The sequence below is a fragment of the Lissotriton vulgaris genome, chromosome 5 (genome assembly GCF_964263255.1).
Source record: "Lissotriton vulgaris chromosome 5, aLisVul1.2, whole genome shotgun sequence".
Classification (NCBI taxonomy): Eukaryota; Metazoa; Chordata; class Amphibia; order Caudata; family Salamandridae; genus Lissotriton; species Lissotriton vulgaris.
In genome coordinates, this window is record NC_141693.1 from 1,425,637,156 (window position 1) to 1,425,781,334 (window position 144,179).

Here is a 144,179-nt window from a genome sequence, read left to right on the forward strand (position 1 = left end):
ATTCACACTAAGCACTCTTTTGTGCCTCAAGTCATGTGGTGGGTAAAGGCCTTATCTTACAGCTCTTACTATTCAGGACCATCTCTCTACTCCTCCAAACCAACCACAGCTAGATTGTGCCTGAAACTGTGCCGACATCAAAGCCATTCAGGACTGATCTGGAAACCATAATCAACAGAGGAACAATGTTCAAACCAGTCCCAGACTGCAGGAGGCAACAGAATAGCGCTTTAGTAGTATGGTTGGGTCAAGGGGCAGTCCATTCTACTGTGAAAACAGCCCCATAGCCATCAGCCCATCAGGAAGGTGCCAGGTGAAGCCTATGGAGGCATGACCATAGAAACACACCTTGAATAGACTCACACACACACACCTTGAATTGGTTGGCAGCTGGCCTATAACTCAATGGAAGTAGGGATCCTGAGCTTTCCTGAGAAGGACAGTAGTGGGCAGAAGCATCAGGAGTCTTGTTGTCATGCCCTGAAGGGGACACTAAAACCCTCTGTGATGGAATCCTCCCAGGTTCGCAGCCAGTACACTAGACGCCACTTCCTGTCCCAGGAGACTGGACAGGAAGCGTGCGGAGGAACAGGACCTACTGAAATACAGGGTAACATAGGGGCTTTAAAGTAATTATTCTAACCTCAATTTCCTTAAAGACATTTCATGGAACTCTGAAGACTCAGGCCCTGAGCGGATTCTGCTAGGATGTGAGCCTTCGCTCCAGGTTGCACACAGATCTCCGCAATGGTGAGTCAAACCACTATGCCATTTTATCAGAAGCTATAATTTAATTGTCCAGGAGAGACGCCGTGAGTGAAGCAAGAGGTGATCCTATCCACTCAGGGCCGGCGCTAGGCACTGGCAGTGAGAGCAGCTGGCCAGGGCCTCCTACTCAGCCCACCAGCATGGGGCCCCCACAACTGCAACACCCCACAGGTCCTCCTGTACCCCTGCCACCCCTGCCAATCCAATTTAAAGAAAGGTGTATCTTTACAATTGGGCCCATGGGAGGAGACCCCTTCCTGGGCCACTCAGGGATGGTGTGTGAAGGCTGGGGGAGGGGGTCACATTGTCAGCACTTTAGCCCCCATAGGTTTAACTCTCAGTCCCCGAGCAATTCTCCCACCTTCAGCCTGGCAGGAGCTGTAAAAGAGGTGCTTGTAGGTGGCTGAGAGGAGTAGCTGTGGCCCAGGAGGAGTCTGCACAAAGAAGCTTCGAGCCCAGAAGTGTCACTTATGTAAATTAGAGGGGCCTCGCACCTTCCCTTTCGCCCGTGGCCCTGAAAATCCTAGAACAGGCCCTGCAACCGTCTCCCTTGCCTCTACCCAAATACCCAGCTGTCAGCTTATAACAGCGGCCATGGGGCACCTGGCCGTGCCAAACAGTGACAGCTGAGAGTCTCAAGGGCCTGCACGCACTGCAAACCTTCGCGTCTTGCTGCGAGCAGCTTCAGACTTGGTCCAGCAAAGGATTAATTAATACGTCTTTTACTTTGCACCCCCCCATTAATGTTACCGGAGCCGGGATCAACTTTGCTTCTCTTGCACAGTAGTGTCTGCTGGGACAGAGGCATGTACGGGACAGAAGCAGAACACCTTAGTTCAGCATTGAAATGCTGGCTTCTAAAGGCTGAGCAAGGGTTCCTACGCCACAAAACCAAGCGCATTGAAGTAAACTGGTAGATTAAATATTGGGCCTTGTGGAGCACAGGCAGGGATAACTAGAAGTCATCTCTGCTTCCTAAATAATGGTTTTCTTCCGCAAAGTCAGCTGTTCTGGTGTAACCGCAAACCACCTGTGTGATTCAGGTCCCTTATACACATATGTGCTCGTCGGTACTGAGCTGCGTAAACATGACACGTATACCTTAGAATTAACGAAGGTATTCGACAAATGCATATCCCATTGATCAAGGCTGCCTTCCACGCTCTGCGTGCAGACATTTCACCTTCTGTATGAACACGTGTAGTTACCCTCGGTGACGTGTCTTGGGGTCATTCCTCCCACCGAGGTTTCACACACAGATCGAATGCAGAGAATGTGGGGTAAAGTTCAACGCTGCTGGTGAACCTGATGCTCTCACTTACGCCCCCCCCCCTCCCCACACAGCTGCGTAGTGTGAGTCAAGCAGGAAGTGCTTAAGTATTTGTACTTTTCAGTGTGCCACATGACGCTTTGAAAGTTCACTGGCAATGTTATGGGCGCATTCGTCGTTTCCAGGTGAAATAGACAAAGGGAGGTGAATGTTGAAGACAAGAATAACGTAGAGAGAGTGAAATATTGTGAAGCCGGTGTGAAAGAGACTGGGTTGTGTGTTGAAAATTAGAGTAACAGATACATTTGAAAACATGGATCACGAACAGTGGACATAAAGGGGCATTTTTATTAGAAAATGACACAGTGCGGCGCTGCAAGCCATCTTGTTGCGCAGAGATGCGTCATTAGGAAAGTGCAGGTATGCGCCATATTTACAGCAATACGACGCAGTCCCATCGGTGTAGCGTGGGTTTCAGCACCTGGGGCAAGGCAAGTTTCCTTCCACTTTTATTTTAAAATGTTGCACCACCTAGTATGTCCGTAAGAATTTTGAGCCCGGGGCAACTGCCTCTGTGGCCCCACCCATGCTACACCACTGACCTTCCCTGTGCTTTCTTCTGTGCGGTCACACAATTGGCTGCCTAGCACCAACGCAGGCACCTTTGCACCATTATTCCTGCTGAAAAACAACATTGGTGACATTTTCCTCCGTCTATGCTTGCTGCAGGATACATCGAACATAGAAAGAGCAAAAAACGAGGTGAAATATAGGCATTTCTCCTCGTTGCACCACCTTAACGCATCCCCCGGGAGGCGTTAGAATCTGATACATTCCCACGTTTATGAAACCTTGTAAATCTGGTAATGCATCAGATTCCATGGGTGTTGAATGGGAACATCCACAGTAATACCCATGGAATGCCCCTTTCACGCAGAGTAATGCGTGAAGGGGGCTATATTTATAAGACTATGAAGAGCCATGCAGGGTGGCTTTGCATGGCCTCCTAAATAAGGCTCAGCTTTGTGTGTCACCAGAGTTTCAACAAAAGTGATGCTCCGGTGGCGCAGGGGCCTTGTAAATATCCTGCACACAGCCATGTGGATGTTAGTGTCTCCTAGTGCCATGTAGAAACAATGCCCACCCTTGAGTAAAGAACATTTAGGGGCTTATTTTCAAGCCCCTTGCACCGCCGGTACGTCATATTTTCCCATATTAAAAGTGACGCACCTGAGGCACAAGGGGCTTGTAAATAACCAACATAACCATCTGGAAACACTGAGCCCTTATGCACGCAACATATTTGGTTTATTGCAGAATACAGAAATATATCAGTATTCAACAGATGATTCGATTATGAGGGTCAGTAACGGGGCTTTCGGAGCATGTCTGAGCTTCTTTTCTTTTGGCAGTCATCTCCTTTCTCCCCACCCTTCACATTCCTTGGCCATTCACACAAGCACTATAAATGTTGGCAGCTGCATGTCAGTGTCAGGGGCAAAACTCGGTTGCGTAGTCCCCTATTCCCTTTATGGCTAGGTACAACCTGTGATATAAGCAGGAGAGGCTTGTTCAATGCCTGCTACCGTGAGCCCTAGAGAGCTGTGTGCTGGAAATGTGGCTACTCACACCTCTCTAACTCCCATGATATAATGTCCAGAAATACAGTGCAGATGCAAATCGTAGGAGCAAAGAAAACAATTCACTCACGATAATTCTGGGCTAACCTCACTCTGATGATCAAAGACTTTATTCCATTGGGCATTGGAAATTTGGTGGACATTCAGGTTTACTATTTTCTGCAGACTCCCTACAGTTGTGAACCGACACCTGAATACAAGTGAGGCCACTTCAGCTCAGGCCCCCCACCCCTTCTCAATCTGCATTCACTAATGGGCCGGCCCAGCAAGAGAAAGGGAATGACATCTCCGTCCCGTTGGTAAAAGGGAAGTAATATAAGCCCATCTGCCTCCAATAAGGTTGCTCTGGCCCCCACTGGGCCGCTGGCGGCATCTGAACAGCACAGATACTGCCCAAATCAGCCCGTATGGTACATATATAAGGGGGTCCCCGCAAGGGAAGTGTATTGTAATCTACACAAAATGGAAATATTCTGGATAGTTCATAATTGTTTATATATATTGTTTATATATGTACCATATAGCGCCCAGGTCCCCGTGACTGCATGGGTTCAACCCCCCTCCTTGTAACGCAAATCAGCCCCTAGGCTGCCCAAAAAGGCGGCCCACAGCTGGAACTCGGATACTAGCCCCTCAACCATTGCCCGAGTGCCCGTCATACCATTCTGACTCTGCTCAGTAGCTAACCGGAGGCATTATATGGTTGGAACAATTGGTCAATGCTGTAATGGTATTGGTCATCAAGGTATGTGATCTAATTTCCTTTAGCCCTGGTATTTTGTTTAATCAGCACCTGCCGAAGCTATTATTCTCAGCCATAATTGCAAGCACCTGGAAATGCTAGACTGGTACGTTGCCAGTCTCTAGCGCCACCACCCAACCCGTGAGAAATTAGACAACCCAGTGGGAGGGGATGCTGGCCAAAAATGGATGCTAAAACATGTTATCCACTTACTCTTCAATAACAGAGCTTCCATAAAGTTGTACATGGCATTCTGTTGGAATGCATCCAGTAGGAGCGATATACGCGAGGGTAGGGGCCTCGTAAGTTTACAATCCCCCATCTTTGAAAAAGAAAATCATATAGTGACAGAAAAACAAGAACCCTGCACAGTTCCTCTAACAAAGTGATATTTCAAACAGGAGCATTATTTATACAAGAATGAGCACATTAAAAAATAAACAGTGTTTTAAAAAAAAAATGGCACAAGTGGGCCACATTGAACGAGTGATTATTCTGGAAACCACCTGTGATGCAAAAACATGCAGCTTCTGCTCCCTCTAAAGACCATTAATATTCTTTTTGGTTGTTAACACGTATAAACAACTCTCTTAAGCTGTCTAGCTCATCTCTGGTTCCATGCCCTGCTAAAATTCTGCTCAGCTCTTTCAATCAGCACCTGTTGGCTGAAACTGTTGCCTGCTTCTGAAAAAAACCTCTTTGGATCCGAGTGGTCTGAGTAATTTCAGACAAGTTATTTTTTTGCTTTATTTGCAAAAAATCTTTGAAAATTGTCTTTCTGCATGTCCAAGAATTCTAGAAAATTACAATTTATTTGATCCATTTCAAGGTGACTTTATAATTGACATTAGTACAGAATTTGTGGTCCTCTCTGTGCCAGATGATTTAAGGCATACGTTGGAGGTGTCATTTGTTAGCGGGACACCCTTGTCATTGTCTGTTTTAGCAACCTCCTCCAGAGCATGTGCAGCTTTAAGATATGACTCTTGTCCATTCACAGAAACACTCAAATCTTCAACCTGCCACAACTAAGATTTTGGTTGTCTCCTGTTGTAGGGGAAAACCATGTTTACCAATAATGACAAGAGATACCTAACATGACACTTTTTTGAGAGAAAAAGAATAAACATGCGTCAAATACACATTATGAAAAAGATTATGTAAACAAAGAATTTTAGTAACTGCATCGTAAAAGCATGCAGAAAAACATTAGTTTAGATTATTTCATACGTATAAGTAGCATAGTTATTTACTAAAGAAAAATAACTATATTTTATTAACGTGTGTTAGAAAACGTGCAAATGATGAACTCACACGTTTTAAAATTTACCTCTAATTCTTTCTGAGTGCCATTTATATTAAAGAATAACGAATAAGATGTATCAAACAGTATTATTAATCCTCATTATGGTAATACATTTTACCAAAAAGGACCTCTATGTGTGTGTAACCATGTGCACCGAAAATGACAAATGAAAAGTAGGTCGCACACATTTCTATTTGATGATGCTTCAGTAAAAACTTGTAGAGAATGTACTTTACCTATATAACAATCTATTTTGTCCGAAATGATCTAAATTGTGTGTGAATTGAAATGTATTTACATGTTGGCACATACAAAAAGTTATAAATACGCTATATTGACACACATTATTTGTAATCCTATTAAATGCTCCCAAGTACATCAGTAGTTATACTAAAAACATGACATCTTTATATTCCTTTATAAATGTATGCTTATAATTCTATATATTGCATAATATTAGCCTAAATGAAAATGGGCCTGAATACATTCACAAAGTTTTCTGGTTTGCTAAGCTAACTGGCTGTGAGAAATTCCCCAACGTTAACAAATTATGTGCCACAGTGTTTTTTTTCCTTACTGAGTTCACATGTATTGAACTGATTTTTGCTACAATTATTTTACCATTTCAGGACATCTGCTGGGATATTGTCTTGAACTTTCTCCTATGCTCCAGCTAAAGGAGCATTGTTTTAACGTTTCACATACTGGATAGCTTAAAGCTGAAAAGTGGATTATTGGTAGTGGTTAATATGCATCTACCACTGGCAGTACGGTCACTAACACAGTCTAGGGCTCAGAATAGGTCTCAGAAAATTATTCCTATGCTCAACCCTTAGTAGATTGACTGTGAACAGGCTGGCTTAACTTTAACAGACAGGTTTTTAAAGCATTTCAAAACACCAATTCAGTAAATAATTAAGATACAACACACAATAAAAACCCAGCATACAATAACATATAATATAGGAAATATTTTTATCTTTAAAAAGACATCAAAATATAAAAAATCCAATGTAGGGAACCAGTGATATGAATTTGAAAAGAATTAGCACTATATAGCACATAGAAACCTATAGCGCCTAGTGGGACATCTGGTAGTGATAGACCGGAACAAAGCCAAAGTTTCAGGCTAACTGCGATGGAGCTCTGCATGGCTATGCCTCGCGGTAGTCCTCGGTCACAGGTTTTACCTTCTGACTTAGAAACGTTTCTGGAACTTTTTCTGCTGGGGGTCCCTCGAAGCTCTTCAATGGTCCGGATGCGGTGAGGGTTCGCCGGCTTACCTTTCAATGAGTTCCCGGTCAAACTATGGAAGTCAGACCTCTGGAGCTTTCCAGCAGGACTAACCAAGGATCCAGAGCAGCTCGCGGTTGAAGGTGGGCAGCTTGACCCTCGTGGTTGGGACCGGTCAAGTCTGTTACCTTCGGACTTAAAACCTTTTATGGAGCTTTTCTCATGGGGTCCCTCGATGCTCTAAACCAGGCTGGTTGAGTGAGGGTTTGCCGGCTTGGCTTTCAACCAGCTCCCAAGCAAACTCTGGAAGTCGGACCTTTAGAGCTTTTTAGCAGGACGGACCTGGAGGGTCGCCGGCTTGGATGGCCAGGTCGAGCCTGTCCACTTAAGGAGCTTATTTTCAAATCTGCTCCAAACTTTTCCAAACTTCTAGAACTTCTTCCTGAAAATCCTCTGAGGGTCTAAAAGTGTCCAAAACGTACTCCAATGGTCAGTAGGCTTCAAGATGGTCCTTTAACCCCTTCGCTGCGGATGACAAAACCAGCTCGTCATGGGCGTTACCTGCGCTACGCGGATGACGAGCTGGCTTTGTCACAAACCGCGCGATTTTCAAATTTCAGCGCACAGCGGGAAAACCCGCTAGCGCGCATGCGGTTAAAGTTGGGGACTTCAATTCCCACTGTCCACTTGGACAGTAACTGGACGGGGCTTCTATTGCCCCTTTTTCTTCTTTTGAAGCTCATTGTTTGCAACTCCTTCCCCTTTCTCTAGCAATACTGTGCAGCAGAGCCCTCACCTCCCAGATGGTTCCTTCACCCCAGGTGCCACTTATTACTTCATTAAAGCAGCCTCTGTAATCCACTTAACTCTGACCAAACAGGGCAGCCCACTGGAAGGCTGAAGTTTGGCTTACTGACAAGAAAGTCTTATAACTTCTTTTCTGTACATGTTAGGATAATTCACAACAGCATATTGTTAGATTTACCAATACAATTCTCCTAAGTCCTTCAATGATATTTTTCTGCAATCCCTAGTGTTAGTTATTAATTAATAACTTTTTGGCTTGTTAACCTATGTTCCTGAGAATATATAATGGGGAAAATGAAATGTCCAATTTCTCCAACACCAGGGCTTATAAAACATATTTTATATGGAACCTTCATATATCTACTGGATCTCCCCACCCCTGAAACACCTAGAGGAGACTTTAAGGGTTCTGAATATACAAAAATAATAAAGATACTCTGTCCACAGTGCTCATAGCACACAATTCGATTTCGGGAAGCACTTTACTACAATGAAGGAAGTGAAAGGTGCAATTTCACTATCCCACGGCTTATAGAATGTGTTTTATAAGGGTCATCCTTATAAGTACCTGACCCCCACCCCGGGGACACCTAGGGAAGACCCTGGGGTTATCTAATATGCCAAAATATTGTTGTTTATCAATGTTTACGTGACCCAAACACCAAATTTGAGTTCAGGCACAATTTACATTTAAAAAGCAGCCCTGCAACACAGGGCTGCTTTTAAACTGGCCTCAGGCTCTCAGCAGTGCACACATGCAGGTACAGAAAGAAGGGCTGCTGGCTTCTATATTGCCATGCCCTGTAATATACTAGGGACTTAAAGGCAGTTTTAATCCCCTTCTCCTATTATGTACTAGGACCTTATAGGGGAGGGCATGCCAATCATGGGATACCCTAGCCCATAGTGTACCCTAGTGTATGTAGGTGTTTGCACTGCCTTCTAGTTTTCAGAATAGCACTAGCCCTGGGCCCGGTTAGACAAAGCACAAGGACAGTCAGAGTCAGTTACCACAAGTACTAATCAGCAAAAAAATGGGGGCGCCCTGGGAACAAGGATGCCTTTGCAACACTTAAGGACTACATACTTTTCCCACCTATTTCTCCGCATTTTGTGTCGTCTCTATGTTGCCTGACACACAGTACATATGAACTGACCAATGAACTGAGTGGTCTGACCAGATGAGGTGATTCCAGGAGGAAACACTAAGAATATGTTATTGTCTGACCTAACGGATTGTGGGCAATCTCTATGGCATCCCTCTCACTCTCGAACATATTATGGCAATGGTGATGGTGACGGATGATTTTGCTGTTCTGCGTTGCCTGCTGATTTCGAACTGCTAACAGAGATTTTGCAGAACTTACCTGGCAAGCTAATTTGCCTGATGCAGAACCATCTGGCTTCTTTCCTGAACTGATGCTTGTGCTATATGTGATTGTGGTCTCTTCCTATCGGGCACTACTCAAACTGGCATAATTATCACTTTCCTGAACTCTTGAGCTTTTGGTACTTATTTGGACCTTTCCTTACTTGTTGTATTACCCTGTGCAGTCTACCGATGCACTCATCTTTCTAATATTTGATAAACGAAACCAATTTTACTACTTTGACTTAGCTGTCATGTTTTATCCTTATATAGCGAGAGAGCATTTCCAATTTGTGTTTACTAATGACTAAGGGAGATCCTATTAGAGCGATCTCAGAACATCAAATTCTAATGTTATTATTCTCTATGGCTTTAGCTGAACTCTTGGTATGCATGATTTTGGCTCGCCTACATTTCTTCAGTAGATTCTTTATCGTAATAATATTGTTTTGAGAGTAATCTACATGAGCTTGATAGGAACGTTGTAATTCAGTTATCCAAATCCCGGTCCTTATTAGATGACTGTTAGGAGCTTTTATATCCAACCCTTCTCAGCACCCAGAAGGGTCCATCAGAGGACCAAGAGACAGTGAATTTTATGATCCTTGAAATTCATGTCTGTTTTACTATACTGGGGCCCAGTAAACGATACAGTACTCCTACTTCTGCAAACGTTGGATAGCACCATCTGTCTAGAGTCCATGTCTTTTTCTGGCAATGGCCTCCAACTGCATCCAGTCATGCTTAGATCACACCAATGCCATCTGAGTAGCCAAAAGAGTGCATTGCCACCTGCAACTTGTGCATGCACCTCAACACCCCTATGGGTCGGCATTTCCAAGTGCGAACACATCTTACCCATCCTACAAACTCAGCACTGGCTTCCTTTGTGAAAACAATACTCATTCAAAGTCATGACTGTTCTCCATAAGCCAATTTTTATTTGCTCTCCAGGGTTTCTAGCCTCTAAATGTAGTTGGTCTTCCCATAGATGTTCTTTACACTCATCTATTTTGTACCTTTTGACAGTCCCAAAGTCTTCAGGGACAAACTATTTTGAATACCTGTGGCCTAGCTATAGAACTCTCTTTCTGTCCTGTTACTAATCAAAAACCCATATGTAAAACCCCTCATTAAAACTGGCCTCTTAATTCTGACACGGCTAGTAAAAGCAGTTATGGGCCTAGCAGGAATTATGAGATCTGTTGGATCACTGTGGATCTTTTCATTTTCACATGAAGATGAAGATGTTGGTTGCTGAAAGCAGAGGACATCTTTGTGTGAAATTCAACATAAAAATGAGCGTTTGGTGGTATTGGACCTGGAGTTGCAAATTCCCCCAATAATTCCTCTCACGAAGGTGAATGAATGAATGAAATGAGAATTAAACTTATATAGCGCGTAACTACCCTGAGGCCTCGCAGCGCTTTAGCTAGAACCATTCAGGCGGCAGGGCAGGGTTGCTAAGCTCTTGCAAACAAATGCGTTTTTAATAGCTTTCTAAAAGCTGTCAGGTTGTTATTTTCTCTCAAAACCAATGGAAGAGCATTCCACAATCTTGCAGCATTGTGCGAAAAAGAGCGACCACCCAGCGGGATTTTTTTTCTTTTGTGGTGGTGGCCAGATGTAGCACACTGGAGCGGAGAGCTCTAGAAGGGAAGTATGGAGTGACCAAAGGAAGCATGATGGATGGACCTGACTTACGAAGAGCCTTCTGAACCAGGCACATGGATTTAAATTGTATCCTGGACGCTACCGGCAGCCAATGCAACTTCTTCAGGGCAGGGTTGGCCGACTGCCAGCGAGGAATCTGAAAAGGTAGTCTGGCTGCACAATTTTGAGTAACCTGGAGTTTGGTAATTGTAGCAAGGGGGGCTCCAAGGTAAAGTGCATTGCCGTAATCCAAGCGTGAGAGAATCAGGGCCTGGACCATGACTCTCCTCGCCTGGAACGGCAATAGAGGGAGAACCTTCCGGAGCATTCTCATAAGTCCGAAGCACGTGGCAGAAGTCTTAGTAGCCTGGACAGTGAAATCAAGTGAACTGTCTAGCCAAACTCCCAGGCTCTTTATCTGGGGTTTGGGGTGGGGGGGGACCTAGACAGGAAGGCCAGATGGGGGTCAGGATGGTAGGTGAGGGATTACCCAGCAGCATGACTTCCGTCTTTTCCCCGTTTAATCTGAGACAGGAAAGTTCCATCCATCTGGCGACAGCCTCAAGACATTGACTCAGAGTGCTAGACGACCCCTCAGCATTGTTCAAAGATACCACAAGCTGAGTGTCGTCTGCATAGGTGACAATACCGATGCCAAATGGATGGACGATCTGTGCAAGGGGCCTCATATAGACATTAAATAGTGTGGGGCTCAGGGCAGAGCCCTGAGGCACCCCACAGCTGAGTGGCTGTTTGGCGGAGGTAGCTTCCCCTTCAAAAACTTGGAAGAAGCGTTCCTCTAGGAAGGAGGTGAGCCATAACAGTGCCGAGCCCGACACTCCCAAGCCACTAAGACGGTGTAATAAAGTGGCATGGTTAACCGTGTCGAACGCTGCGCTGAGATCTAGTAGTATGATGGCCGCTTTTCCTCCCTGGTCCAAAACTGTTCTGGCCTCCTCAGTCACTGCTAATAGAGCTGTCTCTGTCCCATGTTGAGGACGGAATCCAGTTTTATGGGCACATAACAAATCCTTGGATTCAAGATGTTCCACTAGGATGTTATTAATGTGCTTCTCCAGCAGCTTACTCATCCATGGCAACAGAGAGATGGGACGAAAATTAGCTAAATCATTCTGATCTGAATGAGTTTTTTTTTAGTAAGGCCCTAACCATTGCACATTTCCAGGACTTTGGGACGGTGCTTGAGGTGAGAGGAATTTAAAACGTCCAAAATAGCTGGGCGAATTAACTCAATAGCTGAGGTAAGGACTTGTGGCAGTGCAGGGTCCTTGGGGGATCCTGAGGTGACTTTAGAAATTATTTTGTCTAGCAAGACTGGGTCTATAAGGGTGAATTTTTCTAGAATACAGGAAGGGGGTGTATAGGGGCTTGCTACTGTCTCGGCCTCAAGGACGGTCGGATCAGAAATAAAAGAGGAATAAATGGTCTGAATTTTTTGATAAAAGAAAGTTGCTAGGTTATTGCAGCGAGCAAGCGCCCCATCTAGTGGTATTTGCTCCGGGGGAGGGGTGATCAAAGACTTCGCTTTCCGAAAGATTTCCTTGGGGGCATTGGCGGCTAAAATAATTTTTGATTAAAAAAACTGGGCTTGAGTTGCCTTAATTTCAGTTTTGTAGAGTCTGATGGCGGCTCTATACTCTGCCTTTTTTCCCTGTGTCCGTTCTTGTCTCCAGATCCTTTCTAATTTGCGGCATGATAATTTCATATCCCTTAGTCTGGGGGTGTACCAGGGAGCTACTTTTTGCCTTTTTATACAACGAAGGGCTTCCTTCGGAGGAGCTAAATCAAGAGAGTTGTCAATCCAATTATCAAAATTGGCATTGGCTATATCAGGGTTAGAGGACCTCGGAAACTCACATGCCGCAAGCATGGATTCTCATTTAATGGAGGGAAGTTTTGACCACTTCCTACCCAGGTGTCTTTTAGGTTCTTGTACAGGGGGAAGCTCCCAGTGACCCAGTTGATGGGTAACAGTGGTGGTCCGTCCAGGGTAGAGGAATAGGGGGTTCCGTTTTTAGGGCATCAAGATTACTGAACACGTGGTCCAAGAGGTGACCTTTAACGTGTGTCGAAGGGAACCCCTTTGGAATCAGGTCAATTGCTCGAAGGCTCAGCCGAAGGCTGTTGGCTGCTGAGTCAAGTTGATCGTCTAAATGAAGGTTTAAGTCACCCAAGACGATGAAGTTAGCTGATGTAATTGCTAAGTTAGCAGCTAAGTCTGCTAAGTTTGAGGTAAATTGACCTGGCGATCCGGGTGGTCGGTAGATCAAGAGGCCCGTGAGGGAATCTGTAGAAGATAGCTCTAATGAAAACAACAGGCTTTCGCAGGCTGGTATAGCTGTAGGTGTCGGACGGCATTTAAATCTTTCTCTGTAAATGATGGCCAGACCACCTCCTCTACCCTTATTACGATCGAGTCTCTTGATTGTGTATCCTTGTGGGGTTGCCCATACAATGGCTGGATCAGCTTCTATATGGAGCCAAGTCTCCGTCAGGAAGAGGACATCAGGGTTGTACTCCATTATTAGAAGGGCCAGCTCAGTGTGATGTTTGGGTAGTGATCTGCAATTGAGAAGGAACATCTTCCATGTCCTGTGGGTGGGAATTATCTTTAAGGTTTTTCCTGGTTGTTTCCAATTACAATATGCGCACTTACGTGATGCATCTAAGGGGCGGGTGCGGTACAGGCATTTGGGGTTAGGGACATTTTAACTTATGCAGAGCAGTGGAGTTATACGTGAATAAATTCCTGGCCATTTTACCAGAAAAATTGGTTATAGGCACGATAGGCGCGGACTGGCGCAGACTGGCTTCTCTTAGGCGACTCTTCAGCGCGATGAAGGCGCCCGCTTACGCGTCCGCTGCGCGGAGAAGATAGCCTCTATTTATATAGCTGAGCAGGGGAAGTGAGGAAGCCCGCTCCACTGGACCGCCGACCAGCGTGCCTGGCTCCTCCTATGATGGCCGCTGGTGGTGTATGCAGCCTACAAGCCTACACGTCCCACAATGCCCCTGCGGCACTTAGTCTGCCGTACAGGTATGGGAACAGGAAGTAGTGGAGCGCAATACAATGCCACCGGACAGAGGAATGCAAGAAGGATCAGCAGGAATCGATAGCAGGAATCGATAGATCCAGAAAAACACCCGGCTTCCGCCTCAGGTGTAGGAAATGAAAGGAGAGAAAGGTGCACAGAGCTTGTAAACACGGACAGGTTCAGGCAGCGAGTGGCGAAATACTAATGCGCTAGCAATCAGCGCAGAGCCAAGCTAAAACAAAAATAAAAGCAGCAATGATGGGGGAATATTACCAGCGCTAGCAATCAACGCAGCTTACACCAATGCAGCACAAGTTTAAAAAGCGCTTGTGATCAGCGCGCTTCGACGCATAAAACGGCTAAAAGCGATGCAATCGCTCAACTACCCCCAACCTCCGTCTCAGGTTCTAGCAGGGATGTATTAACAGCATCGGTCCCTCAGGGTTCCACATGTACACCCTGGAAACTCTGGCCGTATGGATTCACTTGAATCAACGAGTATTGGTACCTCTGAGGGTTCTATGCTACAGGAAAGATTAACAGTCCACTTGGAATGTGAGCATTGGAGTCAGACACTGCTAAATACTAACTTTGAGTCTTAATTTTATCCTAGTCTTTTTCTTCTTTGATTTATTCCGTTGAATACATTCTATAGTGGTTGGGTATACACAACTCTAATGAATGCTTAATGACATAACTAGCACATCAGTTTGGTACTCAAAGAATTAACATCAATTTATGATACCTTCATCCATGGGAAAATGATAAAGCCCACTTAAGAAAATTTAATTATAGGAGTAATCCTATTGAAAACATAAGAAAAAAACCTTGACAGATTAGGCTGGGTGAGGTGCATATATTTAGAATGTTACCTAGAGAGATGGAATGTAGAAAGTTTATGGGGGATTCCTTATGTGGTATGTGGCAGCAGGCAGTCCTCCTGTTAGGTTAGCGCTGCTACGTTTACTTACCAAGCAATTCGGACGAAGTCAGAACTACTTGGAATTGCTTATGCCTCTTCTGGTGACAAGCGGGAACGGTTTCAGTGTCAGAGCTGTGTGACTGATGGTGCTGATTTTCTGTGCTTTTACTTCCTGGTATATCCTCACAGGATATTTTGTAAAAACTGATGTGCCTGTATTTCTTTGTAGTTTAGCTACCTTTTTCCTCTTGTGGCAGGTGCATGTCAAGAGCTGAGGGTGGTAGCTCCCGCTGAGACGCACAAGGTGTCATAAATCACATAATTTACTGCACGTGAAGCTCACAACGGCAGGGTAGTTCTTCAGCGACTTTATTTTTATTATTATTTATTGTTCGACCAATAGCATGATCATACACAGCATAAAAATCTCAAATACATATTATTACATAAAAGCATTAAAAACAAGTTCTTAAAGCGATGATTTAAAACATAGTTTTACTCAACTGCCAGTTTGACTTAAAACAGGTTAAATTTTACAGATCTGTAAAATGGAGATATACATTTAAAGACACATAAATTAAAGACAGTCTAACCCCAATACTTGTTATGATATAACTTTCGATCTCTGCCATCAAGCATATAACAGGTATCTGGTTATTGTAAAAACAAGCCACTTTGTTGTATCTTACCTGAATATGCATAAAGCTCCAGAGGGGCGTGAGAAGGAAAACAGTCATCAGACTGGAATAATCCATGATTTCCTTGGGCTAGCATATGCGGGACACAGGAAAATAAAATGTTCTATGGTCTCTGGGGCAGTATGACAGGACGCGCACAAGGGAGATATAGTAACATTTGCCCAACTGTTTTTCCATGCATTTAGTGGAAGAGTACCTGTCCTAAACAGTATGTAAAGTGCTTGTGCCTGAGGGGGTTCGATATCATCCATAAACATGTCAAACACCTTTTAACATTTAAACATTGAAGAGTTAAAGTGCCTCGTACTGCAGTATCAATACAGGAAGAATCTACAAAGTCCCAATATCTCTTTTTTAATGAGGGGGCCATTTGTTTTGTAATAGACTGTGGGGCCTCCCACATCACATCCCGGGCTAGTCTAAGGAACCACTCCCTGACCCTATTAAACCATGGCAGTTGGCCTGTCAGTATTTGAAGGGTTAGTAATTCCACCACTGCTTCTTTTACAGGGATCTCTGACTAAGAATAATTCTTAGTCTGACCCAAAACGTTAAAGCTTTAAGAACAGCAAGATGAGTAATGGACTTAAGCCCCATGTCAAGGTGTAGTGGCAGTATTGGTGTATTGATAGGGAGATTGAGGATTACCCTTAAAAATTTGTTTTCCACTACCTCCTTTTGTTTCACCTTTTCCAGCCCCCACAATGCGCCCCATAGAGGGCCATACCTAGGCCTTTGGCCCTGTGTATTTCGAGTATGGGAGAGATTGGGAGAAAGGTTGAGCGTTTTGCCCTTTTTGCTATTGCGCAGTCCTTGTGTTGCAGTGCCAACTCAATCTTCTGAATTTGGGGTGTCCATGCTAGATTATCACTAATTCTGACTCCTAGCTAGTCTTATTTACACCCCTAGCTTGACCTGTTCTAAAGGTTGGGTGCCCAACATCAGTTTTCCCTTGGGACCTGTTCTAAATGTTGGGCACTCAACATCATTTTTCCCTTGGTGGATTGATAGGAGTTAAAAACCATGTATTTTGTTTTAGAGCAGTTAATCTCATTGCCCCAATCTTTGCATGTTTCGGCAAACTTGTTTAAGATGTTCTGGATGCCCATCGGGGTCTTGGAAATGAGCAATGTGTTGTCTGCGAATAGCAAAGAGGGCAAAAGGCTACCTGCTACTCTTGGTGGATCATCTCCACAATCTTATAACTGTTTTATTAGCCCATTAATGTACAAAGTAAAAAGAGTTGGGACAAGTACACAACCCTGGCGTATACCTATGCTGTTAGAGAGGCTACTCTCTGACTTCCACCTAACTTTGGCATAGTTGTCATGATGTAAACGGACCAATAGGTGAAAGTCACCTGGGAGTCCTAGTTTTCTGAGTGTGGCCCAAAGATTGTTGCGGTCAATGGAATCAAAAGCCGTTTTGAGGTCTACAAATATGACTTATAAGTGGCCCTTCCGGATCTTCACTTCCTACCAAATGAGCAACAGGAATCTAAACACTTGATCTAGGGTACTCGTAGATGACCTAAAGACTGCCTGCAGGTTTGAAAACGTTTTGTTCTCCTCTATCTAATTTTGGAGACGCAGCAGAATTACTTTGCAAAAAATGTTTTGGGAGACATCCATAAGACTTATTGGTCTGTAATTTCATATCTTTTAAAAATAGGAATTATTTCGGCTCCTTTCCAGGTTGGGGGGATATCCCCACCACACTGGATAGCATTGAAGACCTTTTGGAGCAATGGGCCCCAGATATTAGGCTCTGCTTTGTACAGGTCTCCTGGGAGTCTATCTAAGCCAGGCGCTTTCTCAGTCTGGAGTAGGTTGATTACTGTTAAAATTTCCTTTAAGGAGAAACCTTCAGCATATTCCTGTGTTGACAATAAGATACCTTCCCCTGCTACTACTACTATTCCCTTCTCTGGGTCAAGGGCCACACCGATATAAAGCTTTTCAAAATATTCTTCCCAGACATGTGGTTGTATGTCATAGTCATCTTCACTGACCTGCTCAGTTGAGCCTTTACACAGAAGGTGCCAAAAAAGTTGACTATCCTTCTGTCTAGAGGCCTTAGCTTATATAAGCCAGTTGTCAGCCTCCCAGCTTCTTTTAGCCCTATCCTGAGCCCTCTTATACATAGTTCTTCTATTCTTAATATCATCTTGTGTTCCCTGCTTTACTGCCACTGTTAGATTAACTTTAGCTAGTCTGCAACCCTCATTATCCCACGGGGCGATGTTTCGTTTGGATGTATTAAAATTAGATAGTTTACAAAAATATAGTTTAATGCTATTAGACAATTTTTGGAAGCTGGACACAATAAGATCATCATCTTTTTGGTCTAGGTCACTAAGAGCCATAAGGGTCTGTGCCACTTCTTTATAAATTTTAGGGAGTATTTTTTCATCTACCGTGACCTGGGGTCATTTGATTCTCCTGTTATTGTCGGTGGGTACAATTGGTGCTGTTGTTTGATTATAAAAAATAGGGAGGCCGGTTAGCTCCAGAAAGAGGGCATTGTGATCGCTGTCCTCATAGTTTTGGACGATCATATCCTTGACATATGGCCGCAAATCAAGGTCCACCATGATATAATCTATCATAATTTTAATACTCTCCCTCTTGAATGTAAATTGAGCTTTCTCATCAGAGTGTGTCCGCCCATTACAGGCACACACCCCATGGGCTAAAGTAAGAGACAAAACCTGCTACCCAACCTTGGTGCATCTTTTAATTGGAGAAATGTGTAGCTTATTTACACCCCTAGATTGCTCTTCTTCCTGTACTAATTCTTGTCCAAAATCTACTGCCTCATAAATCGTATTGAAATCTCCAGCTAGGATAAGATAAAACTCTCCACTACAGGTTTCGAGAAAATTGGTAAGCTTTGTTATAGTTTTGGAGTGCTTATGATGGCTATGAACCTATGATATGTTGAATAATCTAATATGGACATTCCTTTTTGGTCCATATCAAATCGATGCCAAGAATCTCCTGGGTTTCTACCTCGAGTAATTTGATTGTACAATCCAGTGTTGTCCTAACCCATATAAACAGCCCTCCAGCTGGGCGGCCCGCTGTTGATGGCCTAGGCTCAATACTAAATGTGGTGAACCCCACCCTGTACACCCGCTCTGTCACCCAGGTTTCCTGAAACAGGCATACATGACTACTGTCCACCATCCTGCCCCACTCAGGGTCACTTAGCTTAGATTTTATTCCTGTAATAGTCAAGAAACAATCTGAAGTGCCTGTTGCAGGCAGCTAGTTTTAGGATTTACATGCGTTGGTTCCTGGGTAGTTTCACAGGTAATTGGTTGAGTGGGTAGGGCATTATTCACTCTCTTATTATAGAAAGTATTACCAGCAGTTATTATTCCTTCTGCTAGGATGGTTGTAGCTACAGCGTAGGCCGGCATTATATTTTCATTCTTGGTTTAGTCAGTCAGGGCTATCCAAATCAGTAAGAGCTTCATATCTATTACTGACTTCCATGGGGAAATTGACTTTTCTGTTTGATGAGTTCTGAACAAGGTTAGCATCCAATGGGGGAGATCCTGGTTGGCTTAAGATGCTATTAAAATAAACTGAGTGGCACTAGCTCAATCCCTTGTCCTGGGCTTCCTCCTACTTTGGAGAAACTGCCCTGCAAGATTGCTGTGACTCGCTCCTCTCCCACGGGCTGAGTGATCGCTCCCAGTGTCCCTGGAGACATCTGGTATCGTAGCGCTGCATTGTTCAGTTAATTGCCATCTATTTCCGTGTGCTGGATGCTGGATTAACGCTTTGCTGAAGTAGCGCTTTGTGTATTTAATCTGTGCTGTTTTAAATTGTTTCAGCGCGTTTGCCGCTAGCGCTCCGCTGTGCTCCCCCCTCCGCCTCCATTTTGTTTGTTGTGGTAGTCCTCGTGTGCCCGCCCCGCCTCCCAGCTGAGCCGCCCTCCCACTGTCCAGAAATAGCGCTCCTCTCCCTGCAGGCGCCGTGACTCGCTCCTCTCCCACGGGCTGAGTGGTCGCTCCCAGTGTCCCTGCAGACATCTGGTATCGTAGCGCTGCATTGTTCAGTTAATTGCCATCTATTTCCGTGTGCTGGATGCTGGATTAGCGCTTTGCTGAAGTAGCGCTTTGTGTATTTAATCTGTGCTGTTTTAAATTGTTTCAGCGCGTTTGCCGCTAGCGCTCCGCTGTGCTCCCCCCTCCGCCTCCATTTTGTTTGTTGTGGTAGTCCTCGTGTGCCCGCCCCGCCTCCCAACTGAGCCGCCCTCGCCCCTCCCCCTCCACTATCCATATATGACAGGAGTTCCCGCGCGCAGCGTTCACGCGCAGCGACCGCGCCCAATCCATGCCGAAGGTGCGCCAAAGGTAAGCCCGTCTACGCCCGTCCGTGCCTGGACCGCGCCCAGCGCCAGACCCCCTGCCCCTCGCGCTTCCCAACCCTCCCGCATTACCTACGATGCCGCCACCCTCCTAGCCCTTAACCCCGGTCGCGCCCCCAACTGCGTCCAAGCCGCTCCTGGACACACCCATGGACCTTTCTCCTGCTACTCCTGCAAATTCAGCGGCACCGACAACATCTCCGCTACGACCACACCACAGACTCTCGACCCCAACCACCTACAATGCATCCTTCTCAACACCCGATCGGTCCACAGACACGCCATTGACCTATGGAATCTACTAGACACCACCTCTCCAGACGTCGCCTTCCTAACAGAAACATGGATGAACGCTTCTTCCGCACCAGACATCACCATTGCCATCCCTGAAGATTATAAGATCACACGCAAGGACCGTACCGGCCACACAGGAGGAGGAATCGCTATCGTCCATAAAAAATCAATCCACATCTCAACCAGCTCTGACGTCAACCTCGCCAACTCTGAACACCTTCACTTCCAGATCCACATCGACCCCAAGACCACACTCAGAGGCACCCTCCTTTACAGGCCACCAGGACCCCGCGCCAAATTCAGTGAAGACATCACGGACTTCATCACTCCACACGCGCTCCCCTCCAAAGATTACATCCTTCTGGGAGACCTCAACTTTCACCTTGAAAAGAACAACGACCGCAACACCACCACCCTCTTGGACAACCTCGCCAACCTCGGACTTAAACAACTGGTCACCTCCCCCACCCACATCGCAGGTCACACACTCGACCCCATCTTCACCTCCAGCAACCATGTCTCCTTCAGCCACACTACGGATCTCCTCTGGACTGACCACAGCTGCGTTCACTTCACCTACAACAAGCCGAAACCCACCAACCACCTCCAACCAACTCTGCAAAGAAACTGGAACAAAATCACCACCGACCAGATCTCCTCATCGCTCCTTCTAAACACCCCAGCCCACTCTTCTAACCCAGACCAAGCCGCCGCCAACTTCACCCTATGGTTATCCAACACTGCCGACATCCTAGCACCACTGAAAAAACGTCAAAGCAAACCTGGCAGCAAGAAGGCCTCATGGTTCAACGATGATCTTAAGAAGTCCAAGAAACTCTGCCGCTCCCTTGAGAAGGCCTGGAAAAAAGACCCAACCACTAGCACCAAGGACGCCTTCAAAAACGCCACCCGCACACACCACCAACTAATCCGAAAGGCCAAGAAAACAGCATTCAAGGATCGACTAGACAACAACGCCCACAACAGCAAGGAACTTTTCAACATCGTCAAGGAATTTACCAACCCCTCGGCCAACTCTAACGACATCACCCCCTCTCAAGCCCTCTGCGACTCCCTGGCTTTATTCTTCCACAACAAAATTGCAGACATCCACAACAGCTTCGACAACCAACCCGGAGACCAACCCACCCAACCACATGCTGGACATTCTCCCCCCTTGAACACCCTCAACGACTGGAACCCAATCTCCACTGAGGACACCATCCGCCTGATGAACTCCATCCACTCAGGATCCCCCGCAGACCCATGTCCTCACCACATCTTCAACAAAGCAGACTCCGTCATAGCACCGCACCTCCGAGACGTCATCAACTGCTCCTTCAACTCCGCCACCTTCCCGGAGAGCTGGAAACACGCTGAACTCACCGCCTTTCTGAAAAAACCCACAGCGGACCCCACCGAACTCAAAAATTACCGCCCCATATCGCTCCTTCCTTTCCCGGCCAAAGTCATCGAGAAAGCTGTCAACAACCAACTCGCCGCTTTCCTCAAAGCCAACAAATCCCTTGACTCCTCACAATCTGGCTTCCGAGCAAAACACAGCACTGAGACCGCCCTCATCGCAGCAACAGACGACATTCAAACTCTACTGGACAATGGAGACACAGTCGCCCTCATCCTCCTCGACCTCTCTGCAGCCTTCAACACAGTCTGCCACAGCACCCTTTTACAACGCCTCAGAAACATCGGAATACAAGGAAAAGCACTTGAATGGATCACCTCGTTCCTCACCGGAAGAACCCAGAGACTCCGCCTTCCACCATTCAAGTCCGAGGCCACTGAAGTCATCTGTGGCGTACCACAAGGATCCTCACTCAGTCCCACCCTCTTCAACGTATACATGAGCCCCCTTGCGGCTATCGCTCGCCAACACAATCTCAACATCATCTCCTACGCGGATGACACTCAACTGATCCTTTCTCTCACCAATGACCCCAGCACCGCCAAAACCAACCTACACGAAGGAATGAAAGAAGTTGCCGAATGGATGAAACACAGCCGTCTGAAGCTGAACTCAGATAAAACAGAAGTCCTCATCTTAGGTACATCCCCCTCTGCATGGGACGACTCTTGGTGGCCAGAAGCCCTTGGAAAAGCACCCATCCCGACAGACCACGCACGGAACCTAGGCGTTATCCTGGATTCTTCACTCTCAATGAACAGACAAGTCAGTGCCGTATCCTCATCCTGCTTCAACATTCTTCGCATGCTCAAAAAAACATTTCGCTGGATCCCCACCGAAACCAGAAAAACAGTCACCCATGCTCTGGTCACGAGCCGACTGGACTACGGAAACACCCTCTACGCAGGTACTACCGCTAAAATCCAGAAGAAACTCCAACGAATCCAAAACGCCTCAGCCAGGATCATACTAGACATCCCGCGTAATGAACACATCTCTGGCCACCTGAAAGACCTCCACTGGCTGCCCGTCGATAAGAGGATCACTTTCCGACTGCTGACCCACGCACACAAATCACTCTACGACATCGGACCAGAATGCCTCAACTCTCGACTGTCCTTCTACACCCCCTCCCGCCAACTACGCTCTTCCAGCCAAGCCCTCGCCACTGTACCCCGCATCAACAAGACCACTATGGGAGGAAGATCCTTCTCATACCTGGCAGCTAAAACATAGAACTCACTCCCCACTTACCTTCGCCTTACCCAGAACCACCTAGCATTCAGAAAGCAACTTAAAACGTGGATATTTGACAAGTAATCCTCCCCCCTTCCCTAAGCGCCTTGAGACCCTCTGGGTATGTAGTGCGCTATATAAATTCTTTGACTTGACTTGACTTGACAAGATCTGGAGATCTGCAGGTGATCACTGTGCAGTCTCCTTTTGCAACCTTTCATAATGGCCAGCCCAGCTCTCTCTTTGGACAAACAGGATATCATGGAAGCGAGAATGGGAAAAGTCAGTGTTCTGTGATAGCCAGTGGCATACTTTGCTCTTCCACTGAATGGTAGATTCATTTTGGTTGCCCATAAGTGGAAGAGCATTAGTTAAAATTGCCACATATGGGAAACATTCTGGAGGGAGGTGGAGAATCACATTGTTACAGGCATCTGCCTCTGAGGGAGGGTTGCATACATGTAAATTGGACTGTCTGGATGGTTCCATTCCTTTCCTATTTAGAGGGGGGCTAGTGGTGTTGAGTCCAGGGTAATTGCCAGAGTTGTGCACCATAGTTTTGTGCTTAAGAGGAACTTCCCGTAAGTTGTGACCATTTTCTTGGTCACTGTGCCACTGGATTCTTGCGAGTTTGGCTAAAGAAGGGTTACATACCCTTAAACCAGTCCCAGGATTCTTGTTTCCGGTCCAGGGAGGACCTTGCCTGGCTGTTCGGTCTGGACTTTTCCCATGGGGCACAGAGTCAAGACTGATTTGCATATAACTGGGTCCAAACTGGAGTGACGTAGTCGGCAAAAGAACAATGGATTTAACCCAGATCCTTTGACTGGGGAAGAACGTTTGCATTGTCACTATTCCGTCCATCATTTGTTTGCTGTAGCACTTTTCACCCTAAGTGGAATGGGTATGCTCAGACGTGGGTCCCTTGTTCACTGTGCCACTGGATTCAAGCTAGCCTGGCTGAAGAAGGGTGACATATAATTTGCATATGGCTGGGTCCAAACTGGGGTGGCGTATTGGGCGAAAGAACAATGGATTTAACCCAGATCTTTTGACTGGAGGAGAATGTTTGCATTGTCAGCATTCCGTCCATCATTTGTTTGCTGTAACAGTGACCATTTTCTTGGGCATTGGTCCCATCAAAGGGTAGTATTAAATTACAGTGGGTATTTTTCCACCATGATGTTGGACTTCCTGCGGATTTAACCCAGATCTTTTAACTGGTATTGTATTGTCACTGTTTGCTGTAGCACTTTTCACCCTACGTGGGATGGGTTTGACCAGATGTGGGTCCCTTTCTCACTGTGCCACTGGATTCAAGCTAGCCTGGCTCGAGAAGGGTGACTTACCCTGAAACTGGTCCCAGGATGCTTGTCTCCGGTCCGGGGAGGACCTGGCCTGGCAGTTCGGTCTAGACTGTTCCCATGGGTCACAGGGTCAAGACTGCTTTGCATATGGCTGGGTCCAAATTGGGGAGGAGTAGTGGGCAAAAGAACAATGGATTTATCCCAGATCTTTTGACTGGGGAAAAATGTTTACATTGTCAGCATTCCGTCCATCATTTGTTTGCTGTAACAGTGACCATTTTCTTGGGCATTGGTCCCATCAAAGGGTTGTATTAAATTACAGTGGTGATTTTTCCACCATGATGTTGGACTTCCTGCGGATTTAACCCAGATATTTTGACTGGGGGAGAATGTTTGTATTGTCACTATTCCATCCATCATTTGTTTGCTGTAGCACTTTTCACCCTAATTGGGATGGGTTTGCCCAGACGTGGGTCTCTTGCTCACTGTGCCACTGGATTCAAGCTAGCCTGGCGGAAGAAGGGTGACATACCCTTAAACCGGTCCCAGGATGCTTGTCTCCGGTCCGGGGAGGACCTGGCCTGGCACTTCGGTCTGGACTGTTCCCATGGGGCACAGGGTCAAGACTGATTTGCATATGGCTGGGTACAAACTGGGGTGGCGTAGTGGGCAAAAGAACGATGGATTTAACCCAGATCTTTTTGGCTGAGGTAGAATGTTTGCATTGGCACTATTCCATCCATCAGTTGTTTGCTGTATCACTTTTCACCCTACGTGGGACGGGTATGCCCAGATGTGGGTCCCTTGCTCACTGTGCCACTGGATTCAAGCTAGCCTGGCTGAAGAAGGGTGACTTACCCAGAAACCGTTCCCAGGATGCTTGTCTCCGGTCCAGGGAGGACCTGGCCTGGCAGTTCGGTCTGGACTGTTCCCATAGGGCACAGGGTCAAGACTGAATTGCATATGGCTGGGTCCAAATTGGGGAGGCGTAGTGGGCAAAAGAACAATGGATTTAACCCAGATCTTTTGACTGGGGGAAAATGTTTGCATTATCAGCATTCCATCCATCATTTGTTTGCTGTAACACTTTTTGCCCTAAGTGGGATGGGTATGCCCAGACGCGGGTCCCTTGCTAACTGTGCCACTGGATTCAAGCTAGCCTGGCTGAAGAAGGGTGACATACCCTGAAACTGGTCCCAGGATGCTTGTTTCTGATCCAGGGAGGACCTGGCCTGGCAGTTCGGTCTGGACTGATTTGCATATGACTGGGTCCAAACTGGGGTGGCGTAGTGGGCAAACGAACGATGGATTTAACCCAGATCTTTTGACTGGAGGAGAATGTTTGCATTGTCAGCATTCCGTCCATCATTTTTTTGCTGTAACACTTTTTGCCCTAAGTGGGATGGGTATGCAAAGACATAGGTCCCTTGCTCACTGTGCCACTGGATTCAAGCTAGCCTGGCTGAAGAAGGGTGACATAACTTGAAACCGGTCCCAGGATGCTTGTTTCCGGTCCAGGGAGGACCGGGCCTGGTAGTTCAGTCTGAACTGTTACCATGAGGCACAGAGTCAAGACTGATGTGCATATGGATGGCTCCAAACTGGGGTGGCGTAGTGGGCAAACGAACAATGGATTTAACCCAGATCTTTTGACTGGAGGAGAATGTTTGCATTGTCAGCATTCCGTCCATCATTTGTTTGCTGTAACAGTGACCATTCTTTTGGGCATTGGTCACAGCAAAGGGTTGTATTAAATTATTGTTATGATTTTCCACCATGGTGTTGGACTTCCTGCGGTTTTTAGTCCCAAGTTGTTCTACAGATTCTGGACATGAGGGGCCATGATTCCCTGTCTTTGTTGCTAAGATGGAAAGCAACATTTTTTTATATTTTCCACACTAAGTTCTAAGTTATCAAGTGTGTTCATAATGGGTAATAAACTATTTTGCATTATTGTTTCAAACCCGTTCATTAAAAGCTTGATATCTTGTGAAGATAAGACTGCAGGGAAAGGCGGCACAGGGTAGGAATGTGGTACTGTTGGTGATACTAGAGTAGTGCTATTACAGTCCACAATTGGGGCCTCTTTCACTTTTCTCTTTGATCAGTATTGGATGCTAGTGCGGGCTCCAGGTGTTTTTGCTTACTCTTCCTTTTAGCTGTGGGCAAGGTATTGGGGTTGCTTGAAGTTGGGGCAGGGACATCACAGGAGGGGTTAGTTCCAATACAGATTGATCAACAGTAGTGCTCTCTAAGTTCAAATTCTTTGTTTGGGAAATATCCTGGTTCATACATATGGTAGAGACCCCCTCTATAGATAGCAGACATTGTACTACTAATATTTCTTTATCTATGGCTTTCGCAGCTTGTGTTAAAAAACAGTCAAGGGTAGAATTCTGAGAGGTTTAGGGGTGCTCTCCCTCTCCCTCGTTTGTTTCACTTTCGCCATAGTCCAGGCTAAGTAGAGTCACACTAAATAGGACTAAAATCAGTACAGAGTATCCAGCGGACTTACTTGGCAGAATTCTTCTTCAAAGGAGATCACTGAGTCAGGCAATCCGATTCCAGGGAGAAATGAGAGAAAGTGAGAATTAAGAGCCAAGAGGGTTGGCCCAGCCCAGGCTCATCAGGGCTCTGACTGGCGCAGACGGGCCTGCCCTTGATCCAAGCTTTGCTCGGGCACAGCCCAGGCATGCCCGTGTGCATCCCGTGCTTTGGGAGCCCTGGACAGCTTAAAAGCGCCTCCTGGCACGAAGCAGGTTCATCCGCAGTGTCCTTGCCGCAAGGCTGACAGGGAGCTGTAGTTCCTGCAGCCAAGGCAATGCAGGAGTGCTGGCGGTTCCTGACCCCAAGGCGATGTGAGACTGGCGGCGGGTTTAAGAGCTTGCTTGCTTCCCGCGGGCTGGTGGCAACAGTGGCGGCAAGCAGGTATGGGCTACCGCACTGCCGGAGCCCTGGCCGGCTTAAAAGATCCACCTGGCACTAAGCGGGTTCATCCACGGTATCCTAGCCACAAGGCTGGTTTGGAGCTGTTGTTCCTGCCCCCAAGGCAATGCGGGAATGCTGGCGGTTCCTGCCGACAAGGCGATGTGAGACCGGTGGCGGGTTTAAGAGCACGCTTGCAACCCCCAAATGGTGACAACAGTGGCGGCAAGCAGGTATGGGCTGGCACTTAAAAGCGCCTCCTGGCATGAAGCAGGTTCATCTGTGGCGTCCTTACTGCAAGGCTGACTGGGAGCTGTAGTTCCTGCCCCCAAGGCAAAGCGGGAGTGCTGGTGGTTCCTGCCCCTAAGGCGATGTGAGACTGGTGGGGGGTTTAAGAGCAGGCTAGCTCTCCGTGGGCTGATGGCAACAGTGGCAGCAAGCAGGTATGGGCTCCCACAGTGCGCGAGCCCTGGCCAACTTAAAAGCGCCTCCTGGCACGAAGCGGGTTCATCCGCAGTGTCCTTGCCGCAAGGCTGACAGGGAGATGTAGTTCCTGCAGCCAAGGCTTTGCAGGAGTGCTGGCAGTTCCTGCCCGCAAGACAATGTGAGACTGGCGGCGGGTTTAAGAGCATGCTTGCTTCCCGCGGGCTGGTGGCTACAGTGGCGGCAAGCAGGTATGGGCTCCTGCGCTGCAGGAGCCCTGGCCAGCTTAAAAGTGCCTCCTGGCGTGAAGCAGGTTCAAACACGGCATCCTTGCCGCAAGGCTGACTGGGAGCTGTAGTTCCTGCCCCCAAGTGCTGGTGGTTCCAGCCCCCAAGGCGATGTGAGACTGGTGGCGGGTTTACGAGCACGCTTGCTCCCCATGGGCTGGTGGCAACAGTGGCGGCAAGCAGGTATGGGCTTTATAGCGTATCACAACATTGGAACTCATGCATAATTAATTCAGTGGCATTATTGTGATGTATTGTAATTTTCTGATCACAGCTGCAGGAGAGTTTCTGGCAACAGGGATCACCCTTCATATATAAAAGTATTCCTTTTTACTGCATTGCCTTTTTTTCCTGATGCCAAAGGTGAAGATTTTTGTGTTGATTCCAGGTGCCAACTCTGTGATACGCAAACCACAATTATTTAATATATCAAGAGGCTAAAGTTACAACACTCACTGTGTGTACTGACTACAGGTGATGCACACCATAGTTGATCAACACTATCAATTAATGGTGACACACATACTTTTTCAAATAGCGTGTAGAACAAAGCCATATTAGTTTTGCGATTAAGCATCTATCAACAGTAACATGCACGTTCCATAACTAAGCGCGTTTCAATGAATGGTGACACGCATACCTATATAACTCAGTGTGTGTCAACAAACGGTGACACACATACCTTCAAAATAATTTACAGTATTTTGCAACAGCTTTATTAAGTCAAAAACAAATTCATAACTATAAGTAATATGTAAGCATGGGCTGAAAATTTGTTCCGCTCGCGGAATTTGCGGATTTCCTGCGATTTCGCGATCTGCGCATCTCGCAAAATCATGGTAAAATCCGCAAATCAGCTGGGACGAATTTTCAGCCAAGCACCTACAGCGTCACAGCAGCAGATACAAAAGTTGAAGCTAATTTTTTGTAACCTTTTACAAAAGGGTTACAAAGAAATTAACTTCAACTTGGACACCTGCTGCTGTAAGCCTGTAAGTGCTTCCTGGCGCCTCGTTGCCTACTTGCAACTATTCTCTGACCCTGCTCTGACCATTGAAGCAGGGTCAGAGAATAGTTACAAGTATGCAATGGGGCGCCTGTCACGAAAATTAAACCTCAACAGAAAGCACTGACAGATATAAAAACAAGCATTTGCAATGCAATTGGCCTCGCAATAAGCTATTGGTCTTGTAAATGACAATTTTTTTATTTGTGTGTTGGTTTTGAAAATAGCTAAATTAATAGCTTTGTCATTTACAATGCCAATAGTTATAACTTTCACAAATGTGACACCTATAGCATTTGTAATGCAACATGTTTTGCATTTACGTGACTTAGATGTATTGATATTACAAATTACAATGGCTTTTAATTTTTTAAAATAATTAATACTTAAATAAAAGTGATTTTAATTTATAATGGCAATAGCTTAAACTTTTGTAAATAACTTTTGTGAAGATTATGTTCAGTGTATTTTATTGTGACGAAAATCAAAGGAACAGAAGTGAAATATTAACATCTTTTTGTGACATTTGTAATAAAGCTTGAAACATTGAGAGAACATAATCGAACCAGTTGTTGTTGAATGGTTGCGCAGATTGATGCTAGGTCGGCGCTGAGTGGTGCTGTGGTGATGCTGAGTGGTGCTGTGGTGGTGCTGAGTGATACTGGGATGGTGCTGAGTGATGCTGGGGTGGTGCTGTGGTGGTGCTGAGTGATGCTGTGGTGGTGCTGAGTGGTGCTGTGGTGGTGCTGAGTGATAATGTGGTGGTGCTGAGTGATGCTGTGGTGGTGCTGAGTGGTGCTGTGTAGTGCTGATTGGTGCTGTGGTGGTGCTGAGTGATGCTGTGGTGGTGCTGTGGTGGTGCTGAGTGATAATGTGGTGGCACTGAGTGATGCTGTAGTGGCGCTGAGTGGTGCTGTGGTGGTGCTGAGTGGTGCTGTGGTGGTGCTAAGTGATGCTGTGGTGGTGCTGAGTGGTGCTGTGGTGGTGCTGAGTGATGCTGTGGTGGTGCTGAGTGATGCTGTTGTGGTGCTGAGTGGTGCTGTAGTGGTGCTGAGTGATAATGTGGTGATGCTGAGTGATGCTGTGGTGGTGCTGAGTGATGGTGTGGTGGCACTGAGTGGTGCTGTTGTAGTGGCACTGAGTGGTGCTGTTGTGGTGCTGAGTGGTGCTGCTGATTGATGCTGTGGTGGTGCTGAGTGATGCTGTTGTGGTGCTGAGTGGTGCTGTGGTGGTGCTGAGTGATAATGTGGTGGTGCTGAGTGATAATGTGGTGGTGCTGTTGTGGTGGCACTGAGTGGTGCTGTTGTGGTGCTGAGTGGTGCTGCTGATTGATGCTGTGGTGGTGCTGAGTGATGCTGTTGTGGTGCTGAGTGGTGCTGTGGTGGTGCTGAGTGATAATGTGGTGGTGCTGAGTGATAATGTGGTGGTGCTGGGGTAGCGCTGAGTGATGATGTGGTTATGCAGAGGGCAGAAAGGCACAAAAAGCAGTCTAACAAAGGGCAGAAGGGCAGAAAAACAAGGGAAAAACGAGTCTAACAGAGGGCAGAAGGGCACAAAAAACAAGTCTAACAGGGGGCAGAATGAATCCCGCCCTGCGTGTTTGTCCTCGAAGATGCCACCTTTTTGTGCAATACCTCTACTCAACTGGAGTACTTTCTACTGTCTAATCCGTAAGTGCTCCCTTGTTGGCTAAATGTATAGGGGCATATTTACAATAACTGGCGCATCCCCATGTGGCAAATACTGCACAGATGTGTCACGCATCTGTGCCGTAAAAGCAGTGCATTGCTGGAGCTGCGTCGCAAGTGCGACGCAGCTCCAGCAGTGCTCTGGGGGGCCCTATCTCCCCAATGCTGCGTCAGGCGCAGGGTTTTGACGCAGCATTGGCCTAAAAGTGACTGAGTGAAATCTTGTAGATTTCACTCAGCCACTTTTAGGAGGCGTTCCTGCGCAGGAACGCCCTCCCCTGCGCCAGAACGCCTCCTGATGGCACAGGGCTTTACAACGTGACGCATCTCTCAGATGTGTCACGTTGTTAATACCCACCACCATGGCGCATCTTTTGTGCTGCCACTGCGTCACAAAAGTGACGCAACTGCGGTGCAAAAGAGGTGCAAGCAGCTTGTAAATCTGCCCCAGAGTGCTTTTACTACACTGTAGCTGCGTAAAGGGCCAGAAGATGAGTCTCCAGTGACCATGTGTGCCTGTGCCTGTGGTACAGGCACACATGGTCACTGGAGACACATCTTCTGGCCCTTTACGCAGCTGCAGTGTAGTAAAAGCACTATACATTTACCCAATGAGGGAGCACTTACTGGATTAGCCAGCAGAAAGTACTCCAGGGCAAATCGTAAACAAATCAGCGATTTCGCGGGAAAATTTGCGGATTTGTTTTGCGATTTCGCGGGGAAATCCGCGAATTTGCAAATTTTGCCCATGCTTAGTAATATGCCATTTTATGTAATTTACGGCATGTTTAGATACATACTGATTTGTAAACCTAACTGAATATTGTGTTAATTTAAGTACATAAAAATGAAGTATCTTACTAGTTTTGAGAGTGTGATTTTATTGCATGCTAATAGTACATTTATTTTTACTTTTATCTTAAGTCAACATATTGTATAATATCTACTATTCAACCACAAGCAGTTTTATTATTTGAGCATGGGGATCAATCATTTGAAGCGGTGTTAGAAAATGGCAAGGGTCCACCCCAAAGGCAATTGTCATTTTTGAAGCATAAAATAGCAGCTATTGTCTGAGAGAGCTCAAGAGTTTCCCACCATTAGAGAACCCTGGAGGTGTTGATGTTTATAAATTTGTAGTTAAGCAATCACAGGAAAGTTTGGTAGGAAAATAATGCACTAACATTTCTGAATTGTATTCTAGATTTCAAAAAGAGGATCAAACTATTGATAAATGCACCTTCTTTAACCACATCGGTGCGGTACGATTTACCGCCGGGTGCTGACCCCTAATGGAAATGGGCGTGGTCATGACGGAACAGTTCCGTCATGAGCACAGCTCAAACAATGCTCATGACGGAACCTTCCATCATGAGCATCGAAGGGGTTAAGGGATTTAGTTGTCACACATACGTTTGAGTACATGACATATGACAGAGTGTCTTAATCTTAATGAAAGCTAAATCTAGAAAGATAAAGGAAAGATTGTGGGCTGGATGTGAACTTACTTTAAAACCTTCTCTAGGTCCAGCAAAAGTAATTGAAGAATCATAAATATGTAATTAAGCAGTGGGGAAGGATAATGGAATTCTGAAATGGTGAATATTGTGAATAAAAACACGTAAAATATAAAAAATATAGTGAACCAAGGAAAAGTGGTGTTTATAAGAAGGATGTTACTAGTTACAAATGTGGATCCAAAGACCATTCATCTAATGCAAAACATTGTCTAGCTATTGATATGGTTTGTAGCACATGTACGAAAACAGCGCATTTTAGGAGGGTATGAAGGAATATGGGAACAGAAGTCAACTTTATTCAGAATATGGTAATGTTGAAACTCTTGGTATGCAAGTTGTAGTTTTCAATGTGGATGATAGTAACTATACCATTAAACAAGCAAGCTTGCCATACTGCACAATGTTAATTGATGGCACAGAAGTAACTGCTAAGGTAGATCAAGGTATAACGCAAGCCTCTATAGCTCCTGCAATGCAGGGGGTGGCAACTCTCCAGGGCACCCCCAAATCATCTAGGGAGCCCCATACAACACAAGGTCAATGAATATCTGTGAGATATGGGAGACTCATGGACCCTCTCATCACATACTGCAGGGGGGCCATCATTTTCTGTTACATACTGTGGTAGATTCTTTTGCTTGGTACACTATAATTATATATTGTGGCCAAAAAGATTATTGCAGCCTGATGTAATTCCTGGTAGTCACACTGGATATAGAATTCCCATGGTAGGATTAGTATCAGTTAATTTGGAATTCAAGGTTTGAAAGTTTCATGGTAAAATGGTTTAATGGTTTAATGGGTTATGCTAAAAGTATGTAGCTGACAAGGGGAAAATTATTATGAGATAGCCTCATCAGGCTGAATTAGGTATACAGGGGAATCCTGGAGATAAGCCACCAGTTTATGAAGTTAAAAGTATGAGTGATGGATGTTCTAATTACAAGGAACTAGAAAAATAGTTTGCTGAAATATTTACTTCATTATTAGGTAAATTAAAGGATCTCAAAACAAAATCATACACAAAGAGAATGTTGTTCCTGTGAGTCAAAAAATGTGGAATGTTTCTGTGAGTTATTGTAACAAGTTAAAGGGATCCTTGAGAACTTGTTTTACAAGGATAATATTTAACAGATTGAAGGTTCCAATTGAATATTCACAATTGTGGTTTCACTTAAAGATAGTGGTGATTTCAGATTGTGTGTAGATTTAAGACGTTTGGATGATCCAATTTAGGAGGACACCTATTGATTGCTGAAACTGTAAGAATCAATGACATCTGTGTGTGATGTCAGTGTATTTTTGATGATTGTTCTCACTTGTGCTTACCATCACATAGGGCTTGAAGATTATTCAAAGCATTTCATAATGTTCATAAGCTTTCCAGTGTAAGAGGATGCTGTTTCGGTTGGCGAGTGCCTCAGGGGTGTTCCAAAGAGTAATATTAAGGTCATTGATTGGTATGCAGGGAGCAAGAGTTTTCCAGGATCACATTTTGTTATTTGGTAAGAGCAAAATGGATCTTAACAATACTTTGAAGAATGTCTCAATTGTGTAAAGAGAGTAAAGATTAACAATCAAAATGCAACAAGTGTAATTTTGGCCAGCTCCAAATTAAGTATTTGGGCCATGTGATATCTAGTGAAGTGAGTTGGCCAGAAATAAGTCACAATGATGCACCTGAACTAACGTCTAAAGAGCAATTGATGTAATTTGTAAGACTGATAGAATTTTACTCAAGATTTGTTGAACATTATGCCGTCAAAGTGGAACATTTAAAGACACTGCTAAAGAAAAAGACAACATTTTCTGGACTCAAGATCAAGTTTCTTGTTTTGCCTTGATTAAAGATTAGATAATATGTGCTTCTTGCTTAAAACTATTTGTGACGGACGCTGATTGTATGGTTGCAGTGGATGCCAGTTGGCATGATGTTGGTGCTGTTCTGGTACAGAAAAAATTCAAGAATTATTGGATTGTATTCTATGCCTTACACACATTAACACTAGAAGACAGGAATTATTTAGTCATTGCACAGTAATTATTGGCAACCACTTAGGCTGCAGAGTATTTTATGTTGTGTATGTGTGGTAAAAGTTTTACCATATACCATTAGTTAGCAGTTTAAGAACTGAAGCCTGAAAGAATTTGACACTAAGGGGCCAATTATGATGGCGGACGGGCCTGAGTCCGTCCGCCACCATAGATAAGGAGGGAACGTCCGCAGGGGCAGCGGCGGTCCCTCCGTGCAGATTAGGATGTGACCGCCAGGGTGGCGGTCACATCCTCTATTTTTAACATTGCGGCGGGTGCGGCTTCAAGCTGCACCCCCGCAATGTTAAAAATGCATGCACTGCATTTGCGTGCACAAAGCGGCAGGCACCACATGGTGCCTGCCGCTTTCTTCACACAAATGCAGGGGGGTACCATATGTACCCCCATATGCACCCCCCCTTCACCCAGGGGGCCCGCAACGGGCCCCCGAAGTGAAGGTCCGTATGCTTTTCCAGGGCGGAAAAGCCGCTGTGGAAAAGCATACTTTCTACTCTATCATAATATGGCTGGCGGTGTCTGATAGACACCGCCAGCCATGTTAATGCTTTTCCGCCGCGGTCGGAAGGCGACCATGGCGGAAAAGCGGCGGACAGATTCCAAGACCCACCAGCCATCCTAATTTGGTAGTGGGTCTTTCAAGCATCCGCAGCGGTTTTCCCGCATCCTCTGGGCCGGCGGTGGCTTCCGCCCGGAGGATGCGGGAAATCCGCAATCATAATAGGCCCCTAAGTTTAGCAATATTAGCGTAAAAATTACAAATGTACCACAATGAAATTGATTATGTTTCAGGAAGAAGAATAGGTTTTGCAGATGGATTTTCACATCTTCCTGTAAAGCATACATTTATTGAGCTAAAACATGATGAGACTGAATGTGAGGTAAATTTCACATATTGTGATGTGATACAAAGATGGATGAGTTAAGAAAATAAGTGAATTAACTGAGGAAGCATGAATTTAGGAGACATTAAAAGACATTCAATTAAAGACTATTAAGACATGATTTACACTAGTTGGCCGATGTGAAAGAATGATGAAAGGCAATTGCTGTACTTATTGGAAAGTAAAAGATAAATTATTGTTATCTAACTGTTTTAATGTAAGAGGGGATAAAATGTTCCTCCCATAGAAGTTTATACTATCATTGTAAGAATGAGTCATGAAGAACATGGTGGTGTTTCTAATACTAAACGGAAGGCTAAAGAGGTTTTTTGGTATCAAGAAATTGGTAGTTTGATTGATCAGTGGGTAAGAAAGTGTAACATGGTTTTTTGCAATGATATCTGCTAAGCCTTGTAGAATACTACTGGAGACAGCTGAATTACCTGATAGACCTTGGCGTAAAGTTGCTATTGATTTTGATGGGACCATTTTCATGGCTACCTTCCAGAGATTTTTTGCCGATGTTTCAATTGATTATAATTCCAAATGGCCTGAGGAACGTATGGTAAATAGCTTTACTATTGATGTTGTAACAGAATTTTTGGAAGTTATCTTATGCTTGGAAGGAATTATTACAGTGTTGGTGTCTGATAACTTAGTGCAACTTACATCTAAGAAAAAATGTGGCATAAGGCACATGAAGGTGGGTTTATATCATCCCATGCCTAATGGTAAGCTCGAGCACTTCAACATAAATATAAATAAATCTTTACAATTGACTCTTAAATCAGTATTATTTGGAAAAAAACTTTAAAAAGATATGTTCCTATCATACAGAATTCCACCTGATTCTGTGACTGGGAAAATGCCTTTTGCTCTATTAAGTGACAGGAAACCTACCACTAAGTTGGATCCGTGGTTGTTGATGAATAAAAATCAGAAGGATTTTGATGTTAATTTGGATGTTGAAATGAGGAAGAAGGGGGAATCATATCAGATAGTGACAAGGGAGAGGTGTAATTAGAAGATGAACATTCTCACTATGGAGCTGCAACAATTTTTGAATGTCAAGAAACCAGGTATAGTGGGGAAAAGATTTGGTCAGACCCACTGAAGGTTGTCAAATATTTAAGTTGTGCAGTCAAATTAAAGGATGGAGGGGTGTGGAATTTACATAGTGTTGCCTTGGGTCACAATGCTACCAATTGGCCTCACTCTAATATGGACAACTATGATGGGTTGATTGGTTATATATGCCATGTGATGAAATAAGTGGGAGTTGTAGTAGTAGGGAGTCCGAGTATTGTATTGCAGTGGACACTAATTCACAGAGCATGAATGAAGACATAGATAACAATGACTCTCATGTGCAGAATGTTCCATTGCATCGTAGAGTGTGTGAGAAAAAATCTTCCTGTACAAGAGGAAAGTTATATTGTAGGGTAACTATTATTATGTGAAATACTTAGCATTTGTATAGTTCTATGTATGTATTCTCTATTGTGTATATATTTTCCCCCGTGTTATTTATGAAGGGAGGGATGTGTGGTGTGGGCATTTAGGATGTTACTGAGTAACTTCCAATAAAGAAGTTGGACTTACCTCTTTTATCTTAACACTAGGATATCACATAACAGTGTAAGCACCCATGGTGATCAAAGTTGAGTTATAACTTTCTGTACAGCTTGAGGAGGGGTTCATCTACACTTATAGTTAAAAAGTTAAAAGACTAGAATGAGGCACGGCATTGATGCACAGCTAGTAAAGCCACATTACCACACTTACGATGTGGAAGATATCAAATGAGAGGAAGAAGAATAAGCCTTGGACCTCAGAAAAAGGTATAAGTAATCTTTGTGTAAGACAGTATCAAGGTAAAAATAATTGTTTTTGTTAGCCATCAGAAAATAAACAATAAGGTCAACAGTCTTATTATGGCCCCAAGATTTAGTTTCAAAATTAATGTAATAAATACAAGCATACCAAATGTGCCAGAAGACTTCATGATGTTATTAAACATATATATTCAACCGGTCAAAAGCACACACAAGTTGAGATTTTGCCCTGACTTGCTTTCTCGTCAGTGTCATCTTGTAGTGTAGTTCCTATATTCCCAATAGGCTCTGCGCATTGGAATAATATATACTGTAGTTTAGATGTAGGACTGAGGTCGACTAGGTCTCTACCGAATATATTAAACTTAATAGTGAGTGCCAGCTAGCTCAGAGGTCACTAGAAATGTTCTCGAATAAACAAGAAGGGATTAGTTTCTGACAACTGCATAAACATGACAACTTTGTTTCCCAAAGAATAAGAAATCAATCTCTAGAGTCACAGAAACAATAGATAGCTATTTTACTCAGTCAATCGTGCATGCTTCGTTTCACCAGAGGTGCTGAGAAAATAGAGAGATGGGCATTTTCAATAAAAGTATTTATTGAACAGTCTTCTTTCTCAAGCATAAGAAATGTACTGCTACAATCGTAATACTTGTCATAAAGTAAAAGGCATATAATACGAACAGTATTATAAAGTAGTACTGTAAGAGCATGATATGGTTTCTAAGCCATAAAAGTGCATAAAATGTATAAAATCTATACAGTAATAAATAATGACTAAAAGTACTCAACTGGTGCTTCTAAAATACGCCTACCCCAGTGTACCTAACCTAAGTCTAGTACAAGGGAAGACATAAGTGAGGAGTAGCTTAAGTTTAGTAGTTCTCTGCCAGGAATCTATTCCAAGAATTCTCTAAGAGGTCTAATCAGCTTCGTACCTTGGTTTTAGAATGAAGGAGGTCTTGTATCGCTCTCTCAGGACTCGATTTCCCAGATACCGGCAAGGGTAGCCCGGAAACACTGGAGCTGGATTTCTCGGCAGGAGAAAAAACAGAGTCTCTCAGTGCGTCAGCTGGAGGGTCGGCTTCCTTCGGCACTTGCTGCTGCAGGGCGTCGGGCAAGTAGATAGTCGATCCGCTCCAAACTACCGTGTGTTTGTCTGGGCAAACCTAGGCATATTTCTACATACTTTGAAGGTGCCGAGTTTGATGCATGATTGGACTTCATAACGTCACTCAAAGGCTAGATTCTTTGAAAACGTGTGGGGTATACTAACCCTGGTGTCTGCAGTATCAACTTGAATGGATTAATTCAAGTCCTCTGTCTCCAGATGATCCTTCAGGATCCTGCGAACTATGATGACCTCTGCTGCGCTGTCTAGCATTCTCTGAGCGCACGCCTCGTTCTTGAGTTGTGTCCTCAAGATCCTCGGCATGTCTGATCTTTATACTTGCTACCTTCTTTTTGGTGAATTGAGCTGTTTTGCTGTGGTGAACGGATTCTTTGTCTTTAGACTTGACGCATTTCTCTTTCTGTTCTGACCGTCGTTTTCTTTCCGATTTCTGCGAGGAAGTCTGAAAAGATCGAGAGGGACGTGTATCATTATCTTGATATCTGTCAGGTTTTTTCAAATTATCCCTATTCCTAAGGTTATACCTTTTTTCAGAGGGCTCCCTTTGGGGAGACCTACCTCCCCATTCGGGAGATCTTCCTCGGGATTGAGAACGTTTTTCTTTAGGAAGTGTCTGTTTAGTATTTTCCCACTTCTTTTTAGTAATAGTGAGATTAATTTTAATAAATACTTTTTCAGGATTTTCTGTTAATTCGGGTTTTACTGGTTTCCCACCCAAACTATCTCTTCCTAATTCTTCATAGGATTTTTCAATAATTCTAGCAAGCTCATATGATCGGTCTGTTATATCTGTTTCTATTAACTTTTGGCGGAGTGCCACGGATGCTGCTTCACCTCTAATGTTAGCAAATAATATAGCCAAGACCTGTTTGAAATCTTTTAGTAATTTCATACCTAGATTTAAGGATGGTTCTGGACCGTATTCATTTTGAATCTGCCTCAGAACGTCTGGTGTTACCGCCATGGACGGTACACTGTGTCTTTTTGTGTAGATTGAAGCAAAGACTGTACCCCAAGTGTCACAGTCCTCCACATGTGGAGCTATCCCCATTGGTAAACAGATTGTCAGAATTATGTGTTTCTCATGAGGTGTACTATCAGGGATACTGCCTCCATTTGAGTAATTTTTTGAGTTAACCAGAACGGAATTTGTTCCCTCTTTGCGGGTAATTTACCAATGACTGATTGTATAGTCTGTGGTGTAATTTTGTTTGTGTTCCCCTAGTGAGGGGTGTGCTGTGGAATCCTTATAGCTGGTTGGACTGGTAAAGTCTGCATGACATATTGAACCAATTGTCTATGTATTTTATTTAACTATTTCAGCTGAGCTAACAGTTCTGGACCTGTCATTCCGTTAATGTCAGGATGTAGTTTGCAGCTGGCTAGTACCGGCCATGTTGCCCCTGGTCTATCTAATGGACCGAGCCTGGTAATGTGATTTTTGTTGTAGGGCGCCTTTAAACCAGAGATGATTCTCCTGGGAAGTTAATGGAATTTCAATATCCTCGAAAGGAACGTATTCCACTGGAGGTTCCTCTACTTTGTAGTAGTGGAACTCGTGTGCTACTGAATTTGCTGCAGGAAATAGAACCTATGAATAGAATACCTCTGTCTGCCGATATTCATGTGCCTCTATAACAAAGATTACTTTACTACCTCTTGATGAAACCCCATTTTCTATAAGTTTTATAGTTACGGTTTTTCTTACATTTACCGGGATAATTATTGCATCTGCGTCATTTTGTTGGAGTTTTGTGTCATCTAAGACTGTTTGAGCTGCTGCTCTAGCTCTCTCCCTTTCGTTGTCACTCTCCGACATTTTGTCGACTGAAAGTTTTTGCAGAGCAAAGTTTCAAGGAAACAAAGATTAGGTGCACAATATTTTGGAGAACTGTATCCTTCAACGTTGAATAAACCAAAAACTAAGACATAGGATTTTCGTCCTACTCGGTTTTGGCGGATATTAACCTTTTACCCACTCCAGACGTCTATTGGAGTATTTTTATGGGAAAAAGGGGTCTGTGTGAAAAGCACGACTGAGTTACTCTATTATCTAGCGTTAAATTATTGCCTTACCAAACGTTGGGCGCCATGTAGTGTAGTTCCTATATTCCCAATAGGCTCTGCGCATTGGGATAATGTATACTGTAGTTTAGATGTAGGACTGAGGTCGACTAGGTCTCTACCGAATATATTAAACTTAATAGTGAGTGCCAGCTAGCTCAGAGGTCACTAGAAACTTTCTCGTATAAACAAGAAGGGATTCATTTCTGACAACCGCATTAACATGACAACTTTGTTTCCCAAGAATAAGAAATCAATCTCTAGAGTCGCGGAAACAATAGATAGCTATTTTACTCAGTCAATCGTGCATGCTTTTTTTCATCAGAGGTGCTGAGAAAATAGAGAGACGGGCATTTTCAATAAAAGTATTTATTGAACAGTCTTCTTTCTCAAGCATAAGAAATGTATTGCTACAATCATAATACTTGTCATAAAGTACACGGCATATAATACTAACAGTATTATAAAGTAGTACTGTAAGAGCATGATATGGTTTCTAAGCCATAAAAGTGCATAAAACGTATGAAATACATACAGTAATAAATAATGACTAAAAGTACTCAACTGGTGCTTCTAAAATACGCCTATCCCGGTGTACCTAACCTAAGTCTAGTACAAGGGAAGAAGTAAATGAGGAGTAGCTTAAGTTTAGTAGTTCTCTCCCAGGAATCTATTCCAAGAATTCTCCAAGAGGTCTAATGAGCTCTGTACCTTGGTTTTAGAATGAAGGAGGTCTTGTATCTCTCTCTCAGGACTCGATTTCCCAGATACCCGCAAGGGTAGCCTGGAAACACTGGAGCTGGATTTCTCGGCAGGAGAAAAAACAGAGTCTCTCAGTGCGTCAGCTGGAGGGTCGGCTTCCTTCGGCACTTGCTGCTGCAGGGCGTCGGGCAAGTAGATAGTCGATCTGCTCCAAACCACTGTGTGTTTGTCTGGGCAAACCTAGGCATATTTATACTTTGAAGGTGCCGAGTTTGACACATGGTTGGACTTAATAACGTCACTCAAAGGCTAGATTCTTTGAAAACTCCAGGATTTCTTGGAGAATTCAATATGCAAGCAAGGGGAAGTCCCTAGCCGCTGGAGGCGGGTTTTTCCAAGAAATCGTTGTTGATTCTCGAAACTTAGTGGAAGTAGCCATGCCGTATTTGGGCTGTAAGGCTCAGGCCAAATATGGTAGTGATTTCTATGCCTATATAAGGATATGATAAAGTATATCTATATAAGGGCATGAATCGGGAAAGTTTACACTAGGGTCCTAGATTTATTTACAACAATCTATTATAGTTTGCCACTCAAGAAGCCATCCAGATTACTTTGGCACCCATATCACTGCTCTACCAATTTTTGGCAGAAATTACTTATCGAGATTGTCACAATTCCTCAAGCCTAATGATGATCCTGCCATTTTAATGGATGAAAACACCAGTGACAAACTCATACAGATTCAATTCCTATTAATTGATCATACTTTTATGGGCTGTATTCTTGCAGTATCATTGTGATACAAATATTGCACCCTCAAGTCACCTGTTTCACATTGTTTGTCCAAGTACTTATTTCACTTCATGTTTATTCACAGCCCACTGAAGTCTTTTATAAGAAAACTCTATTTATGTATTGAAAATATTGTTATAAATTTACAATATCATTTGATATCCCATGCTCATCCTTGTTGCCATGGGAACCATTGTTGTTCCATGATACAGTTATTAAGCATATGAGCAAAATGGAAACAAAGAACACTGGATGGATATTATTATATTTATTGTGGGTGACACTAGTACTAGCTGAATTAGAAATTCTACCTGACATCACACTCCTAGAGTAAGCCAAGACAGTTTGACCTCTCTACTTCTTGAAACTCAAAGACCAAAAAAACAAGCACTTGGTAATTCATTAATCTTGCAGTGTTGCATTGCCACTGTGTTTCCAAAGATAGCATCAATACTTATCCGGCAGGCCCCTGAGAACTGGGCTGACAGTCTGCCCCAATAGTAATTAAACCATATGTCATTCAATTTTGTGAAAACATCTCATCATTCATATAGAAAAGTGACAAAATGAGCTACCTCTCTGGCATCACTAAGATAGACGCTAGGGTGCAGTTTGATTCTTTTTGTTGGTTACAAAAAATGATCACAGTGTATAGTCTGTCTCCTCATTCTAATATATACTTTCCCTGAAAACATACAAGTGTTTTGCAGAGATAAAATAGAAACTGTGCTACTGCTCCTGCTGTGCCCTGCCTAGGGCCACTAATCTAAGTTTATAAGCTACAACAGCAAGCTTGCTACAATCAGTGTAGTGGAAGATGGAGTTATCACTCAACTGGGCATCCAACTGATGAGCATAGGTCTCCACTGTTCTCTTCTACCTGCAGTCCCTCATCATTAAGACTCTGGACACAAAAGGCCACAAATATGGACATGGGTATGCACACTATTGCAACCTTGCAAGGGTTCAGACACAACATAAGACACTCCTTCTCTGATGGACAGAATGCAGAACAATATCATACATTCACCACAGTGCAGAGATCTGGGCCTAAATCCATTGTTGTTTTGTTCCCCAAGCCATTCCAGTTTGAACCCAGCCATATGCAAATCAGTCTTGAGCCTGCTTCCTATGGGAACAGGAAGCAGGCTCAAGAACTGCCATGCCAGGTCCTCCTGGACTGGAAACAAGCATCCTAGGACTGTTTTGGGGATTTTACCCCTCATCAGCCATGCTTTTACTTCAGTGGCATGGAGAGCACATGACCCACATCTGGGTATACCCATCCCACTTGGGGTGACAAATGCAAAAAGAACAAGCATTTACAATGCAACGGTTTCGCCTTTGACAAAGTTAGAGCTATTGGCATTGTAAATGACAAATTGTTTATTTATGTGGTGGTTTTGAAAACAGATAAATAAATTGCATTGTCCTTTACAATGTCAATAGCTTAATCTTTCGCAAATTTCTGACAAGATAGGTCAAATCTGGTTTGGCAGGGTATAAGCCAACTGTTATTATGTTATGTTAGTAACATGTTACTGACTGGGTAATACATTTGATATATAAGACTTCAGTTGATGTCCTGATGCCTATATGTTTAGACAGTTAACTATCTCTCTGTTTCCTTCTCCTCTTTCTTTTACTCTTTATGTCTCTTCTCTGATCTTTCTCTTCTTTCTTTTACATCGGTCGAACCTAACCAGGGGACCACGTTCATTGACAGAGGTGTGGTGGGTAAGGACCAATGCATGTTCACGTGAATCTTAAGATGACAGTGATTGATATGTAAGTTAGTAAAGCATACAACCAAACTTAACTGAGTGACACTTATTGTCGGTGATGTTGCTGGTTTGCATTGTTGCCTCTCAGTTGACACTTTTGTGATTGATATGTTGTAGCACCGAGGATAATGTGTTGCAATTTCCAAATACTAAAAAGGTCCCAAAGGCAAGACCTATTGGCTATGCAAATGCTTGTTTTCCTCTTTCTATCCGGAGACACCTCCAGCAGTTTGTTAAATAGGTTTGCACTTTGAACTTTAAAACACGTAGGAACGAACTTTAAAACATGTAGGAACAAACTTTCAAGGTAATGCCTAAACTCCTCTCACTGCTTGTGGATTTTTAAACGCAGAAGTATTTACATGGATTAGACTTGAGTAATTTATTTATGTAAGCACGTTGATATTCAACACTTTATAAAGACATCTGTTGGAAGCCAAAAGCCACACATGTTTTAGTCTAAGGTCTGCTACTTCTAGATTTACTACAAATTAAAAGCACTTGTCTGTGTTTTTAAACTGAATCGACGGATAATGCTAATTATTATCAGTTCAGGCCATGATAAGTTACCACTTTTCCACGTGCGCTGTAAAAAAAGGAATAGGGGTAGATAGGTGGTGCTGCTACTTCAAGATTCTGCATTGCATACAGCTTGTTTATTTTGGAGTTTTGTAGCGCATCAACCCCCCTTCCCCCAAAAAAACTTAATCCTCCTTTCCTATAACTGCCACACTTTGGGCAGCAAGGGTGCAAGGTTTTTCAAACATTTCTCAAACTTAACACCTATAGACCCTTAGCTATGACAGGTCTGCATTATATGCTAGCTAGTTGCCAGTGATGTTGGGGGGGTGGATTTGAAATGAAAGATAGAGGTTGCATAATAGGCCAAGGTACAAAAGCGGAAGTGTGCTTCTGTGATGTGGGAGTAAGTCAGTGAATTATAAGGATTAGTGGACAGTGGGGTTAGGAGGTAATGTGAAAGGGTAGGATGTTCGATCAGTGGATATAGGCTAGAAGGGACTAGTTGGTAGTATAGGGAGGGCGGATCAGTCATTAAATGCGAAGGAGTCTTAGAATATAGAGGAAGGGTGCGAAGATGGACATACCTCCACCGCCGGCAGACAGAGAGTCAGGCACCTGGCCGGTCTCCAGGATGCTGAAGCCCTCGTCGTTCTCGATACCTGCTATCTCGCTCTCTTGCTGGGCGAGGAAAGCGGCAGGGGGATCCTCTTCGGGGACCCCATTCCCCACCTCAAGTGGAGCCGAGCCGAACATGTCAAACTCCGCCATGGTGCTGTAGGCGAGAGGAGGGCTGGCTCTGGCGCGCGGGTGGGGAGCGGAGCCACACAGACAGGTCACCCGGAACGGAGAGCAGCGGAAACACGAGACTGCTCATCCAGGCCGAGCCATAAACATAGAAAATGGACATGCCTTGGTTGCTGTCTTGATGACTGACCACAAAGCGGTCATCTTTAAAAGGAATCATGAAAAGTTTGCACAACGTCAGCTGCAGATTTTTGTTTTAAGATCTCTATAAGGTACAACATGTTGTTATTATTTTTTATTGTACGATGCTAAAGTGTTTATATTACTGAGAGAGTATTAGTTATGTGGAAACAGATGTTTTGTACAAAGTAAGCGATTCCTGAAAAAAAAACGTATCTTACAGAACTATATCTCATTACAGAACTGCATTTTACTAACATTTCATTAGTCTACTATAATTTCCTGTAAATAATGTATTTTCCAACATGGTCGCTCTGCTGGATGTCTGTGTGTCGCACTCTTTCGGACTCTACTTCAAGTACCTTTTCAATGTCTCTTACACTCTTGTCTGCTTGGTTCATTCATTTGGAATTGACATACCTCTAGGAAAAAAGCGTAGCGTGTACCCATGGGAGACAGCTTCACCAATCCTGATGTCGGAACGACGTGGATGATATTTCTGATGGGCACCAATATGACCATAGGTGGATCGGGTCTTTAGGGGGTGGTATTAATCATTATTATGGTATAAGCTAACAGACACGATCTCGGTGGGAGACTTGTAATGAATACACTTTTTTAAAAAAGTCACAAAACAACAAGCATTAAGCACGGGCACGCGGACAGCGGGAGGGGAGGGGCGGGAACGGGAAAACGGACAGCGGGAGGGGGGGCGGGAACGGGATAAAAAAATAGTGAAAATGCTGATTACCTGCAAGGAAAATGACGTGGGCCAAAAAGCGAAAAATTCTCGGGAACGCCCACGAATCTGCTCCGGCAATGACGGACAGATGTCTGTTCCAATGGCTAGCCTCCATTTATGGAGCTAGCCAATGGAACAGAGAGGCGGAACAAAGCCACACAGTGTAAAGACATAAGATTTCGCGTGCGCGAAAGGCTGCTGCGCAGCTTTCGACAGGCGAAACCTGTGATGGAAAGAATGCAGAACAATGTCATACATTCGCCCGAGTACAGAGATCTGGACCAAAATCCATAATTTTTTTGCTTCCCATACCATTCCCGTATGAACCCAGCCATATGCAAAAGAACAATGGATTTAGCCCAGATCTATTACAGAGGGTGAATGCTTGATTTGCTCTGCATTCCGTCCATCATTAGTGTGATTTTTGCCTTCTTGCCTTAAGTGCACCGGGTATGCCCACACGTGGGTCCCTGGCTCACTGTGTCACTGGATTCAAGCTAGCCTGGCTGATGAGGGGTGATGCCCCAAAAAAGGTCCCAGAATGCTTGTTTCTTGTTCCCGGAGGACCTGGCTTGGCAGTCCGGGGTGGCTTGTACCCATGAGGGACAGGGTCAAGACTGATTTGCATATGGCTGGGTCTAAACCGGGGTGGCATGGTGATCAAAAGAACAATGGATTTAACCCAGATCTATTTGATGTTTGATTTGCTCTGCATTCCGTCCATCATCTGTGTGTATTTTGCAAAACATAAATGCAAGCACTAGAGAATGACAGAATTTAATGTTTTTGGTTTGGGTTTTTCCAGACCATGTATTATTATGGAAAACTTAATCAGATCATTTGAATATGAGATTGGATTTGAGTCATTGCTACTCAGGCTCAAAATGCATAGGGCACCTTGTACAATTAAAACAAACTTGGCAGATTGCAAAATAGGACTACGCAAATGTATTCATATGGATAAATAATTTGAGAGTGGTGCACCTGAGCTATTTTGCATGGATTGCAGGGCTTATCTCATACTAAGTTGACCACAAGGGCTATATAATGGATCCATAAGTTTTTTTTGTCTAGATTTTGGTATTCATCATTATTATTTGTGCATAGTGCCATAATATAACATAAATTCACCATCTCCAGGAATAGCAATGCAGTACTTCGGCATGCCTCAGGTGAATGGGTAGTAAAGGCATGAACAAGGTGGCACTCGTTGTTGTGAGCAAGACTACTAGGTAGATGAAATGCGTTAACCATTGCCACACTGCTGAATATGTGACACTGCAAAAAATGAAGAAAAAAAACAATGAAGTGCTGGCATCCCTGTTTATTGAGGCGAGTGAACACGTATATATATAATATATGTATATATATTTCAAAAGATCGTCATTTGTCAGTGATAGTTTATTGATGGCTGACATGTTTCGACCTTATAGTCTTAGTGAAATCCTTTGACAAAGACCGTAAGGTCGAAACGTGTCAGCCATCAATTAAATATCTGACACACAAAGTGCCTAAACCACACTTACTTCAAACAAAATGTTAATGTTAATGTTATAATGTTAGTGCTATTTGTATTGCGCACGGCTGCTCCAGCGAAGGAGCGTCCCGGCGCACCGACAAGGTGGCGAACACAACACAACTGGGGAACAGAAATAATTATTAAGAAATTGGGGAGTGAAGGATTTAACAAAGCTCAGAAAATAAATGAGTTTTAGCGGCCTTGCGGAAAGAGAGCAGGTCACCAAAGGTCCGGAGTTTCAAAGGGAGAGCGTTCCAGAGTGCGGCTGCCCGCACCTTAAAAGAGCGACCCCCCACCCGACTGAGTTTGAACCGAGGGGCTACCGCTAATTCTTGGTCTAGCGAGCGCAGAGTGCGGCCCGGGATGTAAGGGCGCAAAAGTTGGTGCAGTAAGGGAGGTGATAGGCCCTTCAGAATTTTGAAGGAAAGGCACAAAACTTTAAAGTGGATCCGCTGCCTAACGGGTAACCAATGCAAGGCTCGCAAAGATGGACCGGCCGAGCAAAACCTAGGAAGACCTACGATCGCTCTGGCCGCAGCGTTCTGCACTCTTTGAAGTCGGGTTAACTCTGCCTGGTTTAATCCTTTAAAAAGGGAGCTGGCATAGTCCAACCGCGCCAAAACCGTTGCTTGCACCACCAATTGACGAGTTGCGGCATCGAAGTATTTAAGGGCAGGGCGCAGATTGCGCAGGATGCCGAAGCAGCAAGCCGCCGTCCTTTTGGTGTGGCCAATGAAGTTGAGGGAAGGGTCCAGCCAAACACCAATGTTTTTGATCTCCGCAACCGGAGTGGGGGTCGGCCCCAGCTCAGAGGACCACCAAATGTCTCCGCATAGGTCTGTCCGCTTCCCAAAGATCATCACCTCCGTTTTTTTGGCGTTTAGTTGGAGACAGTTGGACGTCATCCAACCAGCCACCGCCCTGAGTCCTTCTCTGAATCTTGGGGCATCCACCCCAGAGTCCCCGCTGATCGTGACCGCTAGCTGGGTGTCATCTGCGTACGACACCATGGTCATACCACAGAGCTTCACAACCTCAGCCAGCGGCCTCACGTAGATGTTAAACAACATGGGGCTCAGTGAGGAACCCTGTGGGACCCCAAGAGACAGAGGATGACATTTGGACTGGTAGGGCGGGGACGCCACACAGAAGGAACGATCCCTGAGAAACAAACGGAACCACTGGTGTGCAGTGCCGATCACCCCTATCTCCTCAAGACATTGCAGGAGAATGTCATAGGAGACCGTGTCAAAGGCGGCGCTTAGGTCTAACAAAACAAGCGCCGCCGTTTGACCTGCATCCAGAACTACCCAAAGGTGGCTCGACAATAGATAACAGTGCTGTCTCCGTACTGTGGCCAGCCCGAAAACCATTCTGGGTGTCGTCCAGAATGTTGGCACGCGACAGATGACCAGTGAGGGCGGTGTTGACATGCGCCTCCGCGAGTTTGGCTGGCCACGGGAGAAGCGAAATCGGGCGGTAGTTCTCCGATTTTGTAGGGTCGAGAGATGGATTTTTGAAAATGGGCATTACTACTGCATGCTTCCATTTCAAAGGCACCTGGCCTGATGATAGCGACATGTTGATTAAGTCGCAAACCGGGCGAGCAAAAACCTGGTCTCTGAACATAGGTGGCTTAAGCGGATCGTCCGGCGACCCAGACTTAACTCGGAGAGCCAAGGCCGTGTAAGACTCCAAAGAGAGAGAGGGGAGAGAGTCTAGCACCACCTGATCCAGCCGGATGGGAGGCCCCATACTGGTTTGTGCAGTGGAGGAGGGGAAGGCCCTATATATGGTCTGGACCTTCTCCAGGAAGAAAGCCGCCAGCGCTTCACAATGAGTATTGGAGCTGATGGAGTTACCGGCCGGCTTCCTTGCCACAAGGTCTTTGAGGGCCTTAAAGATGGTTTTAACAGGATTCCCACTATTGCGAAACTCCAGAGCGTAGTATTCAGCCCGGGTTCTACAAACCGCACGGTGATAAGACTTGACCGCAGCCATATACAGGGTTTTTTTGCTGCTGTCATACCTCTTCCTCCAATCTCTCTCTGCACGTCTGCAGACACTTTTCAGAGCCCTCAGATTGCCATCATACCAGGGACTGGGGGCGCGGGAGCCACACTTACTGGAAACCATCGGGATAAGGGAGTCGAGGGCCCTGGTTACCCATCCGCAGAAATGGTCATAACCAGACTCCACGTTCTCCACTGCACCCAGTGGATCGTCAGTGAGAAGGCGGTGGAGATCTTCTGCCTTTAATTTGCTCCAGCGCCGTCTGGGCATGGCTCGCAGTGGCACCTTAAGTGGGGCTTCGTCAAGAGGACAGTGAATGATCACAAGTGAGTGGTCTGACCAGGTCAGGGGGAGGGGGGGGGCACTGTAACCCCTTCTAAGTTAGAAAAAAAGGGGTCCAGAGTGTGGCCACCACTATGAGTGGGGTCCGAGACCAGCTGGAACAATTGAAGGGCCTCAAGGTCCGCCACCATCCCTCCCACAGAAGAAAGACACGGAGTGTCAAAATGGAGATTCAAGTCACCAATGATAGAAAAATTGGCAGACCCTACTGCTAGTGAACTAACCGCCTCAGGAAGAGCCTCTCGAAATGCCACTGAGCTACCAGGTGGACGGTAAATCAGCAATCCTGACAAGGTAAAATGCGGAGTAACCGCAACCTTGAACAGGGCACTTTCGCAGCCCGTGATGTTCTGCACACTCCAGGCGCAAGAATAGCACGATTTAACAGCAAGAGCGACGCCACCCCCTCTCGAAGAGCGATTGAGCGTGTAGATGGAATACTCAACGGGGAACGCCAGATTCAATACCGTAGAATCGGTGTCTTGCAGCCATGTCTCTGTCAGACAAAAGATGTCAGGGGGGTCATTGTCCACAAGATCAGCAATATCCTGATAATGCTTGACCGCCGATCTGACGTTTAAATTCCAGATGGTGAGATGTCGCGAAGAGACCTTACTGCTTATGGCAGGCTGCACTATACAAGACCCCAAACGGGAAGGGGCTTCGAGTAGCCAGCCGCCACAAGCACAGCGATGGGGGCCACACAAAGGGTCAACGCGGAATTCGGCGCAGGGAGGCAGACAGGTGTTAAATGCCAGGAGACTATCCCTGGTATACATAAGCATAGTTAGAGATGCACCTGATGTAAATAGCGCCGCGAAGCCAGCGCAGCCGAGCGCGGACGGGCGCAGACGGGCAGGACTCTGGCACGACTCCGGCCACGCGAGGACACGCCCGCTGCGCGATCCCGCTGCGCGATCCCGCTGCGCTAGGGGAGGAGCCGTAAATAGGTGTTCCCAGGCGGCACATGCGCATTCAAGCGCTGTCAGCTGGAAAAGCCTCACTCCACTCACCCCACTCCAAGATGTCCGCAAAAAACGAACCAGGCACCCACCCCAGGACCAGACCCGCCAAAACGGCGGTGAAGGGGCACAATTTATGGTGCAGGTAAGGGGCAATTTAAAAAAGGGTCAAAATGACCAAAACAAACAAAAAGAATATATAACGTTTTTAAAACAGCAGTTTTACTGCAAAAACGCGCAAGCGCTCTCGCAGCAGCAGCTACCTTGTCAGGGGCTGAAAGCAGGAGGGACTCGCCCTAAATAGGTGTTCCCAGGCGGCACATGCGCATTCAAGCGCTGTCATTTGGAAAAGCCTCACTCCACTCACCCCACTCCAAGATGTCCGCCAAAAACGAACCAGGCACCCACCCCAGGACCAGACCCGCCAAAACGGCGGTGAAGGGGCACAATTTATGGTGCAGGTAAGGGGCAATTTAAAAAAGGGTCAAAATGACCAAAACAAACAAAAAGAATATATAACGTTTTTAAAACAGGAGTTTTACTGCAAAAACGCGCAAGCGCTCTCGCAGCAGCAGCTACCTTGTCAGATTTCAAGGTTGGAAAAATATTTATTAAATCCCAACCAGGCAAACCTTTTAAATGCCAATTATTTTGTTATTTTTTGCAAATGACTTTCACATACATTTTTTTTTTTTTTTTTAACATCATTTTTATTGCATCACCAATATAATTGTACAGACAAGACAATCAAAATTATAATTACTCTGTGTACAAGAAATAGTATGGTTCATTGTGTTCTTGTCCGGGAGGTCCGCCCCTTCCTCAGGCACGGTTAGCCTCTGTCCATGAGTATTTCTCGTACCATCTTACATTGTCCGACACTAGTGGTACTTAAGTATTGCTGGGTTGCTTTTTTGGTTTTCACCCCTCCCCCGCCCCATAATTTCGTTCCCCCAACAGCCCGCCAATTCCAGCTTCCTTCCCTCCCTCCCCCGTGGTCGCGCTGCGCTGAATCATCGTTGTAAGAACGTCTGTTGTGATGCAGGGAGTACATACATTCGCTAAGGTGTGCCCCCCGGTATGATGACAGGGTCTGCTACATCCAGCTCCTCCTCGCCCTCCTGCTCCTCATCATCTATGTCACGGAGCGCCTGCACCATCATTTCCCACGCAGTTGCCCTCTCCAGAGCCTTCTCGTCATTCGTCCTCCAGGCCATCTGGTACCTCAAGGTGCTTTCACACGCCGCCCACCTCAGGCATTCCCCATACCATCTCTTATACGCGGGCCCCACTCTCGATTTCCAATTCCTCGTTATCTCCCGCTTAGCTAGAATGAGCCCCAAGTCTATAAATTTGCTGGTAGTCTTGTTTCTAGGCGTGTGTGGGAACCAATGGAGGATGCCCACCGCTTTCGTGTACTGGATGTCCCTGTCTGTTGCACTGTTGAGGGCTCGTCCCACTTCCTGCCAGTAGTCTCCCAGAGAGGGGCAATCCCATAACATGTGACCTAGGTCCGCCCCAACCGTATTGCATCTGGGGCAAGCAGCGTTTGCTATCCCAAAGTATTGTTGTATTTTCCCCGGTGTGAGGTATGCCCTGTGAATGATGTAGAAGTGGATTAACTGAAACCTGGCATTTCTCGAGCTCTTCCGTGCCCGCCTCAGTAGCTGGCCCCAGGTCGTGTCAGGGATCTCTAATTGGAGGTCCAGCTCCCACTTGGCCTTCAGAGCCGTCAGAGGCTGTAAGGCCTCCCTCTGTATCCTGGAGTACAAGCAGGTGACAGCCATAAAGGTCCCCGCAGCCATCATCGTGTATTGACATGCCATGGAGGTGCCCGGCGCCTGCAATCCTTCCCCCCAGTGAGCCTGCATAGCGCCCGTGACCGCTGCGTGCAACAAGTAGTCGCCCCTCGGTAGGTCGAACCGCTCCTGCAATTCCTGAAACGGCAGTAGTACCCCATCCTCATACAGATCACCCAACATTTGTATCCCCGCCTCCTCCCAACCCAACAAGCGCGACCAGTCTCCTCCATGTGGGAGGGCCGTAACCATCCCCAATGGGATTTCAGGGGCATACATAAGGCGGACTCCCGCCCGCTTACGGGCCCGGTTCCAGCAGAGCCGGAATGTCTGCTCCTCGACCGTCAAATCTCCTAGCCGGAGTTTCTGGTGTAACGTGATGTACGCCAGCACATGTCGCGGGGTGCCTTCTACTCTCGCGTCCTCAGGGCCTCTATACACTTTCGCGACCTCCTGAGTAAAAATCTGCAGCTGCGCGGCCAGATAATATCCCTCAAAATCAGGTACCGCCAACCCTCCTTCATCCTTGGGGCGCAGCAGAGTGTCGAGCGCTATGCGCCTCCGTCCCGTGCCCCATAAGAACGCTATGACCAGAGATCTCAGGCGCTTGAAAATAGAACTCGGGACCCACACCGGGAGCGTCCTAAAATAATACAATAGCCTGGGCAGGGCCACCATCTTGAGCAGGGAGATCCTACCAGCCAGGGATAGCGGCAGGGTAGACCAGAAGTCCATGTTCCCCCGCAGGGTAGTAATACAACGGGTGATGTTACCTTCCAGCAAATCAGCCGGGGTATGATAGACATAGACTCCCAGATAATGCAGACAGCGCGGTTCCCACCGGAGTTCTTGCGCGGTGAGTGGACACGGTTCTCCTGACCTCAGGGGGAATAAGTAGGATTTAGGCCAGTTGACCCTCAGGCCTGATAGCCGGCCGAACCGCCCCAGTAACCGCCGTGCCCCCTCTAGCTCGGGGCCCGCGTCAGCCAAAAACATCAGCAGATCATCTGCGTATAAAGAAATGTAATGCGGCCTGCCCCTAAATGATAAACCGGCGTAGTGGCGGCCCAGCCTGGCCTCCACAGCGAAGGGTTCCATCGCCAGGGCAAACAGGAGCGGAGATAGGGAACACCCCTGTCTGGTGCCACGCCTGACCGGGTATTGCCTCGAGATCAGAGCACCCACTCGGACTCTCGCTACCGCATCAGTATACAGGACCTTGGTCCAGTTTATGTATCCATCCCCCAGCCCGAAGCGTCGCATCACCTCATACAAGTACCCCCATTCAAGGCTGTCGAAGGCCTTCTCTATGTCAATATAAAGGACAAATGGAGAGACGGCGCCCGGCCAGTCCGCCCCCATCAGTCTCGTAAGTCTGCGAATATTGTGGGTAGTGTTGCGCGTCGGGATAAAACCGCATTGGTCCTTATGAACAAGGCTAGTCATGTGCACCAGCAGTCTGTTGGCAAGAATCTTACTCAGGATCTTGTAGTCCGTCGTCAACATGGACAACGGACGGTACGAGGATAAAGCCGCTACTTCCCTGCCCGGTTTTAACAGCGGGATCATGAGGGCTTCACACATGGAGCCCGGGAGCCGACCCCTCGATTGCGCTTCATTGTAGACCTCTCGCAGCCGGGGAGCAAGACACTCCAGATATTTACTATAAAACTCTATCGGGAGTCCGTCGAGTCCCGGGGTCTTATTTCTAGCCATTTGTTTCACTGCACACCCTATCTCTCCGAGCGTAATGGGCCGACCCAGCTCCTCTGCCTCCGAATCTTCCACCCTCGGCAGTCGTAAGCCGTCCAAGAACTCTCCTAGCTCATCTGTCCCCCCTGTTCCACCACTCTCATAGAGACCCTCATAATAAGTCCGAAACTTATTCAGGATCCCGGGTTGGGTGTGGCAGGGTTCCTCCCCTGTCTCTTGGATCATCATGATCGGCATACCCCTCCTGACTGGGTTAGCGAGCCACGCCAACATAGACCCCGCCTTATCGCCTTCCGCGTGCGCCCTCGTCATGTACGCCTTGTGATCAAAGCTGCGCAGCCGTTCCAGTTCCACAGCCAGCCCCTCCCTGGCCCCACTAAGCCCCTCCTGTAACTCAGGGTGATTTGGGCGACCCTTCTCCAGTTCTCTCAACCGCGTTTCAGCCTTATCCAAGTCATCCAACAAAGTCTTGCGAGCCCCAGCCGTGTGTCCAATACAGTGTCCTCGCACCACCACCTTAAACGCATCCCACTCTACCGCCCTCGTGGAGGCCGAGCCGTTATTCTCCTCAAAGTAGCACTCAATGCGTTCTCCCAGGGCCTCCCTGAACAACAAGTCATCCAGGGTGTCGGGTTGCAGGCGCCATGTTGGCACGCAGTTAGCAGTCACCATCCAGTTCAGGGATAGCAACAAAGGGTTGTGGTCCGATATCGTTCGGGCCAAATATTCCGCCCCTCCCACCGCAGAAAGTACGCATGATGAACACAGAAACGCGTCCAGCCTGACGTGTAGATCATGCAGGTGCGAGTGAAAGGAGTAGTCCCTAGTAGTGGGGTGTAACGCCCTCCATGCATCCGTGAGGGCCCAGCTCTCCTGCCACTCCAACCTACGCTTGGCTACTCTATGCACTGGGGACGCGCGCAGTGGGGGATGGGACCTATCCAATATCACATCCTCGACCGAGTTGAAATCCCCCCCCAGGAGTACCGGCCCCGCCAAATAACCCGCCAGTTTACCCGAGAGTGTAGACAAAAATGCGGGCAGATCCACATTGGGAGCGTACACACTGCAGAGAGACACCACCCTGCCTTTCAGCCTCCCCTCCACTGCCACATACCTGCCCTCAGGGTCCACCAATGTTTTTGTAACCTGGAAGGGAACCCCCGCCCGTATCCAAATCAGTGCCCCCCTCGCAAAAGCTGAGAACGTCGTATTAAACAGCTGCCCCCTCCAACGCCTCTGCAGTGCAATCCCTTCTTGCTTATTAAGATGTGTTTCTTGCAGGAACGCTATGTGAACCCCCCTACGCTTGAGGTATGCCTGAACTTTATGCCTGCGTGTCATGGACTGCATACCCTGCACATTCCAGGACACACATTTCAACGCCCCGGTACTAGCCATTCCCCTTCACACAAACAGATCGAACAATATCGCTCATTGACCTCGCTCGCTCCGCGACCACGGACCAACCCACCCTCCCTCTCCAAACAGGAAGCCAAACCCCCCCAACAACAACTACCCCCTGAGCAACCCCAACTGCTCTCAACTCCCACCCCCCCAGGACAGGCCCCCCCGCAACTGGAAGTACCCCCATCCAAACCAACACTCCCAACCACCCCTCAAAGAAAGGCAGTAATGGTCGCAGTCTCCACTGCGATGACCTTAAGGGCCAGTAGGGCGTGGTACGATGCGAAAGGTTCGTGAAAGCAAATCAACCCCGCGCACTCCACCCCACAATCCCCACATCATAGCGCCCCGAAACCTCAAGTAACAGTGTTCCACTGCCACGGGCCCAGCGCCCCGGTGTCCAACCAGCGAGTCCACTCCACTAGTCCAGATCAACACGCCTCAAGTATCTCCTCCGAAGTCTGCGGCGTCACGATAGGGCCCCTGGCTCCACCATATTCCGAAAGTCCCGTCTCCGAGCCCGTGCCCGGGCCCTCCGAGTCCGTGCCCTTCCCGGACTGACTTCTGGTAGTTTTGGATAAGTCCGCCACTGCCTGTAGGGCCGCCTGTCTCTCCGTCTCCGTCTGTGACACCGAAGGTCTGCCGGTCCTCCTGCGGTTCTTCCTGATCCGTTGAGATTTCCTGATCGGCTGTGCCACCTTAGCCTCCTCCTCCCTGGCCTTGGCACCATCCGTTCCCGCTTTATAAGTGTCCCACCAGGCCCAAGCGTCTGCCGAGGACGTGAAGAAGAGTGTCTGTTCATCTATCACCACTCTCAGCTTCGCTGGGAACAACAGGGAGTACTTGATGCCTTCATCACGGAGCTCCCGCTTAAGGGACAGGAAGTTCGCCCTGAGCCTCTGCGTCTCAAACGTATAGTCCGGGAACATAGTGACCCTGTTGTTGTCCACTTGAAAGGGCCCTGCCTCTCTCGCCCTTTGCAAAAGCCAGTCTCTGTCCCGGTAATGGAGCAACTTGAACACCACTGGGCGAGGCGGGAGGCCCGGGGCCGGCGGGCGCGCCGGAACCCTATGCGCTCGCTAAAGGGAGAAGAAGGGGGACAGTCCCTCCAGCGCCACCTCCGTTCGCAACCAATTATCGAGATAGCCCACCATATCGTCGCCTTCGATTTTTTCCGGCAGGCCTACTAGGCGTACGTTGTTGCGCCTATTCCGGTTTTCCGCGTCCTCGGCCCTCCGTTCCAGCACCTTCAAACGATCCATCACCTCCGTCATCTGCGCCTTCACCGCTGCATGGCTCGGGGCCAATTCCTGGACCGTGACCTCCACGGATTTCACTCTGTCCTTGAGCTTATCGTGGTCAGCTTTTAGGAGGCCCAAGCCCGTCGCCACCTGGGCTATGTCCTGCTGCAAGGCGTCCTTTGTGGTGGCGATGGCCTCCAGGATACGGTCCTGCATCCTTTGTAGCGCCGACTGGTCTCGATCCGCTCCTTCCGCGGCTTCTGTATCGGTCGCACCATCTCCCTTCCCTTTCGGCTTCCCCATCTGGGCCGGCACGAGCGGTGGCCTCCAAAGCTGTCTCTGCCCCCGCTCCGCACGTCGCCGGGCTTCGCCCTCAGGAAGGTCCCCTTGCAGCAGTAGCGGAAAAGGCCCGCCGCGTTCCGCGCCTGGGGCACTGCTCTAGTCTCCGGATTCAAGGCTGCCTCTAGGGAGCAGGGTGCTCGATCGGCCGCTAATCCGGCTGGCGCCAGTCGTGCTCAGTGGCCTGGGGCCATCGTCACTGGGTCGTCGCCGTGTTGTCGCCGCCACTATCAAGGGTTCGGATCCCAACCACCGCCGGTGGCGCGCTAGAGGTCCACTCCAACACCCCGAGAGGGGCGCGATGCAGCCGTCAACACCTCCTATCTGTGGAAGTAGCAGCCCTTAATGTGACTCCGGGCCAGCGCCTTCGTTGTCTCTGTGCCTCATGCCACCGCCGCCATTTTAGGTCGAGGTCTTCACGCCTGAGTTCAGCTTTCAAAGTCAGATATCGGGCTTGGAATGGCCCCGAGTCGTCTGCCGTCGGCGCCGGACCCTCCGTGGTACCGCCCAGTGTCGGATTATACCGATTTCATCGGGGTACGATCAGAAATTCAGGATATTTTCCGGGATCGGGCGCGGAGCTCCGAGCTCACGCTGCCTATCTCCTCGGCATCCAAGCCACGCCCCTTACTTTCACATACATTAGCAGGAAAGACAAACTGTACATTGAAATATTTACACTCTTGTACATTATATATAAACAAACAATGTCAAAAATAATATATCTTTTTTTTTTCAAACAAGGGGTACCAGGCCACCAATTTCAGTACTGCTAATTAATACTGCAGATTCGAAATACAACGCAAAAAATCATTGTACTTTACTTTCATATTTGTATTGATTCAACTTCATTTCAAACACCTGTTCATTACTCTAGTTGCATAGGAACAATGCACATTTCATTCAGTATATTGTGCGAATCAAAATTGTATGAAAAATATTTTACAAAAACATAATATAATCAAAAACAAAGACAAAACACTGTTGTATTTGCATCAATTAATTACACCAGTCCAAAATTTCAACAATTGCCTGCCAATATTCAAATTCTATGTGGCACTACGACAGGCAGGCTGCCGGGACAATTATTTTTTTATAAAAGTTCGCTCTCGGGGTATGTTTCAATTATGACACCTTCACTAGAGTCCCATTCAATGTTGGTCCCTCGCAGACGATTAAAGACATGCCGACGCGTTTCCAATCCCCTTCTGCATTGGAGGATTATCATCAGGGATTTAGACCACAGTGTAATCCTGGTAATAAACAAAATAATATATAATGAGTAGCGCCCTTCTTTGCCTCTTCTTATCAAACATTTAAATAAACCAACCCACTAAGTACATACCAAGAGTACCTTATAGCTTTTGATGGGGTTCTTTTAAAGGTCCATCTTCTGTCCCTAAACACAACCAAATTGATTTTATATAAGTTTGAGTCTGACGTTATGGGACAATCTTAACTACTATCTTTGTTTTTTATGACTTAGAGTTGGAAGCACTTAGGAAGAGCTTTCCACTGCATTTCTCTTACTTGTATGAAAGGTTCCTCTGCTACCAGATGAATTGTATCCTCATCTAAATTTGGGACAGCATCATTTCCTGTCACACCCAAACAGAGGAAACATTTTTTTTTTTAAACGCAGTGTAAATGGAAAGCTATTTGTTTAAATATGCGCTTTCATCGTCCTTATTAATCTATCTGCTGCAGCCCATTATGTTATTACATTTCACGTTTTCGCGATGGAGTACTTGAACCACTGTGACATTTTTGTTCTGTAAGACAGTTTCACCGCCTGTCTACTTCACATTTCATAACGGTGTTTGCGGCGGGTTTCACTTACTTTGCAGCTGTGTTCTTCTGGCATAGATTCAGCCTTCTCTCACCAACGTGTATCACTCGATGCTTGTGCTGTCTCTGCTTTTATGCGGGTCATCATCGTGTTCCTTGTCCCTTTGGATTCTGGGACTTGTGGTTCTAAGTTTGTGCTTGGTTCAACTCGCTTAGCTCATTCAATCCTCTTGTTGTACAATGGAACTTTAGAATTAGATACGCTTCTTTTTTAGCCAGCATATTTTCTAAATTGCTTCCATGTGGGGGCAATTTAATACCAGATAGTAAAGTCTCTTTCTGAATGTTGTTGGTCAACAAAATGTTGCACCATTGGGGCAGTAAGTACTTGATTTTTGATGCGCGATCTATGTTGTACGATTCGCTGGTTCACCTGTTGGGTCGTTTTGCCAATGTATATATGAGAGCATGGGCATTTGATCGCATAAATGGTATTCCTAGTTTTACAGTTGGTGAACTCCTTGTGTATCCATTTAATGCCGTCATGTATAAACTCATGGCCCTCAATTGTCGTACCGCAAGTGGAGCAGTTCCCACATTTTCTGTGACCTTGAACGGGGGCAACTTCCACTGCATGTGGAAATCACTGACTGGCGTTGGTGTTCGTCCCAAGTCGGCTCTGATTATTTTTTGCCCAATGTTTTTATTTTTACGCATGGCAAATAGAGGTTTTTCCATCTGGAGGTCCAATCCGGTTAAAAGGTGCCAATTTGATAAGATGATTTTCTTGTATTTATTGGTATGTGGACCAAACGTGGATACACACACCAGTTTCTCCATAGGAGGTTTCACTCTTTTGATTAGCAGGGTGTCTCGTTGTGTACACCAAGCTCTTTTGGCAGCGTGTTTCAACAATTTTTGGGGATAACCTCGATCTCTTAATTGGTCGTTAAAGATGGATGCATTAACCATAAAATCTTCTTTGCACGCGCAATTGCGCCTTATTCTTAGTAGCTGTCCGTATGGTAAATTGTTTTTCAGATTTTTGGGATGGGAGCTCAATTAGTGTAAGATGGTATTTCTGTCAGTGGATTTCCGATGCAGTGTTATAGTTAGTTTCTGATTCTCTTCAAATACTTCCACGTCAAGAAATGTCAATACTGATCGATGTTTTGTCATGGTAAATTTGATATCTGGATGTCTTGCTTTTAACCATTCATGGAATTGTGTTAGTCGTTCTTCAGGGCCACTCCACATGAACCAGACGTTGTCAATGTACCTGTACCACTGTGTGATACAGTCGCTAAATGGGTTATCGTTGTCAATACATTTTTGTTCAAACAGGGCCATGAACAATATGGTCATTTCAGGTGCGAAAGGACACCCCATTGCTGAGCCCTTTACCTGCATATAGAATGTGTTCTCAAACCTGAAATAATTACGCTTCAATGCAATTCGAGCCAGATCTAAAATGTAAGCTGTTGGGACTGGGCGTGGTCTTGTACGTGTTTCAAGATAAAACTCCATGCCTTCTAGCGCTTCGTCCTGGGGGATTTGTGTATAAAGTAACGTTGCGTCTAAGGACACTAGCCACTGCAAATTACTGTTGAACGATTGACCTTCAATTTTATTCAAGAAGTCCGTAGTGTCTCGCAAATATGAGGGTACTTGGTTGATGAACTGCTTCATGAAAATGTCAACATATTTGGCCACTTGCTCTAATATTGATTCACATCCTGAGACAATCTGTCATGTGTTTGTGGATTTTGGGTAGGAAGTAAATGACCGGGATACGCGGATTTGTTTTGTTCAAAGTCATACTCCTTCGGTCCCAGGATTCCTTCGGCCAGGCCCAATTTGAGTTTTTCTTTTATCTCTTCCTCGATAAGGCGGGTGGGATCTTCACTCAGCGGTCTGTAGCATTCTTTGTTCAAAATTTGTGTGTTTGCTTCTGCTATATACAGGTCTCTGGCCCACACTACAAGTGCTACCCCCTTGTCGGCGGGTTTTATAATCACAGATTCTTCATTCTGTAACTTCTTAATCGCCTTGTGCTGTTGTTTCGATATGTTCATTTGAACATATTGTTTTTGTTTTTCAAGATGGTTAATTGAAGACATGACTGCTTGTTCAAATGCGATCACTTGTTTCGGCATCAGGTGTGGTGGAGGGGTAAACGTGGATTTTTTGGTTAGGCCCGAGGCTTCTTTGTTTCCTTGGTATTCTTTTCCTGAAAAAAACACCTTCAATCAAATCTTTCGAAAGAGATCCAATTTCTCTATTTTCAAATTCGCAAAGTCAGTCCGTATTGAGGGGACACATTTTATTCCCAACTCCAGAACGGATTTTTCGGCTTGAGTTAGTACTCTTGATGATAAATTAACTATGGACGTGGTATTTAACTCTTGTAGTAGTTCTTGCGGGTTCTCATTTCCCATTGTGGTTGAGGTGGCTTGAAGCGTACTCCGTTTCTCGGGTCGCCTTGTTCTAAAAAAGGACCCTGTCGCTTAGATGTCCCTTCTCGGGAATTTGTGTCACCATATGAGTCCGATGAGGATGACTCCGAAAAGGTTGTGAATCAGTTTTTTGATCTTCCTTGGTATTGGGTTAACACTCTGCGTGCTCCTACTTGTGTGTAGTAATCTTCTTTAAGAAAAGGGTATACAGTTTCAATGTTGAAATTTTTTGTGTCCTTCTCAAATTTGTTGGTCTTGAAATTGATTGTATTGTCCTTGAAGGTCTGTACCTCCTTTTCAATTTTCTCTAGCAATGCTCTGGCATCGGCTTCAGAGTGATTGTTTCTAATGGATATAGTTATGCTCTCAAGTTCTTCAAGTTCTTTTTGACATATGCGGGCTGCAGTCTCGATAGTATGTACCATTAGGTCTCGGCTACACTTTGTGCTGATGAAGCTGAATCCCTTTTTATATTCGGGATCCTCAGTAAAGACCACGGGTATACTCTTTACTTGCAATCCCCACGGGATGGTCCCTGGTCTAAAATGGGATAAGAGGAAATGCCCATGTAGCTCAGTCCTAATGTGTTTTTTGCTTAACCATCAAGGATTCTACGTTTGCGGCAGATGCAAAGCCTGTTGCAACAGTAGGAATCAGAAAGAGGTCCAGTTATCAAGAGAAAGTGACAAATTTAGGATCCTGAAGCATTCCACGTGTCTCACAGACCAAGCAATTTATGCACTAAATTCCCATGCCAGCTCTACTACATTGGGAGCACCAAACATCCGGCCAAAAAGAGAGTTCTGGAACACATACAGGCTATCACAAATGGAGATAAACAATATCCAATAGCGAGGCACTTTTCCACACATCACAAGAGAAATGCCCATTTGCTTTCATTTTGTGTTCTGGAAACTGTTCCTACTAGGGAGAGAGGAGGTGACAGAGTTAAAGAAATTAGGAGATTAGAATCTAGACTTATAATCAAGTACAGAACCACACAACCAGGTGAAAATAATTTACACAAAGATTTAGCCGTACATTTAGGCTAGAATACCTTGTCTTGTTAATACTGTTGCAGTCATGCTGCCTTTTAACTTTGTTTGTGAGAAACTGTTTGTTGAAATGTTTTAATCACAACTCCACTGGTGTTACTTTTTGATAATTTCTTTATCCTTTATGTTTACAGAACTTTGGGATAACCTACTGTGGGAATCTTTTCACCACTGACCTGAACGACTGCACATTGAAAGAACTGTATTATTGTGGATTTCACGCTGAATATGAAGTATGACAGCATTTATCAGTTATCCTAGAACACTTATGCTTTGGCATCTGGATTGGCCATCTACCGCCAAGGGTGGCGTTTGAGTAAGCAAACATTGTGTTTCCTAATTTGCCCACTGGGGCTATACAGACGATACCGTAACTTTACCCGTGGGGTATGGACTATCAGGACGCGATTAGCAGCAGTTACTGCCACCCTGTGTGTCACGTGCAGACCCTTAAGCACGCCAGCCCACTGGGGCATGATTTGTTTTCACTCTGCAACATTGGCAGATGTGTCCTTTACCTTCCACTCTGGGAATTCCGGGTGACGGTAACCTGGATACACAGGTCTCTTACCTTGAGGGTAAGAGTTACTAGCACTGAGCAGAGTGCTTCACACGGCTTGGTTTGTACTTTTTTTGCATTTATTTTGCATCATTTCACTTGGAATGCTTTATTGTTCCACCGCTCCGGATGCACATTCCGGAGTATGATATATTTTGTGTTCTTATCATTATGCCAAATATCGTGAAAAAAAGTGAACTCACTCCACAGCAACATCAGCTAGTCTGTTGTTCATTACTATTGGTATGACGTGAATACCAGGTGACAATGTATTTAATGCACGTAACTCAGTTGACTCGTTCTCGTGAGAAAGCAGGTTTACCTGCGAAACGCATAGAGAAAAGCCTTTTTTTAAATAAACACGCTTATGTAACTTGGAAGTGGCCCGGACAATCTTTTCTTGAACCGAGGAAAGTGTATGGTTGGAGGTGTAGGGATTCGCTATCCCGTTGGAGGGCCGCCACTGGATGCGGCAGGGATCCTAAGCAACTTTGTTTGGCTGGATATTATATATATATATATATATTTATATATATATATATATATATATATATATATATATATACCCCACACACCGCCGACCCAGATGCCTGGACATTTGCATTCTGGGAATTTGTTATAGTGCTGAACTCTAAACAGGTGAGCAGGATCAACTTGGGGAGGAGCCTAATATCGTCAACGCCATATCACAGGCGGCAGAGCAGTGGAATGCATTGCAAGGCTCTAATGGTTGCAGGGCGCTGAGGAAGGCATTTGAGATGCCGAAATGCATTCGCCGTTACCTACCTGTTTTGCCTAAGAAATAAAGTAACCCCCTCTGACCTCCGCTGTTTTTCTTCATGGGAAGGAGTTGTTTCATGTATTTTCTGCGCCTTGGCAGTATGCGCAGTACGGAAGGTCCTGCTTTTGAAGTAACCCGGACATTACTGGCATCTCACTGTTTTACAGCGCTACACATACCCGAGGAATTGGGAAGTCTGGTGTTCGCCGCTACAGTTGGAAGAAGCGGGCGGTGTGAGCTATTTTACCTCTGTTGTGATGTTGTAAGCCTCATGGCTGCCCCCGCACATTGAGTTCCTATGCTGTTTGGTTGAGCAGTCCGAGGGGACCCGAGGAGGTGCTTTGGATCCTGGTAATATGGGAAGGAGTCATGCCATCCAAGCCTGCTAGAGACATTGGATTTATTTGATTTACCCCCCACACCGCCGACCCAGATGCCTGGACATTTGCATTCTGGGAGTTTGAGTTTGTTATAGTGCTGAACTCTAAACAGGTGAACAGGATCAGCTTGGGAGGAGCCTAATATCGTCAACGCCATATCACAGGCGGCAGAGCAGTGGAATGCATTGCAAGGCTCTAATGGTTGCAGGGTGCTGAGGAAGGCATTTGAGATGCCGAAATGCATTCGCCGTTACCTACCTGTTTTGCCTAAGAAATAAAGCGCTTCCAAAGTAACCCCCTCTGACCGCAGCTGTTTCTCTTCGTGGGAAGGAGTTGTTTCATATGCATATATACATTAAGTTTACTTAGTTGTAATTAGTCTTAAAACGTTGGGTTTTTCATTGAATATATGTATATATATATAATTATATATATATAATTATATATATATATATATATATATATATATATATATATATATATATATATATATATATGTATCGTTTTAAGACTAGCTACAGCTAAGCAAACTTAATGTGTTGTTTCTATGCAAAAACCAACTTAACCTACACAAACCGTAGAAATTAAAAAGTTATACTTACAACATGAAGTTATAATTTGTGCCAGATCAAAATGTACTATAACTTGCCCATCTCTGTACACAGTGTTGTCAGCTTGCTAGCCAGACTAAAAAAATGTTTGTTATGAAGCCACCTTTGAACGTTTGGAGAATGACAATGGCTGAAGAAGATGATCCTGTAATGTTGCAAGAGGAGGATGCAGAGATAGAGCAGATGAAGAAATTAAAGGAATCCATTGTATGGATGTGTTTTTCATTGTCACCTGGTGGAAAAAGGGGATTTCAAAACTTGTTACCTGAAACCTATGCAATAAAGTTATTTCCGATGAGAAAATGAAAAAATACTCATTCACTACCACAGGAATGAGAAAACGCCTCCAGGAAATTCATTTCAGCAGTTTGGCGTGTCAACTTCTACTTCTTCGTCAGCACCTCCACCACTTTCTGCATCTGTCCTTTCTAATTCTTATGTTCCATCAGCACCTTCACCAATACCCAGTGCATCGGTCCCTCCATCAGTACCTGCTCCTGGTACAGTGGTGACAGAACTTGTCATGGCTCACCAGTGTCCTCACCAACAGTCTTAACTTGTTCTGCTTTTCTTGTCTTCCTGTTCCCTGCTGAGGCTATTGGCTTGGTTGGTCATATTGACCTTGTAAACAAATAAGTTCCCCAAATTAAATATTTTAAAAAAAAGTTATTTTCAGAACTAACTTAACATCTCAACAGATAAACAGCTTCTACCAATATTAACCATTTTTGTTTCAGGTATCAGAAATACTTTATTGTAATAATACACTTATGGTGGCTTCATAGTAGATGGTGTGTTAATAATAGACTACTACAGAGATATCTGATTGTATTTAATAAACATTACACACAATCCATCAATGTTTTTTTTTCTGTGTGTTTTCCGACAAAACTACCATTTCTGCTACACAACTATAGGCCTGATTGTAAACTTGGCCGACAGGGTTTCTACATCAAAAACGTGACAGATATTCTGTCCACTGTATTACAAGTCCATTATAGCCTATGGAACTTGCAGTACAGCAGACGGGATATCCGTCACTTTTGTGACAGAGTATCCCATCCACCAAGATGGTAATCAGGCCCTATGTCATATTTAAAACATTTACAGATCAAAATTATCATTAGATAGAAGTCATCATGAACTTTTACATTTTTAAGGACTGTACCAAGTTCTTCACATGTATCGGTATTTATTTTACGTTTTCCAGTTAGTTACCATGCTCCAGGAGTAGTAAGAGTACATGCTGTATGTTAACTCCTTTGATGTCACATGCTGCTAAGAAAGTAGGAGCAGTACTACACAGGATAAATTAGAAATAGTCACTTTATGCACTTAAGCAGTTATCACTCTAATAACAAAGCTTTTCCCTGTGTCTACTTGCCCACTTATATATTGTAATGTAGGTTTCTAAGAAGTACTTTCACACATACCATTTTCATTTTGAAGCCTATGATCTACAGATTCTTTAATGCATTTTTAAATGTTTATTTATTTCCTACTTATTCGATAATCTGATTTATCTCAGTTATGTTGTCCTTTTTTACTTGGTCTATTGTATTTAGAACCATGTCCATGGCAAAAACAGCTTCATTATCAATAATTGGTTGTCCAAGTGGGTAAGCAGTCCTGGAAATAGGAGTGTTATTAGTAGATAACGTATTGCATTTAAGTTCTACATTAATACTGTTTTCTTCTATTTCTTGTTAGAGCATATGTATGTCTGAAATTCAGGCAAGACAATGTTATTTTTACAAACATTAAATGCATAATAATAGCATTGAAAGGGGCCGATATGTTCTTCTTTGTGCAATAGGTTAAATAGTTGAAGATATGCTAAGTAATACATCTTTTCTTCAGTGTCATAATTTAGTTTATGATGATTAACAAGAGTAGGCTTACTATGACATATTAAGCAACCATTGCTACCTCCTACTCGAAGTTTACACATGGTGACATTTTCTGTAACATTATTTCTATATGTGTAGAACTGAGCAACTTCATAGAGACAATGTTCTTCATACTATGGACTCCTCTTTGGGCGGTATCTGTCCAATATATTTTTTCCAAAATGTCCATGTTTATGGATGAAACGGTGCAAGGTATTCTATTTTGGTTAGGCTTTTGAGAACTCTTCATCATAATTATGACAATATTCATAATTTAATTTCTTATCTAGTTCTCTATTCATTTTTATTGTCATTTGACCACAAAAGTGTGTGAAATGCCTTTCTAATGCTTATTAAAAGTCATTGCTGCAGACTAATTTATTTTCTTACCTCATTTTGGTTTTGGGTAATATAGTGCAACATTAGTAGCCCAAATTGTATTTAAGCTGATAATTGTCCTCCTTTCAAAATTAAGTTGCTAGTACGACACTGTTTCCTAATGGACAATCATTTAACTCTTTATATATTTGTTTGTCTGCCTCTGTGTTCCTTGTTCTTCTATGACAGTGTATGTGCAAGATGGTTAGGGTTTGATATGTTGGCACAGCTTAATTTTTTGGGCCAGGCAGCATGCTAAAAAAGTAGGTGTTGAAAATGATTTAAGTTTGAAAGGAGTTGAACTAACATGGATTGGTGAAAGAAGTTTAAAATGGAATCAGTTACTTCCTCTACTTTCCTCTGTTGTACATGTGACTATCCCAGCTTTATGATTATCCACTATGGTGGTAATGATATAGGGCAATTTACTGGAAATAGATTGGAAGTTGAGGTAAAGGATGCATTTACCATCTTAATGTCTGTGTTTTGTGTTTTGCAACACATTTGTTGTGTTATCAAATATTTGTCAAGTTTGGAGATATGTGAACAGTGTCAGTCCTCCTTCACAATCATAACGTCTTCCATTTTTCATCTAATTATAAAATATGGGGCTGCAGCACTGTATCGTCGTGATGGGGTACATTTTTGTACCTATGGAAACCATATTTTCATTTTAAACCTGAAAGCATGGCTTGACAAACATATATAAATGTGTTTGTTAAAAAAAGCTCATTAAGGAGCACCCTATATTATGTCTAATTTTATTTTGTCAAGTTTCAATATTTCTTATTTCAATAAGTGCTACGGTACTTTCTAGATATTTTCAAGTAGTGCCCTGGTGCATCGTAAACTTAAAAAAATATATATATAAATCAATAAAAATACTTTTGCCTAATGCTACAGACTTTGCTAACCTGCCTCATATTATCCTATACATTGCAGTAGGCTGTATTTCGCCATAAAAGACAGAGCAAAGATAAAGTGTGGTCTAACAATATGGATCCCTTTTTATTTTGCTAGGGCTTTCACTAACCAATAATATTATGTTTTGTTATTGCCTTGTACCTCGCTATGCCACGAAGGTATACTGTGGCCCAGTATATCATTAAGATTTTGTCTATTGATACTTTAAAGATAAATAACAAAAAAGACCATACCATAATCTAAATTCCTGCAGAATTTCTGCAATCTGTTCAGCCATTTTGCTGCCATGTCTGTTTAAAAGTCTATGGAACATTCATTGGTGAAAAAATATGTTTTGGGACCTCGCTTTTTTCTTTGTACCCCTTTAACTAATCAACACAAAACTTTGCCTCATTAGCCAATGTAAAAAAAGAATAGGTCTGCAATGTTTTGTGGCAATTCATCAAACGGTGACATCGTTATTAGAAAGCAAAAAAATAGGAATTCCTATCTCTACTATCTCTCGGAATGCTAACAATAACTATAGTACAAAAAGAAATGTACATATATGTATATAAATAAAAATATATAACTAAACAAATCATATATATATATTATCTTCTTGATATTTTAAAAACTAAATTGCCACTCAATTCAGCTGATGTCTGTAATGTTTTGGGGTGATTTATCAAGAAGAGACTGAGGCAAATGGGGGTGTCCCAAAATGTGTTTTTCTCATACAATTTCCTATGGGGATTTTAGACACAACTACAGCCTGAACCACTGAACAGAATTACACCAAATTTGGCAGAATGCTAGATATTTGTCCAGAAAGAGGGCTTTTTGTAATCTGGTGTAAATCTGTTCAGTAGGTTTGGAGTTATTTAGGAAAACAGATTTATGTATTTCTAGAGATGAGAATCCACTGTGGATTCACCCTGGTGGATCCGCAGATCCATGCACCAACAGCTATGCCGTGATTGGCTGCCCACAACCTGAGAGAAAATGTGTTGCCTCCATTTTGTCAATCGGGACACAGTTCCTTGTGGGGTGAATAAAATGTAAATAGGATATAAGGGGTCAGGATAGAGGTATCCTGGCCCCATTGAATTGATGGAGGGGTCTGTGAGGGACTCCCCATGGGCAAGAAATTGTACCAAAAACTTTTGTTTGGGGTGTGCGCGAGGGTCCGTGGATCCACCGCTGCACTGAGTGCAGCCTCCCATGTGAATGCGCAACTGATCCATGGAACCAAATCCCAATTTTTTTTAAAATACACCCACTCCCAGACCCACTTGCATACTCACATTCCCACCTACACACCTGTACAGTCACTCCCACTCCCACTCAGATACCCACAAAACCACTCACACACCCACTCATAGACTCAAACAGCCAGTCACACAAGCCCTCACACAGCAACTTACACACCCACACAACTGCTCGCACACCCAGTCACACAGCCATACAGTCACTCACACACCCACTCAAAGACCCATATAACCACTTACACAACCATACAGCTATTCATACACCCACTCAGAGACCCGAAATCTCACTCACACAGTCACTTGCACACTCATATAGCCACTCACACACCCACTCTGAGACTCAGGGAACTACTCACACACCCATAGAGGCACTCACACACTCAAACACCTACATACACACCCTTACAGCCACTCACACACACACTCACAGACTTGCAAAGCCACCAACACACCCACTCACAGACCCACACATCCAGTCACACACAAACTGACAACCCTACCACACACTTAAGCACCCAATTACACACCAACACAGCCACTCGCACACCCACTCACATACCCAGGTTACAGGGTCATCACATTTGCAGTAAAATTATTGATAAGAAAACTGTGCATGGTGGACGTGTAAGTTACAGTTACCTTAGGAAACTTTTGGGGAGATTCATCAAGGGGAGGCTTAGAAAAAGGTGGGGTCCCAAAATGCAAAATCCACATGCAATTTCCTTAGGGATTTTTTAAACAGGCCACAGTAAAAATGTCTGATAGGAATGACATCAAATTTGGCAGAAATCTGGGTCTTGGTACAGAATTCATGCTTTTTTGTGATTTGGTGTGAATCTGTTCCTTAAGGTACAAAAATAGTTGTCAATCTGAATGGTTGGGTTTGAGGGACTCTTGCGACAGTCCCTTGAGCTCAACTTAAAAAAAACAGAATGTTCAGATTGGCCAAGGGGGCTTTTTTTACCTTGGGCCATCTCACTCCTGTGGGAGTAAGGATCCTGCAGGAACAAGCACTCTGATTGGCTGGCCGCAACATTAACAAAAATGTTGCAGCAGCCATTACATTATTCAGGGACCTAGTCCCCTGTCATGAAAAAGTTTTTTGTTAAATGTAAGGGGGTAGGGTAGGGATACCCTGCACCTCTAGCCCTTGTGGGGGTCCCAGAGAGACCAAAATGGGGACCAAAATGGGACCCACAGGGAAAATGCATCGTATTCATTAATTAGGGGCTCATGTGGGCCCCCCTCCCCTATCGTATAAATCAATGTAAGCGGCTGTTAGACTTGGCTATTTTTGTGGGTTTACCCTCAGACTTTTTGCTTTTTGGCCTCCTGTTTTCGACCCTGTTTTTGTTGGTTTTAGGACTCTCGGCACTTTACCATTGCTAATCAGTGCAAATGTGCATATGCTCTCCATGCAAATTGTGTTTATGGATTGGTGATTCTATGATTGGCATCATTTGATTTACTGGTAAGTTCCTAAAACAGTGCACAGAGTGTGCCCAGGGCCTCTAATTCAAATGCCGCTATTGGGCCTGCAGCAATGATTGTGCCACCCACATGAGTAGCCTGTAAATGTAACTCAGACCTGCCACTGCAGTGTCTGTGCGCAGTTTGGTACTGCAATGTCAAACTGGCAAGTGCACCCACTTACCAGGCCCTAATCTTCCCTTTTCTTACATGTAAGACACCTGTAAGGTAGGCCCAAGGTAGCCCGTGGGCAGGGTGCGGTGTTTGTGAAAGGTAGGACATGTACTGAGGTGTGTGACATGTTCTGATTGTGAAATACAGTGTATTTCCTTTTCCACTATTGAAAAGCTATCTGTCCCATGGGATATAATGGGAGTTTATTTATAACATCTTTTAAATATTACTTCTCATTTGGACAAAATAGAAAGATTGAGTTTTACTATACCTGAACTCAGAATATAAAAATGCATCTTTTAGTAAATATGATTTTTATATTGTGTGTTTGAAAATAACACTTTTAGAAAGTGGGTATTTTTGCTTAGCCATCCTGTGAGCCTCTGCTGGTTTGTGGATAGACTGTCTAGCTTTGGAGTGACAGGGGCTGGGGATGTGCGTTCTCTCAGAGGGCCACAAGGGGGCTGGGGGGGGATGATGTGTGTCCTGCCTTTCATGAATGATTCAGGGCTGGGCTGAATAGACCTGGGCTGCATTCACAGTAGTGGAAGGAGTTTTCACTAGTGCTTGAATAGGACTGGTCTGCTTTTTTAGAGTGGTGCGAGGAGATTTTCCTTGCACCTGAATGGGCCCGGTCTGCCTTGGACATGCTGTCTCCACCTCCTGCCGGGAAGCTGGGCCAGAGAGGACAGAACTGGTTTGGGCTAAGCACAGACACTCTCTGCCCAAAACAACAAGGAGAAACTGAGTATAAATATTTGGGCCCAGACCCCAGAACTTTAGATGACTGCTGAACTAAGGAACCTGCCAGGAAGAAGAGCTAGAAAAGCTGTCAGGAGGTACTGCTGCATGCTCTGCTGTGTTGGCCTGCTGCTTGCTGCTTCTCTCTTGGGCAGGGAACTTTACTATTTATTTTAGATTTCATCCAATTCTTGTGGATCGACTTGGATATTGGATACTTTATTATTTTGTATATGAAGGTGAATAGCTATATATGAATTGGAAACTTCATACCTAGTGGAGTTGTGCACTTTAGTGGTTCTCTAAACCCTGGTGACTTGTTGTATCCTTTGATCTGTTCTTGTACACTTTGAGGTGTTGTTCTTATACGTCCAACTGGATAATTAATTTTCTTATATCTTTATTTTCTCTTCTCTTTTAGCTAGACCATCTGTGTAAAGTTTTTTTTTTGGGAAGTATTACATTACTTCCTTATGTTCATATTTATGATATAAAATAATTTCTTTTCTACAGCCCTGATGAAGTGAATTGCAAAGACTTATGCTTGACGAAACACGTGTAGGTTGTTGTGGCTGTCTAATGGATACTGTTCATATTCCAATATTTTCGTTGTTGGAATTGGAATAAAGAAGTTTTGAACAAGAAGGCCTGGAAGAACTTAATTTGAACAACACCGGATTTGGGATCATATGAGAATTTGGATTGACATTCTTTGATAATTAATTGTTCATGAACATTACACTTTTGTGAATATCTGTATTTTACATTACTTGCATTGCTCAGGGAGGAAAAGCTCTTTCTAATTGTTTATATTCCCTTCATGGGGATTTTGGGATAGCCTGGTAGCCTCTCCCTTTTTCCACCCTTTGGAGCACCTTTTGAAATTGTTTGCTTATTGACTTACCTTCTTATTTTGGTAGAGCACCCTGTCTATCCTTGGCTACCAGTTGTATCTATATCCTTTGCTGTGTTGTTGCTCAGTTGGGTTGGCTGCAGTTGCTGCTTCTGCCTTTGGCAGTGAAAGGTCTAGACTGAACTTTCTTCACTTGTGCTGAGTATCTCCAATGGCTTGAAGTAGAGCTTGCCTCCTGTTCTGAAGTCTTAGGGAGTGCAAAGACTTCATCAACCTCTGGATACCACTTCTGGAACTGTGGTTTCAGTTGTCACAGAGGGGAGGGAAAGCAACCGACTCCGTCACCGAGTCTGTCGCTGGCTTCGTTGCCTGAAGGCACCACAGAGGGCACCGTCTGCATCTCACACCGCAACCCTGGTCTCACCGATAACGATGACTGCCGCCGCCACCGAGTCGCTGCTTGCACCATGACCTGTGGGCACCACACTCTGTACCACCTCGCTTCATTTCGCCACCCTGGTCTCACCGACGCTGTCACTGCACGCTGACAGTGACTTCCGTGACCGCATTGTGGCTTGGGGGCACCGCTTGCATGTCACATGACACACTACCCCGTCCTACACAGCAGTCCGGACATACCGATGCCTGCACCGTGATCTGTCTGCACCGCATCAAGCACTGCATTCACTCCGCACCGCAGCCCTGGCATCACTGATGCTGCCAAATGACTGTCACCGAGCCTCTGCCTGCACCACGCCTTGAGGGCACTGCACGCTGCACCGCTATGATTTACATCGCAACCGCAACAGTTGCCACGACCGGCTCTCACCAATTTGTTGGCAGCAACACAAAAGCTACTGTTTATGAGTCTGTTGATGCCCCTGACCGAGGCGGTTAGATGGAATTGTTGGATTCTGTTCTTTAGAGCACCGCACTAGCGCCGGACGGAGCGACCGACTTCCAGGTACTGCTTTATTAAAGTTATTCTTGCAAAGTGCATATTTTTAAGTACTGTATGTAGGATTTTTATCGTTTTGGTCTTGTTTTGGATATTTTTCTAAACTGGTGTGGTGTCCTTTTGTAGTGTTTTCATTATATTACTGTTGGTTATGTGCAAATGCTTTACTCATTCCCCCTGAGATAAACCTGACTGCTCATTCCAAGCTACCAAAGTGGTAAGCAGGGGCTATTTTAGGAGTGTAACTCCCTTAACCTGACTGGGAAGAAGGGTCCCTATTCGGACATAAGTGCAAGCCCTTGCCAACTAGAGACCCCTATTTCTAATGGGGCCAGAGTAAGGATATTCTGCACCACCTAGGCCTTGTGTGTGGCTCTCAAACGTTCACCATTTATAGTTATCTCAAGTAACTAGAACTCTTTCTCTAAAGTAACTATAGCTTGTATCCTCTCCTCCTGTTGCCTTACATATTACTTACTCATGACAACATTGATAATATTACTAATGACATTTGAAATTACATCGTTGATAAAAGCACTGGGCCTGGTGAGGACACAAGTTATAGTTACTTTAGGGTACAAGGTATAGTTACTGTGAAGAACTATAACTGGTGAGTTCCAGTGGTTGTGTCCAGAGATTTTTACTTAAGTTTCCTTTAATATTTGTTTTTTCCAGTGAATGTCTATGGTATTTTTATGTAAAGTAAGATCAGTTTACAATTCTTAAATATAACGTCACATTAGCCATTGATTTTTTCAGTGATTTTTTTGTGTGTGACGTAAGATGTCCACCGCTGTCCAAGGTGTGGAGTTGGGTGCAGGATCTGGCCTCTGGCCAGGTCCTGTGCTCAAACCCCCACTGGTTCTCATCTCTCTGCTGTGCACGTATCTCCCATAATTATCTGTTCTGTAAGGAGTAATTTTGTTGTATGTTTTGTTCTCACAGCTCATGTAATTCTCCCCCGCAGAGTGGAGTAGAAAAGAACATTATATAATAGGGGCGGGCCAAAGCTTTCAGCAGCCTGTTCTTCTGCCTCCAGCTTTCTCTTGGCACAGGTCCCTCTGCTCTAAGATTGTTGTCTAAATTCTGGGATCCTTTCCACGCAGCTTGTCCTCGCAGCTGTGTGCGGCGCCTGACTGCTAACCCAGGGAGACTGACAGCTCCTTCTGAAAACATGAGCAGGCAGCTATCAACTGCGATGATTTAGCACAAAGCACTACATTCGAATGCTTAGATTACATGCTGACCATATTGAGCATAATGTTGCATGGAAGCAAGAAAATAAATAAAGTTAAAAAAAGCCTGGGCAACGCCAGCTGTATTCTCACCCATCTGATGTTCCTACTCGGAAGCAAAAGTCCAAAATCTGTTCAGTCCCAGAGGCTCCTTCGGGACTCTTAAGGAGAGACGGCTGGGAGCTTTAAACATTAGTCTGGCTTTGGAAAAGAGCCTGAAAAGTACAAAACAGGCTACGCAGAACTTTTTATAGAGCGTAATCAAAACATTTTTCCTAAACAATAAAAATACGATATAATAAATTAGTAAGAGACATCCCACTACGCTACTTGATGTTGGCACTTGATTTGAAATTGGAAAAAATATTTACCTATATATATATATATATATATATATATGCACTCAGTGCTCTTTCAACCTACTCTGCATGGACCGATCATTTCCTGAAAGAGCCTGAGCTACAAGTTCGAAAACATTGCTGTGGCAAATACCGAAATAATTAACCATGAATAGTCCAGAGGAAGTAACAATTGGAAACCATGGATGGAACTATGGCATTGATCAAAATTGTTTGAGAAAAAAAGTAACATTTAAGAGTTTTTATCCAGGTCAGACCTGGATAAAAGTGTTGCAGTAGATGGAATTGATTTGTGTGACATGAATGACTTTGATTGGCCAGAGGCACAAACTGAGGTATATCCACAGTCGGAGATCTATAGTGGAAACACGATGCACAAATGTAGGATGCCAGGTTTTACATCCCCCTCCAAACCATTTGATTTGAACTCAAAGACACTAACTTGGTCAGCAGTATTGGAATGCAGGTCTACATATTTCCTTATGTTATTCCCACATAAATATATTGTGATAATGGTGAAACACATATATCAGCAAACTATTTAGATATTGAACCTCTGGAATGTAACTGAACTATGGTAGTGTAAGACAGGCTGATAATTGTCTTGGCAAATCTGAGAGAAATAACAATCTGCTTCATTAAACACACTCAAGTAACTAAAAAATAGATTTCATAGCACACAGAGCCAAAGATCAAAGATTATAAACAAATAGATAAAATTGCTGTTTTCTAACATATTATTGCATCAAGTGGAATTTAAGACACAGAAGACCTGAAATCTAGTTTGGCAGAGCGGGTACTCCGAGGCAATGGTGGTTGAGTACCCTTCCTGTCAAACTGAAGATCCGATCGTCATTTAGACTTGTTTTGACCTTAGACACTGACATAACCCTCCGACGGCTTGACAGAGTAAGGGCCGTCTGAAGCTTGGTCATGTTTTCAACCATCCTATTTAGTGCCTGATTGCGAGTCTGACGATCTGGGGACCTCCAGACTCATGGTGACGCTGCTGTGGCAGTTCATTATGACCCTTGTGGTACCACCGACTCTGCCAGGGACCACCGAACCGCTGTTCCCTGGCGGTGGCGCTGCGGTCAAGAGGCATCAATATGCTTGGTAGGACCAACTTTCATCACAGCCACTGATTTCATGGAGGTCTTTCCTCCATGAAAACAGTGACAGTGAGGAAAGAAAGGGGACCCTGCAGGACAGCCATGTGCCTCACTCCTTGTGGATGCACAACATGTGCCCCTCCCTGTGTGCATGCACAGAAGTTCCAACACAGCACAGACTTTCGAGTCTATGCCATACTGGAACTTCCTTTGACGTTCCCATTGTGGTGCCTAATTTGTAGGCAGTGCCATGGGAACAGCAAAGGAAATTCCCGCAAATGACTAAAAAAGTAATTGTAGGGTGGGCAGTCCTCACGCGGGTTAGCTGGTTTGGCAGTGGGGGGTGTCCCACAGCCGCACCACCAAACACATAATCGGGCCCTTTAAGTTGGCGGTAACAGACAGGTTTCACTGCTCATCATAACTAGGTAAAACCTGGCAGTAAGGAACAGCGAAGATTGAAAAATTACCCCCCTCGCTTGGGAGTTTCCACTCAAGGCAAGGGGGGGAGCATTGCTGTTTTTATTTTCAAAACAAAAACCCAATTATGATTTTTGGTTTGGATTTTTTTGCATAATGACAGAGAAGGCCAGCAAACTTACAATGCATTGACAGGAACGGAAGTGACAGTGGTTCCTGCCAATTCTAGAGATGACGGAGTAAAACCCTGTCCACCAATCTGTAGATCAAGCCCAGTCACTTAATAGAGAGAGAGAGAGAGAGAAACAACAAACAAAAAAGTACAGGCAGGGGGGAAGCATACACTGAACTGGTATATGGAATCGCTTATCAGGCAAGCAAGACACGCAGATATGTATATTTAGTGTAATGAGCTGACACCCGCTCGCTTGGATGATGGTGGGCTGCTGTTGTTTACTGGTGATTGATTTCGTGTTTTTCATGGTCATGCTCACTGGCACCTGTCGACACCTGACGAGAGGCGTAACTTAAGCGCATGAGAACCTCTCGAGCACAGAAGTTCACCGAGTACACTGATGGGGGTGTCATTCCTTTACTATTTTTAAAAATGCCGGTATCCTGCTTGGCTATAGATTGTGTTTAATCTCTGTTCTCTCTGGGTTGATAATACTGTTTGCTTTAAGGGTTTGTGCTGCTAGTGAGGACAGAGCCTTAAGCAGTCTGATGGCTTCCAAATGAGGGGGAGGCGGGGACGTGTTTTGTTAGACTATATGCCTCACATGCAATAAAGGATGTCAGATTTGCTACTTTTATCATATAGAATCAAAACACATAGTCTCGTTGTTTTTCTGTGGCCAGCAATACGAATCTTAACACTAACAGGATCATTTAGACCCTGTGGGTGGTCTACCAGGTCAACAGAGGTTCTAGTCTTCATTCCTATGGTGGAGGTTAGGCTGCCCTATTAAAAGATCTCTGTGTAACAGGTGAGGATGGTACTCCAATCAGAATAAATGCTGGCGTGTGCTTTGCTCTGAACACAGCATTTGCAGAATGGTCACCATGGTGTCTTTTTGCCCTGCTGAGCAACTTTCTTTGTTTTCGAAAACAAACTCCCCAAGTAGCAATTTGTTTTTGAAGAGAAAGAAAACTATGGACCTGGCATGCAAGGAGATTTGTACCTGCACTTACGGGTCATTATTGATTTCACTGCCAAGACAGCCATGCCTCTCCCATTCTAAGGATGGGGCAACCATCCGTGTGACTTGGAAGTGATGGACGGTTGATTTCACTGCCAAGACAGCCATGCCTCTCCCATTCTAAGGATGGGGCAACCATCCGTGTGATTTGGAAGTGATGGACGGGCAAGTAGGACAGAGGTTTTCACAGCTAGGGTCCCTGTCGTTTGCCAACTTTCAAATAGGCAATCAAACCACGAATGAGGTGGAGTAGGAGCACCGTCTATTTACTGTGATGCTTCCACTCTGACAAAGTTTAAATGACCACCCAGGTTTCTAGTCGGTTTTTATTGACTAGTGTATTTTAGCTCCCCTGTTTTCTTGAGTGCCTGTCAAAGATACAGAATCTACACTCCAGCAGAAAGTTCTTGCTATCAAGCAGTTACAAATTAGACAAAGTACATTTGTATTTTAAACAAATGTAGCACAAGTCTACATTTGTTAAGGGGTTGGAATTTGTTACATGAGCGGGGGCAGATGTAGGTGATTTCAAGCAGGCCTTGGAGGAGTCTGTTCCCCAGGCATCTTGCTTGAGGTGTGGTGAGTGATTACAGGTGCACAGGCTCTAATACAGGGGCTCATACAAGAGTGCCACTATAGTGGAATCAACCTTTACTTTGGTGGCACTTAAATGGAAGACACCCAGGAGATTGAGATTTCAGGAGACGTAGTTATAAGAGTTTATGCATCACCTAATGATAATAATGTATATGGTCCTGTAAACCAGGTGGTTTGAACATGGAAAGTTTGAGTACAGGTAATACCAGCACAAATCTTATTAACCCTTTAATGGAAGTGGCGCACAGTGTATCCAAGAGTAAGGTGTAAGATGTACTCTAGACTGGATTATTTGACAGACCAAAGCACTTTACCTAAGGGGAACCCACAACAGAAAATGCCGAGGTGATGGATTCTGGCCTCAGAGCAGCAGTGGGTCCTTGAGGAGTGGGTTGCACAGCGATGATGCAATAGCATGAATTAGGCCCCCACACAAACATCCGCTGACTGAAGAAAGAGGTGTGTATGATGATGTATTGACAGGCACTCGGGTCACACATGGACATTAGATCACTGGAGAAGTGCGTGTGTGCTGGCTGAAGATGCATTAACTATAACACAAACCTCACACAGAATTCTGATTTCTGAACTGAAGGGTGCCCATTATTATGTGACAATAAGCACAAAGTCTTTACAAAGATATCAGATCACTGAAGGAAGAGTCGCACAAAGAATGATGAGGTGATAGGCACACAGCACACACATAGATATTAATTTACACATAGTTGCACTCATGGTGCAGTAGAGGGGGTAGCATGGTGTTGGTGCTATTTGCAACATAAATTTGCAGCTCGGAATGGGCAGATATTGTCAGCTTCTGGTCTTTGTAGGCCCCAGCTCTCTGGCCTCCTCATGGCAAGTTTCTATAATGCCAAACTTGGGCTCTGGGCTGAACTTGGCAGGTCCTCTACTCTAGGGGAACTGTACTTCCTTGTCTTCATAAGCAGCAACAGCAAAGCATTTTCCTTTGTCCTGGTGGGATGGGCCTTACCCATGAAACGAAAAATGTGAGCTCTCGATAAGCTAAAATAGCCAGCTTATATCTCGTATGGTGGCAGTTCGCTTGAACTCACTCTTTAGGCAAAAACAAATCAAGACAAGTGGCCTGATTCACAAAGGTAAACTTACACTTTTTTGTAGGTGTACTATTGTTTTGGTATTCACAAACCACAATTTTAATATTCCTAATAGTAATTTTACAACTGTGGACACTCCACAGTTGGGACGGAGAACTCTGCCCATAAAAATAAATAACAGGCTTATCTTTTTATTTGCGGAGTCATTCGTTTTGAGACTCTACAGTCATAAAATTAATAATATTAGTAAAATTACATTTTTAACTTGTGAATACCAAAAAATTGTAAACTTGCACAAAAGTGTAAGTTTCCCTTTGTGAATCAGGTCCAGCTTGTATTTTCCTTTGAGTGTAAACAAACTCCACAGGAAACAGCCACAAGGCAGATATCACTCTCAAATGTGTATTGTCTTCCAAACTACCTTCTAGACAATAAAGTCTTTACTCTCCTGCAGAACAAAACACCGGATGCAGGGGAGGAATAGGTACCACATCTTAACGTATAACATCTGGGGCCCGATGTAGGTGTCCATTTACCGACCGGTAACGGCCGATTTCGGCAGTTACCGACCGGTAAATGGACATTCCTGATGTAGGTGAGCCATTTTACCGATTCGGTAAATTTACCGAATATGTAAATTTACCGAATCGGTAAAATACCGAATCGGTATTTTTACCGATTCGGTAATTTCCTAATGTAGGTGGGACTCTTCTGAGTCCCACAGGCCAGTCAGATTCGGTATTTTACCATCCAATCCTATTGGATGGTAAAATGCCGAATACAGGTGTGCATGCACATGTGTGCATGCACACCAGTGCCATGTGACACACAGACATGCCCTTAGGGCATGTCTGTGTGCCACATAGCACACGTGCCTGAATTCAGGGTGCTAGAGGGTGTCAAAGTGACACCCCCTGCACCCTTGCAAAATTCGGTATTTACCGATTTGGTAGATATCGAATCGGTAATGCCCATTGATTCCTATGGGCTTCAATGCCCATAGGAATCAATGGGCATTACCGATTCGGTATTTACCGAATCGGTAAATACCGATTCCTTCCGATTCGGTAATTTTTAAAATAAAATTACCTACACCTGCCCTTCTCTTTTTGACCACTTCTTAAATACCGATTCGGTATGATTCGGTATTTATGAAGTGGTAAAAAAGATTTACCTACATCGGGCCCCTGGAGTCTTGGTCATGCCTTTGGCTACATTTATTATGACAGCATAATTTAGGGCCGCCCGTTCTAAAGCATGTTTATTTATATTAGGTGTTATCACTCAGGGCATAAAAAGTTTTGGAAAGACAGAGGGATTACCTAAACCTCCCCTGCAACAATGGTTGACGAGCCCTGTGGACATAGCAAACTCCAACTTCAACTCAGTTTCACCTTCTTATGCTTTCTACATATCAATCATTCCCATAGCACAATAACAATATGTTGGTCATATTTTTAGTTTTAGGGCAATTTCCCCTCTGGAGTGTACCTCTTTAAGTGAATTTCAGGATGATTGGTTCTTTCACTTTAGATACCTAGTGGCATATTTATGAGAAGTTTGCACATACTTTCACCAGGCAACGTGGTACATGCATGATGCAGACTTCTAAATTAGATTTATGAAGCTACACAAAGCCACTTTGCATGGCTTGAAATAGCTTCATACATCTGGAGTAATGCAATGCAGCACAAATCGCTGCATTGCATTAATCTGCGCAAGTGAGGTGTTCCATGGGCGCTGCGTGAGTGCTCCTCCACAACTCCCATGGTTTTTTACACATATCTAGATTTACCAAACCAAGTGAACTTGGGAATGCTCCAAAAAGGTGCGCCTCCCCAGGAGAGGTGTAACGAAGAGAAATACGTATATTTTTCCTTATTTTTTCCTCTTTCTATGTGTGCCACATTCTGAAGGCAGGTAGGTCAGAAATGCGCTGTATTAGAGACCTGTAGGTGATTGGGCGCGCTATAAATCTAAACTAACAATAACAATAACAATTTGATAAATACAGGGCATTCCTGCCCTTTCCCTCTTTCGCGAAGCCAGACAGCAAGGTGACTTGCTGCGCTGCTCTTCACCACAAAGGTCATAAATAGGGCCCCATGTGACGCTTGTGTCTGTCTAATTTCAGCTTCCACAAAGACAAATGTGAGACCTTTCTACTGGGTGGAATATACTCCTCACCACATCTGCACTTTACAGAAATATGTTTTCGGTTGTGTAGGATTAACAATGAGACAGTAAGAGGCACTTCCCAACACTACCTGAGGCAATAATTCAGTCACCAACATTCTTGCCCCTTCCATAAATACTTCCCGTACTTCTTGCTATCATCTGTGTCAGAATCAGGATAACCGCTGGCAGTGCCACTTAAACAGGGCCTAGGACCGGAGGCACAACTGTCTAGACCCGTTTGCATTCACCACGGGGTCCAACCATCTCCCCCAACAGCAACCAGCCTTCCAAAGCGTTTGCTCTCAAAAGGACTACAAAGCGTCCAGCTGATCCGACAGCTTAGGTGACTGCGCCTCAGGACAGAGGTCTGCAGATCACTGGCTCAAAAAGCATTAGGGCTGATGCAGCCTTTCATCATTGATGTCAATAAGAGAATCACAATTGAACACTTCCAAACAGGGACTAGGCAGTTGCTCTGGGGAGATATAATCACTTAATAATCACTAGGTCAGAAAACAAACACTATAGCCTCGATTACAATTGCTCTGCAGTGATCCCAGTTTTTTCCATGCTCTGGAATTACTGTTGCAGGTAATTTGTAATCAAGGCCTGGCTTTGTGGGGGCACCCTGTAAATGAGAGAGTGAGGATTAATTTGCACAGATGGCTCACTCCCACTGCCTCAGTCTTGAAATCAAACCCAGATTGCTCACTCCCAGTGCACCCGACAGCTGTATTAATGCCGTGAGATGTTAAGCCTGGCATAGAGAATCTCCAGCCTTATGAGTGCCAGTGCTTTCAATGGGCCAGTACTGACCGGCACTGAGTCCCAGCACTTTTTATTTTGACAGGAGAGTACCTGCACTTCTCAAGAATGGGGTGATACATTTAATTGGAGAGTACTGGAACTTCTCAGAATCAAGCAGGTACTCTGGTACTCTTGTACTCTGGTACAGAGTACCTGCTCTGGTACATAGTACCTGCACTTCTATTTTTCCATTTCAAGCAGTGATGAGTACGAACTACGACAATTAAATTTTCATGGCGAGGAAAAATAATCTAGATTAGTACAACGGAATTCCAACTATCCCCGAAGTGTCTACAATCACACAGCAGTGAGATACAGGTAAAGAATTGACATCAGGAAGCTTTTTTGACTCTGTGCTGGACAAACGTTTATGATAATTAGTTTGTCATATTCTGTGAGATAATAAGGAAGACTCTCCCTTCTGTTTCTAAATTCCAATTATATTAGTTCTTCAATTCAATTATAAACGGGTGTGGCTGAATTATGCTCAAATTAGGCGCCTCCCGGTGCCTTATTTTTAGAACATTCTAAAAGTTCACATTGTTAAGTCAGGGTTCTTTCTACACTAGTATTAAGGGCAGTCCAATGTGCATAATTCTAGATAGACATGTCTACCTACTTTTCTCACATAATATGGGTTTTACCTACTATAAAGGCATTTTTGCTTGCAGAATCGGATCTTGTGGATAGACTGGCCCCTTGCATTTGAATCTACATTCCCATTTCCCACTGAAGAGGCACACCGCCCAGCCAATGAAAGCTGAACGGCAACTACAAATATCAGTTAGTTCTGTTGTCTCACAGATTAGTATCATCTTTCTTTAAATCTGTGATTGTTCAAATCACAGATAATAAGAATTTTACTCTGCTGTATCTGCTTTCCATGACCTCTTGCCCTATGTCAACAGAAGTACTTTTGTATCTCCTTATAAATGTCGCCATGCTTGTGCAATGTTATATTGACACTCAGCTATTATTAATGGTTGAAACTTTGGGTCTGTCCTACCAAGCAGTCTTTCACTTTTCTTATGCCTAGTCTTAAGGAGTGATTCTAAGCAAGCAAGAGGCTGGGTGACTCCCTGAGATCTGATTACAGATCAGTCAGTCAGTCAATAAACTTTATTCAGATTTCGTTTACAAAACCATAAAAGTCACACAAATATATACATAGAAAAAATAAACAATTGGTTATTGACATGATATAAAAAGAGAGACTATCTCCATGGCCATGCAGATAAATCATCTATAAACATCTCTAAATACATATACTAAATGTCCATAAAGTGCCTAGAGCTCAATGATGCTTTTAAAAACCCTACAATAAATAAGATACAGTCATACTTCAACAATTGTAGATACATGAGTGCTGGTCTGACGTGATTAAAATGCAATTTCTTTAAAATAGGAATTAAAAAATGTCTCCTGGGGACTGGATACAGACCACAAAAAACCATGAAGTGCAGTAGATCCTGTGGAGACTTTCCGTCACAGCCACAGGAAGCTAGCACTTGGCCTCTAGACGCCCCCTTCGTTCTTGCCAACAGAAAGTGAAAAAGATTCATCCTGAACCTTGTTAGAAGAAATTTCTCGTGTGTTGACAGGGAACCCAGGGGATATGGTTCTGGTAAAGTCGGTGTTATTAGAGAAAGGTATGCCCGGACACTCGATTTCCGTATCTCTTCTGCCTCCCGATCTGATCGCCTTTGGTTCAGGAAGGCTGTCTTCCTGAACCTTTTTTCAATTATATCTGGATTAGTGAATAAAATGCCCCACCCAAGCTGTTCAAACCCTCGTTTAATATATTTAAGCCAGGGGATGCGAGCCATATTGTCTAGGGACAAGCACTCTTTTAAAATCGCTTTGGTGAGGTGTAGGTCAGCATTTAACCAACACTTCAGCCAAAAGGTGAAAGGGCGCAAAGCAAGAGTGTCACTTAAGTAGGAGACCCCCAGTTCCTCGTGGACTGCCATGTTCGAGGTGCCTTGTGGGACGCACGGTAGTCTTTTTAAAAACCCATTTTCCACCACCTGGAGGGGTTCAATTGCCGCATGCCCCCGGATCTCACTACAATATGTTCCTATGGTTAGACTTTTGGCTTGGTAGACTTGTAACATGGCTCCTGTCGGTTTCTTCCCCACTTTTGAAGCAAAGTTAAAAATTGCTGCATTGACCCGGGCCAGATCCCCTTTTCTTTCTCTGAATCACATACGCATAGATTATATTTTTGCAACTACAGACATTGCTCTGAATGCTCTCATTTTCAAAGACACGAAAACAATATCCGGCCACAATTCTATTAATGCCACACTGGAAGCTCCTGGGTATAACCGGGTTTATACACAATGGACATTCGACAGAAAATTATTGGTTAATCAGGAATATATAGCGCACATTACTCAATGGACCAAAGAATTCTTCGATATAAATCAATATAGTGCATCACGTTTTAATGTATGGGATAGTTTTAAGGCTGCATTAAGGGGGGAGACTGCCACCTTTGTCGCCACCCGTAAAAAAGAACGAATAAAAACTCATACTCAACTAATAAATAAATTAATACATCTAGAACATATACACGCTAACCAAATACATCACGGTGAACATGCTGATGACACTCTAAGAAAGATCCTAATACTTAAGGCAGAGATAAATAATGATTTAACTGTAAAAGCAGCAGAAACCCTCCAAGCTCACCGAAATAAGACATACGAGACAGGGGAAAATGTTGGGAGACATCTTGCTTTAAAAACCCAGCAAACTCAATCTCGTAACTCCATACAAAGCATTGACTATGGCGGCCACAAATACACCACCCAGGAAGAAATAGCTAACTGTTTCCAGGAATATTACCAAAAACTATACCAGAACGAAGACGAACAATCGACCGATGAAACTAAAGAGTTCTTAGTCAACTGGCTTAGCGAGACTAACATGGTACAAACCATTGACGACGATACAAAGAAAGAGCTAGAGAAAGAAATTACTAGAATAGAAGTAGAGTTGGCTATAGCGGAATTGGCTGCAGGGAAAGCAGCAGGACCCGACAAGATACCTTTAGACCTATACAAAATACTGGGCAAAGTAATAATTCCATTTCTGCATGATCTTTTCTTAGGTATCCAATGGCATGGAAAACCCCCAGAATCATGTAAACAAACAAACATAGCCATTTTTAAGAAAAAGGATAAATCTCCCGAATTGACAACATCATACAGGCCGATCTCACTGATCAACTCAGACTCTAAAACATATGCCAAAATTTTTGCTAACCGTCTTGGTAAGTTCATAGAACAACTTTTGTCTCCCTGGCAACATGGGTTCATACCAGGCAAAAGCACCACCGATCATACACGTCTAGTAATATCTCTTTTCGACATAATGAAAATAGAGAAAGGTCAAATGTCCCTGATCTTGTTAGATGCCGAAAAGGCTTTTGACCGGGTCTCCTGGCAGTTTCTTTGGGAGATATTAGCCCTTAATAACATCGGTCCGGGGTTTATAAAATCAATAAAAGCTCTCTACGTAGACCCAAAAGCCAGAATCTTGACAGGTGGTTGCGAATCTAAAAATATAAAAATCCAGAGAGGCATGCGACAAGGGTGTCCGTGCTCACCACTGCTATTTGCACTCTATATCAACCCCTTAATTATCAAACTATTAACATCGCCAGCGATAACACCAATAAAAACCGGCATATACAATACTAAAATCCTTGCCTATGCCGATGACGTAGCGATCCTTACAACTAACCCCGCTGAGGCCTTAGCCGAAATAGAAGCAATCACTAAAATATTTGGGCTTTATTCAGGATACTCTTTAAATCAAGACAAAACGATGGTAGTATGCACTGATAACACACCATATACAAGCCAATTCAAAGTTAAAAATGCGAAGTATTTAGGAGTAAACATCTCATCTAATACTGACGATATTAACACGTTAAATTACGACCCTCTAATTACAAAAATAAAAAGCGATTTACTTAGAGTCAATAACCTTCATCTATCCATAATTGGCAGAAGTAATTATGTAAAAATGACAATATTTCCAAAGATACTTTACCTATTTCGAGCAATCCCTACTCTAATAAACAATGCTTATATGAAGAAGATAGATCAAGCAATATCATCGTTTATCTGGAGCTATGGGAAGACAAGAAGAGCCCTATCTAAGCTAGTATTACCAACTTCCAGAGGTGGACTAGCGATACCAAATTTAACTTACTACATGTGGGCTGCCATTCTACAACAAATGTCATTTCTAACTACATCCAAGTATCCTGACCAAAATAGACCACTACATGACATACCATCTATTTATGAAATAACATTAGGAAGCACAGCTAATGGACTATTGTTAAGACAAATTGAGCTTTCCTACTTCAAAAAGATTACATTTAAAATTATTACAGACGCTTTTAAAATCTGGACTTGCATTACTAAAACACTTCTAATCCCTAAATATACAAAATACACACCCTTATGGCACAGTTCGATAATTCCCCAATACCTTAATGACAATACAACTAAACGCTGGGAAAACTTAGGCCTTATCACCATTGGTGATTTTCTAAATCTAGATGGTAGAACAACATTTGATGAATTATGTATCAAATACCAGATCCATCCCGCCGAATATTTAAAATTTATCCAAATTTATACAACATTAAGACAATATACCACAAATATAGAGCTACAATCGATACCACTCTTAGACTTGATACAAAAGTCATCATCCAGAATAAGTGACATATATCAGATCCTCTTGAGTAATCACCCTGATGATGTAGAGAAACTAGAAACTAGCTGGGCCAATAAATTAAATAATCCTAACGTCGATATAGACATGGTTCTACAACTATCTTCCAAAGCTATATTAGCAAGCAATTTAAAAGCCCAAATCTATAAAACTATATGTAACTTATATTATACACCTTTCAAATTATTTTCGTGGGGTAAGATTGACCATGATAAATGTCCCAGATGTGCACACGGCCCGCAAACCTAATACATATGTTTTATGATTGTCCCAAATTAGAACAAATTAAGGAAAGTATTGTAAAATACTGGACTGAGATCTTCGGCCATGAAATCCAAACCTCATCAACCTTGTTTCTATTAGGCTTTGATAGTTCCCTAGAACTCTATAACTCAGAAATCTACGCAACTTACATATGCACCGCCATCTACAGAATCATCTTAGCAACCCGTTGGAAGGACACTGAGGCCCCTGCATTTCAGGGATGGCTTAATAGACTTCTAGCAATATATAAACAAGAAATGGCCATCTATAAAACTAGAGGGAAAAAATCTAGATCATATGGGGAATTGGTCTGGTCCTCAGTAGCTAACTGGTATGATCAACAAAGGGGCTAAGACTATAAACCTATTTAGACAAGCTTGATATAGGTGCCACTGCCCTAAAGAAATGAGAATTGAAAAATGACTCTATATTTTATACTGTCTTTTTCTATCATAACTATTTTTTTGATTGTTATCATACCCGCCACAATTTGTAATTTGTATTTTCAATCTATATACTTATTTTACATTGTGAAGTTTTATAAGTTTTTGTTTTATAATACTCATATTGCAATATGTGCTTAATTATGTATTTTTCGAACATGCTCAATAAAAATCTTTATAAAAAAAAAAAGCAAGAGTGTCACTTAAGTAGGAGACCCCCAGTTCCTCGTGGACTGCCATGTTCGAGGTGCTTTGTGGGACGCACAGTAGTCTTTTTAAAAACCCATTTTCCACCACCTGGAGGGGTTCAATTGCCGCATGCCCCCAGATCTCACTACAATATGTTGCTATGGCTAGACTTTTGGCTTGGTAGACTTGTAACATGGCTCCTGTCGGTTTCTTCCCCACTTTTGAAGCAAAGTTAAAAATTGCTGCATTGACCCGGGCCAGATCCCCTTTTCTTTCTCTGAATCAAGGGGTCCCAGTTTAATTGGTCGTCAAATAAGACCCCTAAATAAGAGAAAACACTTGTACGTGGGATTTTTTCTTTACCGGATCTAAACTGGAAGCACCTTTTGTATGTTTCCCTACTCTCATGACATAGGACTTTGAGTTATTAATAGACAGGTCCCGCTCTGTCATAAATCCCATGAAAGCAGTCAAAAGGGTTTGTGGGGCCAATTCAGTTTGGGATATTAAGACGGCGTCATCTGTGTAAAGCAGAACAGGAATGCCCCGCCGTCCTACATAAGGGAAATCAGCTCTGGTTGCCAATAGCACACTTTCTAATTCGTTAATATAAAAGTTAAATAAAAACGGGGCCAGAATGCAGCCTTGCCGAACTCCTTTCTTAATCAAAATATTCTTAGTGACCTGCATATCCTGAGAGTACCTGACATTAGCTTTGGGTCGATGAGTGCAAGTCTTCAAGAAAGTTCACAATACTAGCTTCCACCCCCATTGCCCCAATGGACTGCCACATCTTAGCCCTATTGACACAGTCAACAGCGGACGACAGGTCCATGAAGGCAAGGTCGATGGTTCCAGAACGCGTAACAGTGTACTTATTCAATACCAAATATAAATTAAGACACTGGGCAACAGTGGAACGCCCCGGTCGAAAGCTGTACTGGGCATCTGACATGATCCTATTCTCATCTGCCCATACAGTTAATCTTTGTAAAAGTACCCAGCCCACCACTTTGACCACTGAGTCGATAGGCGAGATGGGTCTGTAGCTATGAGTGCTATTTCTATTACCCTTTTTAAAAACTGGAACTATCGTAGATCAAGCCCAGGACTGCGGGGAACCCATTCGTAGCCGCAGCGTTAAACAGGGAATCTAAGATCGGAGCCCAGAACAGAGGGTCTGACTTAAATAGATCAGGGGGATCCCATCTGGGCCTGGAGCTTTGTTAATAGTTAGCCCTAGAATCCCTTCCATGATCTCACTCCTATCAAAGCTGATCACAGCTTCCTTCCTGATCCTAGGTTTGCTGCAGTTAAAATCAAGCGGGCAATCAAACATGGTTTTAAAGTTGTGGGACACCCCCGCGCCGCACGGCCACCAGCTGCTGCGTGTGCCCCTTAGCCTTGTCCCTGCCGCGCTGCCTGCCTCACCGCCGGCTGACTCTGTTGTCGTTTGTTTTTATTTTGTTTTGTTCGCCATTTGTGCTTGTCATACTGTTTTGTATTATACTGCATTTCTTGCCCGTGTTAGCGTTTTTTTCCATTAGTGCCAGTTTATTTTTCAGCTTTTTCAGCTTGTGTCCTTCCTGTTTGGCCGCCTACCTCGCCGCCCTCCGTCTTCCCTCCCCGCTCCCCGCTTCCCGCCACCACCGCAGACCCCGCCCCTTTTTTCCTTCTGTTCCCTCCCCGCTCCCGCCTCCCAGCTGCTCCGCCCACCCGCGCACTTGGCCTTTATATGGCGACCGTGCGACACAGGTAAGTGTGACCCACTTGTGGGACACCCCCGCGCCGCACGGCCACCAGCTGCTGCGTGTGCCCCTTAGCCTTGTCCCTGCCGCGCTGCCTGCCTCGCCGCCGGCTGACTCTGTTGTCGTTTGTTTTTATTTTGTTTTGTTCGCCATTTGTGCTTGTCATACTGTTTTGTATTATACTGCATTTCTTGCCCGTGTTAGCGTTTTTTTCCATTAGTGCCTGTTTATTTTTCAGCTTTTTCAGCTTGTGTCCGTCCTGTTTGGCAGCCTACCTCGCCGCCCTCCGTCTTCCCTCCCCGCTTCCCGCCACCACCGCAGACCCCGCCCCTTTTTTCCTTCTGTTCCCTCCCCGCTCCCGCCTCCCAGCTGCTCCGCCCACCCGCGCACTTCGCCTTTATATGGCGACCGTGCGAATGCGCAGCGGTCACACGCAGCGGGCGGGCCGATTGTGCGCCGAAGGCGCGCCAAATTAAGCCCGTCTGTGCCCGTCCGCGACCGGATCGCGACCAGCGCCAGGACCCCTGGCCCCCGAAGACCCCGACCGACCCGCCTGACGTACACCGCCGCCACCCTCATCGCTCTCAACTCCGGCCGCCTCCCAGAATGCCATCAAGCCACACCACGACGCACCCACGGACCTTTCAGCTGCCACGCCTGCAAATTCACCTGCATCCGGACCTGCCTCACACCAGCACCCGCCAAGCCGAACACCAGCAGCACCCACCTCAAGTGCATCCTGCTCAACACCCGCTCCGTCCACAGACATGCCATCGAACTCTGGAACCTCCTAGACGCCACAGCCCCTGACGTTGCCTTCCTCACGGAGACCTGGATGAACGCCTCATCAGCTCCCGACATCGCCATCGCTATCCCAGAGGGCTACAAGATCGTCCGGAGGGACCGCAACGCCAACCAGATGGGAGGAGGCATCGCCATCATCCACAAGAACACCATCCGTCTCACGACCAGCACCGACAACACCCTGACCACCGCCGAACACCTGCATTTCCAGATCCACACCAACCCGAACACCACCCTCAGAGGCACCCTGATCTACCGACCACCTGGACCACGCACACAATTCAGCGAGGACATCGCCGACTTCGTCAGCCCGCATGCCCTCCCCTCCGCTGACTACATCCTCCTGGGGGACCTCAACTTCCACCTGGAGAACAACAACGACCGCAACACCACCACCCTGCTGGACAACCTCACTAACCTGGGACTCAAGCAACTGCTGTCCACCCCCACCCACCTCGCCGGACACACACTCGACGCAGTCTTCTCTTCCAGCACAGACATCGACTTCAGCCACGCCACAGAGCTTCAATGGACGGACCACAGCTGCGTCCACTTCACCTTCAAGAGAACGACGACCCACCACCACCAGCAACAGGCCGCCCGCAGAAGCTGGAACAAGATCACAGCAGACCAGCTCGCCACCTCCCTGAGCCAGCACCCTCCTGCCAGCTCAGCGAACCCCAGCCAGGCCGCCGACAACCTCACGAAGTGGATCAGCATCTGCGCGGACGAGCTCGCCCCGCTGAGGACCCCGCCCAGCAGACCCGGAAGCAAGAAAGCCCCGTGGTTCACCGACGAACTCACGAGCTCCAAGAAGAACTGCCGAGCCCTCGAGAAAGTCTGGAGAAGGGAACCTACACCGGACAACAGGACCTCCTTCAAGCTTGCCACCCGGAAGCACCACCAGCTGATCCGCGCCGCCAAGAAAACAGCATTCAAGGAACGGTTGGACAACAACGCACACAACTGCAAGGAACTCTTCAACATCGTGAAAGAGCTTTCCAACCCCAGCGCAGGAAACAACGACATCACCCCATCGCAAGACCTCTGCAACTCCCTCGCTTCATACTTCCACAACAAGATCGCGGACATACACAACAGCTTCAACAACCAACCAACGCACACCATGACCGAACAGCCACCCCCCACCACCACCCTCCACGCCTGGACCCCGATCAGCACCGAAGACACCATCCGCACGATGAACTCCATCCACTCCGGATCACCGACCGACCCCTGCCCTCACCACGTCTTCAACAAGGCCGACGCTGTCATCGCACCCCACCTGCGAGACATCATCAACACATCATTCGACACCGCCACCCTCCCTGAGAGCTGGAAACACGCCGAACTCAGCGCCCTACTCAAGAAACCAACAGCGGACCCCACCGAACTCAAGAACTACCGCCCCATCTCGCTCCTCCCGTTTCCTGCCAAAGTCATCGAGAAGACCGTCAACAAGCAGATGGCCGCCTTCCCGAGACGAACGGATCCCTCGACCCCTCACAGTCCGGCTTCCGAGCCAATCACAGCACCGAGACCGCCCTCATCGCCGCCACCGATGACATCCGAGCCCTGATGGACAATGGAGAAACAGCGGCCCTCATCCTCCTAGACCTCTCCGCGGCATTCGACACGGTCTGCCACCGCACCCTAGTACAGCGCCTCAGCAACATCGGAATCCAGGACAAGGCGCTGGAATGGATCATCTCCTTCCTCGATGGAAGAACACAGAGAGTCCGCCTACCACCGTACAAGTCAGAGGCCTCCGAAGTCATCTGCGGCGTCCCTCAAGGATCATCTCTGAGCCCCACCCTCTTCAATGTCTACATGAGCCCCCTCGCGGCCATCGTACGCAAACACAACCTCAGCATAATCTCCTACGCCGACGACACCCAGCTGATCCTCTCCCTGACCAACGACCCCGCCTCCGCCAGAGCCAACCTGCACGAAGGGATGAAAGAGGTAGCCGAGTGGATGACGACCAGCCGCCTGAAACTGAACTCTGACAAGACGGAGGTCCTCATCCTGGGCTCTTCCCCCTCCGCCTGGGACGACTCCTGGTGGCCTCCCGCCCTGGGCACCGCACCCAAACCGACAGACCATGCACGCAACCTGGGCTTCATCCTGGACTCCTCCCTCTCCATGACCAGGCAAGTCAACAACGTCTCCTCGGCATGCTTCAACATCCTACGCATGCTACGGAAGATCTTCCGGTGGATCCCCACCGAGACCAGGAAGACCGTCACCCAGGCCCTCGTCACCAGCCGACTGGACTACGGCAACGCCCTCTACGCCGGTACCACCGCCAAGCTCCAGAAGAGACTCCAGCGGATCCAGAACGCCTCAGCCAGACTCATCCTCGACATCCCACGAACCAGCCACATCGCCGGACATCTGAGAGACCTTCACTGGCTCCCCGTCAACAAAAGAATCACCTTCCGCCTCCTCACCCACGCACACAAAGCCCTACACGACCAAGGCCCGAGCTACCTCAACAGCCGGATCAACTTCTACGCTCCCAAACGCCACCTCCGATCAGCCAACCACGCCCTCGCCGCCGTCCCCCGCATCCGAAGAGCGACTACAGGAGGAAGGTCCTTCTCCTACCTGGCCGCCAAGACCTGGAACTCCCTCCCGACCGACCTGCGCCTGACCAAAGACCACCTCTCCTTCAGGAAGAAGCGGAAGACCTGGCTGTTCCAGCAGTAGCGGCACCCCCCCCCCCCCCCAGCGCCTTGAGACCCTACGGGTATGTAGCGCGCTCTATAAGTGTCACTGATTGATTGATTGATTGATTGAAAGTGGAGTACCCACTCCTCCTCTGTAATATGGGCCACCACGCCGTCCCCACCTTCCTTGTGAAACAGGGGCCCATTTACAACGCTCCAGAACCTCGAGCTATGTCTCAGGGTACTCGAGTCAATCAACTCCTGCCATGCGTCATCCTTCGGAGCTCCCTTTCGTTTGGCCAGGGCTAACTTATATTCCATTCTGCAAGCCCGAGCCTCAGATTGGTTTCTTGGTTTGGCCCCCAGTGCTTCCCTCAGCCGCTTAGCTGATCGGGAGCAGTGGGAGTCAAACCACCTGGGGCCATGTGCTGTAGTGCCACTCACTGGCACGCATAACAGGTCGCCTATTTTTTGTGCTAATACTTCATAAGCACCAAGGATCTCATTAGGGGTGGACCAATCGGATGTACATAGTTCAAGTTCGAGGGCACAAGAAGATTTCACATTATTGTAAAAACTTTCAGCAGATACTTGCGACCACTTTAATCTGCGCTTTCCGTCTGTCGTTTTCAGGGTCCCTCTGTTGGGGGCCGGACCTAATTTAACCACTAAAGGGCCCGACATATTAACGCTTACAGGGATCTGGTCACTGAATTCACATTCAAAAATATTAAAACCATTAAAAGAGGATTGTAATGACGTGGAAATTAAAATAAAATCAGTAAATGATCCCCTTCCATTGCCTTTAAACGTTGGAAAGGGAACTTTGTAAGTGAGTCGGTTAAAGACATCGTCACCACCATATCTAGTTCAATAAACAAATTATTCAGCAGTTCCCCTTGAGAGTGGTGTTCAAAGTGAAAGCCCAACATACGGGGGCAGCCCACCTCTGAGATACAAGATGTTGAGGGGTTACCACAGGGGTGTATATTAAAGTCACCAGAAACCAGGAGGCTGTGCGATCATGGACCCATGGATTTCTTTATGAATCCTCCCAAATTAGTGATGTTATATTCCTCTTGTGGGCAGGCCACTGCGTTATAAAAATTAAGAATACCCCATCTAGTGTCCCCCCTTGTGGCTGACAATGCCAAAATTCCCAGATGTGAAGATGGAATCACCTGCAACTTGCAGTCAACAGCCACCGAGATGTAAGTAGCTAAAACCACCCCCAGGTCTTCCACTCACCGAAGGGGAGGCCGGGACAAAAAAGCCTTATAACCTTCAATGAAGAGATTACAGTCAACCAACCACGTTTCTTGTAGGCTAATTACGGTGTATTGTTTCACATAGCGTACCCACCGTGGATTTTGGAGTTTATTAGCCAGCCCAGCAATATTCCAAGATAAAAAGTTGTTTGGCTTCACATCTACAAGCTTCACAACTAAATACCTTGTGATCTGGGGGGGTGTAGCTGGTTTAGGACCAGGCGGTACAGAAGCCCGCAGTCAATCACAGTTCTCCAACTCAGACAGAGCTGCAAATCTGTTGTCTAGCACCAATGTTTGGGGGCTATGTGTCGGTCTATCCAGTTCAGGAAAATAATGGGCTAGGGTAGAAGGTGGTTGCCGGTAAACTTGTGTATTTAACCATCCTCCTAAATGGCTTGCCCTCCAACCAAGCTCTGACATCTCCCTATGGGGGAATGGCTTATAGAAATAGCCCAACGGAAGAGCCTTAATGACAGAACCAGTTAAAGGGGTGAGGCTACGATCCCTGGATAAGATACGCCCTGCAGTAAAGGGATTGTCAAAGTTAACAATGATACAGACTCCACTGTCCGTTTTACGTGAGTTCCCCATCCAATTGACCCTGCGTGCCATTAAGATATTTTTTGATACACAATGACCCAAAGTGGTGTTATGTGCAAACCAGTGATTTAGTTTATTATGTTGTTGTTAGTTTATTTAGTTGCACATAATCTTCCGTTGCCCCAATGGGGAGGGGAGGTACATTTCCCAATACCATTACATATGGGGTCGATTCAGGTGGGAGGTCAATTGTCGGGAGGTTCAATGGTTGGCGGTCCCTTCCCTCCACCCCCCTGTCCCTATTGGGCCCAGGGGATCCTGCTCTACTAGGAGGCTGACAGTAAATAGCCCTAGTATCTGAGCCTCTAGGCCTACTACTATTAGGACTATTCTTGTGTTAGGCCCCACCATTAGCTGTGGACCCTACGGTTGACCCTCCCTCAATCCCCTCTCGCACATCTCTTTTACCCCTCGTATCTGAGCCAGCTATACTGTTGGGTGGGCTCACTACCGGGAGAACTGGAAGGTTGCAGCCAGTGGTCCCTCCAGTTGAGCTAGCCTTACTTCAATTGCACTTATTTTTTAAACATTGGATCAAATAAAGTGGTAGCATAGTTTCTAGCCTTGTCAGAAAATAATTCCCTTCTTCAAAGTTCTCGGGTAATTGCCCTGCCATGGTCTGATTCGTGGGAATTGGATTACCCTCATTATCGACACTTGGGGGGGAACAATAAGTACGAACCAACCAGGAATTCCCTGAGCTGATTTTGGTTTTGTACACCCTCTACCCTTTCTTTTTGTAGTGGAAGATTAGTTATTACAGGCTGATTTCAGCTTGGCTATCTGCCCTCTGGTAGTCGCCTTGATTTTTGCAGGAGTAGGTTCAAGCTCCTTGGAGGGACAAGAGCCGGAATTTATCATTATAACTGAGGATACAGGTGAAGGTGTACTCAACCTGATTATAGAAACATCCTTGTTTGTTGCCAACGAAGAGTCGGGGAATGCAGGTTTTAAGGAAAGTCTACCTATCGGGGATTGTGGATCAAGAGATAACCTTCGTTCTGTCAATTGTATTTCGTGAATGAGGGCAGATTCAGCCCTTAAGATGAAGCCACCTAGTGTACCGACCACACTATTCCCCATATTTACTTTCCGTTTACTCATGATTATATATCTATAAACACCCAATTGAAAATACACCAGTCCCTAAGGGGATGTAAACCTGTACTTAATATAATGTGCAAAGAGCAAAGTTTTACATGCAATGTGCAAAAGTGCAGTTCAAAACTAGAACACAAAATGCTAAAATAAAACAGAAAACTCCACAAGACAGTGTTTCAGTCCTCGGGAAAGTGCTAAGTGGGTTATAAAATAGTCAGCCGCATCAAGTATAAACAGTTAAAAATGACACTAAAGTGCAGAATGCAATGCAAAGTCCAGGCACTCAGGACAGAGTCTGTGATCCACTGTAGCTTACAGAGGCAAAAATAGGCAGCTCACAACTCAATCAGCATGGTGAAGCACGATCTAAAATTACAAAGCTCTGAATAGTGTCGTTACTGCCCAGAAAATAGAAGTTAAATATCACGAAACGGTACCTGTGAAATGACCCTTGAGGATAAATGAAAGGGGGTAGCCCTGCCCTGCCTCTTCCTGGCAAGGACGGGCCCGCCCTTGGCCCGACTTCGCCCGCGTGCGTCCCGCGCACGTCCCACGCTGCGGTGGTGCTGGGATGCCTTTGAGAGCCTCAGTCGCCCCACAGTGACGCCCTTTCCCGGCGCCACAGTGAGCCTCCTGGGAAATGGAGTCTCCACCTGGCCGTTCCCCTCACGGCAGCGTGGATGCCACAATACTTGCCGTTCCCCTCACGGTGCTGGAATGATACAGGTGAATTGGGACGAGGGAATAATACAGCCGTTCCCCTCACAGCAGGATAAAAGGGTTTCAAGCGCGTCCCGCTCTGCGGTGGTGCCGGGCTGCCTTTGACGGCCTCAGTCACCCCACAGTGACGCCCTTCGCTCGCACCACATAGAGCCTCCTGGGAAATGGAGTCTCCACCTAGCCGTTCCGCTCACGACGGCATGGATGACACGATGCTTGCCGTTCCCCTCACAGTGCTGGAATGATACAGGTGAGGTGGGCAGAGGGAATAATACAGCCGTTCCCCTCACAGCAGGATCAAAGGGTTTCAAGCGCGTCCCGCGCTGCGGTGGTGCCGGGCTGCCTTTGAAGGCCTCAGTCCCCCCACAGTGACGCCCTTCGTTGGAGCCACAGAGAGCCTCCTGGGAAATGGAGTCTTCATCTGGCCGTTCCCCTTACGGCGGCGTGGATGCGATGATGCTTGCCGTTTCCCTCATGGTGCTGGAATGATACAGGTGAGGTGGGCAGATGGAATAATACAGCCGTTACCTTCACGGCAGGATGAAAGGGTTTCAAGCGCATCCCGCACTGCGGTGGTGCCGGGCTGCCTTTGAGGGCCTCAGTCGCCCCACAGTGATGTCTTCGCCAGCGCCACAGAGAGCCTCCTTGGAAATGGAGTCTCCACCTGGCCGTTCCCCTCACGGCGGCGTGGATGCCACAATGCTTTCCGTTCCCTTACCGGCGCTGGAATGATACAGGTGAGGTGGGCAGAGGGAATAATACAGTTGTTCCCCTCACGGCAGGATGAAAGGGGTTTTAAGGTTGTCCCTGATTACAGTTGTGATTAGAATTCTGTTCATATTTTTAACAAAACACACATAATTATGAGGGTGACTTGAAATATGGTGAGCCAATATTTCAAAAGATACTGGCAGGAGATTGGTTCAAGCAGGAAATGCCTCTTGCTGAAACATTTTCTGCTCAAACCTGTTTCCCACGAGAAAATATTGAAGCAAAATTACTTCATGCAATTTTTGGGCAAATTTTGTGAAATTGCATACCATTAAATTTGCAAATTTCATACTTTGTACCATGATTTAAATTTTCTCATGGCCTACTTAGGAATTTCTTCAGGGGATCAAAATATTCAGACATACATGTCAGTAAATGGATAGAAACTTTCTTCTCACTGGTAAATGAAATATCAGTCTAGAGCATTCTGGCACTACTTACATTTTCACCATATCCTAGTAGTTATGCTGAGTTTCTTACAAATGAAATAACATCTGCAGCTCAGGGGTCTTAAACGTATTACCCCAAAGTATCATCTGTATTTAAATATCGTAAAGCATGTTTGTATTTTAGATGTCATCATTTGCCTTTTGCAATTGTCAAAAGGTTGCTTTCAGACAGCCCTCTTCATCCTGTGGTTTGTTGGGTTACTCACCATTTTCTTTCACCCACTACATCCTACAGCAGGGACTAACGGGTAAGCCTCTTTCAGCCAGCAATGAATTAAATTCACTATGAGTGACAGCATTCTGCTCTTTCACATGAACACATTGGCACACAAAGTAGCTTCTTTCAGGGGCAGGACTATTATGGCAATGTGTGCTTAGTGACACCAGTAAACATTTTGTTTTTACCCAATTTTTATATATCGATGAGGTCCATCTAGCTCCTCCAACAAAACTGTTTTATTTTAAAACTCATGACAAAACACGCATTGTCAAAGCCAAAAGGCAAACATCCCATGCCAGAACTATTGGCTTTGCCAATACTTGTTTTAAAGGTGCCTTCATGTCTAGCTACATAGCAATCAACTGTTTTTGGTAGGCAATGGTTCAGAACAATGTGATAATGTTGTAGAATTTAAAAACAAACTAAATACAATGATGCCTCTGGTATTCCACATAGAATAAATGTGCACATATTACTTGTTGTTCATCTCATAGCCATCAGAAACAATATACAAATAAATTAAACACAAACAAAGGAAGTTGGTTTCTTCAGCTTATTTTAGTTAACCAATTTTTCTTTTCAAAGGATATTATTTTCAATTATTTAGATTTTTTCATTTAATACACATTTATATATAGTTATCCTATATCTATACACAATATTTACACTGTGCAACAAAACATAAACATGACCAAAGCAACAGAAACTTTGTAAATACCCTATTTTAAAGGGTTCAACTGGAGCCCAATCTTTTAAACAAGGAAATTCATGGTAATATCTTATACAACCTTAATTCCTTCCTCACAATCACCATATAATAATCGAGCCTAGGAAGCTAAAATGTCTTTATGCTTCTTTTTTTGATTGCTCTCGTAGAATATTCCCACCAATTAATTCCACATATATAGGGTGTCGGTTTATAATGACTGTTGACGCGTTTCGGCTTATCAGACAGTTTAAGGGCTCCTCGGGACTTTGGGCAACAAGTACAAATTTACCTGCACAAGTCTGTACTCCGCCTCGTAGGAATAAGGTCACAAGATATCTTGTACGAACCATTCAGGTCGCGCTTGAATTCTTAAAGGCAAAATCCTTAGTCCGATATTTTCCAAGTCGTGTTGATTCCATGTACTACTGCACTGCTCCATTCATTTTGCGGGGTCGCGCAAATTACACAACGACCCTCTCGCACGCCGTACCAAACTCTAATGCACGGCAGCAAAAGATCCTCGTTCAATCAGGATGATAGGCAGGGCTGGACTGGGAACCGAAACCAGCCCTGGCAAACAGCTTGGCCGCCGCCCCCCCCCTCCCTGAGCGGCTGAGCTGTTTGCCAAGGCTGCTTTTGACTGCTTTTGTCACAGGGGGCCGATATTGCAGCTATGCTGCAAAACTGGCCCTCGGTAATAAATCCGGCCCTCCAGGGGTCCAAAACCGACCCCCCCCAACCCTGGAGGCCCACCGGGGAAATGACCGGTGCCTGCTATAGCCAGTCCGTCTATAGCAGGCACCAGTTATGTCGTAGTTCATTTTAGGGAGAAATTAATACCTGAATAAAGAAATGTATGATTGGCATTGTGATCGGGCTATCCATTATGCCCTGGGCACTTTCTTTTCATAGGTGCATGTAACTGATTTGAGTTTTAGGCCTGATGTGTAAAGTATTTTTAAAAATTAATGAACTGAACTAATAAGGACCTCTTCTGTCTGCATTAAAATTAATGATTTACACAAAACCTACAGTTATCTTATTGGAATGTTCGTGTTTCAATTACTTACCAGTAATTACCTCACTCCTAGTCCTACTCCCTTGCTTTAGTTCAGTACAAATGACAGTTCTTTGCCTCCACACACCCAATCTCAAGCAAACCTCAATGCTTAAACTCCTCCCCTGGCCCGGTCCTCCTGTTTGTAAACCAGCTTAGCACACAGAACAACTCCGTTGCTCCATACAGGGAGGGTGGGGGTGTCAGCGCCTTGAGACCCTCTGGGTGAGTAGTGCGCTATATAAATGCGATGATTGATTGATTGATCTCTAAGTTAAAGCAAGGGAGTTAAACTAGTAGTAATGTAATTACCAGTACGTATTTGAAACATTACCTCCATGTCCCTCCTTCACTTGAATTCAGCACCAATGAGACGTAGCAAGCAAAAAGAAACCAGTCAAAACCAAAGACACTTTATTTTTTTAGACCAGACTTCATCCCCTATTATAGAGGAGAGAACTTTATGACCAAAAATATCAGTATTGTGTCCACACTACGCAACCCTGTAATACTTCACAAAATTTGAGGAGTAGTCCACATAGCTGCCTTACATAGTTCAGAGACTGGAGCCCTTAGCAGTTCTGCAGCAGAGGAAGACATGCTGTGATTAGATCTGCCCTGTATCTCACAAAGTTTCTCTTTGCCCATTACCTTGTAAGCTATGGAAATAAAATACCGTATCCACCTGCTCAGAGTTGAAGTAGCTGGCTTTGTAGCAGGGTTTCCGTTCTCCCACAGAACTGTGCACAGAGATCTAGAACCTGGGTGAGTTATGGTGACCCAAAACTCACCTTAGTATCAGAAATCCCCTTACCAAGCTAGCTACAGTGTCTCATTGGTACTAACAATTTCCCAATGACTTAGACAATCCAGAACATGAACTTAGAATACCTCAGGTATCGTGGAACACATGAACACTCTTTCGCTCTATAATCATTAGAAACAAAAACTGGGAGCCAAAGAACACACGTGCAAGTTTGAAATATTTATTTTTCAATGCAAGGTTCTCAAACGCAGTATCTTATATAATATCAACATACATATTATAAAAACCAGAGTTATTAGCATAGTCACTAGTCCATAGTAAGCGAACGGTGATAGCATATTATAATGCAAAATCTATAGAAATTTGTATCACCTATATTTCGCGCACCCTATTTAGCATACTATATTATATCTAAGAAGGTCTCATTTGGGTTTTTAGCAGGGCGGGCCCATACCTCTAATGGTCAGTAGGAGAAGATCACATCAACAGCTATCAGCTCTCTGCATGCGAAGCATCAAGTCTGTTTTTTCATTCTCTGTAACTCTATCTTAAACCCGCGTAGAGCCCAATGTTGGCAGCAACATTATTTGTGTTATGTCTAATGTGGTGCGAGGATCAGGCCTCCCAGCAACCTTGTGTTAGGTTATTCTTAGAGGCTATAGACCTCAGTGTGCAGACAGTGTACCAAGTGTACCAGGCACGACTGATATCAGAGCAATAACATATTATTCTCAATAAATCACATCTTTCGTCTAGGTTGAAAGCTACAATAATAATTATGTGCCGTGTGCAAACTGAAGCCGAAGGAAAATATGTCGTTTAAACATTTAATAAGCTCATGCTAACTTAACACAATATATAGAAAATTATTAACTATATGACACCCCCCCAATGATCCGAGGACGGTCAAGAAACAAGCCAATAATATAATAAAGGCATAACATGAAAGCAGAGTTCAATAATATTGAGCCAAGCTAAATGTATGTATCTGTATATAAAAATGAATGAAAAAATATGTATGAATGCCTATAGTGGCCAAACAAAAATGTAAAAAATACTCGAACTCAAGGCCTAAAATAAAATCACAGGCCCAGAACATATGAAGGTAATTGTTCGTAAGAAAAAATGGCACCATTCAGAATTACTAAAAAGTCACGTGCCCGTATAGTGAAAGTCTTCAAAGTCACTCATGGGTGAATAGAATATGCAAAATAGGTAGCCACAGCTTCCAACATGATATCACTGTCAACATCTGAAAACAGTTCAGCCATTCAATTAAGCAATGGGAAAGAACATACGTGCTCCTCCAACACCGAACCCTCTTGCAACATCAGAGGACAACTCGGTGGGTTCTCAAGAACGCTATGTGCCAGAAACTCATGCGCCGCTGCGGGGATGTCCCACTGACCCATTAGTCCATGCATCGCTGCCAAGGCCATAATCCTTTCGCCAGAACAAACCAACTCGTGAGCAACTACGGGGCCCATCAGCTGATAAAAATCGACTTCAGGAGATAACGGCAAGCAGAGACACAAATTATTGGCTCAGTCAAATTCGCAGCTCAGGCAATGAAACACAGGCTGGACACATGTGAAAATAGGAAAATCGAAACGATAATCCAAATGCCGTGCTTAAGGTCGCAAGCGGCAAGGTGCCATAATAATCAAGCATCCGGTTGCGAAATAGTGTCAGAAGGGGCTGAGCGGCTTCTTGCGCAGGATGGGCATCCATGTTTTAGGAAGCAGAATAACACCAAAACGCCTGCAGCCAATGCCAGCAAAACAGGGAATCCTCCAAACAAGCTCAAAAATATTGAATGGAAAAAAGCTGGGATAACACCAAAAATCTTTTCAAACGTAGTCACGAGACCACTGCTAACTAATTTAAAAAATGAGCTAAGCCAGACGTGGAGGAGGCATTGAAGATCTGATGGACTAATTCGCAGAAATGAAACGGCAAGTCAGTATTTAAAAGTGCCTGCACCTCTGTGCGTGTGTTAGCTATGTGAAGGACATAAGTTTCACGGGCCGAGCTCAGGGCCACTTCTTTTTGAGACAAAAGAGCCCTTATACGGCTCATACCATTGAACTCCGCTCTCAAGGTTGGGATGCGCGGCCAGATGGAAACAGCTGAATTCCCATGCGTGGGTGGATATAACACGTTCTTGCAACACACCACACGTTCTGATACAGTAACCACATAGGCGATACCGACCATTAACCCACAACACTCCTCGTTATTCAAAAGCAAATAACTACCGTTTGTCAATAATGTGAATGTGGGAACAACAGCAGGAACCGGTGTGCCTTTTAAAACACAGGCCAAATTAGGCCGGTCCTGATTACAAGAACCATGCAACAGATGTGTCTGCATATCAGTGAACGGTCAGGCGACTGTGTGCATTCTTCACCATTCAAATTCACTTCCTTTCCATCCTTCAGGCATCTGTACATGTACGGTAAAGACCATGCCTCATGTAGGAAAGCACGGCCCAGTGGTTCATATCGCCCTATAGCAATATACCTCATACAATTTGTAAATTTATACAAAGCAAATGGTAAAGTTATAATACCATGGATAAGCCATGTAGCAGCAGCTGCTTCAGCCACAGAAAAGGGCAAAGATTCTAATTTTTCAATGTGTAACATAGAAAACGATGCATCTCGCATGGAAAGCATGCGTTGTTTGTCAGTCAAATTAAATGGGGCAAATAGGGACGACACGTTCATGTAACTCCAAGGAACGCGACCAGATTTCAGAGTCTGTAGTGTCCATGCAAACTGCATTACAGAACGCAATTGATTTTGTCCGTGGTACAATACAGATACTTCATCATTAACAATGTCGACTACAGAAGAGACAATATTATTCAACGTGTAAATTCGGGAAGAAAGCGTGTCAATACTGTTATCGACGACTGCAAGCACCTTTTCCAAATTTGCTTGATCAATCGCTCTCAGGCGTTTAGCAGCCTCAATTTGCGAGAATTTCCAAATTTCATTGTAAACCGCATAAATCCACCTCTTAGATCTACCCTTAGCTGGGCCTTTTATAAAATCATTCAAATCCACGTTTTCAGTTAACTGAGACAGATGTAGTTTAACTGCAGCTAAAATGGAATGTTGTAACCAATTCTGACACAGTTTCCCCACAGAATAAGTGGTGACAGTATAATCATTTTCAAAACGGGGATCAGGTCTGGCTTCTGTGTACCCTTCCGCCACACTTAGAAAACAACGCTGGCAAGAATCAGCACTCCTATGCCACATCAGCCAACCCTTGGAATCCAAACTGGATATGTTAAAGAATGAATTGTGCAATAGAGCTTGCAACTCATGAATGGACAATTCAGTATAATTACCCCATCCTGAATATTCTTCCAAATCGGGGATAATTGGTGTATTTAATTTTTTAGAAGTAGCCAATCCAAAGCATGTTGTTTGGAAAATGGATGAATTTAGAAACAACATGTGATTCGGGATGAGACATGCACGATGCAAAACCTCAGTGCCTTGTACCTGCCAATCTTTGGTACCCCAAACCGATTTAAGGTCAATTGTTCCTTTCCAAAACTCGTAGCCATCTACAGCTAATCTGTCTAGAAAGGAATTTGAATACAGCCATTTTGTATCGGTAAGTCTAACTTTGGACATGGACTTTTGAGTCATTTTGAAATAAAATGACTCAGGATTTGATTGATTAAAATCTGTAAAATAAGTGTATTTCTTCAGAAACGTATTGGAGCTGCCTCCTAATGGAGCAGGGCAATGTTCCCACTGTGTGTGATTTACAGCAACCCTCCTGGAATTTGTCTTATGTAAAAAATGACTACCATAATGTTGAAAACAAAACAAATCACCATAATTAATAGAATCTAAAATACAGATCCTCAGCATCAAAGGCAGCATAGTATTTCAAATCAGAGAATAATGCTTCTACGGCCTGAATATCCCAATCATCAGAACGTATATTTTGTTTAATCACATCCCCCATGTTTACTCTAAGCACATTGGGAACATTAATCACTTCAGTGGGCCCATGTATTTGAAATCTAACCGCATCCCACACAATCCCATCAAGGACAGGCCAAGCAGTAATGTTGACTGTATTCAAGTTTCGTTTCAGTCTGTGTGCTGAATGTGAAGAGGAAAGAGGGGCCAATGTTCCATTAAGGTACCGAATTCCTGTTCTTTCTTTAACATAGTGACCATCAATCAGGCGGAAAAAATAAAACACAAAACCAATTGACATAAAAAGGTAAAATGAAAATAGAATCAACCAAATGTATGTCCAAGGGGGAATTAAAAAATGTTTTTTAAATAAGGTGGCATATTTTGCAATAGTTGAGGGTTTCTTCGAAAGTTCCGAAACAGAGTCAAAAGAGAATCTGGACTGGTCGGCCAAATGAGTCTGCAAATCTGGCATAGATAAGTCAGCAGGATAGGTGTAGTTCAGCTCATCAATGTTAGTAACAGGAATAGTATTTAATAAAGGACTGGATATAGCAGGCATCTCGAGGGACACCTCCTGTTCTGCACCAGAAGTAATAGCCAGCACAGAATGCCTCACCATGGTAGGACAGGAAACAGCCGGTGTCATGCTATGAAGAATCAGCCACCCTGTGTGTCTTGACATTGTCAATAGAAATAAATCTGTTTTCCTTACGACCTGGAAGTGGTGGTAATATGACTGTTCTCGTGCCCTTCACCTTTCCTGCCATCACGCGCATTACCTCGGATTCTTGCTTTTAACTTGCACTGCTCGATATTTTTAAATTTGCGTCACTGTAATTGCGCAGCTGTATTTTGCTGTTGTTTATTTCTGAGCGCTGCTACTGCTGTCACCTGGGGATTAGATAGGCTTACCTGCATCTAAATTGTGCCCCCACAAGCCGCGTTTGCGAGACTGAGTTAGTGGGGTCCCTGGTCCTGGTGATTCGTCCGCCATCTTGGGTAGGTAGTGACGCTCTGGGACATTCTCAGGCGCCATATTGGTTGGGGTTAGAGGCTCGAGCAGCCGGAAGCCCGCACTTGGAGAGCTTATAAAAGCTGCTCCTAGCTCTCGTCTTCAGACCTTTCCTGCCATCACGCGCATTACCTCGGATTCTTGCTTTTAACTTGCACTGCTCGATATTTTTAAATTTGCGTCACTGTAATTGCGCAGCTGTATTTTGCTGTTGTTTATTTCTGAGCGCTGCTACTGCTGTCACCTGGGGATTAGATAGGCTTACCTGCATCTAAATTGTGCCCCCACAAGCCGCGTTTGCGAGACTGAGTTAGTGGGGTCCCTGGTCCTGGTGATTCGTCCGCCATCTTGGGTAGGTAGTGACGCTCTGGGACATTCTCAGGTGCCATATTGGTTGGGGTTAGAGGCTCGAGCAGCCGGAAGCCCGCTCGGCGTAATACTATAACTAGGATGTGTAAGCAGACGCGCAGCGGATGCGTGCAGCGGAGGCGCCGTAGATGCGCCGGAGGTGCGCCAGAGGTAAGCCCGTTTGCGCCCGTTCGCGTCCCGGGCGCCTCTGGCGCTCCTGCCCCTTCATACCCTGCTGACCCCTGCCCTGCTCCCACTGAGGACTTAGAGCCCGAGCCCATCCTCACCCCGCATAAGACATTGTCTTGCGGCTTGTTGAACGCTCGCTCTTTGATAAAGCACCACGCTGAGACTGCCTTATTAATTGAATCGTCACAGCTAGATATACTGTTCGTGACTGAAACGTGGGCCACGAAGGACTGTGGCATGGAATTGGGCTGGGCTTGCCCGCCAGGCTACTTGATAAGACACACCCCCCGCATCTCAGGCAGGGGTGGTGGGGTAGGCTATATCTTCAGAGACTCTATCTCCTTGACCGAATTGGTGACTACGAAGGTAGCAGGGTTTGAGCTTATGGGCTTTTCCATCGTGGCTCAAGGAGGTACTTTAGTAGCAGGTCTTTTATGCTACAGACCGCCCTCTCTGCCCACGACAGCCCTTCAATCTCTGATTGATCTGATCTACGACCTCTCGAACTCGCATACCAATTTTCTAGTACTGGGTGATTTCAACCTCTGGCCTTCTGGCCCCCATGACTTGGCCTTCCGAGAACTGTGTCAAGCCTGTAGCAATATCCAACTTGCTCAACTGGTTCAGGTACCCACCCATGATAGGGGACATATACTAGACTTGGTATTTGCAGATAAGAACTTGGTTGTGGTAGATAAGGTCGAGGCCCAGGGTTGGACCGATCATTCCTTGATTGTTTTGTCCCTTCTTATGCCTGCCCCATGGAGACCCAATAAACCGACCAGCAGGAAGTTGAATCGGCAATGGAGTCGTCTCCTTAGGGAACCGATTCGACCCACACTCCTACCGGGAACCTTTCAGATGGAGGAGAATGTGGACAAGAGCTATGCTTCTCTCTGCCGGCATATTGTATCATCTCTTGATGACCTGGCCCCCTTACGTAAGGTAAGAGACAGGCCCAGGGGCCTAAACGCCTGGTTCAGCGAAGAATTGGGGCACTCCAAACTTCGCTGTAAACAGGCGGAGCGTACTTGGAGGAGAGGATACAGGGAGCAGGATAAGGCAGCTTATAAAGCAGCCTTGCACGAATACAAGGCCCAGTTAAGAGCCGCAAAAGCCAAGTTTTTGGAAGACACTTTGGCGAAGGCCTCTAACAAATCTCAGACCCTGTTTAGATTGGTCAAGACTTTGTCTGACCCGCCTTGCACGGCGTCTACTATCCCGGCCTCGCAGGCACTGTGCGACTCGCTAGCCCTTGCATTTGAGGAGAAAATCAGGACTATTCTGACTGGACTCAAAAATTCTGAACAATCTGTAACATCCGCAGTCTCTCCTTTGGACCCGTCTGACAACCTGGACTCCAATTGGGCACCTAACAAGGAAGGTATGCCTCAGTTGTCCAGCTTTCCCGTTCCCTCGTTAGAGGAATTTGTTATCCTGGCAAGCAGTGTATCGTCAGGATCACCGCTGGACCCAATGCCTCATAAGATCTGGAAGGCCTTTCAAGATGAGCTTTTCCCTCCGTTGCACTCCATCTGCTGTCAATCATTGACCACAGCGTCAGTCCCAGACAGCTGGAAGTTGGCTATTGTAACACCTCTGTTGAAAAAGGCTTCTCTGGACCCTCTCTGCTCGGCTAATTACAGGCCAATTTCGCTACTACCATTTGCGATAAAAGTCCTCGAAAGATGGGTCACAAGAGCCTTATCCAACTTCCTAGAAACAAATCTGTGTCTGGATGCTGCACAATTTGGCTTTAGGCCAGCGCACGGCACCGAGACGGCCTTGGTCACCGTGTTGGATGATCTGCGAGCGCGAGTCGACAAGGGCAAGTCTGCATTCTTGGTGCTACTTGACATGTCGGCCGCGTTCGACACGGTGGACCATGAAGTTCTACTTGGCCGTCTTCGGAGTGCGGGAGTGTGCGGCCTGGCCCTAGACTGGCTCACGTCCTATTTGGATAACCGACAACAAGCCGTGGCATTACCACCTTTTCGATCAGCCACTAGGCGGGTGAAACAGGGAGTCCCTCAAGGATCGGCAATTAGCCCGATCCTATTTAATATATATCTCCGTCCCTTGATAGCACTGATAGTCATTCGGCATATCTGTTGTCAACTATGCCGATGACACTCAATTGATTTTTTCATTTGAGGGTTCAGAGACCATTTCAAGGGATGTCTTTCACCGTTGTATGGCAGCCACAGCAGCATCGCTGCGAGCCAATGCGTTGCAATTCAATGGGTCAAAAACGGAGGTACTCCACTGCTCCTTGGACCGAACTCCCCGTACACTACCGGCAGATTTCTGGCCAGTGTCCATCCCGGGCTCGGTGGAGGCGGCAGAGTCAGCTCGCAACCTGGGAGTTCTATTCGAACCCAATTTGCAGCTTGATGCCTCCGTAAACAAAACGGCAGCAACATGTATGGGTCTGCTCCGTGCTCTACGGAAAATCTTGCCACTTCTTCCACGGGGCTCCAGAGCTGAGGTAGTGCGTAGTTCCATTCTCAGTAGGATTGACTACTGCAACGCACTACTTCTGGGTGCCCCGAAGACTCTGGTCCTAAAGCTCCAAAGGATACAGAATATGGCCGCTAAACTGGCCTTGTCTCGACCACGGTCCGCCTCTTCATCGGCAGCTTTGGCCGATTTGCACTGGCTCCCAGTCCAGCAGAGAATTGCGTGTAAGGCTCTCTGCCTTGTTTTTAGGGCCCTGCATGGACTGGGACCAATACCTCTTCAGACTCTCTTCCTCTGGTATCAGGCAGCCAGACCTTTAAGATCATCTTCGGCGTTCTTGGCAAAAGTCCCTAAAATTAATAGAACGAGAATGGGTGGTCGCGCTTTTAGTTTTGCGGCTGCCACGCTGTGGAACACTCTCCCCTTGGCATTAAGGAGCTGCCCTGATCTGCTCACTTTTAAAAAGAGCCTTAAAACTTACTTGTTTCCCAGAGTAATGTAGCTTTTTAATAGATGCACGGTTAGGTCTCAGCGCCAGGATACCCTTTGGGTGACAGCTGCGCTCAATAAGCAATAAATACAAGAACTTGAACCGGTGCACAATATGAGGGACCAAACTCTTTCTTGTTATCGATCTTCTCTTGAACCAGTTCTCCAACTTGGGGTAGCCAGCCAACTACCGGGATCTGCAACGCATCATCCGATGTGGAGGGCAAATGTTCCTTTGCTAGACTGTCTCTGGTCTTTTGTAGATTCTGTAAAACATTGCAATGTTCATCTACGTCAAAGGCCGCGGCCCGGGCCTTGCAGTCTAGACCGTCAAGGTCAGGGACGTACATCTTGATACCAAAGAGCATTTCGTACGGGGTCCGCCCACCCAGAGACCTTCTAGGGAGATTATTAAGCGCACGCTGCACGCCATTGAGGTGGGCTAACCAGTTTCTGCCAGTGCCTATAACTCGAGCTGTCAAAGATTGCTTTCAGTCACGGTTCATTCGTTCCACTACACTATTACCCTCGGGTCTGTACGGACTCGAAAACTTGACTTGGACCCCCAACGAAACCATTGCATCCTTATACGCCTTAGAGGCGAAAGCCGGACCCTGATCCGAATGGAAGGTACCACAGGCAAAAATCCCTATAAAGACTCTCAAATCCTTGATGACAGTTCGTGAATCAGCGCTCCGATGTGGCCATACCCATACAAAGCGTGTGCATGAATCAACTGCTACCAAGATGTACTTGTATGCAGTATCAGAAGAAAACGGACCGCAGTGATCCAAATAAACGCATCCAAGCGGTTTATTAGAGATGTACAACTGTGTCTGAGGCGGACGCGCAGCAGTTGAAGGTTTAATCTGCTGGCAAATGTCACATTGAAGGACATAATCGCGCGTCTGTTTGTACAGTCCCCGCCACCAGAACCTTTGTTGTAGCTGAGTTACAGTGGCTGAAACGCCCGCATGCGCAGACGCCACACCTTCATGAGCCGCTGTAATCAAAGAAGCCCTGCGATCCGAGTTGGGAATTAATTGTTCGCCAACTTCAGGAATTTTCACATAAGGAACCTTATCGTGACTTAAGTGGTATGTGTATTTAGAAGGGAACCCCGCAGGATATTTACTTCCCTTCTCAGTAGCAGCAACCGCTGCCAAGATGTCATCATCTATCTTACTTTTGGACCTCGTGACTGCTGCAACCAAGTACTTTGATACTGCTGACTTCGCTGCTTCATCAGCAAGTGAATTACCAACAGCATGGACCCCCACGCGCTGAGAGTATGAATCACAAACACGAGTGGCAACTTCTCTTTAAGTTCCGCCACTCGGACCCAGATCATTTTATGTTTTATTGTGCTACCCTTGGAATCACGAAATTCATTCTGAATCCAAAAGAACAAGTTCTCATTGTAAGACTGGACACAGTAGTAAGAGTCACTTACGATCAAAGTCGTCACACTAGGATCAGCGTACTGCAAGCATCAGAGCACGAAGCTCTGCTAATTGTGTGGTGCAGTCCCCAAGCGTCTGCGTGTGCACGACACTGGACTTGGACTCATCGTTCACCATGGCACCGACCACAATGGCGCAAGCGGAAACGTAGGCATGTTTAGAGCCATGCGCAACCTGCGCCGAACCATCAGTGTAAATGATGCAATGGAAATCCTCCAACGGCCGCATTGCTAAAGGAGCAGGATGAACAAATTCATACTGTAAGTACTCCAGCGACCGTAAAGTGGCGTCAAAAATAAACGTGACATCCTGGGATGTCAAGGATGCAGCCCCTGAATCCACCTAGGGTGCAAAGCTTTGGAATTTGGTACACTGGCTTTCGTAACTGCCTCCAAGGCAGGACACGGGGTAACAACCAACATGCGTTTCCCTTGTGACAGGGCACGATCTTTAAGAACTGCCATCTGCACAGCCGTCAAAACGTTCTCCACAGTGGAAAAACGCAGTTCAGCCGAAGTGTACAAGTGTGACTTGTAAGCAATAGGTACTGTATCTCCTTCATTAAAAGTCAGGTACGTGAAACCCACCGCCCCAGGGATAATTCTTATCACCAGGTTGGTCTGTAAATATTCAGAAGCGAGCAAATCAGCCTGCAAAGACTGCAGAATGGCTGAATGCTCAGGCAGCCAGCATGATTTGGAAAAAGATGGTTGTATCAAAGCATACAAAGGCTTGATATGCTGGGCATATTCCGGAATGTATGTCCTCCCGAAATTCAAAAAGCCCAGTAAAGATTGTAATTTTTTCAGTGTTGTCGGAGAGCGCAACTGTGCGCATTTCTCCAGGAAGTGAGGTGCCAACCCCTTTCCCTCGTTGTTAAGCTCGTAGCCGAGAAACAACACTGTGTACTCTGCAATGTGCGACTTTGCAAAGTTAAACTTGTAACCTATGTCTGCAAAGTTACAAATTATGCTATTTACTCGACACAGATGCTCCCAAAGATCGTCGTCTGTGAGATAAATGTCATCCACATACGAACAAGCAACTGGGTCGAATCCCTCCAAAAGAGAGACTATGCGGGCGGAGAATACTCCAGGACTATTCTTATAGCCCATCGGGAGACGCTGAAACATTTTTTGCACACCGCGGCATGTAAAGCTGGTCCATTGGGAACTTAGACCATCTAATTTATGGGCAGAAAAACCATTGGAAATGTCAAGCGTGGTTTTGAACCGTTTACACTCAAGACTATTCACTAAAGCAGAGCCATGAGTATTCTGTACTGCGCAGTTACGGCAATGCGAGTTCAAATGCCTATAATCCAAAACCAAACGATATAAGCCGTCCGGCTTGTTTACAGTAAAAAGGGGGTTATTCATCGGTGACACACACGTTTCAATTACACCTTGATATTCCAATTGATCAAGGATAGCCGCGACTGAAGCTTTGGCTTCACGCCATATGAGATATTGAGGTTGAGGCTGCGGCTGAGACCGTAACGGAATCTCGTGGCTTGGAGATAATTTATCCCAGCCACACTGATTGCGGTACACAGCCGGCGCAAGCGCCAGAGCCCACTCTTCTGCCAAATACAGCGCCTCCACTCTCGATACAGTGTGCGCGAAACTGGGGAGGATCACCTCCTCCCCTCGCGGAGCTGCGAGAACAAAAGGTGGGGGCCAGTCAGCCTCCGAAAGCAAAATGTCATACGTAGACGAGAGATTTTCCCAAAATACCCCTTTTACAGTTCTCTGCATGTCACCTTTGATTAACAAGACAATTTCAAAAAGTCGTTCAGGGGGAGCAACATGCGTATCAGCAGTTTCAATTACATCATAAGTGTCAGTCGCTGTCACCTTCAACAGTGGACGGAGGGCCTCTCTCACTATGGTAATCTCCGCCGCGCTGTCCAGCAAGGTCAGAGCCCACGTCAGATTCCGAAGCCGCGTTCTCACTACCTGGGGCATATCGATGCACTGTCAGGGCGGCGACTTTCTTCGTGGAAAACTGCGGTCTCTTGGGCGTAGCGCCTTCATGCTGATCTCCACCGTTACGCGGGCAGGGCTGACCACGTCCTTGCTGGCCACCCCGGCCCCTGCCGCCCCCTCCACCACCGGTTGACGGAGCCGATGAGTCCTGAAAGGAACGAGGAGAGCGTTGGTCAGAAGCCTGAAACCTTTCAGGTGATTTAATCATCGCGCGATCGCGCAAATCATAAACTCGATCCGACTGCGCAAGCAACGGAGACGCAGGAGTAGAAACCTGTGTTTGTTGTTGTTGTTGCTTACCCTGATTCTGCTTTTTAGGCCAATTCTGTTTCTTGGACTTAGGTTGACCACTAGTTTCCGAAGACTGACCCTGGGGCTGCTTTTTCTCTTTATCAGAAAAAGTCTTAAGACCCTTTGCATTGCTGCCAACCGTTTTATAAGCCGCCACAATTATCCTTGCTAACTGACGGGGTTTCTCGGCCTCGGGAATTAACGCTAAAGCGTTAGCAACCTCAAAGTTCACTGCATCCCCCTTGACATTTGCAAGGATCAGATCGCAAACTATATCAAAGGTGCCACACAGGCACATACCCAACTCAACCGCCGACTCCGGTCGTGATCATTTTGAACCCGTTTAAGGACCGCACCCAGATTGGTCACAGACGGGGTGCCATAGCACCTCGAATAGACCGCTGCAAAAGTCTTACCCCAGGTCTCACAGTCAACAAGTTCAGGAGCCAAATCTTTCGGTAAACTAAGCGTAAGAATCCGGTGTTTGTCACCAGGATTCGTATTAGGAAACACAGCTTCCAGCTGGCCGAATTTCTCCGCGAGCCAGAAAGGAAAATCATCCTTATCCTGGGGCTTCTTGCCCATTACGGAATTCACCATGACAGGATTGATTTTCAAACCAGCCTGCTCTGCTCAAAGCTGCGCACCCCTAGGGGCTGCGTCCTGAACATTACGGCTTGTGTAATGAACAAGCGCTCTAATCACAGACACTGCGACCTTATGAAGTCGCCGCAGATCAGCCACGTTACAAGTGGCGCGATTAGGGTGAGGAGTGAATCCAGCCAAAGCGGGCCAATTAGTGCCCGGAATGGACAAAGGACCCAACCTCGGAGCGGTTAAAGCGTGTGGTAGGGCGCCACCAAACCAAACTCCATGCTGCCAAGCATCAATAGGAACCCCCAGTGCTCTGTACGGAGCATACGCAACCGGTACAGCTGAAGCAGTGTATGAATGGAACACTCCAGTATTAGCGTCCACCGCCGGAAATGTCACCCACGAATAAAACAATTCGTACGGGTAAGCATGTTCCGCACTCACCACCAGAACCACAGCCAAGCCATCAACAGGGACATTAAAAGCCCGCAAGTGGTCACCACCGCAATGCGACTATGCTGCGGGATGTCCACGGCTTGTGCCATGGTAGCACAGGAACTCGAAACAACAAAGAATACTTTGTAGCACAACTGGGTAGTAATTCAAAGAAACCGTTTTATACAAATTCAAGCTTGAAAAAGACCTATCACAAAAATAGGTAGGTTGTCCGATACCACCGTTTTCCGGAAACGGGAATGAAGGGGTTAAGGTTTGAATGATATACTACTCGAGTGTCATGATATAAGGCCAACAACGCATGGGCGCCATGTAGCAGGGTTTCCGTTCTCCCACAGAACTGTGCACAGAGATCTAGAACCTGCGTGAGTTAGGGTGACCCAAAACTCACCTTAGTATCAGAAATCCCCTTACCAAGCTAGCTACAGTGTCTCATTGGTACTAACAACTTCCCAATGACTTAGACAATCCAGAACATGAACTTAGGGTACCTCAGGTATCGCGGAAACACATGAACACTCTTTCGCTCTATAATCATTTCAAACAAAAACTGGGAGCCAAAGAACACACGTGCAAGTTTGAAATATTTATTTTCAATGCAAGGTTCTCAAACGCAGTATCTTATATAATATCAACATACATATTATAAAAACCAGAGTTATTAGCATAGTCACTAGTCCATAGTAAGCGAACGGTGATAGCATATTATAATGCAAAATCTATAAAAATTTGTATCACCTATATTTCACGCACCCTATTTAGCATACTATATTATATCTAAGAAGGTCTCATTTGGGTTTTTAGCCGGGCGGGCCCATACCTCTAATGGTCAGTAGGAGAAGATCACATCAACAGCTACCAGCTCTCTGCATGCGAAGCATCAAGTGTGTTTTTTCATTCTCAGTAACTCTATCTTAAACCCGCGTAGAGCCCAATGTTGGCAGCAACATTATTTGTGTTATGTCTAATGTGGTGCGAGGATCAGGCCTCCCAGCAACCTTGTGTTAGGTTATTCTTAGAGGCTATAGACCTCAGTGTGCAGACAGTGTACCAAGTGTACCAGGCATGACTGATATCAGAGCAATAACATATTATTCTCAATAAATCACATCTTTCGTCTAGGTTGAAAGCTACAATAATAATTATGTGCTGTGTGCAAACTGAAGCCGAAGGAAAATATGTCGTTTAAACATTTAATAAGCTCATGCTAACTTAATACAATATATAGAAAAGCATTAACTATATGACAGCTTCTCCCCCTGCCTAGCGGGCTCAAAATTAAGCAACAATGCCTTAGACTTTCTGAAGGACTCTACCTTCTCTTCTCCATATACCTAATCAGAGCCCTTCCCATATTTAAGCAATGCAACCTGGTAACTTCATCAGAAGCAGGAGAAGGAACACATCCTGGCATTATGATTTCCTGTTATTTCTGGAAAGCAGAATTATTCTCAGGCATGAAATAAAGAACCAGAACTAAAACCATGCCATCTTGGTAGACCCTATGCAATGGAAGCTTTCAAAACAAAGATCCTAATTCCCCCAACCTTCTAGCTGACATAATAGCTATGAGAAAACAGGTGTTAAAAGTTAAAGTTTCAAGTCACCCTATCTAGAGTTTCAAAAGGATGAACAGTCAAAGCTTCCAAAACCACAGATAAATGTCAAGTTGGAAATGGACGAGAAGTGGGATACAGATTTGCTAACCCCTTAAGAAATCTGGTAATTTGCCATCCTCATCTGCCAGGTTCTTCAAAGAACTTCGAAATGCCCTTATTACTGCTCATTGCACGCTAAAGGTTGCCAATATCAAACCCAATTTCGATCCCTCCTATAAAAAGTGCATCACCAAAATCAAACTGGTTGAAGTGGGAGCCAACTCTTTAACTTCACACCAATAAGAAAACGACCTCTAATGCCTATTGTAAGAGAGAATCATGGATGGTCTCCTGAAAGCCCGAACTGTAACAGCAAGGCCATCAGGCAATCCTTGTTCTGTTAACCCTCTCCTCTAAACCTCCAGGCCGTCAACTTGAGCTTGAGCAGGGTCTCCCGAGACAGCACTGGAATGTCGAGAGCAGAGGGAACTATGGGAGACTGCCACTCCTGAAAAACACTCATCAACTGTAAAAGGGGAACCCAATTTGCAAAAGGCCAATGAGGCATGATTATCACAACCTAAGCCCTCTTCCTTCTCACACTGACTAGGAAATTACCTTATCAAGGGAAAAGGAGTGAATTAATGTATCAACTCCTAAAGCCATGGACATGTCAGACCATCCACCGCCACGCTAAATCATTCCTCCCCCTTGAACGGAACCTCGGAAGCTTGGTATTCACTGGAGCCACAAACAGATCTATAACCGGTCTTCCCTACTGAAGAATAAGGAGCATGAACAGATCTGGATGAAGAGAGAAGTCCAGAGAAGATGGAATCTCTCTGCTGAGAATGTCTGCCCTCACATGAGAGATCAGGTTACTAGAGAACGTGCTCCCAATAGAGAATCTCCTTGGTAATGTTGTTCAAAGTGCAATATCTGGATCCCCCTTGCTTGCTGATATAAACCTTGGTGACTATATTGTCTGTTAGAACCATAACAGCCTTGTTTAGATTCTGATGCTTGAATGCTCAAAGCGCTAATTTCACAGCTTTGAGTTCTCTCTAATTGGATGAGTTTTGAGCTTCTGACCTTGTCGAAATATCATACACCTCCTGATTATCCAGCCAGGCCTACCACCCTGACAAACTGGTGTCTATAGTGATCACTATTGGGACAGGAGGATGCAACATAATCCCTTTCTGAAGATGATCCCGATTCAGCCACCACCTGATGTCTTTCCTCATCTGTTAAGGCCATTTGATTTTTAAGGCCAGATTTTTGGAACTTGGAGGCCAACTGTCTGGTATCTATCTCTTGAATGTGTTCCAATGGAACCTTGGCCAAGGGATCAGGAATATAGTTGAAACAAGGTTGCAATGGACCTGAAGACCATCCAAAATGTTTGAGCGCCTGTGATTCAGAAGCTGTAAAGCATGTGATTTCAAGTTGAGCCACGTTCTTTAGGGAAGTAAAACTATGCCCCGTAAAGTTTGGAAAAAATCTATAAAAAATCAGCTCTTGAGAAAGAGTCGGAGAGGACTTTTCCCAATTGATAAGGAATCCATGCTCTTGAAGCATGGCAGGCACTCTTTGCATGTGCGATAAGAGCAGGACTCTTCCTGAAGATTGTACGAGCCAGTTGTCTAGATAAGGGTGAAAAACAAATTCCTTCACTGCGATGTCTTGCCACTAGCAGAGCTAAGACTCATGATGAGGATTTGACCCAAAGGAAGGACGCAGGACTGGAAGTGATCATCTCAGATGGCAAAACAAAGGAACCTTTGATGAGAAGGCCTGATGGGCACAGGTAGATAGACATCCTGCAGATCAATTGATGACAAATAAATCACCTGGTTGAATTATAGGTAGGATGGCCTGCAGCTTCACCATTTGAAAGTGAGTTGACTTGATTCAGAAGTTCACCCACTTCATATCTAAGTGTATTACCGTGATGCCTTTTGCACTAGAGAGAGAATTAAGTAAGTGCCCATCCTCCACTTTGACACTGGGGCCCTGTAAATTGCATTCTTTTTAAGCAATGTTTTGACTCCATGCATTCATTCCAGCCTCTTCACACGCTTTCTTGGCAGCCGCGGTCCGTGGAGGGAGTTCCCTTGGGGCAGGCAGGCGGGGCGGGGGAGGGGAAGGGTGGGGGTGATAAACACCGGAATATGGATGATTGCAGGTAAGTAACCTATTAAATTAATAAAACGAATTTCGTTCCGTGTCCTGCATGCAGGGCACAGAACGAAATTCGTTTTATTAATTTAATAGCTCCTAACTCCGTTTGAGCATCCAAGCTCAGTTCCGCATTCCCCAATTTTGTCTAGGAACTATGCGGAAGCAAATGCAATTATGCGGACCAGAAAGGAGACCTGCACTCACTCCTCCTTAGGTAGCAGAAATGACAATGTCCACGGCCCGCCTGCGGAGAACAGGTAAGTGGGAGAGAGCCTCTAGCAGATAAAAAAGAACAAGAGGACCTGGCAGAGGAGAAGCTTTAACGATTGAGGTTGGCTTGGGATTGCGTCTGCGGAGGCAAAGAAGCCTCAGCAGTGCTGAATTCAAATGAGGGAGGGACGTGGAGGTTATGAGTTGGAAAGTCGGCTGAGGGAAAGAAAATGCACCTATTTTCAGTTAGGAATTGATTAAGAATTCCTGCAATTTAGCACATTGTTTTGTTAGGGGCATTTGGTCATCAGTTGTTTAGCAACGTCTGTCACACTTGGGATGATGCTCTTGAGTGGACACATTAAATACGGATCACTGACAAAATGTAGAATACAGAAATATAGAATACCCAAATACAAAAATATTGAATCAAAAATATCGAAAAAAATATATAGTTTGTCAAAATATCGAATTTTTTTAAATGTCTTAAAAGTAATTTAGAATTAATGAAATAATAACTATAATTAACTTAAACAGACTTAAAAATACTTAAATAACTTAAAAATTATTAAATAATTATTTAAGTTAAAAAAATAAACCTACAATTTGGTTTTTTAACACATATATATATATAATAAAAAATATACAATATTTTTACAGTAGGATAGCGGGAGGGTAACATTTACTATTACCACTCCAGTGACTGCAACAATAGGTAAACGTTGGATAGCGTAGGGATAAAAATTACTATTCCCACTCCAGTGATTGCAACACTAGGGAAAGCAATGGATAGCGTAAGGGTAAAAATTACTATTCCCACTCCAGTGAGTGCAACAGTAGGGAAAGCGTTGGATACCGTAGGGGTAAAAATTATTATTCCCACTCCAGAGAGTGCAACAGTAGAGAAAGAGTTGGATAGCGTAGGGGTAAAAATTACTATTCCTACTCCAGAGAGTACAACAGTAGGGAAAACATTGGAAAGCGTAGGGGTAAAAATTACTATTCCCACTCCAGGGAGTGCAACAGTAGGGAAAGCGATCAATAGCATAGGGGTAAAAATTACTATTCCCACTCCAGAGGCTGCAACAGTAGAGAAAGCTTTGGATAGCGTAGGGGTAAAAATTACTATTCCCACTCGAGAGAGTGCAACAGTAGGGAAAGCTTTGGATAGCGTAGGGATAAAAATTACTATTCCCACTCCAGTGAGTACAACAGTAGGGAAAGCGTTGGATAGCGTAGGGGTAAAAATTTATATTCCCACTCCAGAGAGTGCAACAGTAGGGAAAGCGTTGGATAGCGTAGGGATTAACCCCTTCCAGGCTGATGACGAGCTGGGCTCGTCATGGCGTAGCCTCCTCGCACGCTGATGACGAGCCCAGCTCGTCACCAAAAGTGCGATTTCGAAAATCTCAGCGCAGGAGCGGGATTCTGCTAGCGCGCATGAGGTTAAAATGACTATTCCCACTCTAGTGAGTTTAACAGTAGATTTAATATATTCATAAAAATAAATTAAATATCAATACCAATAAAAAATGTATTTAAATAAAGTAGCAATTTAAAATGATGTAATATTTAATCAATTAAAAATACAAATAAATATTAGTTATTAAAATTAATTTTCTATTAATACAAATTAATTACCAATTAACAATTAATGAACAATTAATTAAAAATAAATACCAATAACTAAATTAACATATTTAATTAATTACAATTAAATTACTTCCCACCCTATTCCCCTATAAACCCACAACCCGCTACGGAAAAACATTAATAAAATTAACATAATTATCAATTAATCAATTAATAAAAATGAATTTGCAATTAAAAATTAATGACCAATTTAAAATGAATTACAAATTAAAAAATAATTAATTACAAATTAATAATTAATTAACAATTAATTAAAAATAAACACCAATAAATAAATTAATATATTTATTTAATTAATTACAATTAAATTACTTCCCACCCTATTCCCCTATAAACCCACAACCCGCTACAGAAATAAATTACGCAAAAATTAAATAACATAACATAAAAAAACACTTTAAAAAATTCGATATTATTAAAAATTCGATGTATTTTAATACCTATATTATATTCTTCGATATTTTAACTTTCTATATTTTAAAAATCGATATTACATTACTGTGATGTCGGAGTATTCTGTGTTGGAATACTGGGGGCATCACTGGGGATCTGGAGTGTTGAGGGTGGAATGTACGGGGAGGCTGGGAGACGGTTGAGGAGTCGGGGATTTGAAGAAGTAGATGTTGTTTTTCCCTGACTGCAGAGTTGCCAATAAAGTGCTTAAAGATGATAACTGACTGAGACCAATCTCTACAATTTTGGCGACGGAGGATTGGGGCAACTCTGTGTGGACCCACTGAGGAGGAAGAAAAGGATTGAAGAACAGTAGCAGGAAAATGAGAAAAACGATCTATTTATGAACATTATTGAGGTGAGCGGTATGGCGGTGTGAAGAAATTAACAAGTTTTGACGATTTAGAATTTGTGAAAGGAAGAAGAAAGTACCGTTAAGCAGCGTGTGCCGGCTGGAAGGCGCGTGCGGCGTGAGAAGCACTGAGTGGCGCGTGGTGTGAGAAGAGGAGCGCGCAGCCACTGGAACACTGTGAGACACGTTGGTGCCCGGCAGCAGCGTCTGAGCGAGTGTGACGCGCGAGGGGAGGCGCGTGAAGGGCGACTCGGAAGACAGCGTTGTCACGCGCAAGCAAGGAGAGGCACTGATTGGCCAGCGTATGACGTCATCACGTCGGCGGCCATTTTGGAAACCGAGTCGCCGGTTTTAAAAGGGAGAAAACAACGATAAGCGCAAAAGAAGTTAATGTTGTCGTTTTAAAAAAGAAAGGAAACAACGGAAAGCAGCAAAAAGTTAATCAAAGGCCCAGACAAGCGACAATAAAGTTGAATAAGTGCCCATTAGTGCACTCTTGTGACTGTATAAAGAAAGAAGTGGAGTAAAGTAAAGTGGAAATAGTTCGGCATTAAATAAAAAAATGTGTGCAGCGCAGACATTCGCTTTGACACCGCCTATACCATTTTTAACAGAGCCTGGTGAACCAAAAATAAGATGGCAAGAGTGGAAGGTATACTTTAAAAATTACATGTTCACCATAAAAAATGAGGAAATGACACCGGAAATTAAGAAGGGAATACTATTGCATTCTTTGGGACCGGAAGGTATTAGACAATATGAGAGGATGCAGAAAAAAGAGAGAAGTGATGAAGAAGCAGATGTATATGAAAATGCTTTGGATGACTTAGAGAGGTACTATGCGCCAACAGTATGTGTGGCAATTGATAGATACAAGTTTTTCAGAAGAAAGCAAGAACAGGATGAGAAAATTGATGACTATTTAGGAGTTCTGAAAATAATGGCGGAGAAATGCCGATTTGGACAGATTGAGGAAGAGTTAATAAGAGATCAGATTATTATGCTAACAAATAATAAGAGAGTTCAAGAAAGATTATGGACAATGGGAGATGGAACACTCAACAAAGTGTTAGCCGTGGTAAGAAAAGCTGAAGTATCGGTCAGATGTGCGAAAGCAGCCTTAGATGATGAGAAGGGAAAAGAAAAGGAGGAGGTGTGTGTTGTAAGGAAAACGACAAGGACGAGCAGTGTTGGTGCAGATAGGAGAGACGAATTCAATGAGAGGGAGTCGGAGAAGAAGTACCTTCAAGGCGCAAAGGATAAATACAAGAGAGAAGGTGGATCCAATTTAGCATGCTATAGATGTGGAAGTTATGCACATTTGGCGAACAGTCTAGCATGCAGAGCAAGAGATCAGAAGTGTACAGTTTGTGGATTGGTTGGTCACTTTGCTAGAGTTTGTTATAGAAGGGAGAAGTCTACAAGAATAAAATATGTAACAGAGGCAGAAGACGAGGGGAAGAAGAAGGATGAAGAAGACGATTCGGATGATGACGTTTTCATTGTAAAGGATTTTATCTTGGAAGTGAAGAGTAATGGAACGAGCAAACCAAAGTGTGAAATTGTGGTGGCAGGAGTGACCGTGACATTGGTGGCTGATTCAGGATCACCTTATACGATTGTCAATTTGGATATGTGGAAGGAAAAGTTTGAGAAAGAAATTGGCTTGGATTTAATGGAAAGTGACATCAATCCGAGAGGATTCTCTGGGAAGAAAATTCCTATTGTTGGGTGTAGAGATGTCCTTTTCGTGTTTAAAGGGAGAGTGGCAGAAGGAAGGATGTATGTGGCAGAGTATGGGCCAAGTGTCTTAGGATGGAAAGATCAAGCCAGTTTGAAAATAATTCTCAATCCCAATGCTAAAGAGCAGGTTATGGTACTGGAAGAAGATGATGAGTTTGGAAATAAAATCAAAGGAGAGTACAGTGATGTAGTTTCAGATAAAATTGGTGTACTTAAGGAGTTCAAGCTTGGGATCAAGTTGAAAGAAGAGTCAGAAGATGATGATGATATCTTTATAATAAGTGATTTTATAATGGATGTAAAAAGTAAGGGTGGCAGCAAACCAAAATGGGAGATGGATGTTGTAGCAGTAAGGGTGATGTTGGTGGCAGATTCGGGGTCACCTCACACTATGGTGAATATGGATATGTGGAAAAGGAAATTTGAGAGGAAAATTGGTGGGAAGTTAATGAGGAGTGACATTAATCAAAGGAGTTATACTGGTGAGGTTGTGGGGTATAGAGATGTGAGATTTGAGTTTAAGGGTAGAGTGGTGAAGGGGAGGATGTATGTTAAAGAGCAAGGCCCTTGTGTTTTAGGTTGGAAGGATCTAGCAAGTTTTGATATGATATTAAATCCTAACACAAGAGTACAAGTTTGGGTTTTGGATGTTGATGTAAGTGATGAGATGAGGAAAGAGGTTACGTGTGAGTTTAGTGATGTTTTTTCGGGAAAGTTTGGTGCACTGGAAGAATTTAGACACAAAGTTGAGTTGGAGGAAAATGCTGTGGCAGTGAGTTTTAAAGTGAGAGATGTTCTGTTTGCAATAAAGAGTGAGTTGGAGGTGGAGTTAAGGAGATCAGAAGTGTGTGGTATGGTTGAAAGGATAGAGTCTTTGATGTGTATGTCTCGGGTTGTTGTGGCAAGGACATCCTTCTTGGATTTGAGTGAGTATTACTCCTTGGTTGTCAGGAACTTTTCGGAGGAGTCATGTGATGTAAGACAACTATTGGTACAGAGAAGTAGATTTGAAGGAAGTGACAAGTGTAGGGAGAGTTTTGGTGTTCTTAAAAAGGAGGTGTGCAGTGCTACATCGTTCATGGAGGTTGATCTGGATTTAAGAAGTGTTTTGATGGTGGATGCCAGCGGGAAAGGTGAAGTTTTGATTCAAGAAGAGGGGAATGGGAAGGAGGTCGTAATTGGTTTAGCGTCTGTGTGTTGGAAGTAGAAGAAGGGGAGGATGCTGGTAGCGGTGTTGGAAGTAGAAGAAGGGGAGGATGTTGGTAGCGGTGTTTGTGGAGTTTTGTCTGGTCAACAGGATGTTGTTTCCAATATGTTTAATTATCTGGAGGTTTTATTCTGAAATAGTTTGGGCGGGGAATGTGGTTGAGTTTTATGAAAAATGGGAATGTTTTAATGTGTTATGCAAAATGGGAATGTTGATTATATATGTTATATTTTATGAGAAATGGAAATGTTTAATGTGTTATGCTAAATGGGAATGAAATGTTTTTAATATGTTATGCAAATGGAAATGTGTTTTTTTTGTTGTTTTGTTTTCTTTTTTTTTCTTTTTTTTTATTTTCCTTAAGGGGGAAGATGTGTGATGTCGGAGTATTCTGTGTTGGAATACTGGGGGCATCACTGGGGATCTGGAGTGTTGAGGGTGGAATGTACGGGGAGGCTGGGAGACGGTTGAGGAGTCGGGGATTTGAAGAAGTGGATGTTGTTTTTCCCTGACTGCAGAGTTGCCAATAAAGTGCTTAAAGATGATAACTGACTGAGACCAATCTCTACAATTACTCACCTTCAATTTGATATTTTTCACCACTATATTCTGTCCATTCGATATTTTGTCCATTCTATTTGACTTCGATATTAGTGCTATTCTATATTTTGGAATCGATATTATGCCTGTATACCATTAAATACATATCCATAGTAAAATGTCCCTGTCACACACTTTCCAGTAGACCTGCAGTTATATAAATAAACCTTTTTTGGTAAAATGGGTTTAATCAGGTTTGACCCCGCATACACTTCACAATGAGTTGAATGGTATTTGTTAATGCACAATAAATCTAAGTAATGGACATATTTATAAATCAAAACTTTATCACCGACATTATTTTTGAGCAGCGTACTTCCAATTTCAACAGTTTACACCGTCAGCCCATTAGTTCCCGCTAAAAATGCACTGGCACAGAATGCATTTCAATTTTTTGATGATGACCATGCAAATCAGCTTCTCAGTTCAGGAACCTTAGTGCCACGTCATCTCTCAGGTAAGAATGCAATGCAAGGAACTATGCACTGTGCTTGACACTGAAGCTGCAGTCTTAAAAATTGTACTAGAAACAGGTGGAGCCATGACTGGGTCTCAGCTGCTACTGGAATTCTTGTAGTGGTGCTGCCAAAGCCTCGTTGTGGAGTTCATTGGCCTGATTTGCTGTTTTGTGCTGGTTACTGTTTCAGAGTTGGTAAGGAAAAGTACTAATTTATGAACTTTTACAAAGCCCTCCACAACCCGGGACCAGAATACATGAACAACCAGCGGACCTTCTACCAGCCCACCAGACAACTGCTGTCTGCCTCCCTGGCCCTCGCCACCATCCCAGCATCCATCGTACTTGAGCTGGAGGACGCTCCTTCTCCCACCTCACTGCCAAGGCCTGGAACAACCTCCCCATCCACCTCCGAACCTCTACCTCCCTCGCAGAATTCAGGTGTGACCTCAAGACATAGCTCTTCGAGTAGCCCCGCCCAACGAATCGCATGGATACCTCTCGAGATGATTAGCATGCTAAATAAATACTGATTGATGCAAAAAATCATGGGGTGGAATAGAAGCCCCTTGTGCAGTTCTCTTGCAAAGAGGTTAACGTTGCCTCTGATTGTAGTGTAAAGAACTACTAGGGTGAAGCAACACAAGAATCTGCAATAGTCAGGGGCCCCACTCACTTGAAAAGAGGAAAGACTTCTTTTATTAACTAGATCTCTTCAGGCCCTAATTATGTTACAGAGCTGGGAGGAAGGACTATGGCAGTCAACAAAAGTTGATATGTGCTTCCCACTATTTTGAATGTTAAACCTAATAACTGGCCTTTCTTGTGGCGTGATAGCTATACATGTTAATCAAATGGATTCACTACTGTATTTGAATTTAAAAACACTTATATAGCGCACTTATACCATGCGGTTTCATGGCGCTTCAGATTGCGAGGGGATGGCAAACGAGGAGAATTAGGCAGCAAAAGCGCGAGAGAAAAGGAAGGTTTTGAGGTTTTTCCTGAATTCAGTGTAGGAGGATGTTGCAGATGAATGGCTCCAAAACTGAGAATAGGAACTTGTAGTGAAATGATTCTGGGTGCAAACAGAAAAGTATTCCTATTTTTATAACATTAACCTTGTCAAAATGTGAGAGTAAAAAAACAGGACTCCAGGGCTCTCTTTACAAGAATTGATACTAAGCAGTTTTGAAGGTGCTTAGTGGCAATTTATTTACCTATGTCTATCGCCGAAATCCATCACCATGTTTGCGAAGTATTTACAATCTGTTATTACATGGCCTTAGGATGAGCTAGCAGCTGCAAAAATTGGCACTAACTCTAGCGTAACAGTAATAAAAAATCTTGACGCCAGTGTGACAAACGTGACAACTGGACAATTAGCGGCAAAAAAAATCACAGTCGGCCCAAAATCGAGGCATATTCCCAAGAACGTGTGATAACCATTGCAAAAGTAACTTAACACAACTCTCAATATCGCAGTCCATTGCGGGAAAATCACGTCGTTCTAACTAAGTATTCACAACACAGCGGTACCATGCGATAATCACCAGATAACGAGTCAAGTAGCCGCATTAAAACATTAAAATCAATGCCACGCCACAAAAAAGCAAAACGTGAATGCAAAAAAAGCTGCGATGAGGCCAATCGCGATACAAAAATCTGCGAAAACCAGCGACAAGCCTGAAATTCCGACCCGTCAGGTGGAAAAAATCACCATAAAAGTAGAAAAAAACAGACAAACAAATGCCAAACAACAGTGAAGCACAATGGGTGTTGCCGGAGCAAGTACGCAGGAGGACCAGAACCCCACAAGCCCCCGGAGGACCAGCCTGGGACCTCGGGGTCAGAAATGGTTAAAGGAGAAGAAGAGTAGGAAGGAGCAGTTCAGTCCACAGGAAAACAGGATCCTGATAATAGAGGTGGTAGAACAACATCAACAACTGTTTATCACCCCCGCTGTGTCATTGGCAACCAAAAATGTACTATGGCAGTTCATCATGGACAAAGTGAATGCGGTGGGAGTGCTGAAGAGGACAATGGAAGAGGTCAAGAGGTGCTGGAATGATGTCAAGCGCTAAACCAAGCTGAAACTCGCCCACAACGGGAAGGCAGCAATGCAGACTGGAGGTGGGAGTCCTGCACCATAGGAAAAGCTGGATGATATGGGGAAATGGTGTCCACAGTCATCAGTGGGGAGACGGTGGCAGGAGTTGGGGGACCGGACACTGCTCAACATGACCGGGCACAACAGCACCAGGGTGAGTAATGACCACGGACTGGGGGAGATGGGCACAATGGCACACATGCACAATTGAGCTGAGCACATCTGCGGACAAACCATGTCCCAGACCCCAACTCCCACCAAGACACCAATGTACCCAAGTATTCAACATCTCAGCACTGTATAAGCACAAAAGTCAAGGGCACATCTCATGAAATAGAGAAGGGGCAGCAAAATCAGAGCTGCAGGGGACACTCCACCGAAATGCAACACGCACACAACATGCAGAGCACATCATCGCTGACAACAATGTGGTACAAACTGCAACACGTCCACAACAGACCACAGGACACAACTGGTTCCCAATGGGTGTAGATACTGGACAATCACATTTGGCAGTGCAGGGAAATGTGAGTTGATAATGTACAAGTACAAACACACACTCGTTTGTTGTCAAAACATCCACTGTCCCCCATCAAATAGGCAGCTCCTCCCTATTAGCCACAATGTACACAGTCATGCAGTCTGTATGTAAACATGTACAATGCAACAACATAAAAGTGAACACATTGTTAAACTGCATCTCCCCTTCACATTGCATAGGGAGAATCAACAACTCCTGCTGAGCAGCCCGACCCTCTTTTCTCTGATGACGAAGAGGACCACCACAACTTCGACTCCGACGCACTCCAAGAGTTCATTGGCGGCCTCCGCATCCCACCTTCAGGAGCAGGGCAGCCCAGCTGCAACGAGGAGACCCCACCCCCTGAACGGACCACACAGCAGGCAGCACCCACCACCACGGCTGCCTCCTAGGGCCCCCACGAAGAACACTTGGCCTTCCAATACCGTGTGTTGGGGTGGCAGGAGCAGCTGGCTGAACAGGTGCAGGTGGGCTTCGACCGCATGGCAGACAAACTAGATGCCATACGTGGGTGTCTGAGTCCCCTCAGGGACCACTCATGGTCCCTAACGGACAACCACAGTCCGCTCCATGCTCTCCAATGGACCATTGCTGACATTGCTGGAGCCCTGACTCAGAGAATAAAACAACTCTCCAGTCAGAGTGGCTCTGGTGATGCCACACGGGAGTTGGGAAACATGCAGAGGTTAATGGAGACCATGGAGCTGGTAAATGCGGGAAGAGTGGCTGCCATGGCTGCACACCAGCGAGTGGTAGCTGTGTTCCTCAATGACCTCAAAAGCATCCTCATGACATTGCTGCCACAAGGCCTGGCGCTGATGCATGCTGCTGCTACTACTACATCCACATCTCTGCCCCCTGAACTGTCACTGCCACACAGTGCGGCAGGCATTTCACCTCTGGCCCCTGAGGTGTTACTTCCACACAGTGCTGGAGAAGGGCCAGCACCACCCACATGTGAGGCACATGAAACAGCAGTGGACTAAGGTGTGGATGAACCTGCCTTCGTGGTAAAAAGGACGCAGTAGCATTCATCTCCGCCATATGGCCTGTTTCTGTTTGGTTCTGCCCTCTGCATCAGCACCTTCCACTGTCCCCCTATGCACCCTGCTGTTGTAAATGAATCTAGTACCCTAGTGAAATTATCCCGATTCATGCCCTTATATAGGTATACTTTATCATATCCTTATATAGGCATAGAAATCACTACCATATTTGGCCTGAGCCTTTGCTGCTCAAATACGGATGGCTACTTCCACTAAGTTCTGAGAATCATCAACAATTTCTTGGACAAACCTGCCTTCAGCAACTAGGGACTTCCACCTGCTTGAATATTAAGTTCTCCAAGAACTCCTGGCGTTTTCCAAGAATTTAGCCTTTGAGTGACGTTATTAAGTCCAAACATGCGTCAAACTATGCACCTTCAAGGTATAAATATGCCTAGGTTTGCCCAGACAAACACACAGTGGTTTGGAGCAGATCGACTATCTACTTGCCCGACGCCCTGCAGATTCAACTGACGCACTGAGAGAGACGCCACCTTTTCTCTTGCCGAGAAATCCAGCTCCATTGTTTCCGGCTTACCCTTGCGGGTATCTGGGAAATCGAGTCCTGAGAGAGAGATACAAGACCTCCTTCCTTCTAAAACCTAGGTACGGAGCTGATTAGACCTCTTAGAGAATTCTTGGAATAGATTCCTGGCAGAGAACTACTAAACTTAAGCTACTCCTCACTTACTTCTTCCCTTGTACTAGACTTAGGTTAGGTACACCGGGACAGGCGTATTTTAGAAGCACCAGTTGAGTACTTTTAGTCATTATTTATTACTGTATGTATTTTATACATTGTATGCACTTTTATGGCTTAGAAACCATATCATGCTTTTACAGTACTACTTTATAATACTGTGTGTATTATATGCCTTGTACTTTATAACCAGTATTACGATTGTAGCAGTTCATTTCCAATGCTTGAGAAAGAAGACTGTTCAATAAATACTTTTATTGAAAACGCCCGTCTCTCTATTTCTCTGCATCTCTGGTGAAACGAAGCATGCACGATTGACTGAGTAAAATAGTTATCTATTGTTTCAGTGACTCTAGAGATTTGATTTCTTATTCTTGGGAAACAAAGTTGTCATGTTTATGCGGTTTTCAGAAACTAATCCCTTCTTGTGAATTCGAGAAAGTTTCTAGTGACCTCTGAGCTACCTGGCACTCACTATTAAGTCTAATATATTCGGTAGAGACCTTGTAGACCTCAGTACTACGTCTAAACTACAGTATATATTATTCCAATGCGCAGAGCCTATTGGGAATATAGGAACTACACTACATGGCGCCCAACGTTTGGTAAGGCGATAATTTAATGCTAGATACTAGAGTAACTCAGTCGTGCTTTTCACACAGACCCCTTTTTTCCCGTTAAATACTCCAATAGACGTCTGGAGTGGGTAAAAGGTCAACATCCGCCAAAACTGAGTAGGACGAAAATCCTATGTATTAGTTTTTTGGTTTATTCAACGTTGAAGAATACAGTGTTCCAAAATATTGTGCACCTAATCTTTGTTTCCTTGAAACTTGTTCTGCAAACTTTCACTAAACAATGTCGGTTAACGGCGACAACAACGCAACCGGTGGAGCTGCAGTAAATGAGAACCAACCGGGTTTAGACGTTACAGGGTTTAATGAAAACGACGAGGATGCTGTTATCATCCTGGCAAATATAAGGAAAACCATAACTATAAAACTTATAGGGTATCATGGGGTATCATCGAGAGGTGGTAACGTTATATTTGTGATAGAGGCACATGAGTATCGTCAGACAGAGGTATTCTATTCATGGATTACTTTTCCACAAGAAAATCCAGTAACACAGGTGTTCCACTACTACAAAGCAGAGGAACCTCCAGTGGAATACATTCCTTTCGAGTGCGTTGAAATTCCACTAACTTACCAAGAGCATCAGCTCTGGTTTAATGGCACCCTACAACATCAAATTTACATTACCAGGCTTGGTCCACTAGGTAGACCAGGAGCAACATGGCCGGTACTGGCCAGCTACACATCACATCCTGACATTAAAGAAATGACGGGTCCAGAACTGTTAGATCAGCTGAAACAGTTAATTAAAATACACACACAATTGGTTCAATATGTCATGCGGACTTTAACTGGTATAAGGATTCCACAGCACACCCCTCACCAGGGGAACAAAAATAAAATAACACCACAGACTATACAATCAGTCATTCGTAAATTACCCGCAAAGAGGGAACAAATTCCGTTCTGGTTAGCTCAAACAATTACTCAAATAGAGGCAGTATTCCCTGATAGTACACCTCATGAGAAGCACAGAATTCTGATGATCTGTTTACCAGTGGGGATAGCACCACATGTGGAGGACTGTGACACTTGGGGTACAGTCTTTGCTTCAATCTACACAAAAACACATGATGTACCGTCCATGGCGGTAATACCAGACGTTCTGAGGCAGATTCAAAATTAATACGGTCCAGAACCGGCCTTAAATCTAGGTATGAAATTACTGAAAGATTTCAAACAGGTCTCAGCTATATTATTAGCTAACATTAAAGGGGAAGCAGCATCTGTGGCAATCCGCCAAAAGTTAAAAGAGACAGATATAACAGATCAACCATAAGAGCCTGCTAGAATTATTGAAAAATCTTATGAAGAATTAGGAAGAGATAGTTTGGGTGGGAAACCAGTAAAATCTGAATTAACAGAAAATCCTGAAAAGGTATTTATTAAAAATAATCTCACTACTCCTAAAAAGAAGTGGGAAAATAAATACTAAACAGAATCTTCCTAGAGAGAAACATTGTCAGTCCAGAGGAAGATCTCCCCAAAGGGGAGGTAGGTTTCCCCAATGGGAGCCCACTGAAAAAAGGTATAACCTTACAAATAGGGATGGTTTGAAAAAACCTGACAGATATCAAGATAATGATACACGTCCCTCTCGATCTTTTCAGACTTCCTCGCAGAAATCGGAGAGAAGAGGACGGTCAGAACACAAGGAAGAACGTGTCAAGTCCACAGACAAAGAACCCGTTCACCAAAGCAAAAAAGCTCAATTTACCAAAAATAAGGTAGCAACCATAAAGATCAGACATGCCGAGGATCTTGAGGACACAACTCAAGAACGGGGAGTGGGCTCAGACAATGCTAGACAGCGCAGCACAGGTCACCATAGTTCACAGGATCCTGAAGGATCATCTGGAGACAGTGGACTTGAATGAATCCATTCAAGTTGAAACTGCCGACACCAGGGTTAGTGTACCCCACAAGTTATATGAAGTAACACTCCGAATAAAAAGATCACTCTTTTGGGAGAAGCTCTCTAAGGGCTATGACATTCTCCTAGCTGAACAAGACTGGCCACCTGAATTTGTCAGGGAGTGCCCACATGGCGAAGAGATAATTATGCCAGCCTTCTCAAATCATATTCCAATTCACAAAAAATATACTTATGCCAGAAAATGCAGCATTATATAAAAATCATGTAGGATGGGCTGAGGGTTCTCCTCACCATGAAATCCAGTTAAAAAATCAACCTGCTGCACAAAGGCAGTACCCAGTTAAGCAAGAAGCTAAAAAACAAGTCAGGGAGATTTTAAATCAACTTGAATACCAAGGGTTGATTGAAAAATACACCTCATCAATGAACAATCCTTTGTTTCCTGTCTCCAAACCAGACAATTCGTATTGTCTAGTTTTGGATTACAGACACTTAAACTCTTGTTGCAAAACATTTGCAGTACAAAATGCACATAGTGCAGCACTGATGAATAACATTGTGCGCAAGAAATATAAAACCACATTAGATATTTCAAATGGGTTTTTCTGTCAAAACATTGCACCTGAAGGCATCTGACCGATTTCTCAATTATGGGGACACAGCTGCAATTTTGCCGTCTCCCCCAAGAATTCAAGAATAGTCTGGGGTTATTTTCTGCCAGGGTAACAGAGTTACTACAAACGTACGATGATGAGGCATTATCTTATGTCGATGACATCTATCTTACAGATGACAACTTGGACATACACTTGAAAAGAGTAAACACCATAATACTTGGGTTCGCATCTGAAGGGTATAAATTAAATTTTAAGAAATCACGAATTGCCCACCTCAACGTCCTATTTCTAGGATACGAGTTAATAAGTGAAGGAAAAAGCCTGGCAGCAAACTTTCTAGAGAAATGTGCGCTGCTCCAAGCTCCAAAAATGCTGAAAAACTTGCAGTGCATTCTAGGTTTCCTGAATTTTGGAAGAATTTACGTTCTGAATTACGCAGAAAGAGTGAAACCTCTCTACGAACTAATCAAACCTGATTTCAAACCAACAAATTGGACTCAAGCTCACACAGAAATTCTGCGTTCAGTCCAAACAGACATGTTAACAAAAACACAGTTACAGACATGCGAAAACGTGTGCAATCTTGTGATCCAAATCATCCCAGGGAGATGCGGATTCACTTACCTGACCTTTAATGAAGGAGAAATGGTACCAATAGCATACCAATCACACTTGTACACACAAGCTGAAATGAAGTTCACTTCTACTGAGACAATTCTAACAGCGGTTCAAACTGCAGTAGCAAAAGAGAGAGCTCTCGCACAGGGTAAACACATAATGATCGTTACACCTGTACCTGCCTTAGACGCAGTAACGAAAGCAAGCATCCCAAATGCTAAAGCTCTACATCCGAGATGGATACAATGGGTTAACTCTCTTGCTGCAACAGACGTTGAATACGTTTTTGACCCCAGCTTGGAAACACACAAATTTCTCCAATACAAACACGAATGTCCTCTGCCGACCGAAATTCTGCCTCTTGAACATTACGGAAGTATAATATATACAGACGGATCAGCACAGCCCGCTATTGCGGGTAAACGAGCCTATAGTGCTGCGTGCGTGATTGTTAAAGGTTGCTAGCGCGAAGGTAAATTCAGACCTATGGTCACTAAAACTCAATCTCTCGGAGACTGTACAGCTCAGCGAGCTAAACTACAGGCTTTCAAGATGGAGCTTGAAAATACCGATCATCAATTCCCCACACTCATAGTGTGCGATTCGTATTTCTGCGTTGAATCTTACAACGAAAATTTGCAGAACTGGGTTAAAAACGGGTTCAAAAATTTAAAAGGTGGCACAATTAAGCATAAAAAGCTTTGGGAATAAGTAGTTCTTTTACAGAAATAACTACAAAAGACTCACGTGATTCATACACTGAGTCATCAGCGTGATGGCGTTCACGTTGCAGGGAATTCATTGGCTGATGAAGCCGCGAAGGCAGCTGTGCAAACAGCTTCCGTAGCTACAATCGCTTGCGCAAAAAGAGTAATAGATGGTGAAACACTATTAGCAGTAAAAGCCTCAATGGATGGCAATCATGCAGCGTTACCTCTAAACTATCAACTCACGTATACATATATAATTGATGCAAACTCCGTTCCTTTTGCTCGAATCCCTGGAGTGGGGGACAGAGTAATTCCAAACAGGAAGCAGAGAGCTTACTTGGTTCAAGAAGCACACATGGGAGAGGGTCTGACACATCAAGGGATCTTGAAATCTCTTATAGAGTTAGTAAAGATGTACTGGTGGCCAGGAATGAGCATCCAAGTTTACAAATTTAGAATAAACCGTGATACCTGTTACAGATATCATAGCTTTGACAACCACCAGATAACTGACCACAGTGTAGCCAGCCCAGTTCAGATACCACTGTTAGACAGCATTTGGCTATCTACACGCAGACGTCCCTACAGACAGATGGGGTCCCACAACTACTAGGACAAGATTTGTTTGGTTATGGCCCTAGCGCTCGGCTGACGCCAGAACTGTTATAAAGGATTTGCGAGTCTTTATCGGCACATACGCAATCGGCATGCTACATTCTGATCAGGGTCCTGCGTTTAGCTCTCTAGCTTACAAGGAGGCTATGGTTAGCTTGGGTGTTGCATTGCGGTATTCTAGTCCCTTCCATCCTGAGGGTAATGCGGTAGTGGAAAGAAAAAACTGTGACATAAAGCACTCCATAACAGCTAAGGTATTAGGTTCGGGTGATGGGTGGGTCAAACATTTAATAAGTGTCCACCGTAGTCTTAACAATCTGCCAAGAAATTTTCTGGGGGGAATCACTCCTTATGAATTACTGTTTGGTACTAGAATGATAATCGAAGACCTCGATTGTCAAACTTCAGTGATGGAACAAAAACCCTTTGATGTCAAAGATCGTTTGCTGTTTTACAGGACTTAAATGAAACAAGAAGAAGTCTGAGTAACACAACACAAAAGCCAACAGCCACTGAAGAAAAACCACCTGTCCCAGCAAGACCTGTCTGGATTCCAAAGATTGGGGATGTAGTCAGGGAAAAGATAGCGGTGAAGAAGGAATTTGGGCATTCTTACAGAAAAGCAGTACCTGTCATAGCAATCCAAGGAACAAGATCAGTAGTACTACCGCCCCTTGCTGGTAAAAAGGAGAGCTGAATCGTGTCCATCGACCTGGTCAAACCACAATCATGTGGCCAATAATAAGTAGTAGGCCCAGTGGACTCCCAAGATGTAGCAGAAGACCATATCTTGCTACTATCCAAGAGGTTCAGACTGAAAGACTTATCACGTTTGATAAACCTGGAGTAAGAAAAGAAGGACTATGTAACAAAGCCATGGAACTCGTGCCTCTTGAGACCCAAATAACAGTTTGTCAAGAAACACCTGTCTACAATGATGTAGCCTCTGACTATACCAATATGACATAGGAAGAAGCAACTCCAAAGATTAATAACAATCCTGATGCAATTACAAAAATTGACAGAACTGCCTCTGGCTATTTCATCAACTTTTTGTGAGGATCCTAGTGAACCTGAAGAAACACCAGCAAATAAAACTCTCAAAGAAAAAACAACAGAACTCTTTCATCAACTTGAGAAAATGTATCTGGTTTTACCATGGATTGAATTTTGGATTGGTTTAGGTTTATTTTTTCTCCTGCTATGGCTGATTTTAGTATTAAGCTTGGGACAAATGATTGATGGAAAATACAGGACAATGGACACAGCAAGTCAGAAAATCAACTTGGTCCTAAAACCTCACAAATCATCCCATCGTGAAAAGAGAGACCTGTTATCAGTAAACATCACAGCCGTTCCTATACCTGGTGGTATAGCATGGGATAGAACTGATTATGACATCTATGGCCCGGTGGAGCTGCTGAAGATTCCACACCAGTTCAAGGTTTATTTAAGTGGCTTTGTATCACCCAGCGCATTTTCCGATGATTGGGACTTTGAGACTATTAATAATATGATGTCAGATTTAGAAATGTCTGCTAAATTTACAGAACATGAATACTTAGAAGGTTCATCAGATTATGAACAAATATATTGTTGTAATCACTATGGTCACCACTATTTGCACAAATCTGCAAGTCCTAGGAATGTTTTTACTTATAATCAATGGGAACATTGTCCAACGTCACCAAAAGGCAGCTCAAAAACATTTCATGAAAAGTTTTTGGACTTCTCAGGGTTTAATGTTACAAATCCAGAAATGTTTTATTTCAAAAATGTAAATAAGACAGGAATGAAAACAATGTTGGCCAACACTAAACAAATGTATTCTGCAAACTTTTATGCTCAGCTGTCTACATTAGGTTTCGACTTTTGGGAAGACAACATTGAGACAAAAACTGTCTGGGGCACGAAAGACTGGCAGGTACAAGGTTTAGAAACCTTGTTCAGAGCCTGCATTATACCAGAAAAAAATATGTTTTTAAATGACACTGTTCAACAGACTTCTTATCTTGGCCTGGCTAAGATAAAAGATTTAAATAAGCAGTCTAAAACTAAAATCATTCTGAGAGTAATGATACTACAGAAAAGGAGGTAGACGTACCATATATTTTAACACAAAACAGAACTAATCCTTATTGGAAAAAATGGTTTATCTGGCCCACAGACACCAATAACTGTCATGATAGATTCCTGAACAAAACACAGGGGTTAGAACTGAACAGGCCAGATCCAAGATACTCGCAGAGACAATATCCAGGGATAGTAACAACATACAGTGTAGGAAAACTATGCCTTGATTGCCTAAAGGCATCCACACTTGCAGAAATCAAACAACACTTATCTTTACCTAAAGAAAGCAATGATTTGCGAGGTTTCTTAATGGGGTCTCGCAAACCACAGCAAAAACGTTTCATATACGCCTGTATGTACGCTGCGTACAATGAAGTTTGGAAAATAACACAAATGGAAACTGCAGAATGAATACGAGAATTTGATCGTATTCATTTAGAGAAAGCTCTCTCTGTAGTGGAGAATGGGTTAACGACTCTGTCCTCCAGAATATATTCATTGGACAGCATTGTATCCTCGGCAATTGATATAATGGAACAGAACTTGCTAATGTTACAACATGGCCAGTCTCAATTACGTTCTATAATGCAGTTAGGCTGGATGTTGCAAAATCTTTGTTCAGGCTACATGCCATGGTGTCTAATCAACACATCATTGTTTTCTGTATTTAACCTTACAGATAAACAAATCTCTTTGGCACAAAGAGGAGCAGACTATACGGTGCTGAGCATTGCAAAACTGGAAAGATTACCATTGACAGTTTCTGGGAAGCCTGTTATCGAATGGATAATTCATGGCACCATCATGATACCAGTGACGATTTTCCAATTTCAGTATTGTTTACAGCATATGCCAGCGGGCCTGTATGAAAGGTTGGGTAAAGAATACATTAAGTCAACATGGACATTACCTTACACACACAAATGTTGGAACAAGGGAAAAGAGGTATTCCTTAGTGGTAAAAATTGTAAGAACTTACTAAGGGCCAGATGTAGGTCAGTCGGTAACGGCCGAAAATCGGTATTTTCGGCCGTTACCGACCGGTATACAAGATTTGGCATGTAGGGGCACCGATTCGGTAAAGTTACAGATTCTGTAAAATACTGAATCGGTATTTTTACCGATTCGGTAAATCTCAGATGTAGGTGGGACTCTTCTGAGTCCCAAAGGCCCTACAAAATCGGTATTTTACCACACAATCCTATTGTGTGGTAAAATACCGATTTCAGGTGTGCATGCACATGTGTGCATGCACACCTAGCCATGTGACAGACAGACATGCCCTTAGGGCATGTCTGTGTGCCACATGGCTCAGATGCCTATTTGTGGGGTGCCAGAGGGTGTCAAAGTGACACCCCCTGCACCCTTGCAAAATTCGGTATTTACCGATTCTGTAAATACAGAATCGGTATTTCCCATTGATTCCTATGGGCTTTGAAGCCCTTAGGAATCAATGGGAAATACCGATTCTGTATTTACAGAATCGGTAAATACCGAAAGTTAAAGATTCGGTATTTCCACATCTGGAAATACCTACATGTCCACCACATTGATATACCGATTTTCAATTACCGAATCGGTAAAATTCGGTCATTAAAAATCGGTAAATCAATTTTACCTACATCGGGCCCTTGGTACACTTTTGTGCAACGGTATTAATTTACATGGAGCCTGCGTTGGTTCTGCAAATAACCTCTCTTGCCACCTGCACGGTACTTCCTCCACTGTGATAGAACCCATTTTCGGGCAGCTATCCAATGGCAGTTACTTTATGTTGGAACCTTGGAAGGTTCTAGTATGAGCACAGTCACAGATGTTGCAGCAGACGAGCAGGGCAATGAGACCAGGAGCAGCCAGAGTCTTCTGAGTTGCAGTCTTGATGCCCAGAATGAAGTCCAGCGAAGTCCAGAATGCCCAGATGGTCAAAGATGAAGTGGTGTCTTCAAATGATTCTTGTCCCACGACGAATCTATGGACTTACCCACAAGTTAGCTCTTAATTACCCTAAGGAAAGGGATGTGACAAATCAGGGTTCCCTCCCAGGGGAGGGGTCGAGCAATGAGGCTGAAACTCCCATGTACTTTGTCCAGTTTGGCGACAGAGCGGGCACAAATGTTGCCTTGAGCTGGTTTGAACTGCACTATGCAAAGAGGGCACCAAATGTGCCCTTCAAGCAGACTGAGTGGTGGTGGTAAGCGCCCCCACCTTGTCCCAATACACTAAACCCTGTCTGGGAGGTGGTCACATCTCCCTGTGACAGGATACCTATTGTTCTGCTTTCTCCTGCTCACGCCTGGCTCAGCAGCAGGAGGGAAGAATCTCTGGTCAGCAGCATCCATGTTGTGCTGTCCGGATCCGGAAGACTGGTATCAGGAGCACTGAGGGCCTCCCAGAGGGGCTTTACAGTGCATGGAATCATACCTACCCCACTGTTCACAGTGTGTGGGTATAATTCCAACATGTTTGATATCAAACATGACAGGGTTTGTTACAGACAGTTTAGAGATGGTCATCGTAATGGCTGATGCACTTACAACCCAGAATGGAATCCGAAGGTTGTAGAGATTTCCTGCTCATGCAGGGGCACCCTCACACTTAGAACCAAGCACCCTGCCTTCAGCATTAAAAGACCTGCTTTGGGGGTGACTTATAGGTTTTAAGTGCAGTAACCTTAGATATAGGGAAACCTATATCTTTCGTAAGTGGGGCTAGCACCAGCTTACACAGGCTGCAATGGCAGGCCTGTAGTTACAGTTTGAGTGGCCTCCCGTGGGTGGCATAATACATGCTTCAGCCCATGGGGGACCACTGGTTTACCTATGCCCTGGGTACCTCAGTACCATCTACTAGGGACTGACAAGGCCACACCAGTATTCAATCTGGGATGTACCTAAGTACTTTCCAAAACCAATTTAGGGGGGAAAGCACAGGGACTGGGGTCCTGATTAGCAGACTCCCAGTCAGACTAGTCAGAAACAGCATAGCTCCAGGCACAAACCATAAAAGCAGAACCTACTTTCCTACACATGGCGATAACAAAAAAGGTGCCATAACATCAGGCGGTGTTAAATGCTTGTAAATACGCCACTATGTTTTATAAATCATTCTTTCTGTATTCAGGAATACACCAATTCTGCTGTTTAATTTTGTGAACTTCATCAAGTTGAAGGAATGCTTGACAACTTCAGCACTGTGACAAGGTAAGCTTCTGTACTCCTTCGTGAGAGATGAGTGAAAGGAGTAACGAAGCTGAGCAGGAACTACACCAGAGAGAGCTAAACAAAGAGCAGGCCGAGAAGTAGGTCGAAGTTGACACACCCGCACATGTATCGCGGCTGTGCTTGAAACTGGCTCCAGGCACCAATCTATCCAACCCACAGAAGTATTTTTGGAACATTCAAAGTGGACTTTAGCTCATACACTGCCTCACTTGGCCTTGTTATCGTCAGGGCAGAACAACCTTTTGTTGATACTGGCCTGTTACACAGAGTGCAAACAAAACTTAAATGGTAGTAAACAGTTGCAATTTAAATCAAAACCATTTTCCCCTCAAAAACATCTCTAAAGTTTTATGTTAGCCAGTTCAGTTTCGCCCCCTTTTACCACCTCATCACCCATGACTACACCTCAGCTGGACTTTTGACTGGTTATTCTGACTAGGCCACAAGACGAGCACTGAACTTTTGAAATTGAATAATACTGAATTTAGATATTTGTGCAGAATTTAAATGGATAAATAAATAACATTTCCCTAGAGTCTGAATCTAAAATAAAATAAACAGTATTTAGACTCAACTGCCTGCCATAATTACAACAACTCTGACATCCGAAGAAATCCCCAAACAAATAAGGTCGGTCTAACTGATGAGGTCTTCATCCATGAAACCAATAGCTCAGTCACCAAACTACTGCTAACCCCAGAATACGTCTCAAGAGGCCTTCATGATATGCTGAACCGTGGGAACATCCTCGGGCTCTTTAAATCATCGCCGGACTTAAGAACCCTCCAATCAAAAGACATAGTTGCAATTGAATTTTTACCCTTCACAGGACCCAACATGGGTGAAGTAACCCAACTCACATTAGCATTCTCAGTAATCCGAGAATTAGTTCAGTCAAAAACCGAACAATTTAAAAACTGGGGCATAATAATCACTACGCCAAGTGTCTCTCACTATCTGTCAATATTAGACAATACCTGTTCTCAACCCTTCAGCACAACCCGGTTCCGTTTTCAGTTTTAAAGTCAGCAAGAAGTCATTCGCCAAAAGCAACTCCAGAGAGCACATTCAACCAGCAAAATGTTGTGAGGGTGGACTGGTCATGGTTGCCAGGGGCTTTATCAAAACTACGGAACAATTGAAACATTACCCACAAGGGCCTAACAATATGCTCCTGGAACATTAACGGATTTGGGCAGAAAAGTCTATCTCTGGCCACCATTGGGTTCCTAAAGGAATACAATATCATCCTTTTACAGGAAACCTGGGCAGTAGAGGGCATCCCCATAGAAGGATATCTGGAATTCACGTCATTCGCCTTGAGACAATCGAAGTTTGGCAGGCCGAGTGGCGGCCTTTCTATATATGTATCAACCAAACTATCCAAACGCATCACACAGATACAACTTGAGGAAAACTGGCTCTCCGGCATAGTGTTAGGAAGTTCACCCATTGATCGGCAGCTGCTTCTCCTTAATGTCTACATTTCTTCATCTACCATTGATAAAAAATTCAAAATGGACAATCTAACCAATATAGTGTGCAATCTTCTGAGTAAGCACGGCAGCATACCAACTATAATATCAGGAGACTTGAACACCAATCTCCATTGCAACTCTTTAGTGGACATCGGGATCGATCCCCCAACGGTTCCAGCACATTTTGCTCCACAGTTGACTCCCACTGGAAACAGACCATCGAAACTGGGGGAGTACGCAGTCATACAGCTGAGCAGTGAAGGATTTACTGTGTTGAATGGCCGTCTCCATACGGATGTTCTCTCTGCATGGACCCGTTCAGACGGTCAAACACATTCCTTTCTGGACTTTACTTTAGGGAGCACAGAGGTACTTCCCTTGATTGATAGTTACTACATTGCACCACAAGCTGAGAGCGATCACCGACCACAAATCATAACACTATCAGCTACCACCCCACGACACCTTGAACTCGCCCACATTTACTCAGACAGTAAAACAGAAAACTTAAGGTGAATAAAATGGACCGATGCAAAGGCTCTCCTGTTGATGGAAAAATGCTGAGCTCTATCACATGAGAAAGACACACCGGTTATTATCAGCTGGGCTAGCTTCATAAACCAAATATTTGAAGACTCTCCACCAACGCGCAGTAAAAGGCAATGAGCATTTCAATTCCGCATATCCCCCATAATAAAGCAATTAAAAGCCCAAACAAATTGTGCACTACGCCAATTTAGAAAGAGCCCAGGTGACAAAACCACATTTTTTACCTAGAAGCAAGCCCAGGCAGCCTTCAAGGTCGCACTACACAGGGAAAAACAAGCAGCCTCAGATCAATTTTGGCTGAGTCTCTTGTTAACCTGGGGCTACGAGGCAGAAGTGGAGTCGGTAACGCAAACATCAGCGCAGACGTTTGGAGACAATTTTTATCAACGCACTTTTAAGATCAGAACATAAAGGATGATCACTCTGAAGCCTACAGCTCAGCCAGCCGAGTCAACTTGGCGACTTCACATTTAGAACCGAGAAGTCCAAGACGACTCAAGCGCAGTTACTCACTTACTATGCTGCCTGAAGTGCCAACAATCAAGGGCCCGGTAATTAACAACGATTTCCCATCGGAGTCCATCGGGACATCGGATGAGTTAAAAAACAGGATTTCATGTTCCATGGTTCCAGGCAGCTCTGGAGAGTCTCTGGCTTTCTGCAGTTCCCAGTCTCTATCTTCCTGTTTCTGATGTTCCGGTATACTAAGTTCAGCAATAAGAGGGTATCAGGCCTACTCGTCACCCAAAGGGAACGGAGCAGTTGTTGGGGTGGTGATGGTGGTCTCCCTTGTGCACCTAGTTGCAATGGCAGGAGGTCTGTGGCGTTGTAGACCTTGCCAAAGATGAATTGTGAGAGTTATTCTATTATCCAAGGGCCTCATTTATGAGGCACTTTTGCACCGCTGGAATGCCATTTTATTCTGGTGGTGTAGTGTGCACAGGGATCACTGACATAATATCGAGGGACATAATATCGACTACCAAAAATATCGGCAACAAAATATCGACAGACAGAATATCGACTTTGTATCTACAAACAGGTAAGTACAAAAATATCGAGTTAAAAATATCGTTTACAAAAATATAGTTTGTAAAAATATCGACTTATTAAAAACAATATTAAAATAAATTAATATAAAGAATTATTTACTAAATAACACCTTCACTATTGCCTGAGGCTTGAGCCGGGCTGCTACTATTTTAAAACGCTCTTAATCAGATTTTATCTGTTTCCGTGATTACCCTTTGTGTCCTACCCCCCCCTGTATACACACGCGGAATTATCGCGCTGCTTGACTCCACCGACTAAGGGTGGAGACATTACCGCTTCAGGCGACTTTAAAATACTGAGAAAACTTACTGGAGTGAGCGCTGTATTTTCGCTCATCTGCCCCCTCCTCTGGGTGAACAGCCGATTCAGGGCTGACTCATCAGGGCCACGCTCGAACAGACGGCGGCCGCCATCTTGGATAGGGTTGAGTATAAAAACAGTAATAGGACTTGCTCGCGAGGATAACACCTTCACTATTGCCTGAGGCTTGAGCCGGGCTGCTACTATTTTAAAACGCTCTTAATCAGATTTTATCTGTTTCCGTGATTACCCTTTGTGTCCTACCCCCCCTGTATACACACGCGGAATTATCGCGCTGCTTGACTCTACCGACTAAGGGTGGAGACATTACCGCTTCAGGCGACTTTAAAATACTGAGAAAACTTACTGGAGTGAGCGCTGTATTTTCGCTCATCTGCCCCCTCCCCTGGGTGAACAGCCGATTCAGGGCTGACTCATCAGGGCCACGCTCGAACAGACGGCGGCGGCCATCTTGGATAGGGTTGAGTATGAAAACAGTAATAGGACTTGCTCGCGAGGATAACACCTTCACTATTGCCTGAGGCTTGAGCCGGGCTGCTACTATTTTAAAACACTCTTAATCAGATTTTATCTGTTTCCGTGATTACCCTTTGTGACCTACCCCCCCCTGTATACACACGCGGAATTATCGCGCTGCTTGACTCCACCGACTAAGGGTGGAGACATTACCGCTTCAGGCGACTTTAAAATACTGAGAAAACTTACTGGAGTGAGCGCTGTATTTTCGCTCATCTGCCCCCTCCCCTGGGTGAACAGCCGATTCAGGGCTGACTCATCAGGGCCACGCTCGAACAGACGGCGGCGGCCATCTTGGATAGGGTTGAGTATAAAAACAGTAATAGGACTTGCTCGCGAGGATAACACCTTCACTATTGCCTGAGGCTTGAGCCGGGCTGCTACTATTTTAAAACGCTCTTAATCAGATTTTATCTGTTTCCGTGATTACCCTTTGTGTCCTACCCCCCCCCTGTATACACACGCGGAATTATCGCGCTGCTTGACTCCACCGACTAAGGGTGGAGACATTACCGCTTCAGGCGACTTTAAAATACTGAGAAAACTTACTGGAGTGAGCGCTGTATTTTCGCTCATCTGCCCCCTCCCCTGGGTGAACAGCCGATTCAGGCTGACTCATCAGGGCCACGCTCGAACAGACGGCGGCGGCCATCTTGGATAGGGTTGAGTATAAAAACAGTAATAGGACTTGCTCGCGAGGATAACACCTTCACTATTGCCTGAGGCTTGAGCCGGGCTGCTACTATTTTAAAACGCTCTTAATCAGATTTTATCTGTTTCCGTGATTACCCTTTGTGTCCTACCCCCCCCCTGTATACACACGCGGAATTATCGCGCTGCTTGACTCCACCGACTAAGGGTGGAGACATTACCGCTTCAGGCGACTTTAAAATACTGAGAAAACTTACTGGAGTGAGCGCTGTATTTTCGCTCATCTGCCCCCTCCCCTGGGTGAACAGCCGATTCAGGGCTGACTCATCAGGGCCACGCTCGAACAGACGGCGGCGGCCATCTTGGATAGGGTTGAGTATAAAAACAGTAATAGGACTTGCTCGCGAGGATAACACCTTCACTATTGCCTGAGGCTTGAGCCGGGCTGCTACTATTTTAAAACGCTCTTAATCAGATTTTATCTGTTTCCGTGATTACCCTTTGTGTCCTACCCCCCCCCCTGTATACACACGCGGAATTATCGCGCTGCTTGACTCTGCCGACTAAGGATGGAGACATTACCGCTTCAGGCGACTTTAAAATACTGAGAAAACTTACTGGAGTGAGCGC